The sequence below is a fragment of the Myotis myotis genome, unplaced genomic scaffold (assembly GCF_014108235.1).
Source record: "Myotis myotis isolate mMyoMyo1 unplaced genomic scaffold, mMyoMyo1.p scaffold_m19_p_4, whole genome shotgun sequence".
Taxonomy (NCBI): domain Eukaryota; kingdom Metazoa; phylum Chordata; class Mammalia; order Chiroptera; family Vespertilionidae; genus Myotis; species Myotis myotis.
The window spans coordinates 125,818,912-125,963,090 of NW_023416346.1; the positions used below are offsets into that span (position 1 = coordinate 125,818,912).

General features: G+C 38.7%; 2 protein-coding genes across 4 annotated transcripts; one reads left to right on the forward strand and one right to left on the reverse strand.

The window, feature by feature from the left end:
* Positions 1 to 35,964: 35,964 nt before the first annotated feature.
* MOSPD2 (motile sperm domain containing 2) lies at positions 35,965 to 79,666 on the reverse strand. Of its 3 annotated transcripts, none has more exons than XM_036305265.1 (15): positions 79,551 to 79,666; positions 79,301 to 79,370; positions 63,593 to 63,748; positions 61,444 to 61,530; positions 59,654 to 59,808; positions 55,706 to 55,766; positions 54,240 to 54,278; positions 50,238 to 50,362; positions 47,096 to 47,272; positions 46,402 to 46,514; positions 43,791 to 43,887; positions 42,875 to 42,971; positions 42,432 to 42,561; positions 39,741 to 39,843; positions 35,965 to 36,909 (listed from the first exon to the last, which is right to left on the reverse strand). In XM_036305265.1, exons 1-15 carry the CDS (start codon positions 79,557 to 79,559, stop codon positions 36,868 to 36,870), a joined length of 1,461 nt encoding a protein of 486 aa, XP_036161158.1. In that variant the 5' UTR covers positions 79,560 to 79,666; the 3' UTR covers positions 35,965 to 36,867. The 3 variants fall into 3 exon arrangements, with proteins under 3 accessions (XP_036161158.1, XP_036161157.1, XP_036161160.1); XM_036305264.1 differs by having other exon boundaries at positions 35,965 to 38,932; XM_036305267.1 differs by lacking the exons at positions 35,965 to 36,909; positions 39,741 to 39,843 and adding an exon at positions 39,889 to 40,644.
* Positions 79,667 to 80,005: 339 nt separating this feature from the next.
* On the forward strand, positions 80,006 to 115,299 carry FANCB (FA complementation group B). The gene is made up of 11 exons (XM_036306037.1): positions 80,006 to 80,112; positions 81,650 to 81,809; positions 87,485 to 88,500; positions 95,631 to 95,783; positions 97,865 to 97,957; positions 104,737 to 104,865; positions 108,130 to 108,296; positions 109,262 to 109,695; positions 109,813 to 110,050; positions 110,817 to 111,135; positions 115,177 to 115,299. The coding sequence occupies exons 3-11, from the start codon at positions 87,574 to 87,576 to the stop codon at positions 115,195 to 115,197; spliced, it is 2,481 nt and encodes an 826-aa protein (XP_036161930.1). The 5' UTR covers positions 80,006 to 80,112; positions 81,650 to 81,809; positions 87,485 to 87,573; the 3' UTR covers positions 115,198 to 115,299.
* The last annotated feature ends 28,880 nt before the right edge of the window (positions 115,300 to 144,179 follow it).

Below are 144,179 nucleotides of genomic sequence, written 5' to 3' on the forward strand. Positions count from 1 at the left end.
CTGTAAATGGGGTGGGTTTATTTTTCTTAAATGAATTAAAAATCAAAAGTTCTGCCATGAAAAAATTTATTCAAGCTGTTGTATGGATCGGGTAGTTCACTTTCTTGCTGTATAGCATACAATAGTATAGACCTATCTCCATTTGTTTTTCAGTTCTTCTATTGAGTTGTTTCTGTTTGGAGCTTCTACTAATTATGCTATTGGAAACATTCTAAAGCAAGTTTTCTGGTGTAGGTAAGCATACATTTATGTAGGATTTAGACATCCAGAAATGGAATTGCTAGGTCATGGGCTGTATACATTTTCAGCATTATTGTTAGACGTTATTCAAAAGTGATTTTATAATGTATACTGCTATCAATGGTGCAAGAAAATTGTATTACTCCACATCCTCATTAATACACGGTTGGGCAAAAGCAGGTTTACAGTTGTTTGTATGGAATATAATCAAGAATAAACTCTGTGTTTCCTGTACTCACAACTGTAAACCTACTTTTGCCCCATTCTGTATTTGGCAGTGCCTTATAGTTCTAAAATTTTTGCCATTCTGGTACGTGTGTATTGTCAGATGTTTTATTGTTGTCACTCTGATGCATATGTGGTAGCATCTTGTTGTGATTTCAACTTCCATTTACCTAATAGCCAATGAGGTTGACCACTTTCCATATGATATTGACCATTTAAATTTCCTCTGTTGGGATATTGCCTGTGCAGGTGGTTTTCCTGTTCTCCCCTGTCATTGTCTGTCTAATTCTTATTCATTTGTAAAAGGTCTTTATATTTCAGTAGGAAAGTTGATGTTAATCATGTAATTTACCCTTGCCAGAAGCTGAAAGCATTAACATGTACATTTTACTCAGAGGTACTTTATGGTATCAATTTTCTTGGTGATTCACAGTGGCTACCTGTAAAATGGAAAAAGATTAGAATAATTAAGCTAAAATATATTTAATTTTTAACAGACCTGCTATTAGAATTTTATGTAATTCTATTGTCAATGTTTTCCTTCTGTTTTTCATTACTTATAATAATTTTACTTAGTGATGACTTTATCACTTGAAAATCTCTATCAATCCATCCATATTATCTTTCTCAAGTACAAGGAAAAATTAAAGCATATTTTTCAATGAAACAATGTTTAACAATATTTAACCCTTTGAGTGCCAACCAATATCTTAGGAACTATGCTAAAATTGCCAAGGCATTTTGAGTTAAGTTTTTAAATTTTTTTTCCCACATAAAGAGTGAACTACTAGCATCTAATAGTGACACTGCAGGAGGAGCACGATAGCGCTCCCAGCACTTTTGGCGAAAGACAGGAGGAGCGTGATCGTGCTCCCCGGCACTCTAGGGGTTAATATTAAGTTAAAAGAGATAGTATTCTAAAGTGTTTAGCACATAGCAAGAACTCAATAACACTAGTTAATAGACTCTATTTAAGACCAGCATTAATATTGCCTTTCTGTATCATTCCCTAAATGTAGATAATCTATATCTTTTGAAAGTTCTAGGAACCAGAACTTTGATTAACTAGAATGCTTTATTTAACCTAAAATATTGTATAACTATACACTCATTCAAAATCTAAAAGGGAAAAATCCAGTAAGGGGGGGCATGCAGGAGGCAGCCGATGGATGTCTCTCTCCCTCTCTCTTCCTCTCTCACTCTAGAATCAATAAAAGCATACTTTTTTAAAAAAAAAAAAAAAGACGAAGCATTTATCTGAGAAGAATACCAGTCCTCTGGAGGGCTTGGTTAAATATGGAACCCTTACTCCTGTGGTTATATAAAAAAATGTAAAAGGATATTCAGAAAAATGAAAACATAACTCAAATTTTAAGAAATTATATATTTCTGGTTATTTTGTAACTCATCAAGCTGAAAACTTGCAAGACTAAATGAAAAATTTTACTATTAGCTGTAGAAGGCAATTTCTGGCAACTATCCTTGAGAGTAAAAAATTCTACTAAAGATTATTTCTTCTCATTCTTTCTAAAGAACGTCTCTTTGCTTTACAACACACTTGGGATAGAAAGGCACCGAGAGCTCCTATTATTGATGTCTCCATGACATCATTTGAAACTGTGCTGGAGGAAACTTATGGACTCCAGAACCTCCTTCTTTAACAGTTATGCCCTAAGTTGCCCTCTTAGATATTTTACAAAATGTAAATGCTCGATGTTTTGATGGACACCATCAGTTTTAGAATAGTACAGAATCCTTTCATCATAAATGTTCTTTGAAAATCTAAGGTTCACCACCCTCTATGTGAAGACCCATAAGACTAACATCTGAAATGCTTTAGTAACTTTTTCTAACTTACTATTTTAGCTCTAGGGCACTAGAATTTTTATTTCTCTTTCTTTTCAGAGAACAGATTTGATAATAGATTTAAATATTATGCCCTCATACAAATTCAGCATGACAGAAAATGTATAGAGACTCTTTGAAAAGCTTAGAATTTGATGGGGTCCATTCATCAACCTTGTGGAACTGAGTGTAGGCAGCATACTCCATGTTTCCGCTTGGAGTTGGAGCACATATACTATGATTGTACTGGACCAAACTCTAAATGACTGAACTGTGAGAAAATATCCTTGCTGAATTTACATCACTATTCTAGATTAAGACATGATTAATTTTTTGTCGTGAAGAGAAATGTAATGACCCAAATTCTGCCAGTAATATGTATAAATTACCAAATGAACACGGAAATGGAATATTACAATTATTAATTAAGCAAAGGTGCTTTTTAAAAATAAAACAAAAATTAGATATTTCATGGTAAATTCAATCACATCACTGCCCACTAATGGCATGGTGTCTCAAGCTCTCATTTACTGAAGAGCCGAGAAAGGCTGCTTACAAAACCTACCTAGAAGAGTCCACATCTTAAAAAGGGGTGGGGTGGTAGAGAAACTTTCCATGAGATGTGAATACAAAAGTTAACAGTACAGGCTCTGAGTTGACTTGCTTGGTTAAAATCTCAGTTTCTCTGCTTGATAGGATGAATCCTCAGTATGGTCTTCTGTTATTCAAAACATTTTTGAAATATAGTGGAGATACATAAAATAATATTCAAGGCCATATACTTATTTATCAAAATAAACATATTAAAAATTTTTGCATTCTTTTTAAAATAAGACTGTGAAGACAAAAGTTGAAATCCCTTCTGTTCCCTTCCCCAGGCCATTCCTTTCCTTCCCTTGCCAGATATAATCATTGATATGATTTGGGTGTATATCCTGTTCATGAGTCTATAGTCTATAAATACGTGGGGTTTTTTTGAGGGTGCTATATTTAAAAAATTGGATGTGTAAGAATTTGAGTTTGGCACCAGCAGGCTTTTGAGCTAATGGGTCTCAGTTTGCTGTGAAGAAGTAAACAATATAGAGACCAATACACAGGGGCTATGCTTGGCTCATTTATGTAACAGTGAGTCAAAATAAAACTGTGCTTTTTTCCTTCTTTGTTCATAGCTCATATGTGTCCCCAAAGTGGTTATTTTCCACGTGAAAGCCTTTGATGGCTAAGAGCAGGGACTTTGGATTCAGTCAGCATGAGTCCAATTCTGGCAATGAGACCTTGGGCAAGGTCTGTAAACAGTTTACTTTTTAATTTCCTTCTTGGGAAAATGCAACTAATAATAATCCACTTACAGATTTGATGTAAAAATAAGTAAAAGAACGCATGTAAAATATTGGCCCAGTGCCAAGAGTGCAGTAAGCACTTAATAAAACCTCACCATTATTACTCTTGTTTCATATATATGTCAGTTTAATGATATGAAGCTACAGTTTTTGCTTGTCAATAATGGTCAAATATCACCACTTTCACATAGTGCAACATGACACACAACACAAAATCCCCTCTGATTTGGGGACTTGGTGGTTTACCCTCGAGGCTTTGAGTCAGTGAGCTGGAAGCCAGCACCTGCTTTCCTAACCCTTAGCTACATTTAGAATTCTGTGAGCCTAGAAGCATTTATCACATTGTACTATTTCTTCCATGATTGTGACCAAGGCTTTTCATGTCAATTCTCCCTGTGCTTGTGCTGTCCTCATCAAGGAGTGAGCAAAGTACAGCCATGGGCCAAATTGGCTGCCACCTGTTTTTGTAAATAAAGTTGTATTGGAACACAGCTATGCTCATTCATTCATGTATGTATTGTCTATGGTTGTTTTAACAGCAGAGTTGGGTAGTTGTAACAGACACTATATGGCTCACAAGGCAGAAAAATATTTACTCTCTGCCCCTTTACAGACAGGTTTGCCGATCCCTGGCCTAGAATGGAGATCTGTAAAATGGACTATACACCTCTCAGTGATGGACAAAATGTTCTATTTTAGTGCAGGGGAAATAATTAAGATTCTTATTTATGGTTATTTTTCTCTTAAAAATGAAAAACTTAGGTCTTCTATCTAGTAGATCACATATGGGCTCACACTGGTACCCTCATTCCTTCTATCTATCCTGTCCCTGAGACATCTGAAGAAAACGCTATACCCCTCAATGGGGAAGAGTGGACAGGGGTGCCTCTACCGTCATTTTCTTGTCCATGTATCATGAAACAATGAAATTTGCAAATGCCTATTCAATATATCTTACAGCTTGTATTATCCAGTGGTAACTAACGTGAACCTCCCAAATGGACAAGTGACTTTAAAAGAGCTAGTAAACGATAATATTAATAATGTAAGCACCAGGGGGGATGAGATCTGTATCAGTCGTGTTAGGAATGAAAACCATTAAATCCAATCTAATAAAAATCAGCTAAGAAAAATTATCAAAATGATCAAGATTACTTGAAATGAAGGTTCTCATGTAGTACAATTAAGAATAAAACTCATGTTAGGTATTAGTGTGTTTAAGATATTGCTAAATGAAAATATGAAGCTTCCTAATTAGCAAGACTTTTAAGATCTATTTTATTTAATCTGTATCATATTAAGTTTAAAGGTTTGCTTTCTTTTTTTAATCCTCACCTGAGAATATGTTTATTGACTTGAGAGAGAGAGAGAGAGAGAGAGAGAGAGAGAGAGAGAGAGAGAGATCGGTGTGAGAGAGAAACATCGATTGGTTGCTCCTGTACACGCCCTGACCGGGAATCCAACCCATACCCTTTTGGTGTATGTGACAACACTCCAACCAACTGAGCCATACCAGCCAGGGTGTTTTGCTTTCTTTTTAAATGTATATAGTGTTACCAGAACTGTAATAAATGCATATAATTTAAAAATAAATATATAACTTAAGCATATAATATAGATAGGTACTCAAATTTACCCCTTAGAGCAGTGTACAATAAGCTAGAATTGGGCACCATGAGTTCAGGCTTTTGCATGGTGTAACTTCTTTTTAATGCTTCTATTCACTGGCTTTTCTCTGGGTGCCTTTCTCTTTCCTTTTCATGGTTGGGCTTACTCCCACAATCTCCCTGTTCATCTCCTAAACTGGTGAAGTCTCCAAGGTCCTGCTGTATGATTATTGGTAACCTTTTTACTTAGAATGAACTTCTTCCAGACTGTGTATTAAATAACATGGGGGCCTGGGGACTGTAGCTCTTTGGGAAGCAAGGTGTTAGTGTAGAAAAAAATCATGCATGTCCTAGGTATATAATATTATAGTAAAACCAAGTTTCCCAGCTAGCCCAGTACCAATATATTTATATGCCAATAAACTTATGCCCCTCAAGGGTGAGGGGCAGAGTTTAGGACAGCCAGAGACCACAGGTTGGTGTCCTCTGGCCAAAAGTTGCCTCTTCTTCTGGTATCTCAGTTACTTTGATAAATATAATTTTTCTACTTGTGCCATGATGCATAAAAGGGTTGGGAAGCAATTAAAACCCATAGGCAAACTCCTGACCTCATAGAGTTTGTATCCTACTATGAAACCATACATAAAACAATAATTTGTATAGTTATAATTTATAATTGCTTCTTTACCTTTGTGATAAGTGCTAAGTACTAGATGCTAAGAAAGCATATTCTCGAGACCTATTGTATCTGGGAATCAGGAAAGGGGCATGTTGGTTGAAAATATACTTAAACTGAGAGCTACATAATGAGCAGAATGTTTTATGTGTTGGGAGTGGGGGATTGGAAGGAGAGTGAGAACATTAAATACCCTGGTAAGAATTTTGAATTTTATCTTACAAGCAATTGAAAGCCATTGAAATGTTTAAACGTGAGAAGATTTGGGTTTTAAAAGGGTATCTTTTGTGAATCAAATGAAAGGGACTGATTATTTTTAAGGAAGACTGGATTGTTGTAGAAACCCAGTACTATGGTGGGGCAATGCAGAGAACATGAAATACAGAATGTCAGATATAATTGTCTGGATTTGGAATATAGAGATGAAGAAGGAGGTATCAGGAGTGATTCCTGGGTCTCTGACTTTTCCAAACTGGGTGAGTGGGTGATGGTGCCATCTCCAGGGAGGAGAACCACTGGAATGGGAAAAAGAGCATGTGTCCAGTTTGCAAAATATTAAGATTGAAATGCTGCTTCTGCAACACATCTATAAAGATGTGGAGTTGAGAATTAGGCATACAGTTCTTTAACCCATGGTTGGGGAGAGGTACAATGGGTAAATCAAGCCAGAGAGTGAATGGCATGGGTGGAAAATAGAGAGGAAGAAAAGGGGGAGAAACAAAGGGGTGGGACTAGGTTCAAGGTCAAATAGAAGAGACAAGGGGATTTGGGTAGTAGTGTCCAGAGTCCTAGGAAGATGTAAGGAGTGTCATGCCAGCAACATGAAGAGGATGCTCATAGAAAGGAGCGGTTACCATGTTTAATGATATGACGAGTTCAAGAGGGATGGTAGCAGAAAATTTTCTGTGGCATCTAGTCATAATTACTCATAACATATCTAGGCATGGGAATCCTGATAACATGAGTGATAGCTGTTTTGGTGGAAGCTGTGTTAGGAAGTGAATAAATGCTGGAAGAAAATTCAGATACAAAGTTTAATGTAAGGGGAGAGGGAAAACAATTGTTTCTTGGGGTGGAATAGAAATGGACTCAAATGAGATTTTCTTTCTTTTTTCCAGATGACAGACATGTGATCATTATTAAAAGCAAATAGAAACGTCTTTTGCTCAAAAATCAGCTGTGTTCTAATGTTAACACCACGGTATTCACATGGGGAACACTAGCCCGCCTAAATGGCTAGATATTCCTGTGTATGAAGGCAGGAAATTGGTTTAAATACTTAAACAATAGCACATGCTTTCTAGTATATATACTTTTCTAATTTCAATTCTCTATTCATATCTTATGTCCATTCACTATTCAGCAAATATTTATTGAGCAAGTACTCTGTGTCAGTCTCTGAGAGAAGCTGGAGACACAGAGGTAGTAACCCTTAGCACACATTCTTGTGGGGAACAGACTGTAATCAGGTTAAAATAAATAATTTTTATATATTATATTTAAAATATATAATGATAATTTTAGAGTGATGTTATTACAAATAAGTAAATGTGATTTTACATAGGGTTAAGTGTTCTGAATACAATAAACAAGGTAAAGTGCAGAAAGAGACTGAGATTAACGGGTAGGAGAACTTGAAAAGGGGTAGTCTAGGAAGACCTTTCTGTGAATCAATGTTGGCCAGAGATCAGAATTATGAGAAGGAAGGAGCCAGCCATGGAAAGACCTAGGAGGAGAGCATTCTAGGGAGAAAGGCCATAACACAGAGATTTGAGAAAAGTGAAGAAAGGCAGCAGGATAAAATCGAGGTGGTAACCCAACCTGTGATGTACTATGTAAGGCATGATAAAGGCATTATACATGCTACTGGAAGTCACTGGAGGGTTGGTGGAAGGAAAATAACATAATTGTACCTGGACTTTGTTGTGAACTTTATTTGGCTTTTGCCAGTAATATCTTTCTATTCCAACTTTAATAGAGGATCAGCTTTATTCCAAGGGTACAGTCATCTGTCTTAACAGATTTTCCATGGGATTAGCCTTGCTTTGGTTGTTCTTAGTATGCAAACCAAGGTTATTCTTTTTTTTTTTTTTTTTGCTGTTCAAAATTTGTATTGGAATTTATCCTTCTGATTGATATATTTATATAAATCCAGACAATGGCATTCCAAGTATAAGCCAAGTAATATAGGAGGCATGGCCTTTATTGTAGAGCCTATATTCTGTTCTAGCCTCCAGAACAGTACAGTGGTCAGCAAACTGTGGCTCGCGAGCCACATGTGGCTCTCTTTGGCCTCTTGAGTGTGGCTCTTCCACAAAATACCGACTTCTGCGCATGGGCCACGAAGTTTCAATTGCACTATATGTGCTCACCCGCATGTGGTATTTTGTGGAAGAGCCACACTCAAGGGGCCAAAGAGCCGCATGTGGCTCGCGAGCCGCAGTTTGTCGACCACTGGTCTAGCAGAACTGAAAGGATGAAAATTGCAAAGGAAGGTTTTGAAGTATATGATGACAAATGTCCCTCTATAGCTGGGTGAGTTAAACCAAGGTTAATCTTGAGCGCAGCCTTGGAGACAGGAATTAGTATGTGTGGTTGTATTGTGATTTAGGCCCATTTCCTACTGAAAGCAGCCAGTTGAAGGGTGACAGGAGCCACATTTGGCAGTGTCCAGATATCCAGCACCTTAGATGTGTTGATTAACTAGATGGGGGGTCCTTTCACAATGTATATATCAAATCATCACAATGTACACTTCAAATATCTTATAATTTCATTTGTCAGTTATAACTCAATAAAACTGGGAGAAATATATCCATCATCTGCTTGCTTGCTGACGTGCAGGGAAGAAGAGAAGGGGACCTCCAGGACAGAAGTTAATCATGACGTTGAATTCAACTTGAGGTTGTATCTAGATACCCATGAGGTCCAATCAACTCTGAAAGAAATCTCTGAGAGTCCCAGGCCAAGTAGCAACTTCTCACAGAAAGACACACAAATCAGCAGAATAGAAATTAGTTTTGGGTTATTTTGGCATTTGGAATACGTCAGAACATTCACAGCCATCCCCCCTTCCCAACCTGGTTTTGTTTTACTCATTTTGCATAAAAGTTTGCCTCTCACTTTGTATTTAACTCTATTGATGGGAAAGGATGCCTCAGAGCTGGCTTCTGACATTCTCATACAGCTTTTCCAAAGCCAACCTCATTAGTAACAGTAGTAAAATTTCTACAGGAAAATTACTGGACCCAGAAATTATAGAACGGCCCTAGAAATCTCAACAGAATGCCAAGGGGGCATGTGATCTCACTAAGTTCAGCCTAAGCATGCAAATAAATGCTTCCAAGTTCAAGGTTTCTGATTCTCGACACAGAGAAAAGGGGTAATATTTGGAATAGGCTCAAGGACAGATTTGTGCTTAATAGTAGAATCACTCAGTTAAGTAACAAACATAGAGTGTGGTGATGCAGTGGGTGAGGCAAATGCTGGAGGGGCAACCTTCTATAGATGGTGCAGGATCTCTTTTCTGTGCTTTGTGAAAGATGCTGTTTTTCGAGATGTTTCATTGTGCAACTCCAGGACTTAAGGTTTATAAGACTGATCAGTTCATTTCCAAGAATTGTTTTTCTTCTTTCCTGGAAGAGAAAAAGCACATTTCATTTCTGATATTCCTGGGAAAATGAGCTTTACAAATGCACTGCTAGGCTGTCAAGCAAGAAAGGAATCTACAAAGGCCAGGGGGAAGGGAAATTGGGCATCCCAGGAACTGAGGAGGGCTCAATGTGGCTTTCACCATGAGAGTATCTGATGACCCCCTCAAGTTCTGTTTTAGGGGTTATATGGGGCCCAAAGGGCAGAAAATAAAACCTAGGAAATGCTAAGATGGAGCCCTTAACAGGAAAACCCTCTATTAAGCTAAGAACCTGAGAGGACCCAAATAAATAGAATCAGAAACAAAAGGGTGAAGTGAGAACTGACACCACAGAAGTACAAAGGATTGTAAGAAAATACTATGAGCAACTATATGCCAACAAGTTGGACAATGTGGACGAAATGGACAAATTCCTAGAAAAATACAATCTTCCAAAACTGAATCAGGAAGAATCAGAAAATGAGAATAGGCCAATAACAACTGATGAAATTGAAGCAATAGTAATAATTTTAAAAAACTCCCAGAAAACAAAAGCCCTAGTCCGGAGAGCTTCACAGGGGAGTTTTACCAAACATTCAAAGAACTAACATCTATCCTCCTCAAACTATTCCCAAAAATCCAAGAGGAAGAAACACTTCTAAGTTCTTTTTATGAGGCCAGCATTATCCTAATTTCAAAACCAGACAGATGATATAAAGAAGGAGAATTACAGGCTAATATCCCTGATGAACATAGATGCTAAAATCCTGAATAAAATATTAGCAAATTGGATCCAGCAATCTATTAAAAAGATCACACACCATCACCAAGTGGGATTTATTCCAGGGGTGCAAGGCTGGTACAATATTCACAAGTCAATAAACAGCCCCATCTCAATAGTCTAACAGCAGAAAGGCATAAAGAAAGTGATCGATGAAAAGGATGAAAATCCACCTGGCTCTCCAGGATGGGATGGAAGCCACACAGTGTGTCCTTAATGACTCATGGTTCTCTCCACATATCCAGAAGTTCTGCTTCTACATGGAGAGTGGAATTGTGCTATTGCAAGGTATATTCATTAAAATATGGCTAGCTACTGTAACAAATCACACAGTGTGGAGTGGTTCACATACAAAAGAAGTGCATGTACTTTATAGAGATAAAGTCAAAAAGAGGGGTTCCTAATTGGCAGGAAGCTTCCCTTCCGCCATGTGGCTCTGCCATCTGCAACAAATAGCCTCCAAATTGCTAAGCTCATTTGCATGAAGTTGGCAGAGAGGAAAGTGCTTGGAAGATCACATGGAGAGAGAGTTTCATGGGCCAGGTCTACATGTGACCCACATCATTTCTACTACATTCCATTGGCTAAAACCCAGTCCTATGGCCACACCTAACAGCAAAGGAGACTGGGATAGGTAGACTAGTTAGGCAGGAGATGACTGGATTTGGTGAACAGCTGTAGAATGGGAAGGAAGAGGAGGGATGTGCCCAATGCAAATCACATTTTGCAGAATTTCTGTGGTGTAGGGAGAGGGAAATGCCTGATTACTTGGAAAATCATTTGCAAGGTTTAGCCCAAGGCATGTCATATGGAAGAATATACTGCCCTCTGAAAACTGATTTCACTGAGCAATGCTGAACATAGGATTGCTGAGGGTTTGACAAACTCAACAGTCTATCCAGAGGGGCACAATATGCTGTTCTAGGAAATCCTGGAGCATTTCATGTAGTGAGGCTAGGCATGAGCTACTAGGATTGCAGCTGTTGCTGGAGCTTCCTTGATTCCTCACCAGAAACAGGATATTAACACTCAGGATGGGACTGAATAGCAGACAGTCTCCTGACATTATCTGCTGCTTCCTTAGACTCTGGGCAAGCAGATGGGGCTTAGCAATAGGAGATTTTTGCATTCATTGTAGCACAACTTTGCCAGTTATTTTAGCTGCTGTTCTTACAATTGAGATACATGGCAGCCTCAACACTATCTAGGAGCTTGTTAGAATTGCGGAATCTCAGGCTCCATCTCGACTTAGTGAATCACAATCTGCAGTTTAGCGTGATCCCCAGGGAAACTCTATGCAATTTAAAATGTCAGAAGTGCTGCTTTAGAGCACTGACTTAAAATTGGCTGCAGAATAGGATCACCCGGGAAGCTTCAGAAATGCTAATGATTGGGTCCACCTTCAGAGATTCTGTTCTAATTGGGTTGGTCTATGGCAGTGGTTCTCAACCTTGGCTGCCCATTAGAATCACCTGGGAATCTTTTTAAAATCCTGATTTCTGGGCCTCATCCTCCAGAAATTCTGTTTCTTTGTTACTAATGTTGTGGCCCCACCCCATAACAAAGAAACAGAATTTCCGGTGGATGAGGCCCAGAAATCAGGATTTTAAAAAGATTCCCAGGTGATTCTAATGTGCAGCCAAGGTTGAGAACCACTGGTTCTATGGCCTGAATATTGGGAGTCATAAAATCTCCCCAGGTGATGCCTTTTGTGGTTAAGTTTGAGAACTACCACTTTAAATGGCCACTCTTTCTCACCAAAGGTTCCTCCTTGGTCAGTATGGGAACTTGTTTAAAGAATTGTTCCAGATTGTGTTTGATGTTGAATCTGACAGTCTAGATCCGTTCACCTTAGACTGAAAAACACTAGGGGTATTGTGTGGACCTTGGTCAGCAGAGCAGCAGCTGACCATGACATCACAGCTGGGGGTGGGTTATGGTCTTGCAAAAGCCTTGGACTGGTAAACAATGACTGCAATTTTTCCCTTGAAGTCTACTACAGGTGCTCCCTGCCCCCACCACTTTCTTTCTGGTTGGCACAGTCTTGGATAGAAAAGAGGAATTTCAAATGAATTTTTTTCTATTCCCCTGTATCATTTTCTAAGAACACAAAATTGACATGATGCTCTGCTTTTGAGACAACCCCATATTTCAGTTTTGAAATCTGCACAGAAAGAACTTCACTGGCATTTTTTTTTTGTCTCATAAAAGATTCTAACAATGCTAGAGGACATCCCTTCGTTTAATTTCAAGCTCTGCCCCCATCCCATCATATGCTTAATAAACAATGAGACAGTAAACTTCAGTCACTCATGTATGTTTGGTAAAAATGGAGAACATGCCATAAGATTACCCTCAGTGTTTAAAACTTGGCCTATATTTGCTCTTATGTTGTGTTGTCCTGTGTCCATTTTATCCACTCTAAGCCAACAGAGCCTGGAGCAGTGGTCATCTGTGGACTCTGAGACAGCATCATCATTATCCCCTGTAAACTTATTAGAAGTGCAAATTCCATATCCCACCCCAGGTGTTTCAACAAGCTCTCCAGGTGATTCTACTGAACATTCAATTGAGAAATGCTGGCCTAGAGGTTAAAAGCTTAATTCAGGAAACAGACCAGTGTCTATCACCTTCTGTCCAGATAACTTTGGGTAAGTTTTTCAACCTCTGTGAGCCTCAGTTTTCTCATCTGTAAAGTAGTAATAATTATAATGGTACCTAATATGTGGAATTGCTGTGAATTCTACATGTGATAACACAAGAAGAGTAACTTGTGTTACAGCTAATGCCCTATGAGTTCTATTATTTATATGTATTTATGTGTTGTGTATTATTGTGTATTTGTAGACAGTTTTCTATTTAGCATATCCCACATGCCAATGCAGTTGCCTTGGGCAATGCCAATACAAAGTGGGACAAGGCCCTACACTCACCACCAAGGGCTTCTTGATCTAAACAGAGTCAAATAAGAAAAGCAGAGGGGAAAAACCAAGATGGCGGCATAGGTAAACACCTGAAATTGCTGCCTCGCACAACCATTTCAAAAATACCACTAAGAGACAAAACGGACAGCATCCAGAACCATAGGAAGGCTGGCTGAGTGGAAATTCTACAACTAGAAGGAAAGAGAAAAGCACACTGAGACTCAGAGGACGTGCAGAAGTAAAGTGCAGAGGTACGGAGGGCTGTGCACAGAAAGGGCTGGCAACTGAGGACGAGGTTGTCTTTTTCAATCGGGAGGGAGACACAAGCTCCCGACTGCTCTGAACTCCAGTTCTGGCCGAGTCTCTGGGGACCCAGACTCATACAGGGAGAAACTGGACTGTCTGGCATCGAGCAGAATTCGAGGGCGGCTTTCTCTCAGAGGTGCTTGCAGCGATTACCGCAGGACACTGAGACCCAGGGCCTCTTAGGGCAGTGCTGAGGATCAGCCATAGCTGTTTGCTGCGCCCTGTTGATTCCCTGAGACCCTGCCCCACCCAAGCTGTATGCAGAGGCTTTTGCATATGAATGGCCTGGCCCTTTGCAATCTAAAATTACCTAACAAACTGCAGCTGGGTCAGAGAGACCCAGAACATCCAAAAGAAGGCCCAAGGCCCCACAACAGCTTGCATTGCTTCAGAGCTGGGCCTCATCTGGGCACCTCCAAACACCAAACAAAAAAGAGGAATCTGTAGATCTCTCCGTACCTCCTGCTGGGTAGCCTCAGGCAGAGGCTAAATTAGCACCTCCTTAGAGATCCAAGAGCCAGTGTACCCAGTGATCAGAATGAGACCATCCAGATTACAACTCCTCAGATCCATAAGGGACACACTCAGGGGGCAGACTCAGTGAGCACCAAAGTTCCACTGAAGCAAGTCTTGCCCCATAAGGGTATCTCCAGCACAGAAGTTCTCCCACCATAGACACAGCTGATTCTCACAGCCAGTTGGCCTGGAGGTCCATTCCTCCCAGTGATACCAGCAACAATCAAGGCTTAATTACAACAAGACTGTGCAGACAGCCCACAAAGGGGTGCACCAAGAGTGTCCACCTCAAGTAATTAGGGAGGCTGAGCCACTGGGCCCTACAGGACACCTAGCACAGAAAACCACTCTATAAACACAGGGAAGCAGCCAAAATGTGGAGACAAAGAAACAGGTCACAAATGACAGAAATGGAGGAAAGCAAACTACTGGATATAGAGTTCAAAACCATACTTATAAGGTTTTTCAAAAATTTTCTAGAAACTGCCGATAAATTTAGTGAGACCCTCGATAAATCTAATGAGACCCTTGAGGATATGAAAAAGGACCGACTAGCAATTAAGCATACACTGACTGAAATAAAGAATATCATACAGAGATCCAACAGCAGACTAGAGGATTGCAAGAATCAAGTCAAAGATTTGAAATATGAAGAAGTAAAAAACACCCAACCAGAAAAGCAAAAAGAATAAAGAAGCCAAAAATATAAAGATAGTGTAAGGAGCCTCTGGGACAACTTCAAGGGTACCAACATCCGAATTATGGGGGTGCCAGAAGAAGAGAGAGAGCAAGATATTGAAAACCTATTTGAAGAAACAATGACAGAAAACTTCCCCTACCTGGTGAAAGAAATAGACTTACAAGTCCAGGAAGCACAGAGAACCCCAAACAAAAGGAATCCAAAGAGGACCACACCAAGACACATCATAATTAAAATGCCAAGAGCAAAAGACAAAGAGAGAATCTTAAAAGCAGCAAGAGAAAAACAGTAAGTTACCTACAAGGGAGTACTCATACGATTGTCAGCTGATTTCTCAACAGAAACTATGCAGGCCAGAAGGGAGTGGCAAGAAATATTCAAAGTGATGAATACCAAGAACCTACAACCAAGATTACTTTACCCAGCAAAGCTATCATTCAGAATTGAAGGTCAGATAAAGAGCTTCACAGATAAGAAAAAGCTAAAGGAGTTCATCACCACCAAACCAGTATTATATGAAATGCTGAAAGGTTTTCTTTAAGAAGAGGAAGAGAAAAACGTAAAGATAAAAATTATGAACAACAAATACATATCTGTCAACAAGTGAATGTAAAAATCAAGTGAGTAAAAAATCTGATAAACAGAATTAACTGATGAATATAATAGCATCAGAGGCATAGAAAGGGAGTGGACTGACAATTCTTGGGGGGAAAGGGGTATGGGGGGTGCAGGAAGAGACTGAACAAAAATCGTGCACCTATGGATGAGGACAGTGGGGGGGGCGGGTAAGGGTAGAGGGTGGAGTGGGAACCGGGTGGAGGGTAGCTATGGGGGGGGAAGAGGAACAACTATAATAATATGAACAATAAAGATTTAATAAATTAAAAGAAGGAAGAAAGAAAGAAAGAAAGAATGAATGAAAGAAAGAAAGAAAGAAAGAAAGAAAGAAAGAAAGAAAGAAAGAAGGAAGAAAGAGGAAGGAAGGAAGGAAGGAAGGAAGGAAGGAAGGAAGGAAGGAAGGAAGGAAGGAAGGAAGGAAGGAAAGAAAGAAGAAAGAAAGAAAGAAAGAAAGAAAGAAAGAAAGAAAGAAGAAAGAAAGAAAGAAAGAAAAGCAGAGAGCTCCTAACTGGTATAAATATAGGGTTGGATGGCTTTCTCTTTGAGGGACTAAACATGCACATGGGGAAAAGGGTCTGGTTTTGTGGTACACATAGTGGTGAAGAACATGAAGGAGAGCAGAATATGCCACCCCAAAATGTATCTCTTGGGCATATGGGTTATTGAGCTGATTATTTTTAAGGAACAGCAGACACAGGAGAATCTCTGAAAACAAAGTAGAAGTTGCCCTTTCATGAGCAAAATACACATTTGTGAGAGAAATCTCCATTTGTAAGGGTGCCTCTCTCGCTATAACCGAAAGAGGATGGTGACTATAAATTTCTAGAAACTCTTATCAATGGAGAAGCCAAGGACTGAAATCTGTATAATAATCTTACCCTTGTTTACTGTGCTTTTGCTGGTCACCTCCCATAACTGACCCCCTCCCCACCTCAAACACCTTTTATCTCTAGCTGGGAATGGTATTTAAGGTGCTCGCTTTGGCCATTTCAGAGAGTTACTTGGTTTTCTTGGGTCTCTCTCACGTGTACAGGAAGTTTACATGTTATTGAACTTCTGTTTGTTTTTATCCTGCTAATCTGTCTTTTATTAGAGGGGGTCTTATCAAAGAACCTAGGAATGTAGAGGGAAAAATTATTTTTCCTCTCCTACAAACATTACTTAAGAGTCTGAAAGCAGAAATTCCAATCCCAGGTCAGCCCCACCTGTGAGGCCCAAGAATACTTCACTTGTCACCTTTGGGCGTTGAGTTCTTAACTATGAAATAAGGGGTGGTCCAGTATAATTTCTGACAGTCCTCCTACTGCAGATACCAAAATTTTAAGCTTCAAAACAAAGTAACCCAGCAGATATTGTTACCAGTTAAAAGAACAATTCAAAAAAACCGAAACATTTACAGATCAAGAATATTAAAATGAATGTGCAAATGGGGACTGGCCTTTGTTCCAGGAGTTCTGGGGAGGAAACTTTGAGTGATAGAAATGTCTCTATTATTCAAGGTGGGCCCTTGTAAAGGAGATGACTCAGGATGGAGACGAATCATAGGATTAGACTAACCATATGATCCAAGAGTTGGAGCTCTGAGCCAGGTGATATAAGCCCAACCTCCAGGGGGTGAGGGGTACTGGATAATGAGTTCTATCACAATCAATCATGCTTCTGTAATGATACCTCAGTAAAAACTCTGGAGACCAGGCTCTGTTGAGCTTTCTGGTTGGGAAATACATATTTGTATTGAGAGGATGATGTGTCCTGATTCCACAGGGAGAGGGCTTGGTAGCTCTGCATTTGAGACCTTCCCAGGCCTCACCCTATGTGTCTCTTCATTTGACTAGCTCTCATCTGTATACTTTATAATAATACTATAATAATAAATATACAGGTTTTGAGTTCTGTAAGTCATTATAGTGAATTAGCAAACATAAAGGGGTAGTGGGAATCCCTGAATTTGTAGCCAGTTGGTCAGAAGTGCGGGAGGCTTAAGGACCACCAAACTTGCAGCTGACATCGGAAGTGAGGACAATATTGGGGACTGTGCCTTTAACCTACTGAGTCTCATTAATTATAGGTGGTTAACCTCAGAATGGTATTGCAGAATTTTAGAGACAAAACCCTTCCTCCAGTGAGGGAGGGAAGTTGAGGGGACTTTCAGAGGACAGAATTTGCATGTCCATAGACAATAGTTGTTTTGCTATCAGTTATCCACAGCTTACAGTTATAAAATAGCTTTCATAGACTCAAAATGAGCTTGTTTAGAGGTTCTAGCAGGGGAGTGCAGCTACTCGTATACCCTTGACCGAAGACCAGTCCTCTCCTTGGGGGGGAAGGTCGTCCTCTTCGACCAAGTGCGCAGCTTCGGGAGGGACACACATGGATCGGTGAGGGAGGAGGGGGACACCCGCCTAGCCAGCCAGATCAGCCGAATCAACCCTGGCGATCAATGGGGTGACAGATGTCGCAGCCCGATCGCCCTCACATCCTCAAAATGAGATGATGGGGAAAGGTGATCTATAGATAATGCATAGCTTCCCAATGAAGCACTAATTTTTATATATTTTCTTTACGTACAGAAGAAATGGAACTTAAGATGTCATTAAATCCAATCTCCGGCATCTAGGAGAGTCTGCCTAAAACCAGCTCAAGCTGAACAATAAACAGTGGTCAAGTCCCAAATTTAAATAATCAGAGAAGATTAACTCCACCTCCTTTGGCACCCAGTTAGGAAATTCTTTCAAATGTGTAACTCAGCACAACCCCGTGCGTCCTGTGAACATTAATAATCATGAAATTAATAAATAACCAAAACCCCTCTGTTCAGATCCTCAAGGCTGGTGTATCCTCCAAATAAAAGATGTGCATCTCATCCACAAATCAGCATTCCATCATCTTCCCAGTCTTTCCCTCTCCCCTCCCCGTACACACACTGCTCTCTGCATTGGGGCTTATTTCCCTTTATGCTCTCAACAGTTTATCCACATTATTTTTCTTGTTTTGCAGTCAGCTGCTGTTTTGTATGTGAAACCAGAAGTTCCTGTCATGCAAATCACATCATGGGCATCCAAAGTCAGCATCTTCCATGTGACTCTGAGTCCCATGCTAACTTGATCTACTGGGGATTCAAACATCTATAAAGAAAGAGGTACTTGGGTATAAGTCCTCAGAGTCATGTGTAAGTCATCCTTTAAGGTTTAAAAATAACCAGAGCAGTGGTTCTCAGAGCCTGGTCCCTGGCCTATCAGCATCTTCTGGCAACTTGTTAGAGGTACAAATTCTTAGGCACCACCCCAACCCAGACCTTCAGAATCAGGAATACTTGGGGTGGCCCTCCAGAGGATTGTGTTGCACACTGAAGTGTGAGAACCACTATATAGATTTTTAATTTTACTGGAATTTGAAACAGTCTGGCAAAACCATTGCCATAATGAAATGAAATAGTTTCTTGTCTCTGTTTCTGGTCATGACCTGGATACACAGCTTTACAGGCAGACTTGCCTGAGCTTTTAGGCTGAACCTAACAGAGTTGTTGTACTCCCAGGTTTAGTCATCTCTTTGCCCCAGGAAAGACTGCCCCTTGAGTAGGAAAAGACCCATATAGAACTAATGGGAAGTTTAGAAATATCATTTTCATTCTAACCTACATTTTTGTTGGCTCCACATCTCCATCTGCATGTGGAAAGAACTTCCAGTGGGCTCAGCTTGGCAAAACCACCACAGTGTCTCCTAGATGTTTTAAATGCTTGCTTCCAGATCACTGGACCCAATAAAATCTGGGGCAAAAAGCTCATCCCACCTACTTGCCTGACTTCAGCCATGGTTCAGAGGGCCCCTGTTATATACTGTTTCTTGCTATTAGCATCCTCCTCCCTTCATTGGTATGACTCATCTTCTGGCACTCAATCCTTTCAACAAGAGGATGGACTTTTAATCATAGTACAAAGCACATGATTCTCTCTTATGACATTTATTAAAACTTCTTTTCCAAATCTCCCTAAAGATTGCTGCCAGGGGTGGTGACTCCTCTCAGATGCTCATCTTGAAACTGAAAGTGCCCTCTAAAAGGGGGTGGAGAGGATATTTTTAACTTGGGGAAATGTCTTCCACTACTGTGGAATCTGGAAATAAATGCTATCTTCAAACCAAGGCTGTGTAATTAGGCACTTCTGATGAAAATGACAGTCCGCAGGTGGCATACCACTTTGGAGGTATGATCACAAAACCATCCCTCTCAGGAGATAAGGTAGAGGCCTTTAGTACTTAAATTAGTTTATCGTTAATTTGCCTTTGATTTTGGTGTAACATTTGCCCACTAGGAGGTAGAGAGTTGATGAGTTGAAAGTCACTGTTTTGCATAAGAGCTACTTTCGCTTCAGCAAATCTGTAGAACTGGCATGCCTATGAACTCTGCATAGTTCACACAGCAGACTCTGATATACTAGTACACCGTAGGGGTCTTAGTTGTGGGAGGGGACATTTGGATTTGGAATACTGGTGTTCCCAGTAACGATTCCTCTGCAAACATTTTCCCTCGCACTTGCAAACATTTCTTGGTACTGAGAGGGAGACATCCTTATAATCAGGGTGTAACTCTTACAAAAGAGTAACTTCTGTTTTCAGAGATTATCCTGTGTCTGCTGTTTCTCAAAATAAATGGCCCCAAATGATCTTTATGCCAAAGAGGCATATTTAGGGGTGCCATATTCTGCTCTCCTTCATTGTATATTAGAATCCTTTGGGGAGGTTCTAAGAAATCCTGATGCCCAGGCCATATTCCACACCAATGAAATAAGAATCTCTGGGAGCAGGATCCAGGTATCAATACCTTATAATCTCCCCAGGTGAGGCCAATGTGCAGACAAATTTGACAACTGGGGGGGGGGGGGAGAACACAGGAAGGCATCACATTTCACCCACATCCTCAATTTGTCCAAATCCTGTTCCTTCCAGTGAATAGAGATTGCAGCATCTCTGCCTACACATTATGCTGGAACATAAGACATCCTGAGAACAAGATGCATTATGCTATTTGGGGATTGAGTGTGAAGATAAGCCTCAATCAGAAATCCCAAAGTGAGCTGCTTCCCTACCTGCCTTCAGGCTCTGTTTTTATAAATTCCTACTAAGCTATACTCTTTATCTTGGAAGAATTGTTCTTAACCTTGGTTGCACATTAAAATCACTAGAGGAGATTTTAAACTCTCAGTGCCCAGGCTGCACTGCTGTCCATTTAAATCTGGAGAAGTGGGGAGTGGCGGGGAGGAGGTGGTCATTGTAGTATGTGTTTTTTTTAATTGAAATTTGTGTTGAGATCATTATAGATTAATGTGCAGTGGTTTTAATTTGCATTTCCCTAATGGCTAATGATGGTGAGAATATTTTCATGTGTTTGTTTGTCATCTATATATCCTCCTCAGTGAACTATCTGGTCATATATTTTGCCCATATTCTAATTAGATATTTATATTTTTACTATTGAGTTTGAGCATTCTCTAGCCTAGTTACTTTGTAACATGTAAGGTTTGCCAATATTTTCTGCCAGTCTGTGGTTTGTCTGATTCTCTTCACAAGGGCTTTCACAGAGCAAAAGCTTTTAATTTTCATGAATTTACCCATTTTCCCTTTTATGGATTGTGCTTTTGGTATAAAGTCTAAGAACCTGCTACCTAGCCCTAGATCTTGAAGATCTTCCCCTATGTTTTCTTCTAAAAGTTTATAGTTTCACATTTTATACTTTAAACTATGATTCATTTTTAGTTAATTTTTATACTGGATGTGGGATTTAGATCTAGGGGGTTTATTTTGTTTTGTTTCTGCCTATGGATGTCTAAGCATCAGTATTTTTTAACAGCTATCCAAGGTTATCTTAATATGCACTCAAGGTTGAGAACCAGTGGCCTGGTGATTGAAGGACACACCTGTTAGAAAGTGAATCCTAAGATCTTTTCATGAGCATCACAATAAGGTTAAAAAAGAATACATAAATGTGTGCTTTTAGCATAGCACTGTCCAATAGAAGTACATAATTTTAAATTTTCTAGTAACCCATTAAAATTAAAACTAGGTAAAATTAATTCTAATATATTTTATTTAGCCCCATATATCAACAAATTATTTCAACTTGTAATCAAAATACAAATAACTGAGACATTTCGCATTCTTTGTTCTGAAATAAGTCTTTGAACTACAGTGTGTATTTTACATTTATAGCACATCTTAATTGAACTCACCACACTCAAGTATTCAACAGCCATATGTGGTTATGGCTACCAAGTTGAAAAATACAGTTTTAAACCAAGACAGTCTTGTTCCCTACCCCCTGTTCTTTGCATGTTCACTGACTGAATATTAAATTTCTGCACCACTCTACCTGGCATAAATGTAAGACTACTCACTTCAAATAATAGAGGCTGTATTTAGAAAACCCGTTCCTGCTTACGGCAGGATGAAACAAATCTCTTCCAGACAAATGCAATCCTGGTGGAATATACTGTCATAAATATTTATGTTGGACTGACAGTGATGGGCCCACAGTCTTGGAGTCATGATGTCCTCCCCCAAGCTTTGATTCTTATCTTACTTTCCATCAACTAAAGTTATTAAATTCGCATGAGTTTTCACAGTGTTCTAAATTCATGCGGGCCTTGTTTATAGATGGAACTGTGCAGCAGTGAGGGTGGGACAAGGTAAATCTTACATGTCATCATTTACTGTCTAAGGAACAAAGAGCTGAGCAGGACTGATTTCCACTCTACAAATGAAAGGATGCCAGTTTAAATAAATGGACCCTTAGCCATATGACATGGACTAGAACAGAATTTCTCATGCTTAGCACAGTTGCCATTTGGGATTGGACCATTCTTTGTTGTGGAGGGTTGTCCTGTGCACTGTAGGAGGTTTAGCATCATCTCTGGTTTCTACTAGCCACACATTCTACAGTGTAACAACCCAAAATGTGTCCAGACATTTTCAGATGTCACCTAGAGGTCAACATTTCCAGAGATGAGAATCACTGAGCTAGAATAAATTAATTTCTGATTCGTGTATGCTTGTGTGTGTGAGGGGGGGGAGGGGGGTGTATTTTTGGCCTAATTTGAAATTTTACATGACTAACTGCATTTGAACTGTTGAAAGATAAACTGGGGCATAGTAATTTTTTATGAGCTTATTTGAGCAAAAATCAATTCAAATTGTGCAGTATCCAATCTAACAGATAGAAAGGGGCTCTAAGGAGCTGCACAAAATGAAAGACGTTCATAGGCAGAAGGGAGCAGGAACAAGAAAGTTGTTCTAGGCAAAAAAAGGAGGTTGGTTATTGCAAGGTCATTTTCCTCTAGGGGAGGGCAGGGGACTATCAGGCAGGTTATCTAACTAGTGCTGATCAAGTGATTCCTGATTGATTGGTTTGATTCTATTTTGGGGAGAGCTGAAACTAAGTTAAGTAGAGGTTTGGGGACATGGGGCTTAGAATAAGCTACTCCATTTTGGGCCTGTTGTCTTGCTTTTTTTTTTTAACACTTCATTTCAATATTATGGAATAGTTTACTCTCCAATTTGGAGGGAAATTATGTTTTTACAAGTGCCTGTGACAGTTTTTAATCAGTTAGAAAATGGCACCCTTAGTTTCAGATCATGGTACTATGGACTCCTTGAGACATAGAAGTAGGATACAGAAATTCTCCTCTAATCTTTGATATAAGATTTATCTTCAAAATAGACCTCTATTCTCTGCTTGATGAATTCCTACTCCCCCTGTAAGGCCAACTCAGATGCCTCCTCATTTGTGAAGTCTTTGCTAATTTCCGAAGAAAAATGATACCTTTGTCAGAGGTCTCCTTGCTTTTTGCTGAAGCTCCGCTAAAAGCATCTATTCATTATGACTGTCGTCCTCACACAGTGAGTGAACAAATGAATGATTACAAATGACATTACAGGTAGAAGCTGGAGGGTGAGGCACAGCCAACTCTTATTAAATCAAGAAGCTCATTTCATGTACATACAGACAACAAACAGACCAAAAGTAACTAGTAAATAGATAATGCTTTGAGCATGGCCAAGTAGCTTTCAAAAAATTTAAAAATTAATGAAAAGGATTGACAGCATCCATAAAGAGAATACAAAAGACCAGAGTAGTTATGAAATATGGTACTGCTCATAACCCTAAGTAAACTGGAATCAGTGTTGTAAATTCATCTGATCTCATAATCAGCAGCTTTCAAGATATATGAATTATTCACAGTAAATGTCATTTACAGTCAATAGTCTGAATTGCTCCGGCCAGTGTGGCTCAGTTGGTTAGGCATCATCCCCTGTACTGAAGGGCTGCCAGTTTGATTTCTATTTGGGGTACATGCCCAGATTGAGGGCTCTATCCCCAGTGTGTGTGGGGGGGTGGGGGATGGGAGCGGGGTGTGGTAGCCAATCAATGTGTTGTTCTCATATCCATGCTTCTCTCCCTTCCTCTCTCTATAAAAATCAATAAAAATATTTTAGAAAAAGAGTGTGAATTAAAGAGTTATTAGGTAGAAGCTGTTGATTTAGGTTTAGAGCAGTGGTTCTCAACCTTCCTAATGCCACGACCCTTTAATACAGTTCCTCATGTTGTGGTGACCCCCAATTTCATTTTACAAATTGAACATAATGAAAGCATAGTGATTAATCACAAAACAATATGTAATTATATATGTGTTTTCCGATGGTCTTAAGCGACCCCTGTGAAAGGGCCATTCGACCCCCCAAAGGGGTCGCGACCCACAGGTTGAGAACCGCTGGTTTAGAGACTTTGAGGCTATCTTGTGAGGAATTGAGTAGTAACTCTGACTTTTTGGTCTCATTCTGACCTGCCATTTTCATTTGTGGGGGTCTGCTAAGCTACAAATAGCAGATGACATGAAGAAGGGAAGAAACTTTAGATACCTTCACTTGAAGAAAAGGAATGAAACGTTGAGCGTGACAATCCCAATCATTGTTCAGCATTCCTCCCCTCTTCTTCCCAAAGGGGAGCCTAAGGTTTCCCATCTAAAGGGCTGACCAGCAAAGTTGTTTTAGATTATGTCATTTAATCAACCTTGAACTTCAGCTCCCACTCTCCTTGCCAAAGAGGAACAAATGGGCAGGTAGAGACAAAGGCCACAGCACAGATGTGTGACTGGCTCATGGGATGTTATCAGAGGCTCTCCAGGGAGAAAATGCACGGTTTTGAAGCTACTGGTTCCAGACCAACTTACAAATCACAGAGGGGTGAACATGGGGTGAGTGGAGGAGAATACGTGGGTGACCAACTTCTAGTATGGGGCAAATCTACAAATACCAACTGACCACTTACTCTGTGAGAGGCATGGTAGTGATACACTACAAGCCTGTGGGAGAAACAAGACTAAGTAAGATACAGTTCCTAAAGATACAGAACTTATTTATGTTAGTTTCCACGTGGCTCTTCTTATGACCAGCCTGATAGCACACAAACCATAGTCTTCTATTTCCTGCTCTACTTGCATTTGTTTATGTGACTCCCAACTTACAAGAGAGGAAGGATGGGAAAGATCACAGCTTCTGGACACAGCACACTTGGGTTTGGATCTTAGCCATGTTGCTCACTATTTTTATAACCTTGGCCAAGTCACGTCACCTCGATATGTCTCAGTTTCCTCATCTGTAAGGAGAGAACAATGATAGTACCTATTATGTAGGTTTGTCATAAAGATTAAATTATAATATATTTAAAGTGCTTAGAACAGTAACTGACATATACTGAGCACTCAAAAAGTACTCTTATTGTAACATACCAACCAGAACCTGTATAGCCAGTATTTTGTTAAATTAACACATTAGAAACAATCATCATTTTAAAAATAAAAATATTAGCAGGCCACAGCAGGAAAAGGAAGATTATTTTATATGTTGAAAATATGTTTTTATTGATTTCAGAGAGGAAGGGAGAGGGAGAAAGAAATAGAAACATCCGTGATGAGAGAGAATCATCAATTGGCTGCCTCCTGCACTGGGGATCGAGCCCACAACCCAGGCAAGTGCCCTGACTGAGATTAGAACCCTGACCTCCTGGTTCATAGGTAGATGATCGACCACTGAGGCACACTGGTGGGTGGAAGATTATTTTAAATAATGGCTTCAATAAAGATTGCAAAGACCTCATTTATAAGATGTTGAGGAAATATATTGGATTCAAGTTCATTGTTCACATGCAGATAGTAGCCTAGTTGCCACTGAGCATGTTTATCTGTAAGTAGCAATTGACCCTGCCAAAATGAAGAAATGGATTAGGTCATGGAATGAAAACTAATAGAAATGAAATGATTTCTAGTAGTAATGCAAATAAGCAACAACAATACATATATAATTTCCTATTTTTTCTTTTTTTAAAAATATATTTTTATTGATTTTTTTTTACAGAGAAGAAGGGAGAGGGATAGAGAGAAACATCGATGAGAGAGAAACATCGATTATCTGCCTCCTGCACACGCCCCACTGGGGATGTGCCCGTAACCAAGGTACATGCCCCTGACCGGAATCGAACCTGGGACCCCTGAGTCCGCAGGCCGAGGCTCTATCCACTGAGTCAAACCGGTCAGGGCATTCTTTAGCAAAATTTATTTGAGCTTGTTGTCATGTGTTTGAAATGTTATTTTCAAGAAGCTTGAACAGCAACTTCAAGTCCAACAAGAAAAGAGTTTTAATGTAGTCCTCTTCGAGATGGTTGCCAGAAAGGTCAGCAGAGAAGTTTCGTAATGTGAACATCTCAGCATTGCTTTCAAATTAGTGCTAGCACATGTTCTAAATATAAGAAACCAAAGACTTAGCTGTCAGAAAACTGATGATAGGGGAAAAGGGTCATGAGACCCTCTTGTAGCAAAATAATCATATCATGCTTCTCTTTTTGCTTTGCTATGCAGGAAACAAGGGTGTTAGGTGAAAGAGGGAAGAATCTTTGACCTGAGGAAGAAGAGCAAAATGTTATGAAATTGGTGTAAGCATGTGACTTTTCTGTTTGTGGTTCTGATGGGAAGAAGCAACTCATCAGCTGAAAAGAGAACAATGCAAAACAATTTGGTTCTAAAATGGCTTCAGAATATGAGTTTACATCCTTAGATCAGGATTTTGCAAACTCAGCACTATTGACATTTGGGGCTGGATGATTATTTGTTGTAGGGGCTGCCCTATGCACTATGGGATGTTGAACAGTATCCCTGGTGTCTCCTCACTAGATACCAATAGAACCTGCCCAGACTTTGCAATTTTGAGGATCAAAAATGTCACTAGACATTAACAATTGTCCCCTTGATAGAGGGGTAAAAATCACAGCCTATTGAAAACCACTAGATCAGCGGTTCTCAACCTGTGGGTCGCGACCCCTTTGGGGGTCGAATGACCCTTTCACAGGGGTCGCCTAAGACCATCGGAAAACACATATATAATTACATATTGTTTTTATGATTAATCGCTATGCTTTAATTATGTTCAATTTTTTTTTAGTATATATTTTATTGATTTTTTACAGAGAGGAAGGGAGAGGGATAGAGAGTTAGAAACATCAATGAGAGAGAAACATCGATCAGCTGCCTCCTGCACACTCCCCACTGGGGATGTGCCTGCAACCAAGGTACATGCCCTTGACTGGAATCAAACCTGGGACCCCTGAGTCTGCAGGCCGACACTCAATCCACTGAGCCAAACCAGTCAGGGCTAATTAGGTTCAATTTGTAACAATGAAATTGGGGGTCACCACAACATGAGGAACTGTATTAAAGGGTCTCTGCATTAGGAAGGTTGAGAACCACTGCACTAGATGGTGTGACCCAGAACAGAAGAGTTAGAGCAGTGCTTCTCAAAATATCTATAGTGAAATACAATTCTTTTTGTAAGATTCACATGAAATAAAATTATTCTGTAAAGTTGACAAAAAGTTTCTGAATGCTCACTCTCCATTTCTGTACTTATGTGGACCAGTAATGAACAGTAGACTGGCCTAGCCTTCAGTACCACTAATTTTGATGACATTAGAGTTAAAGAGAGAAAACAATGCATTCAATCAAGTAATACTTGCAGCATACACTATTCCCCCATTATCCTTGGGGGATATATTCCAGGAACCCCCAATGGATGCCTGAAACTGCAGATAATATGGAGGCCTATATATACTATTTTTGTCCTATACATACATACCTATGGTAAATTTCTAGACTAGGTACAGTAAGAGATTAACAATAACTAATAATAAAATAGAACAATTATAATAATATGCTATAATAAATGCTATGTGAATGAGGTCTCTCTCACACTCTCAAAATATCTTATCCTATCTAATAATAGACAAACATGGTAATTGACTGTACCTTCGCTATGCCTCCCATTGGCTAATCAGCACAATATGCAAATTAACCGCCAACAAAGATGGCAGCTAATTTGCATACTGCTGGCAGGGTGGGACAGTGTGAGCCACCAGCGCGAGCCACCATCCAGGCCCCCGTGTGCAACCCCAGAAGCTGCCTGCCTGCCGCCCGTGATCGGATCCGATCCCAGGCCGCAGACCGGCCCCAAAAGCCCCAGAAGCTGCCTGATATGGTAGTAACTCTATCAGTAAGCACTCTGAAAGTCAGTGGCATAAATGCACCAATTAAAAGACAGATTATGAGGGTGAATCAAAAACAAAACCCACTTTAAATATAAAGACACATATAGATTAAAAGTAAATGAATTAGCCCTGACTGGTTTGGCTCAGTGGATAGAGCGTCGGCCTGTGGACTGAAGGGTCCCAGGTTTGATTCCGGTCAGGGGCATATACCTTGGTTGCGGGCACATCCCCGGTGGGGAGTGTGCAGGAGGCAGCTGAATTGATGTTTCTCTCTCATCAATGTTTCTAACTCTTTGTCCCTCTCCCGTTCTCTCTGTAAAAATTTTTTAAAAACGTAAATGAATTAAGCTGCAGCCTGTTTTGCACAGTGGATAGAGCATTAGCCCGTGGACTGAAGGGTCCCAGGTTCGATTCCAGTCAAGGGCATGTACCTCAGTTGCTGGCTTGATCCCCAGTCCCTATCAGAGCATGTGCAGGAGGCAACCAATCAATGTGTCTCTCCCTTTCCCTTCACTCTCTCTAAAATTCAATGGAAAAATATCCTTGGGTGAAGATTAACAAAAACAAAGTAAATGGATTAAGTAACATTAAAGAGATTATAATAAAAATATATTCCAAATTTTGTTGTTTGTATAATGGTTATGTTTAAATTATTAACACCTAAGAAATTGGGTGAAGGGTACATATAATATGCTGTAGTATTTTATAGTTTTTTTTTAAATGTATGAGATTATTTCAAATTAAAATATTAAAAAATTAAAAGTTAATAAAATATTAATTGAAATGTGTCTGCATTACATGAAAAATCTCCTAGTTGCTTCTAACATAATTTATTAAATTGTGCTAAAATTTACAAGGGTTCAATTAAAAAATATCTTAATTCTAAATGATATAATAGAACATATATAATAGTGCAGTTATAAGCACTTATCTGAAAATAAAAATTTAAAGAAGTGAATTTAAAGAAGGGATTAGCCAAAGAAAATATATGCACAACCCATGGACACAGACAACAGTATGGTGATGGCCAGAGAGAAGTGGGGGGCAAGAGCTGGGTAGAGGGGGCAAAAGGGGGGAAATAGGGACATCCTATATAATAATAATAAAAGGCTAATCTGCACATTGACTGAACAGCAGAATGACCGGTTGCTATGATGCGCACTGGCCACCAGGGGGCAGATGCTCAATGCAGAAGCTGCCCCCTGGTGGTCAGTGCACTTCCGTATGGGAAGTGCCACTCAGCCAGAACCTGGCTCATGGCTGGCCAATGCAGTGGTGGTGGCAGAAGCCTCTCCCACCTCCGTGGCAGCACTAAGAATGTCCAACTAACGGTTTAGACCTGATCCTTTGGGGGCCTAAGCCTTTAGTCAGACATCCCCCGAGGGCTCCCTGGTGCCAGAAGGATGTCTGACTGCAAGCTTAGGCCTGATCCCCTGGGGAGTGGGCCTAAGTCGACAGGTGGACATCCCCTAAGGGGTCCTGGACTGCAAATAGGCGCAGGCCGGGCTGAGGGCCCCCCCCCCCAGTGCACAAATTTTTGTGCACCGGGCCTCTAGTTGTACTATACTTACCCTCCTTCTTATGATTACATGAGATGATAAAATGCCTATGAGATGAAGTGAGGTGAATGGCATAGGCATTGTGACATAGTGTTAGGGCACTATTGACCTGATTATATGTCAGGAGAGGATCATCTGGTTTGAGTGGTCCTGGGTCATCAAGGCATGATGATGTTGATGGTTGGATGTCAAGAGCAGACAATGTTGATGTTTGGGGGAAATTTCATATTTTTGGACCATAGTCAACAAGTAACTAAAGATGTGGATGGAAAGTAAACTCACAGCTAATGGGGGACTACTGTACTAAGAAATTATTAAGTTTTTTTTTTTGTTCAAATTTTTGTCACCTTTAAATTACATGATTTAGGTCAACTTTAGTAGTTTTATTGGTCACTTTTACTGAATTGTTAAAAGGAATAGATGCCTTTGGAAAAGCATAATCATTTATAGCTATTATGTATGGCAAAGCTGGCTGTGAAGACTCCAGCTGAGATAAAATGTTTGACTTTTAGATAGTACATCATTTCTCTGATTCATTTATTTATTCGTTAATTCAACATGTATTTGTTCAACAACCCATACAGTATCAGGCATTGGGCTGGGCCCTGGGGATCCAAAGATGAGTAAGGGAGAAATTTCACCTATGAGGGAGGATAGTGGCATCCAGACACCTTCCTGGAGAAAGTGATACCGAGCAGAACCCAAGGCATAATAACAATCCATTGGGTGAAGGAAAGGAGCAGAGAGTGTGTTTCTGGCAGAGGGTACTGCCTAGGAGACAGTCAGCAGTTATTCCTGACCCTTCCAGGGAACTGTAAGTAAAACATGGCTGGAATTGAGAATTGAAGAGGCAAAGATGATGCTGTAGAAATACTGACGGGGTCAAATTATGAAGCCCTTGTCAGTGAACAGTAACACTAGCATCACCTGGGAGATTTTTGTAAATACAGACTCCCAGGCTGTACCCCAGATCATTGATGAGGCAGTGGAATATTCTAGGATGGGTTGGAAACTACAAACTATAAGCTAAATCTGACCTACCACTTGTTTTTAGAAATAAAGTTTTATTGCAACATAGGGCACACACTTAGATATTGTCTATGGCTGTGTAGAGGAGGAAAAATCATTTTTCTTCTACCTTTCTAGGTTCTTGGCTGATATCCCTCCTGTACTCAGGAAAACTGAGTAACTCTCTGAAATGGAAATACCATCCCCAGCTAAAGACAAAAGAAGTTTTTTGGGATGGCTGGCAGTTGTGGGACATGACCAGGAAAAGAAGAATACAAAGGTAAGGTTGCTATGCAGATTTAAATTGATGCCTTCTCCACTGATACGAGTTCCTTCCTGGTACAGAGAGGGAGACACAAATGGAGATTTCCCTTAGAAATGTATATGTTCATTACAAATGGGGAACTTCCACTCTGTTTTCCTGTGTCTGCTGTTTCTCAGTAATAATCAGCTCAAATGTCTTCTCCACAACAACTACAACAAAAAAAAAATGTTAATGTGTCATATCGTGGATGTGTTAACTAACCTCATTGTAATAACAATTTCATAATATATATGTGTGCCAAGTCATCACATTGTATACCTTAAACTTACACAATGTTATCTGTTAATTATATCTCAACCTGGGAAAATTAGAATGTATTTCTATTAGGTGTATTAAATGCATTTTTAAAAAATATTTTTATTTCAGAGAGGAAAGGAGGGAGAGAGAGAGAGATAGAAACAGCAATGAGAGAGAATCATTGACCGGCTGCCTCCTGCATGCCCCCGACTGGGGATCGAACCCGCAACCCACGCATGTGCCCTTGACCAGAATCGAACCCGGGAACCTTCAGTCCACAGGCCAACACTCTATTCACTGAGCCAAACCGGCTAGGGCTTAAATGCATTTTTGAATTAAGATATTTTCAATTTACGATTGGTTCATTGGGACATAATACCATTGTAAGTAGAGGAGCATCTGCCCTCTGGCATGAAGTGAAGTTCTCAGCAGAATTTCTGCCTTTAGAGAAATATCAAGATGGAAAATAAGACTCAAAAAGGAAATGCCATTAACACACAGAGAGACAGGGTGAGATGAAACAATTATATGTAGTTATATCCAAGTCTGTCAATACTTTAAAAATGCCATTAACTTTATACATACTTCTTGCAATCAAGTCCCCTAAGTTAGGATACTCATACTGCCCTTGAGGTCTGCTTGGATTTGCCCTTTGTGAAAAAAAGCCAACAAAGATGGGTGTGCTTCCTGGAGGTGGTAACTGCTAGTGGGCCAGGAGATCAGGCTCAAAGCTGTGTGTGGGTTGGCTGAAACCCTGCAGAGCATAGCAATAAGGCTGGCTCCCACAGTGAGCTTTCATCGTAGTGAATTGCAAAAGTGTTTCACATATTTAACAGATCCACAGAAAGATAACAGAAAAACATTGCTCCAAATAGGGATGAGAAGGAAGGGGGAGTCAGACATATGCAATCTGGTCATGATTAAAATATAAACTAGCTGTAGGGGGTAAAATATGACATGGAAATGCAAATCCACAGGAAGTACACATAAATACGTTTTCTTTATTCATTCATCCATTGGTGGACACTTAGGTTGTTTCCATATCTTGGCTAGAGTAAATTATGCTGTAATGAGCAGGGGGGTGCGTATACCTATTTCAGTTAGTTGTTTTCATTTTCTTCAGGTAAATACCGAGAAGTGGAATTGCTGGATCATATGGTAGTTCTATTTTTAACTTTTTTGAGGAGCCTCCATACTGTTTGCCATAGTGGCTGCACTAGTCTGTATCCCCATCAACAGTGCACAAAGGTTCCCTTTTATCCACATCCCTGACAACACTTGTTGTCTCTTGTCTTTTTGATAATAACATTGTAACAGGTGTAAGGTGATGTCTCATTGTGACTTAGACTTGCATTTCCCTAATGATTAGTGATATTGAGTATCTTTACATGTACCTGTTGGTCACTTGTATAGAAAATTGTCTATTCAGATCCTTTTCCCTTCTTAAAATTGTTTTGTCATTGTTTTTTGTTATTTACTTGTATGAGTTCTTCATGTATCTCGGATACTGGCACCTTATCAGATATGATTTGCAAGTATTTACTCTCATTCAATAGGTTTCCTTTTCATTTTATTGATGGTTTGCTGTGCAGAAGATTTTTAGTTTGACATAGTCTCACTTGTTTCTTTCTACTTTTGTTGCCTTTATTTTTGAAATCTAATAAAAATAATCATTGCCAAGACAGATATCAGGCTTATCTCCTTTGTTTTCTTGTAGGAGTTTTATGTTTTCAGGTCTTAAATTTCAATCAATCAATTTTGAGTTAGTTTTTGTGTGTGGTATGAGGCAGTGGTCTAGTTTCATTCTTTTGCATGTGGCTGTACAGTTTTCCTAACACCATTTATTGAAGAGACTGTTCTTTCTCCATTGTATATTCTTGTTTCTTTTGTTGTAAATTAATTGATGATATATGCATGGGTTTATTTCTAGGTTCTTTATTTTGTTCCATTGGTCTAATGTCTGTTTTTATGCCAGTAACATACTGTTTTGATTACTGTAGCTTTGTAATATAGTTTAAAATCAGGGTGCATAATGCCATCAGCTTTGTTCTTTCTCAAGTTTGCTTTGGCGAATCAGGATCTTTTGTAGTTCCATACAAATTTAAATTTTTTTTTCTATTTCTGTGAAAAACTGCCATTGGAAATTTGAAAGGAATTGCATTGAATCTATAGATTGTTTTGGATAGTATGGACATTTAAACAATATTAATTCTTCCAAGCAAGGAGCAGAATCTCTATTTATTTGTGTCTTCTTCAGTTTCTTTCATTAATGTAATAATTTTCGGTGTACAGGTCTTTCACCTCCTTAAATTTATTCCTAAGTATTTTATTCTTTTTGATGCAATGATAAATGGGATTTTCTTAATTTATTTTTCTGATAGCTAATTATTACTGTATAAAAACAAAATATTACATATTGATTTTGTATCTTGCAACTTTACTGAATTCATTGATTAGATATAATAGTTCTTTGGAAGACTATATGGTTTCTCTATCTAATACCGTGTTATCTGCAAATTGTGAATTTTATTTCTTCTTTTACAATTTGGATGCCTTTTGTTTTTATTTCTTGCCTAATTTATCTGGCTAGGACTTCCAATACAATGTGGAATAAAAGTGGTGAGAGTGGGAGGAGAGGGAACTTTTCTGAGCAAATGTTGATCTGAGAGCCAGGGTGAAGAGGTAAAGGTGGGTGGTTGAGTTGGAGAATTCCAGGCAGAGACATAACCAGACCATAAAGAGGGAGAAAGGGTTAGTGAGGCAGGAAAGGATGGGAAGGGCCAGATCATTCCAGGAATTTGTAGGCCCAGTTAGGAAATTTAATCATGGGCTAAGATCCATGGAAGCCACTTCAGGGCTTTAATCTGGGGAGTGACATGAGATGATGTGCAATTTCAATGGGTCCCGAATATCCTTGAATGCAATATGGAGATAGGACTGCAGAGTCTAAGGCAGCTGTGGGCAAACTACGGCCTGCAGGCCGGATCCGGCCCGTTTGAAATGAATAAAACTATTGAAAAAAAAGACCGTACCCTTTTATGTAATGATGTTTACTTTGAATTTATATTAGTTCACACAAACACTCCATCCATGCTTTTGTTCTGGCCCTCCGGGCCAGTTTAAGAACCCATTGTGGCCCTTCAGTCAAAAAGTTTGCCCACCCCTGGTCTAAGGGCAAGTCCAGACACTTCCTGTGATTGTTGCAGAAGTCCAGGTGGGAGACACTGTAGATTAAAGAAGTGGAGGGGGGGGGGGGCTGACAGAGGAGAAGGAGAGAAGTAGAGGGGAGGGGTCCTGTGGGATCAAGGATAAAGGTCAGGTTTGTAGCTGGTATAAATGGATGGGGGTGGTGCCATCCATTGAGATGGGGTCTGGAAGACTAGGTTCAGGGGAAGATCATGAGTGGCTTTTGATATTTTGTGATGAATACCTGAAAACGCCGAGTTGATGGTAGATATATATGTCTAGACTTAGAACAGATGTCTTGTTAGATTATCCAAGGGTTAATGGCTTACTGATGCTAAGTGTAGCCCTGGGTGTGGAGGAGATCCCAGTTCTAACTTCAACATCTTAAAGACTTGGTGGAGGATGATGAGCCAGTAAAGGACACTAAGGAGTGTTGATGGGAGAAGAAAAACAGGAGTTCATCTTCTCAGAAACCTAGTGGTTGGTAGCCGAATGCTGCTGTAAGAGCTCACTTCAAATTCAGGCTGAAGTATGTCCATTGATAAATGACAAGGAGGCAATTGCTGGACTTTAGCAAGTACTGTTTTGTCAGAGTGATGGAAATAGACATTAGAATGGAAGAAAAAACAGGGCGTGAGATAGAAGTGGAGATATGGTGAGGAAGGAGCCTTCCTAAAGAGGTTTGTCTAAGGTGAAGACCAGATTTCAGTTCTGATTTTGGCCCTATGTGAGCAACCTCACTAACTGTAACTCTCAATCTTAGAACATTACATCCCCCCAAAGACAAATCAAATTCTTTATCTGTTGTCAACATTAAAGTCTGAACTCACTAAGCTATGGGTTACTATATCCGTCTCTATCGGCCTTTGGGGTCCCATGTTGTTCTGCATCAGGATACTTTGAGTTGCTGGTGAAAATTTGAGCGAGAAAGAGCTGAAGATTGTTGTAAAGTACCCGGGTATTCCTAGCGGGAGCTCTCCCCACAGGAGCTCTTCTGTTTCCTAGAAATCATGTCCTTTAGGAAAGGAGACCATGCCCACCACAGTAGGTGTGGCACTTCTTGTTAGGTTACCCTTTTCTTTGTAAATCAATTTTTATTTTCTCCGATGGGTTTGTATTTCTACCTCTTTTTCTGTTTAGAAGATAGACCTGTCTTATTCATTTTACTTCAATGGAGCAGTAGCTGCCACCGGGAGGTTGTATTTTCTAGTGGCAAGGGGATCATACCAACCCTCAACCATGCCCATATCTATGCCCATTGCACCAGGACCTCCTCACAAGGACTGCCTTCCATGTATGTGCTCAACAGTCAGACAGGAAGGTATGCGGGTGGAGATAGGGATAGCGGGGGGGGGGAGGAATGGAGTAGCTCTGCTGATAGGTCTCACCATGGAGCCCCCCTGTGTGACAGTGATTCCAATGCTAAGTCTGAGGAAAAGAGAGCTCCGGTGACGAGAAGCCAGACCCTGACACGGGGCCAGGAAAAGGAACACAGTAAGGACAGGTCACCTGATAAAACACGTGCATCTTTGGAAGTTTGCAGGGATGTCCTTATAAAAATGCAAAACAAGTGCAAAAGAAATTAATGTGACCTTTAAAAGATCAGAGTGAGCATGAACATTGGTTTTAAGATGCTTTATCAATTAGAGACCAGAGATTTTTTTTCCTGATGATATTTATTTCATAAATGTAGTTATTTTTCTAAAACATATTAAAATAGAAAACATGTTCTTTGATCAATTCATACAAAGAAAATACCAATATAGTAATAAAATACTGAAAATATATGAAAAGCACCAGAACATTAGAGAAATTACACTGGCAACAATTCTAGGAATATATTTTTTTGCAATTGTACAATAAAGTGCTATTAAATCCAGTCAAAATTAGTGGCAATATATAAAAAGGTATGCTATCATTATGAAATTTGAGGCTAGGTTTACCAGCAATTGCATTTTTAGGCAACTTGCAGATCAAACTAATGATATCTCAATGTTTTCATGCAAAAATCTATTCATTTCCATCAAGTGAAAACAATCTAAATCTACACATATGTTGGTTCTTGGTAATTTGGTCATGAAAAAGTAATGACATGATTCAAAATAAAATAATTATAGAGTACCAAAAATAATCATACAAATGTGATTAAATAAAATCAAGACAGAATAAAATCATATGTAAAAACAGTGATTAATCTAAAAAAAAACAGTGATTAATCAAGACAAGTACACAAGTTTAATGCCTTTGATTTTATGGTAACTTTTCAGTAATATTGCTAGTCACATTTAACAGACACACAAATGTTAATAAGATATGTTATTAAATTCAACTGACCAGACATTAAGGAAGAACATTTTAGTGAATCAATGGAATTTTTATATGAAAAATTAAAGGAAGACTGTTAAGATAGTATATTTCCAATTTGGACTAATTATTTCCTCGTTTATTTGCTGAGGAACAAAAAGCATACATTTTGGTATTTGATTATATTAAAGCCAGAAATCTAACATATAAGAGAAAACCGCTGTGCACAAACACAGGGGGATACTATGGATAGTACTTAGGGTGGACTGCAGTCACTTTCACGTCTGGAGTTGGCAAACTGAAACAGAAAAACCCAAATTAAGACAGAGTATCAGACCAGTGTCCTTTTAAGGACTCTAGTATATGGCTCTTCATAACTCAGTCTTGGAATCATCAACTTCTCCAGATGAAAACTATCAACACTACACCTCAGAATAAAAAAAATCTCCAAACATGACTCAATGAAGACTCACAATTTATTTTACAGGCAGGCTATTTTTTTCTTTCATATAAAGTAGATTTACACGTGAACCAACATGGACTGAAACTGGTGATATTAATGAGGACAAACTAATTTAATAGCAAGGTGCTTTTTTTTAGGAATTTAAGAACTGCCTGGGTATTACTGGGACAAGGCAGAGAATCAGGCAAGTAACTTAGCCCTGGTCTGAAGGTTTTACAGCTCATCACGAGTTGTTTTATACTTGTAAAGTGAAGAGCTGACACTTGAGTTTTGCTTTTTTTTTTCATGCTTAGAGATACTCCAGTCTTTTGTCAAGTTCCCTTTTTATGGCTGACTTGAACAAGGAACTGAAATGTAAACGAATTCTATTGCTATTTATCTCAAAAACTAACTCTGCAAAAGATTTTATCTAACTCTTTTAAGGAAAGAGGGTGAAGACGGCGCAATAGATGACCAGGATTTTATAACAAATAAAGCAAAGGGGTGAGGGTACAGCCATAGTGAGCAACATGAAAATGGCATAAAAAAGACTGGAAAGTGGAACTGAAGAGATTTTCCCTCTGGACATCACCAACAGAATTAAAAAAAAATCCAACTGAACTTAGTTTTTGAAATTCTATCTAAAGGAGAGTGTTCAGAAAAAAATCCCAGCCCTGGCCTGTGTGGCTCAATTGGTTGGGCATCGTCCCATGCACCAAGAGATTGTTAGTTCGATTCTTGGTCATGGCACATGCCTGGGTTGTGGGCTCCTTCCCCAGAAGGAGGCAGCCAATTGATGTTTGTCTCTCACATCGATGTTTTCTCTCTACCTCTCCCTTCCTCTCTCTCTAAAATTGGTAAAAACATGTTTAAGAAAAAGTCTGGCCTTAGCCGGTTTGGCTCGGTAGATAAGAGCATCAGCCTGCGGACTGAAGAGTCCCGGGTTCGATTCTGGTTAAGGGCACATGCGCGGGTTGCGGGCTCAATCCCCAGTGCAGGGGCATGCAGGAGGCAGCTGATCAATGATTCTCTTCATTGATGTTTCTATCTCTCTCACCTTCTGCCTCCCTCTCTGAAATCATTAAAAATATATATTTTTTAAAAAGAAAAGAAAAAAGTCTGAGACTAATAAAATGCAGGCTGTTAAGGAAGACAGAAAAGAAAGGCAAAAGGTGGCTTGGCATTAAGTAGTTTTACATTCCAAAAGAATATTGACTAACATCTTCAGAAGTAACTCTCAAAATTACAAAGTCATGATTAAAGAAATTACTCTGTATGTTTTGTTTCAATATACATGTTCTATATATACAGTATAGAAAAGCTAATAAGTTGGCTCAGCTATAATAATCATGTCATAAAAAAATCAGATTTCATTCTTTTGGCCGCAACAAAGCATGTTATAATTTTCAGTTCTGCTAACATATACGTAAGATAAAACTTAAGCTTTAAAAGTATTAAAATCAAAAGAAAAAAATAAGTTATATCTAAACTATTAATTTACACAACAAATATGCTTTTACCTATTATACTAACCAGCTATACTCTCATCAATTTCTTAAGTGTTTCTTTATTCTAACAGTTTGTTTTCAAGATGTGTATCTGTTCCCCTTTAAGTGTTGCACATTTTCTTTTAGGAAGCACAGATGTGTGACACTGTTAGTAGCATGGTGGAGAAGTTCTGGGTTTTACTTTTTCCAACTAATGGATGAAACAGTCATGTTTCCTACCAAGCATCACTTCTTTGGCTGTACAACAAATAGAAGAAAGAGATGACAAAAGCAAGCAAGAGCACTGTTAAGGAAAGCAGCAGCTGCTGGAACCAGATACAACGCTGAACTTGGTCTTCAAGCTTTCTATTGCTTTCTAGTAAACGATTGAGCTAAACAGGGAAAAAAGGATGAAAGATTTGTATTAATAAAACTGTACATTAATCACGTGAATGACAAACAGGAATATTAGAAACCCATACATTTACAGGATGGGTCCATTTATTCTGAAAGGCTGGTAGCTGGAAATGCAATGAGGAATTAGATTCATTTGGTGAACAGATGTGCATTGGCTTACTCTTGTGTTGAAAAGGTCTAATTTCTAGTTGAGAAAGGAGAAAAGTAATCACTCCCTGGAAGTAGCAGAAGCAGCTACTCAGAAAGAGTATTCCATCCTCTTTTTTTAAATTTACCAGTAATGCACTGCATGGTATCTCTTCTGTGAGACAGAATTCTTTGATTATATCCCAAAGCACCATGCACTTTGCGATATGGTTCCTAGTTCAAATTAAAACGGCCAGAACTTTGCCCTGGCTTGTATGGCTCAATTGGCTGGATGTCATCCCATGCACTAATGGGTTGCTGCTTAGCTTCCTGGTCAGGGCACATGCCCGGGTTGCGGGCTTGATCTCTCTTGCAGGAGGTAGCCGATTGATGTTTCTCTCATCAATGTTTCTCTCTTTCCCTCTCTAAAAATCAATAAAAAATCTTTGAAAAAAAATGGCCAGAGCTTTAAAAGTTAGTAGATTTCCAAAAGTCACTCGCAGCTTACCATTTGTGATTTGGTTTCCCTTTACAAAGAAGAGAGCATTTCTGTTGTGTCTATGCCAAAGGTTTTCCTTATGTCAGTGGGAAAAAATGAATTTCTAATGTTAATTAGCATTAACAACATTGTTTTAGTTAGGAAGAATGAGCACTTACTTGTAGACACATATCTTCACTGGCTTTATCTGACATGTTAAAAGCACCGTCTTTTAATGTAAGACTGGTTGGTTTACTGCTCTCAACAATATGGCATCTTAACCTATGAAAATCCAAAGGAAACATAACTTCTCAAAATTAATTTTTAAAAATAAAAGTAAAATATAAAAATTTTAAAAACCCACAGAAGTATATGTAACACAGGTAAAAATACTCATTCCTCTACCCTGATTTACCTAAGGTAGCAGTGTATTTATCTTTGAAGGGGACATAATTTGTCACAAATATTATCTTGATCTCATTAAAAAAAAATACAAAAAAACAGCAGACACCGGAAAAGCTCTGAAAACAAAGAAGTTACCCCTTTGTAAGAAAGAGTTACATTTACAAGGGAATCTCCATTTGTAAGGGTGCCTCCCTCTCTGTACCAGGAAGAAGACTAAATCTGTAAACTTTTATCAATGGAGAAGGCATTGACCTAAATCTACATAACAGTCTTATCCTTGTTTCTTGTGCTTTTCCTCATAACCTCCCATAGCTGGATCCTTTAACCAACATCATCTTAACTGTAGATGGTATTTAAGGTGGTGGCCTGGGCCATTTGGGGGGCGTTTTATTGTTTTCTGGATCCCTCCTATGCACACAGGAGGATCTATAATAAAAGTATAATATGCTAATTAGACCAGAGGTCCTTCTGGAGGACCTTCCGGATGAAGCCACATTGGCAGGGGCCCGAGGCAGAGTGGGCAGATGCCATGGTGGTGGTGGTGGTGGGGGGGGCGCGCGAGCCCCTTGCATGGATTTCCTGCATCAGGCCTCTAGTTTACATATATTAAACTTCTGTTTGTTTTTCTCCTGTTGTCTGTCTTCCGTTGTGGGGGTGGGGGTGGTCTCAGCCAAGAACCTAGAAAGGTAAAGCAAAATTATTTTTCTTTTTCCTACAGTATGGTGACCTACTATGGGACCTGCTGAGACACCATACTCATTTGGGAGCCTGCAGGTTGGATCCTGGAAACTGGCAGAAGCTGGCAAAGGGTAAGAATTCTTTAAAAAGTCAGCTCTCCTGGATCTCACTCTAGCACCAGACTGAGAAGGGAAAGCCCTTGTCCCCTCCTTTCCAAATTTAGGTTAGAAAGAGAAATATTTGTGTGAATTAGTTCCTTTGGTATTGGTATAGTGGTTTTGGTAGAGAGTTTTGTTGCATACTCTTATTTTCTTTTTTGTTGTTGTTAATCCTCTCTGAATATGTTTTTTTTCCATTGCTTTTCAGAGTGAGTGGAGGGAGGGAGGGAGGGAGGGAGAGAGAGAGAGAGAGAGAGATCCATTGGTTGCCTCCCACACGCACCCCAACTGGGGGTGGGGAGCGAACTCACAACCCAGGTGCCCTTGACCAGGAATTGAACCCTTGACCCTTTGGTGCATGGGCCCATACTCTAACCACTGACCCACACTGGCCAGAGCAGTACTCTTGTTTTCTATTGATCCTTCTCCCTCCCAGAGACAGTCATTGTTTTCTTTTGTGTCATTTGTCATAAGGAGAAGAACCATGTGCCCAATGAAGTTTTCCTTTTGTCTTGTTCTATGTCTTGAGAGTTTGGCTTTGTGACCAATTAAGGATATTCTCTCTGGAGAGATGTATGCATCTGGTGACCAGCTGAATAGGCTTGGGGATCAGAGACACAAAGTGACAAGCGGCATTCTCTTTGTCCGACTGTGCCAGCTCCCATGGGGGTTTATCATAAGGGGCCCTGGTCTATAAGGGACATTTGTTGTCTCAACCTTCATTGTCTCATAAGTGCTAGAAAAGTCCCGTTCCAGTAGCACCTGCCTGGTGTCAGAGATTAGTGAGTCTGTGATTGGAGGCATCTCACATTTCTTGTGGGAAACCAGAAACGTGCTTGCACTATACTATTTTACTGCCTGAGACAATGAAGATTTTTGCTTTCTTAATATAGCTAACTCTGCAAGTGAACTTTTTGAACTTGTGAGGACTGCATTTTTTGAACCCTCTTTTGGGATACCTCTTGCATCCATGGTTAAACCATAAAAAGACTTATATTAATCTCATGCACCATTGAGATTAATATAAGATCCTACTGATCAGTGGCCAGGTGATAGATCCTATGAAATGTAAAACCATCCATGTTTGAAAAAAATTTTAGACCACTCTCATCCTAAACAATTTTCTTATTGGTATCTATGGAAAGACCAAATTGAAAGGGCAGGAAATAGTATGGCAAAGTCCCTAGCCTTAGGGACTTTCTTATCAAGATGAAATGATAAGGCTCTCTTTCCCTCTACTTTCAGAAGATATCTATCAAATTTAGAGAAGAGTTAAAAAAGATCAGTGGCCATTCAGTCCCTAATCACAGGGACCTTGACTAACTGCTAAATCACACTCTTCCCACCCATGATTATACTGCAGTTATCAGACAATATCTGTGTGTTGACACATCCACATTCTTGTGACTGGCCGGAAAACTAGTGTCTGTCTGCTATGAGCAACCATCTTGAGAAACTCCGGGTCTCATTCACCTGGGCCCCCCCAACAGCCTCACAGAACTCAGGGCCCACACTAGATGCCTCAATGTCTGCCAAGCACTAGAAGGCATGCCTGCCTAGCCCACGTAGGCACATGTCTTTTTCTGATCTTTCCCACCACATTTGAATGCCTGTGAGTAAAAAGCATACCTGTGCTCCATCACTTTGTTCCTGGGAACTTCTTTCCAAAACTGAGCCAGTTCTGCTGGGCCTGTGCCAGATGTCTGTTCCATTTCTGCAGCCATTATCAGAAACCGGTCTTGGGCAGAGACTGCAAAGCCTGTGTTCAAAAGGGCAAAATATTTGAACAGGAATCTTTACCAAAGTTTAGGTGTGTGGCTTAAGGTGTTATTCTAGAAAAAAGTAAGGAAAATAGGGATATGGAACTACCGTAAAAAAGGGAAAAAGTTCTAAAAATGAGTTCGTTTTTGAAATTCATTTCAACTGATATCAGCTGAAACAATTTTACTCATTAAAAAACAAGTGAAAATTATTTAACGCTGGGAAGGACTTGGAAGACCCATTTGCCCATTTCATTTTACATGTGGGAAAACAGGTGCCTACAGTGCAATGGCTATCATATGACAACTTACCCCCGTGTGGAGACACAACTATATCAATTGTTGCTCCAGGGTCACAGCTGCTGTTACTAGGCTTGACTCTGTATTTTTCGGGAGCAGTTGTTCTCACCTGTTTATAAATACAGTTGTCACATAATAACCTCTATGCTTTTTGGGGAAATGGCTTAAAAGGGACTTTTAACAAAATTAGCAGTTAATCAATAACCAAAACTTACGAAATAAGCTTTGATGATTATGCATAAAATATATCTTTGCTCACCATTAGGAAAAAAGCATCTCAAGCTATTTTAGCCTTCCTCTTAAATAAAGTAATTACTCTATCTGTTAAATATTTATCATGTGCTATTCACCTGAATTAACACAAATTCAAAAACCTGAATCCACATGTTACAATAGTGTTCAAAAATTAAAAAAAAACAACAGCTGATAATCAAAGGACATCCAGACATCCTAATGGTTAAATTTAAATTAAATAGAGGACTTAAGGAAGTAATACCTACAATATGGGATGTGGTGAACTCAGTCTTGTGACACTAAATGCTCAATATCAGATTAGTATCCGGTATAAACTAATATTCCTGCATATACTATACTAGGGAGAAAATGCACATTTGATTTTATAATTTTAAGAACTATTATTAAGAACTATTTATATAATGAAGAGTGATTTCCTTGGGGTTTTTTATTTACAACAAATGTTAAACCCTGGAATTGATTTGGGCATTAGCGTATTATTGTAAATAAAAGATTGAAATACAGATCCCAGGAAAAATTTTAGATAAGCTAAGGCAGTATCACATACCTAAAAAGATCATAAATACAACCATTGTGTAAGTTCAAAATTACAAATCTTTCTATTAATATTGTCTAAAATCACTTTCCATGTCAAATTTTCACACATACTTTATCCTATATTTCAGAAATTTACCTTAAATGCCACTATGTTTTTAGTTACATTTGTCAACACTATTAAAGTTTTCTTCTCTCCAGATTCTGTACTTCCAAAATACAGTTCTTCCGCTGGGCTAAGTAATGACAAAAACATAAGACATCCATATTACTCAAAATAAATGACAATCTAATCTAACTTGAAGAAAAAAATGTGGTTAATATTTTATGCTCATTTGCATAAATAAGTTTTATCAAAAAAGACAAGATTACAAAATGACCTAATATATTTTGTATTTTAATCTTATTAATCAAATGCCTGCTATTTAAAAATTCCTATGGTTTCCCCAAGATCAAAAGCAAAATAGGAAAAAAAAAAGGCAAAATAGGAAGAAACACAGAATTAGATTCTGAATTAGTCCTGTAATCAGCTCCAACTTAAGGTACACTTACTTGAACTCTTTGGAAGGTTACAGACAATAATCAAAGCAATGACGGAATTGCTGCTTCAGCTTCATCTAATTACAACAGATTAGAGTGGAGCATATTTTTATATACCAACAGAGAAGAGCATAACTTCAAAAGAAAGATCATTAGAGATGTATTCAAGTAACAGAATAATTTCTTACTAATAAAGGCCTTTTCTGTGTAATAGGGAAGAAGAAAAATAAACACAAATAAAATCTAGGGTGAGAAGTGCAGGAAGAACTTGTCAAACAGTAAAGTCAGAGAACTTCAAAATACAAATTTTACTGTTCTTGGCTACTGTAATGCCCGTGACCTAAAATGAAAACACAAACACTTCAGCAAACTTGTCCAAACTGGGTCAGGTGCCTCCAAACAATGGGAAGGACAGTATTTTTGTTTTTGTTTTAGATAAAAATGTGAATTCTTCAGATAGCTCTTGACGTAGAGCTGCACCTTTAAATAGATTCATGTTATGACAGGAATGTCTTCACATCAGAGATGTTTATTCATTTAGAGAACATACATTTTTTAAAAATTTTTTTAATTGATTTTTTACAGAGAAGGGAGAGGGATAGAGAGTTAGAAACATTGATGAGAGAGAAACATCGATCAGCTGCATCCTGCACACCCCATACCGGGGATGTGCCCACAACCAAAGTACATGCCCTTGGCCGGAATCGAACCTGGGACCCTTCAGTCAGCAGGCCGATGCTCTATCCACTGAGCCAAACCGGTTGAGGCGAGAACATACATTTTTAAGGAAGTGCTCTCCCAGTAGGGCTTTGCCCAGATTTGGATAAGACGGTAAATGATCAGGGCTGTTGGTTTCCTTTTCGGACTCAAACTGAAGTATGCCACAGAAAAGACAGAAGGTTTTGGATCTCAGAACTGCTCTCAAAAACCAGCACAGAAATTGTGAGAAGCTCTAGGGAGGCAGACATAGGCTGGGTCCTTGGGTGTATGTGGAAGCCCTGTGACTTTCCTGGGACAGAGGCAGGTAATGGCAGAGACCCAAGTCCCACTTAGGCTTTCTCCCTAATGAGCTCTTCCGGCCATACCATCTATAATAATAAAAGCATAATATGCTAATTAGACCGGACAGCCAAACGACCTTCCGGATGAAGCCAGGGCTGTGAGGGCCGAGGCAGCCCCCACAACTGTGAGGGCTGAGGCAAGCCGCCATGGCTATCAGGGCCAAGCCCCTTGCACAAATTTTGTGCATCGGGCCTCTAGTGATATTTATAAGCCTTGATATTACAAATATAAATGTAAATATTTATAACCTATGGTTTTGACAGGCCTCTAGTGAACAAAAATGGAGTAACTTCCAAACCAGTAGAGGGAGAAATGGGAAACAAACTTCAAAGAGGTAAAATGGCAAAGAAAAAACATGGCAAACTGAACATTCACGTGTGTTTCTGTTTCTCTCACATACATACAGACATGACAAATCCAAATATAATAGTAATCATAATACGTGTAAACAAACTAATCTTGTCAGTTTGAGAATCTCAGATTCAATTTTTTAAAACTTTGGCGGCATTGTTCATAACAGACATAACTAAAACGATTACATTGAAAGGTTTCAAGTAAAGGCATAGAAAATAATATATTAGGTCATCACTAAAGAAAGATGGTATGGCAACATTAATATAAGGCTAAATAGATTTACCAACCAAGAAGCATCATTAGAGAGAAAGAGGTCTTTGCATAAAGATAAAGAAACAATCCTGAATCTTTTGAATTGCACAACCTAGAAACAAGAGATGGGCTGAATTTAGCTTTAATAAAACTATTTTTCTGGTTCAGCTTTAGCTTTTGGAAGGTCAAATGGATAAACACCTACATTTCAATGTTGTTTCTGGAATCTTTGAACTTGTGCAAAGTCTAACAGTATCAGTACAATGAGAAAAATACATGTCATTCAGATTTACTGTTAATATATGAATATGCACTCTTATTACCTGATAAGATATGAGGGCCTTTTAAACACACTGAATGGAACATAACAAAAAGGTAGCTAAAACTATCCATTATGTCTGGAAACCAAGGTCTTCAGATAACCCTTAATTTTGTATTTCGCCAGTTTCAAAAACAGTATAGAAGTTTTCTTACTTTGCAGTTCCCTGAAGATCATCAAAATATGTTATGAGAGCATAGCTAATAAAATCTTCCATTATTACCTGATGTGTAATAAGGGCCCTTTAAATACACTCAATGGTTTTTTGAAAGCTTTAGTCTTGGAATCAACTTTTTCATTTTCTTCTGCTTTGGAAGTAGATTCAGTTAGGTTAATCTAAAGATTAAAAAAATATGAAGAAAAGATCAAGAAATTTAGTTTCATACTTGACGGTTGGGCAGGTCAATAGGTCAAAAAGTAAACATTATATTGATTCAATGCAAATTATAATCCTTAATGTAGCTTTATACCCAAATTATATAATTAATATATATTAATGTTACATTAACATACAATTGAGTGCCTACTATAAATGTGATTATAGAAAATATAACATGGTCCCTCCCTTAAGAGTCTTTGGATTTGTTTTAAATTATAATGTATTTATCAAGCCCTTGATTATAAGATGACAAGTAAGTGCTTTCTAAAATATGAAACAAAAAGAGGAAGTAGATCAAGAAGGTAAAGTTTTAATTTTATTTCAGATAAATAAAAATATTTTAGATAACACCGTCAAGTGCATTTTGCCAATTTTTATACAAAAGTATGGAATCACCCCATCCCATCCTTCTTTCTTTGTACATACAAAGATGCAGAAGGACAGAAAGTTGTGACTTATCCAAAATCACATAGCAAGCTATTAGAATTGGGGCTAGGCCACAGCTTTTGACTTAATTTCATCTTATTATTAAAATTACCTTTTTCAGAAGAGCTGTTTGTTCTTCACCAAAAATTGTTTCCAAGATGTCTTTGCCATCACTTTCTGTATCTTCCTTACTCGAAGCTTCATCCTCACTGGCAATAGGCCCATTTTCGCACAATGGTGTCTGGAAGTCATCATCTACTAGTGGTGGATAGCTATACTTGAAAGGATCCTAGAAGAAAAGAATTTTGGATCAGCTTGCTAAAGGATGGGTAGAAAAAGAATTCTCTTAGTAAAGGTGAAATCCATTCATTTGGCCAAGGAAATAGACTGAATCAGACAGTGAAATTTAAAACAAACCAGAAAAGGAAAAAATAATCAGTGGTGTGAGACAATTGGCCAGCCATCTGTAAAACAAGCAAACGGGATCTTTAGCTCACACTTTATACCAAAAAGAATTTCAGATGGATGAAAGATTAAGTGTGTCTGCAAGTCTGTGTGTGTATTTATTTTTTAAAACCATATAAGCTCCAGAGCAACACACAAGAGGATAAAAAAAAAAAAAACTAAGCAGGAATAGCCTTTCTAAGCATAGCACAAAAAATCAGAAGGCATGCAAATATTGATAAAAATTGAGCACACTAAAATAAAACTTTTTAAAAAGGGCCACAAACTGGGGAAAATGTACATCACACATAGAATCAAAAAACAGCTTTTATTAATATATACAAGTAAACAAGGAAAGACTAACCCAAGAGAACAAGGAATAATGGAATAATACAGTTCACAGAAAAATAATGAAGGCTGCCTTTTAAGTCATTAAAACATGCTCAGCATCACTGACAATAAAAGAAATGCAAATTAAAACTATAATGAAATATTTTTCACCCAAAACTGGCAAAAACAATATATGTGGTATTGTCAGAAATGTGGTTCAAATGTTCTCACACATTATTGGTAAATGACCACAATCTCTTCAGAGGAAATTGGCAACAGCTATAAAAATTAAACACTAAATATACCCATTGACCTAATGTTATTTCCTGGAGTTTATCTTCTATATATACTGCCGCACCTGCTCATGAAAAATTATTTACAAGGATAGTCACTGCAGCACTATTAGTAATGGCAAAAGATTAGAAAATAAGTAATGTACCTTCAAAAGAGAACTGATTAAATATGTTATATCCACACAATGGAATGTCCTGCAATGGTCAATGAGTCAGGTAGACCTCTATGAATCAATATGGTATAACCTAAAAATAAATGATGTAAAAAACTCCACAACAGCCCTAGCTTCTTTGGCTCAGTGGATGGAGCATCGGCCTGCGGACTGAAAGGTCCCAGGTTCGATTCTGGTCAAGGGCACATGCCCAGGTTGTGGGCTCAATCCCCAGTGGGGAGCATGCAGGAGGCAGCCAATCAATGACTCTCTCATCATTGATATTTCTATCTCTTTCTCCTTCTCCCTTTCTCTCTGAAATAAATAAAAATATTAAAAAAACCCCACAACAGAATACATATAACATGTGACCATTATGTAAAATAGTATAATGGACACAATATCTCCAGAAGGAGAGAAACTTGGAGGAAGACATACTTTTCACTGTACTGTTACAGTTTTCAGTCTTTGGTATTCTTTTCTGTTAAAAAATGTGTTACTTTTTGAAGCCAAAAAAATGTAAAAATATTAGTAGTCCTAACTACAATTTTGACTACAACTTGAAGAAATGTACCACTAACATCAGAGAATGGGAAATAAAATAACCTTTTATACCTCTATAAAGAAAAATAAATTTTACTAAATGCTATTAATTTTAAGATACAATTCTATGGGCAAATGTTAAAAAATGTCAAATCAATAAAATCACCATTTTAACTAAGGGTTGTACTTGAAATGAACCATAGTCTGGTTTTTCTAGGTTAAAATATGAAATATGAAGTCCCAGAATAGGAAAGCATCAAACTTCAAATTAAAAATATTAGTTCAAGTTTTTTTAATCAAAGAAAACAAACACGGACATACCAAAACTTTTCATCTTGCTATCCCCTTGGTTCTGGTTGAATACAATTTTGCCAGGAAGGCAGTATACAAAGAAGATTATAAAAATCAAATAGAAATATTGTCAAACAAGTTAATCCAAGGCATACCATTTCTATAGGCTTTACAGTTTATAAATAAAATCATTATCACAATATGTTTCATTATTATGTGGTATTAAGAATTTAACACATACCTAATTACTCCTGATCTCTTATTTGTAAATAGTAAAATCATTTGCAAATATCTTGATAGTATACATTATCTTTTATTTATTTTTTAATATTTTTTTTATTGATTTCTGAGAGGAAGGGAAAGGGAGAGATAGACAGAAACATCAATGATGAGAGAGAATCATTGTTGGCTGCCTCCTGCACGCACCCCCACTGGGGACCAAGCCTGCAACCCAGGCATATGTCCTGACTGGGAATCAAACTATTGACCTCCTAGTTCATAGGTCGATGCTCAACCACTGAGCTATGCTGGCTGGGCTACATTATCTTTTAAACAAAAAAGATTGTTCAATAGTAAACAAATGGAAACAAACTAAAGACACATCAAAAAGAAACTAATACCTAATGGTTATTAATTAAATAATTTATGGTTCATCTCTAGACACTGGAATATTTTGCAGTCAGGAATTAGAGTAAGACAGCTTGTCACATATTGATTTGAAATGATCTCTGAGACATGTAAAGAAAAAAGCAGGATGCACAGTAGTGTATAAATATACTACTTTTGTTTAAAAGAGAGGGGAAGAAGGAAAAATTACATATGTACTATATTTGCTTATACATATATTCTACAGTTGCTTATATAGGCAATACAGATCCCTGAAAATAAATATAAGAAATAATGGAACTGGGGAGGGGCACGGGGTGATTGAGATAGCAGTAGAAAGACTTTTACTGAATACTTGTTTCTAAATACTGAATACATTTTTACTGAATACTTTTCAGTTCAGACCCATTCAAAAATAGCAATCTAACAACTTGAAAACTTAAAAAAATGTAACACTGCTTATTATTTTGGTGAATCTATGATCTTCCTTTGGATATTATGACACTGCTTTTCCTTTTTCCTTGAGGAAAGAATACAGGCTAATGTGCCATGACCCAGTCTTATTTTAGGAACAAGTTTCAAGTACTATACTTACAGTTCCACCCATGTGGGAAGGCAGGTATTCTACACTGACATAGTCTTGGACTTCATGTTTATTTGTAAACTTCAACAAACTCACTGCTTCTGGACCGAGCCAGGATTTCACAATTTTGAAAGCAGCTGAAGAAAAAAACAGTTACTTAATTAAATTCTTTTCATTCTCTATCTCAATTAATTTTACTGTAGATGCTAACTCAGGTCTTCTGAAAATAGGTTAGGCTAAAATTTGTTAATATGTATATTTCCATGGCATGATACTTAACATTGTCTAATTCCTATAGGCATTTACACTGTGACTATCCCTTACAGATTTCAATGGTCCATAAAGATTCAAAATTCAATTACTCTAATGTTCTCAAATACACTCATCAGAGTTTTGGCCTATGCACAAATCCATCAATAATCCCAACTACTAAGATTTCCAGACACTAAATCAAACAGCACTGATTCAGGGAATAACTGCACAATATTATGGGAAGAGTCATTTGCCTTACGTTCCTGATAAAACTCCCAGTCTGAAAAACTTTCTGAAATGGGAAGTCAGGAAGAGAAGTAGGCCACCTCATAATGAGCTGGACCCAGATTTCCATTCTAACCCTAACCTTCTCTGCCTTTCTCTCAAGCCCTCCAATCTATGTAATTGTGAGGAATTGACAGAATCTGCAAGAATAAACTGTTATCAAACCCAGCTGTTTAATAATTATAATCTGTTCTGTCATGCCATTCTGTAAATACTTAATTTTTTAAAGCTTCTTTCCATTGTGACATTCCAGACACATTTTAAAGAAATTAAAAGAGGAATCCTGCATTAAATTTGCAAAAGCATCAATTTAAATCAAGAAATAAAACAGTATAATAATGGAAGGAGCCTTGACTTGGGGTGGTGAATACATAATACAATGTATAGATGATGTTACAAAATCGTACACCTGAAACCTATATAATTTTATTAACTAATGTCAAGCCAATAAATTCAATAAAAAAGAGAAAATAAGAAAAAGAAATAAAACAGCATAACAAATGCTGTATATAGTAGTTCAGAAAATTCTATTTTTACTTTGGCTAATTGTGCTTAAAATATTTTATATAACATTTACATTTTCATTTCTATCTAAAAAGTTTGAGTTGACATATTTAAAGTTATACTGCTTGAATTATCTAAAATACTATATCTGTTAGTTTAGAACAGTTATTGAGATATAATTTACATACCATAAAATTTATCCTTTTAAAGTATACACATCAATGGTTTTTAGTATATTCACAGAGTTGCACAACCATCACCACTCTCTAATTTTAGCACATTTTCATCACACCAAAAAGAAACCCTCACTTATCAATCTCTCCTTGTCTTGTCTTCTCCCATTCCATGGTAAACACTAATCTACTTTCTGTCTATATGGATTTGCCTATTTCGGACATTTCATACAAATAGAATCATACAATGGTATTTTTTCTACTGGTTTTGTTCACTTACTTAGCATACTGTTAAGGTTCATCCATGACATAGCATTTAAAAGGTATTTGATTCCTTTTTATGACTGAATAATTGTCCATTTTATGGGTCTATAACACTTGTTTATCCTTTCATCAGTTATGAATATTTGGGCTGTTTCCACTTTTCACTATTATGAGTAAAGCTGCTATGAACATTTGTGTACAAGTCTGTGTGTGAGCACATGGTTTCACTTCTCTTGAAGATATATAGCTAGGAGTGAAATTGCTGGGCCATATGGTAATTTTATGTTTAACTTCTTTGAGGAACGGCCATTTTCATTCTCACCAGAAATGTATGAGGGTTCCAATTTTTCCACATCCCTGTCAACACTTGCTACTGTCTGTCTCTTTGATTATAGTCATCCTAGTGGGTATGAAGTACTATCTTATTTGATTTTGACTTGAATTTTTTTTATTGAAATTGAGCATCTTGTCATGTATTGGACTAATATTGAGCATCTTGTCATGTATTCATTGCCATTTACCTATCTTCTTACAAGCTTGTCAATTACTTTTCAAAAAAGGCATCTGGGATTTTGACAGGGGCTGCATTAAATTTGTGGATCAATTCAGGAAGTATCGTCATCTTAACAATATTAGGTCTTCCAATCCTTAAATAAGAGATGTTTGCCTAGGTCTTTAATATCTTTCAGTGGTGTTATGTAGTTTTCAGTGTACAAGTATTAAATTTCTCTTATTAATTTTACTTTTAAGTATTTTATTCTTTGTGATGCTATTATCAATGAAATTTTCTTAATTTCATTTTTGGATAATTCATTGCGAGTATATAGAAATACAATTGAGTTTGTGTATTAAGTTTGCATCCTGCCACCCTGCTGAACTCATTTATTAGCTCTAATAAGTTTTTGTGTGTTTGTATTCCTTACAATTTTGCATATAGAAAATTATGTCACCTGCAAATATTGTTAGTATTACTCCATGTTAGCTGTGGGTTTTCACAGATGCAGGTTTTACATAGATGCCCTTGATCAGGCTCTGGATGTTCTCTTCTGTGTAGTGAGGACTTAACCTTACTCAAAGAAAGGTCTGGCCTTTGCCTTTAGCTGCTGGGAGATAATCTTCATGCTTGACAGGACTGCCTTTGTTTGTCTGGGGGCCTTGGGTCACACAGGAACAATATGACTTAGAGTGGGGGCTTTGCATCACATAGTTATCAGTAAGCCTCCGGGGAGACTGGGGTAAACATTGTGGTAAGTCAGTCTGGCCTAGGTAATGAAACCCCAATAAAAACTGTGAGCACTGAAATTTGGGTAATATTTTCTGAGTGGCATTACTCCATGGGTACTGCCCCATATTGATGCTGGAAAACTGACTTGCTCCACATTTGGTATTTCCCTGGATTCGACTCTGTTTTTCTTCCCTTTGCTAATTTTAATCTGAATCTTTTCCCTGTAATAAACTGTAGCTGCGAGTATACCTGCTTTCAGTGAGTTCTGTAAGTCATTCTAGTAAACCTGAGTGAGACTGGTTTGGGGAACCCCTTGACCTTACAGTTTGTGTCAGAAGTGAGGGTGTAGTCGGTGTGGACTACTGTGGTCCCCCTAACTTCACAGTTGCTTCAACGATTTGTGCCTTCTATTCCTAGTTTCTTGAGTGTGTTTATCATGAGACTACTGAATGTTTTGAAATGCTTTTCCTTTGTCTATTGAGAGGATCATATGTGTTTTTTTCTTTTAGCCTATTAATAAGTTGGATAACACGGTTGATTTTCTTATGTTGAACTCATTTTGCATTCCTGAGATAAATCCCACTTGGTCATGGTGTATAATCCTTTTTATAGGTTGCTAGGTTCAGTTTGTTAGTACTTTATTGAGGACTGGTCCATCTATATTCATTCATATGAGATATTGGTCTAGTTTTCCTGTGATGTTTGTGATTAGGGATATATACTTGCTCATAAAATGAATTCAGAATTGTTCCCTCTTCTATTTTTTTGTAAGAGTTTACCAAGGATTGGTGTTGCTTCTTTATGTTTGGTAGAATTTACCAGTGAAGCCATTTGGACCTGGGCTTTTCTTTGTGAGAAGTTTTTTGATAACTAATGTTTTCCAATAATTTAAAATATATATATATATTATGACTGTCCTAAGGGGTATGTGACTACAGAGATTTGGAGTAAATTTCAGATTCATCCCACCTTCCTCCTCAACACCTGAAGCCCATGAGAAAACCTAGCTAAGGCCTGTGTTTCATTAAATACCCCACCTGTGGGAGAAAAACAGGCTTCGGACTATAGTTTTACCTCAGGTTGACTATCCTGAGGCTGGTTTTAGAGAGACTAGTGGGTGACCCTATGGGGTAGAAAATTAGACTTGTTTAATTTGGAAAGCCTTTGAATGGTTTAGATCTAGCCTCTTAAGAGTATATACACCAAGCACAATATAAACATTTTTTGAACAACCATAGCAATGTGGCTAAGTTGGCAAAGAAAAAAGGAAATCAGACATTCTGTTTTAGAAAGTATAGGTAATATACTCACCGTTCATTATCCAAGGCATATCGAAGATCACTATTTTTGCTGAAAGATGAAAAAAAAATTCATTGAATGTGACTTAGTACCACTATAGTAATATGACATATATGACCTAGAAAAAATGATATGAATGTAACAAAAAACGGAGCTGGCTGACTCATTTCTAAGTCAGTGAAGGGTGAGTGGTGCTAGAACTAAACTAACTTCTCAAAATGGTGAAGAGCCCAGCCAGGAGAATAGCTTGTAGGAAATAAACATTGCATTATCACTGTCCTTTGGCAAGTAGCTTGGCTTTTGTTTATTGTTTTTGTTGTTTGCATAAAGGTACAAAAGAAAATTGTTAAGTGGGTAAATGGAGTCTGGATGTGGCATGTCATATTACTGTTGAAATCCATTGAATTTTAAAACAGTTTCAACATAAGATTCAAATGCAATACACTATAGTTGTTTTCTCAGTGACAATTTGTAAATAGCAATTAGTAACACAATGTACTTTATCTATGAATATTGCTATGACAGAGTCCACTTTATCAATATTATTTATCTGTTTCTTGTATGTAGGACATTCCATATAATAAATGTTTTCTTGTATTTGAAATTGATTTTTAGAGAGGAGTGGAGGGAGAGGGAGGGAGGGAGGGAGGGAGGGAGGGAGGGAGAGAGAGAGAGAGAGAGAGAGAGAAATATCAATTTGTTGTTCCACTTATGCATTCATTGCTTGATTCTTATATGTGCCCTGACTGAATCAACAACCTTGGCATATTGGGATGATGCTCTAATCAACTGAGCTACCCAGCCACGGTCAATATAATAAATATTTTAAAGGATTTCTGAATTGAAAGATTAGTAAAAATGGGTTAATCTTTGAAATAAGTGTATGTTTTTATGTACCTGTGTGTGTGTATGTATGTTATAGAATGCCATATGTACAGTTTAGAGCTTAAACTCTTAAAACTAACTCTAAAGGACATGATTATTTATGAAAATTTCCCCCTGTGCCTATTACAATATGTGCTTAAACTTCTATGAACACATTTAAGCTCTTCATCAGAAAACAGTGTTCAGCTATTAAAGTCTATAATATAAAGCTCTACAATTTTCAGACATTGTTTACAGTTTCTACATTTCATCCCATATAATAAAAGCCTAATATGCTAAGTATCTGACCGTTCGACCAGTCGCTATAATGTCCACTGACCACCAGGGGGAAGATGCTCCGATTGGTAGGTTAGCTTGCTGCTGGGGTCCAGCAATAGGGACTGGGCAAGATGGGCCAGACATGCCCTGCAGCCCTCCCGTAGTCCAGATTGGGCACCGGTGGGGTCCCTTAGCCTGGCCTGTGCCCTCTCGCAATCCTGGACCCCTCGGGGGATGTCAGAGAGTCGGTTTCGGCCCGATCCCTGCAGGCCAGGCCGAGGAACCCCACCAGTGCACGGGGCTCTAGTATGTTTATAAAGGAGTAAGTTACTTACAGAGGTATTTAGGGTAATAAACCTTAAAGCAGTTGATGATAAAGCGCACAAAATCCATGTCCTAAAAAAAGATTATACATTTAAATCTTTAAGACTATCCACATTAGAGAATTTTAAACTGCATATTTCTAAAAGTGATAAATTATTAAATACAAATGAGACAATTATTAAATTCTTTAAAAATAAGCTCATGTATAAATATATAGATTCCCAAGGATAAGGGTCTTAAGTCATTAAGCTAATTATAATAATCAGTCCTAAAACTAAGTTAAAGAAATCAGAAGCTTAAACATCATTCATGTTACCTCAAACTAATTAGATATCTCAGGCTGCTAAGATAGCATGGAATTATAAAATGGAGCTAAAAGCAATCCCCATAGAGAAACTCTAAAAAATCTGCTGAATAATTAAAGAATTAATGAAACATGTATAAAATTTATAACCTGACCATTTGGGATAATAAAACATATGTATATAAATTCTGCAATATTTGATTTTAAAGCTAATTTCTATACTTCATAATAGCTTGAATAAAACATTTTATTAATCTTTTATTCCACAATTAATCTTATCATATTGGCCTGCTGTATCTATTTTACTTCTAGCTTCTTTCCTCTTATTTAGAGATCTAGAATGAGAATTAGAATTTCTCAGTTTATATTCAAGTATTGTTCTTTAACTTCCATTTCTGCAAGCCTTTATAAGCATAGTTATCTGGTTGGCTCCACTGCATTGAACACAGTAACATGAAATTTGGTTATTAGGATTACTATTCATATGGATCATTTCATTACATGTTATTCCATGGCCAAACACTGACTTACTAATCCTGACCAGCCTTCTTATAAGGACTACAGGATGAAAGCTACATATAATCAGGCAAACTTAAAGCCATCAATTCTAAAAGGTGAGTTGTCCTAGAAATGAGAGTCTATTAAGTCGTCCCTAGAAGGTGAGTTGCAGCATCTTTAACTCCAATAAACTGTAAAGTAAGCATCCTTACCTATCTTAAGCATTTATTATGGGATAAATCCTACTAGGTAGTAACACCTTTATAACTAATCATTATACCCACTGTGCAGAGAGCTTAATAATTTGTAGTCAAGGGTTAAAGAAAGATCTCAATAACTCCTTATATATAAATTTGGATACCTAGTATATGATCTGTGCCCCTCAGAGACTTTGCCTAAAAACTCTTTATCCAATATTCTTGTTTTATTTTTTCTGTAATTGAATGGCCTTGCTTATAAAATCCCAAGTTACTGTTAATTCATGTGGATTTGATAGGATGCCACTGGTGTACATATATTAGTGGGTACTACATAAAAAGACCAAAATGATTGGTCTATATTCTGGGAGAATGTTTTCAAGGACGTTATTCATTATCTTGTAAAATGCCCTCCCTTTGAGGACTCATGAAAGACTTTTCTCTCTACTTTAAGTATCAGGAATGCATATACTTTTCCTAAGACACTGGTTTTAAAGTATAATCTCTGAATTTAAATGATTCCATTTCTTTCAGGTAGGCAGCTGAAAGCTTAGAGCCAAATTACTGGCCCAACTCTAACAAATAATTATTTAAATTTCTTGCCTTGTAATTCTATATACATCTTTATAAACCAACTTAAATCCTTCATGAGTTATTAGGGTCATATATAAAAATAATTTACTACGATTCAAGTATTTTAAATCAATAATCATTTAAGTATTTAGTAATGCAAATAAACCTTATTTATAAATTAAAGATAATGAGATAGCATATCTTTTGTAGCTTGGAAAAAAATCAGACAGTTCAATTCTTTGCCCCTATATTTGGCAATAAAAAATATTAACATTTATTTTTCATTATTCTGGGTTAATACTTAGAAAATTATTGCACATAAAAGATAACAGAATCATGATTTATTTTTATGAAATATTATTTACCTAGGCATTTTGATTTAGATTTTGGGCATAAAACAATTTACTCTGTAATCTAAAACTCACTGACACAAAACTACACTGAAAAAAATCCAGGACAATGAACTCTTTAAATATAAAGCAAGATGGGGAAAAAAAAGTCTGTAGTTCCACCACCCATCTCTACTCACCTCTACTTCTCTCTAGTGGTTCTCTCTAGTATGTATTTTGTTTATATGTTGTTGTTTTCTTTTTAAATGTCTAAGGTTTACTTTTTGAGGGCTAGGTTTCACTGTGATATAATCCTGTTTTCATTTTCATTTAAAAAAGGTATTTTCCAATATTACTGCAAATTATTTATAAATACCATTATACATACTCCATAAATGAGTAAGCCACAATTTACCATTTCACCGTGTTGATATATACATTTTTCTAATTTTTCATTATTATTATTATTTTTTAAAATATATTTTATTGCTTTTTTTACAGAGAGGAAGGGAGAGGGATAGAGAGTTAGAAACATCGATGAGAGAGAAACACTGATCAGCCGTCTCCTGCACACCCCCTACTGGGGATGTGCCTGCAACCAGGGTACATGCCCTTGACCAGAATCGAACCTGGGACCCTTCAGTCTGCAGGCCGATGCTCTATCCATTTAGCCAAACCGGCTAGGGCTAAGTTTTCATTATTTAAATGACACTCTGAAAAAAACATTTTGATGCATAATACTTTTTCTGTACTCAGGATTCTTTCTTTAGAATAGATTTCCAGAAGTTAGTCACCAGGCAAAGAATATGAATGTGAACACTTTAAGATTCTTAACATACTTTGTCAAGTGGATTTTCAAAAAGGTTTTAACACTGCCCTAGGCAGGTGTGCAAATGACACTTCACTGCTACCAGAATTAGCCATGGTGTGAATTTAAGAGACATCTATTGTAATAAATTTGCTAATGGATCACCATCCCTGCTGAAGGGTTTGTAGTTACCACTAAGGCAGCTGTGGGCAAACCGGATCGGCCCGTTTGAAATGAATAAAACTATTGAAAAAAAAAAAAAAGACCGTACCCTTTTATGTAATGATGTTTACTTTGTATTTATATTAGTTCACACAAACACTCCATCCATGCTTTTGTTCCGGCCCTCCGGTCCAGTTTAAGAACCCATTGTGGCCCTCGAGTCAAAAAGTTTGCCCACCCCTGCACTAAGGTCACAAAGGCCCAAAATAAGGACTGGTAGCTTCTACTTATTTTTTAAGCTTGGGAAAATCACCTGGAGAAAACTGTTTTCCAAAGCTAAGCAAACCAAACAAACAAAAAATCCAAACAAGCAAACAAAGGACCCCAACCAAAATCACAAAAGTGCTGTATGTGCAAAACTCAGGTGTGAATCTAATGGTACAACAGAGCAGACATTACTGGTCCAACTCTAACAAATAATTCTTTAAATTTCTTGCCTTGTAATTCTGTATACATCTTTATAAACCAACTTAAATCCTTCATGAGTTATTAGGGTCATACATAAAAATAATTTACTACGATTCAAGTATTTTAAAACAATAATCATTTAAATATTTAGTCATGCAAATAAACCTTATTTATAAATTAACGTTAAAACACGGTATGAATCTAATGGTACAACAGAGCAGACGTCACTTTCCTCAGTGTTTACTGAGTGCATTATGCGGTGCCAGGCACAGGGTTAGGTGCTATAGGATAAGAGCTTTGATAGAAAAGTTCACTGTTACCACATCTACTCATTACCCTGCCAGCCACCACATCCTACATTTATATCCTGTGTATCAGACAAGGAACATTTCTGGGAAATCTACAGTTTCAATGCCAAACACTGAAGCAAATTTATTTCTTGCAAATTGTATTCTATATTTGACTTCACTCACAATTCAGGGGAAAAAATAAATCCCCAACATAACCTGGTTAGCTCAATTTTATAGCAATATTTTGTTGGGGGGGGGGATGGCAGAGAGGTTAGGAGAGAGAGAGTACACCATGATGAACAATCACTTAGAATTTTAAAAAGTGCTTACTATGCTATTAATTCCAGTTTCTGACAGGTCAAACATCACTGTGATAGGTTTTCCATTTTCTCTTTTAGCGTAACGTTCCAACCAGAATGCAATAAGCTTCTTTTTGTCCAATATGGTTTTATGGTCTTTTACATGATACTTCACCCTGATCCACACTTTGAGGAGAACATTAGATAAAAAATAAGAAAATTGTTTATGGCTTTATAATATTATTTTATACATATATCATTCTATCCCTTTTCATTTTCCACTTATAATTCATTTTATTTCTCAGATTAAAAATATCTCTTCCTTTTTTAAAATGAGAACTAATGCGCACTTGGGAACCTTAAAGAAGAGTAGCAGGAAGGAAACTATTTTTCCCATCCCCTTAAAAAGTAAGTAAACTTCACTAGTAAGTGAGGGGGAGAGAAAATACAGGTGAACAAACAATATTTGGTAATAACCTAAGAGTACTCTTCACCATGCTTAACCAAAAAAAGCCATTGGCTCTATCAAGCACTAGAGAAAATGTTCTTCCAGAGGAAAAAAGCCCTACAGAGGCACTATGCAAGTGTGAGCCTGTGTTCTGCATGTGGGCGGAGTGTGGCAAAGAATCCAGAGTGGTGGCAGCTGAGAAAACAAGTGATGAGTGGTGAGAGAAGCTAAATAGACAGAGTGGGTGTGAAGGACCCTGAATGAAATGCTAAGGCATTTTTGATTTTCCTATTGACAACATCTCTCAGGCAGCAGCACAGAGGGGAGAAAGGAAGAGGCAGAGAAGGAAACCCAACAGGTGATGCCCTGGGAAGGGATTAGGGAGAAGGGGGCAGTGAGGGACTAAACTGAGAAGTACTGGTGAAATGGAGAGGGGTTCCCTGAAGCTCTGGAGTATGTTTGTTAGCCTGAGCTGGGCCGTACAGAGACAGAGCAGGGGGTGGGACACAGATGTTCAGCTGTGTGTTGTGTTGAGGGCAGCAGGCCGGCAATCAATCTGGTGGCACCGGTCAGTGAGGTATGTGCACGTGGCCTGGGATGCTGTGGGCTTGCCGCTGTTTGGGGAGGGGAAGGAAGCTGAGGCTGTCACGGTACTTGAGATCACCCGCAGAGACGGTGTCAGCTGGAAAGTAAAAAAGGTCAAGGAAGGAATGAAGCCAGGGAAGCAAATTTAAGGGAGGGTGGAAAGGGAGAAATGAGAAAGACCAAGAAGGAGGAGCCAGTGATAGGAGGAAAATGCAAAGAGAGTACTGAACTGTTCCAACAAGAACAGACCGCACACCACAGAGGGCGAGCAAATTACAGACTCTGCTTGGGATGGGGTTCTGACACTCCTGCCTAGGCTTAGCCTTGGTACTAAACCAAGCTGGATTTTGGGCTAGGGGGAGGGAAGAGAGTCCTTGGGACAGCAGGGATGAGTGCCACTGTTCTTCCTGTGGTAGCTAGAGGGGCAGATTGGGAAACTTGAAAAAAGTCCATTTATTAACCATTAGGGACCATCCAAGAAGTTTTCCTGTAAAAATACTAGGTTGAATTTTACTATCACAGTCAAATTACAAAGAAGATAATGACTCTGAATTACATAATTCTGGCTGTGGTAGAGGATGTAGCATTTGCCTTTGCTGTCCGTTTTATTATAATGCAAACAGCAGTATAACTACTAAGTATCTGATGCTCAGTCAAAAAGGCCCTAACAATCCCCAGTTACAGGAAACTTACAAATAGAGAAAGTGCTGCCTCTTACTAATTCTGTTGGGAGAGATACGTACATCTCAAAGTCTTGAAAAACCAGTACATAAGTTAAATATACGCACACAACTTGTTGCCTTCTTTGTCATAGCCATGGAGATAAATACCACCAATTTCCAGTAACCATTTGGGAATAGAGGCTTCAGTCAGATCTAAAAAGTGATAAACTTTGATGAGTAATTGTAACTTAGGCACCTTTTAAAAAAGAAAACTCACAATGTAAAGGTTAAAGTTCTATAGTAGTTCTCATAGAAAAAAAAAAGATAAAGCTTATTCAAACATCTGGATAGAATGGCAATAAAAATGGTGTTTCTTACTAAGTAAACAAACTACATAAAAACATAGATGAGAGAAATGAAAACCATCCATCGCCCTTTGACATCAGTCATTATTTATGTAGATACATTTCCATGTTCTGTGTTCCACATAAAGACTTGCAAATGAAAGGGCGAGGACTACGCCCTCCATCTTACTCTGGGTCCTCCATTTTTGGGCAGAGCCATGTGCTCGGCAAGGCTTCTTCCCGAAGAAGCCCAAGCCTCTGTTGGCCACACCCAGGATTTCTCTGGACTAACCAATGATAATCAAGGGAAGTGCACACCATGGAGATGACCACATCCTGTGTAACGAGACACCGACTTGCGCCTGGCCAATCGGCGGGGCCCACAGTCGCCTCTCCTGCCCTTACTCCACCCCCCTGTAAAACTCCTCGTCCCATCAGGCTTCGCTCTCTCTGCCACTTGGCTTGCCGTTGTGTTGGTGAGTGTGGTGGACAGGGAGCTTGAGCTAGCTTGAAATAAAGGACTCTTTGCTTTTGCATCGGACTTGCTGGCTCCCTGGTGGGCTCCTGGGAATCTTGAAATCTGGGCATAACAGCAAACAAATAGTATCACTACTGGCCAATCTCAAGAGAACATGTCAGCACATATCCACATGATAGCTTCAGAATTAATGAAAAAAATCACTGTGGTTTCTTTCGTAAAATACAATTTTTCTACAGAGTTTGATATCCAGCAGAGTTTAATACATTTTATAATCTTGGGGCAATTGAAAAATACTTCAAAAAAATGCTAGCTCCTTTAGCAGGAGGAACAAAAGGGGCCTGTTTAGTCTCTAGTGAGGCTGATAACCAATGGAGCAAGGTGGCAAGTGCCAAGGCTTTTGTTACATTCACTGCTAGTTCACCTAGAACTTTCTATATCCTCCCCCACTCCCTATTATCATCTATCTGCTGTTTGTAACTAGAAACAAGCAATTCTATGTAAGAAAAACTGCTAAGTTTAAAAGTTTATTCTGTACTTCAGTGATTTAGAAAGATCAGATTTATATTTATAAATGTTTCACTGTTTGTTGTTGAAATTACCTACAGTTTTGACATTTCCAAGCAAATTATTATTTTTAAAATATTTCCCTTCTGAAGGATTCCTTCTATACGAGTGAAGAGTGGGGAGAGGGTCTGCTCTGGATTTATTTGTTGGTTATTTTGTATAAGTCTTCAGACGCAGTCACTGCAGAGTTTATAATCCTCAAGGTCAGAAAATCCTTCTTTATACCCCATCAAAACCAACAGTTATGCCAGTTTCTTGGTAAATTTTTAAAGGAGAGATAATGGGTAACCTTGCCTGAGAAGAGTCCTTTTATACTTGAAGGCTATTATAACCCCTCCCCCCCCTCTAATTTTTAAAACTCTTGTTTGTGGAGAAAATTTTAATCTTGAAGTGAGCCTTCAAATGAAGCAGTTAAAAGAAGGCTGCCAAAGGTATCCTTGAGGATAAGCATGCTTGTTGGGGACCCCCATTCATTAATTCTATATAGAACCCCTATTAGCACAAGGAACTCTGGGGATAAAGACGTACGCCAACAACAGAGAGAAACAGGCAAATAGTATCCCCGTATGTCCGGGCCTGAGAGTGAAGATGCTGTCTTGCTATTGTTTAATGGTACTGAACTAAACAAGCACAGATTATGAGACTGCTGTGAGTGAAGAATCAGTGTAATTCTGCTCCTTGGTGACCTGATTGCCTTTCGAATGATCCACCCTACACTTAAGTCTTATGACACTCCTTTCAAAGTGTTAGTGGGACTGTGTAATACATTGTAACCTGATGTTGATGATGATTGCCAAGGATATTTGCAAATATACTGATACATAAAAGTAAACCAGTAACATTTGTACAGGGGACAGTACTGCCAAGGTTAAATTGAACAGCTTACCGTTGACAGCCATTTCTTTCCTCCACTGAAAACTCTCATCAATCATCTTCAATGTTTCATCTACAACATCATGTCTCCAACATAAGTAACTTTCAACCCAGTTATCATCTTGTTGTAGCCTTTCAACATCACGTGGATCATATTTATCTGGCTTATCTAGGGGACAAACAGAAATAAACATCCAAGTCAGATAGATTCTGCAATGAATAATAACAAACACTAATGCCAAAGGAATAGAAAGAGCCGGAAGAGAAAGCTAATCTATTTGAAGATAGAACAGGGATGTAGTTCAGATGAAAATGCTACTTAAAGGATTAATGAATTTCTAAGTGTGAAGAGAATAAAGTTATCTAAAGACTACAAGTTTACTTTAAACAAACCACCAAAGATTTAAAAAACAAGACCATAGTACAATATTTTGCACAACACTCTCTAAAACTATAAACCAGATATCTGGGAAGATCAATTATGTTACCTGAACTTGAAATCCTTACCCTAGTCAATGAAAAAGTGTTATATGTAAAGAACTAAGTTGTACTTAAGACATGTTTGGCTAGTGTCTTTTAAAATAAATTAACTAAATACAAAATAGAGCCCTGACCGGTTTGGCTCAGTGGATAGAGCGTCAGCCTGCGGACTAAAGGGTCCCGGGTTTGATTCTGGTCAAGGGCATGTACCTTGGTTGCGGGCACATCCCCAGTAGGGGGTGTGCAAGAGGCAGCTGATTGATGTTTCTCTCTCATCGATGTTTCTAACTCTCTATCCCTCTCCCTTCCTCTCTGTAAAAAAATCAATAAAATATATTTTTAAAAAATAGAAAACTGACCATTAGGCAGCAGTTAACATTTCCTGGGAATAATTGTTTTCAATAATTTCTCATTATCTGTTTACACACATGTGATGGTCCTACCAACCTGTATATCTGATATTCCTCCTTCCATATCCTTTTATTTTTCTGTACCTGAAGTTTCCTGGTCTCCACACAACCATCTATGAACAAATTCTACCATTCTTCAAGCCTCCTTTCAAATGCTTCCTCTTCCATAAAATTTTCCCAGAGCCCAGAAGTCATTCCTGGCCACCTGTGAACAGCTACAGAACTTGAACTAAGGCTTTAAGGCACTTACCACTTTTCCCCTTGAGTCAGTTACTGGCATGCATGCCCTAACTTTTCATATAGAGACCGTAACAGCACTGTCTATTGATTCTAAAAACCCCCCAAAGCAGATTATAGTAGTGCTGATGAAAAGGCCTTCAGGAAACATTTGTTTGACTGAATCTATTCCTTCTCTATTTTTATTTTCTCGGTTAATGGTACCCTCCCAGGACCCCAAACAAGAAGTTTCAGAAAAATTCTCTGGCTCCTTCATCTCCATTTTATTTTTGCATCTATTAGTTGCCAGGTTTCATAGATTCTATATCCTCCATTTTCTGGGACTTATTTCAGACCCCACAGAGATAATAGCTAAAAGGGCAGGAAAATACAAAGTGCATTCAGAGAATTATCTTCTTTGAGACTCAATTTTCTTATCTTCAAGCTTTATGTACTCACAGGGTTGCTTGAGGATCAGATGAAAATGTATATATGAAAGTACTTGGAAGTTTAAAGCACTATAAAATATAAGATTCAGCCATAAATCATGCATTTTTAGAATGTCACCTTGGAAATGGCTTTCAGTATCTAGGCTCTATTTTTCTGATTGATCTACACAATGAATGGCTCTTCAGTAGGTAAACCTTAGAAAATATTTTTAGCTCTGTTATTTGAAAACCTATCACTATTCAAAACAAAACTTTTATTGAATTATAATTTATAAACATGAGTTGGATATAAAACACTTTATGCTGTTTAGTATCAAGAGAGCCCTAGGAGTACCTGACCCCTGAAGAAGCACCATCCAGTTTGGTTTCTGAACAGCTCTCTGCACTGGACCAAGGAAGTGTTTTCCTTGAAATTACAGGCTGATTTCATTCATTTTTCAAGAAAATTTCTGCCCAATACCCAAGTCAGAATAACCAATTTACTTGCCAGTTGTTCTTTCAAATAAAAGTGGTGGTTTATAAAAACGTGACTAATTTAGCTGCCAACTCAAGCATGTAGAAGTGTTTGATGCATACTTCCTGATTTTATCACAGAGAACATTAGAAAACACATACTCAAGGGTCAAGTATTAATAAATTTACTGCTTCATTAGGGGGTTTCTAAAATAAAATTGACTTAAAAAGAATGAAAATGCTGATAATGAAGACTACAATGACCACTATCTTTGATTCAGGCTGAGGAGCCAGATTCATATGTGGATATGTAAGAGATATAATATCTTAGATGACACATCTGTCTGCTGATCTGGTACGGGTCTTTCAATGTTCTTTAATAACATTTTACAATTTTTTCCTTAAAAGAAAATGTCATACATTTCTTCCGTTAGATTATTACACAGTTTAGAGATTTTTGTGTTGCTATCATGAGACAATAATGATAGATTGACACACCTCACATCTATTTTTCTTGCCATATTGATAACTAGGTCATTTTATACACTGTGGAATTATAAAATAATAGTGGAGATCATGTCTTTTCCCTGACTTTATGGGAGTTATGTTGAAGTTTCACAATTAAACATGACATTTACTGTAGGCTTTTAGAAGATACACTTAAAGTTTTCCATGTTTGCTAAAAGTTTTGTTTGTTTGCTTTTCATAAAGTTGAATTAAATCCAGTTTGGTTTCTCTGTATTGAAATAAACATTTTCCTCATTAATTTTGTTAATGAATATACTATGTTTGTATTGGCTTAAACAAATATAGAAAAATGAAAAAGATACAAATATGGTTATCTAAAGAGGGGAGAGAAGGGAGTGAAGAGGCACAAGAGATGAAAGACACTTCAATGTTGATCTTCTTTGATTGCTGAACTGTATCTATTCAAACATTTCATTGAGAAGCATGATGTTAATGTGATAAAATTCCTCTGCTGCATTTTCTGACTATGAGTCATCTCTGCATTCCTGGGACTAATAAAACTGCCTGCACCTTATGTGTATGTGGGATGACTTCATGGTGGCAGGCAGTGAGAATCATAGAGATCTATGACTACAAACTGAATTTCTTTAATAGTCACTGATCTATTTATGTTTTTGACTTCTCAGAGACAATTTTGGTAGTCTTTCTTTCTCCAGAAAGTTTTACATCTAATCTAAGTTTATTAACTTAATGTGATAAAGCTGGGCATTGTATTATTCTCTTATGATTTTAAAAATCTGTTATATACTAGAGGCCTGGTGCATGAATTTGTGCAGCAGTGGGATCCCTCAGCCTGGCCTGCAGGATCAGGCCGAAACGGGCTCTCCAATATCCCCTGAGGAGTCCTGGATTGTGAGGGGGCTTAGGCCTGGCCAAGGGACCCCACTGGTGCACGATTGGGGCTGGGGTGGGACGCAGGAAGTTGGTCCGCCGGGGAGGAACCGTGGGAAGTTTCCAGGGTGTTTCCAGCCCATCTCAGTCCAGATCGGCAGGACCCCAGTAGCAAGCTAATCTACCGGTTGGAGCGTCTGCTCCCTGGTGGTCAGTGCACGTCATAGCGACTGATCGACCAGTCAACTGCTTGCCCCTGGTGGTCAATGCACATCATAGCAAGCAGTTGAGAGGACTTAGCATATCATTAGCATATTACACTTTGATTGAACTGATGACCAGACACTTAGCATATTAGGCTTTCATCATATATACCTCATATATAGCTATCTGTACACACACACACACACACACACACACACACACACGCACACACACACACACACACTCTAGAGGCCCAGCGCACGAAATCCATGCATGGGTAGGGTTCCTAGGCCTGGCCTGCGATCAGGGCAGATCTTCCCCGGCTGCCAGCAGCTGGCCTTGGCCCCCGCCACCAATGTCTTCCACCACTCACCCCCAGTTCCCCGTCCCCATTGGGCAATCAGAGCCTGACGGCCGGGGGTGGGGGGCAGTGGGGGAGAAACAAAGAGGTTGGCTATTCCTGCCTGCTTGCTGGCCCCGCCCCCCCCCCCCCCCCCCCGCTGGTTGCCCTGTGTGTGGAGCGACCGGCGGGGCGATATGGGCACCGCTTGCTTGCACTGCCTTGGCTTGGCATTGCCCGCATCTGCTGCCATGCACCCCCGGGTTCCATTCCCCATCAGGTGATCGGAGCCTGCCAGCTGGGGGGAGAGACCGAGAGGTTGGACGGCAAGCCCCATTGGGTGATCGGGGACTGCAGGCTGGGAGCAGCTCTTGCATTGAGCATCTGCGCCCTGGTGGTCAGTGCGTGTCATAGCGACAGGTCGTTCTGCCGTCCGGTTGATTTGCATATATATGTTTATTTATACCTGCCTTTGTTCCTAGTGTATTCTTTGCCTTCTCCCTTTCTTTGTGATCAGTCATTTTATTGTACTAGTCCTTTAAAAAATCAGTTTATTATATCTATTATTCTTTTTCTCTATACCATGAATATCTATACTTATTTCCTTCCTTCTACTTTCTCTGTGTTACCTTGTGGTCACTTTATAGCTCTTTGAATCGAATCTTTAGCTGATTTTTATTTGGGCCTTGTTTTTTAATGAACGCACATACTATAAGTTGTGGTTGCTCAACTTTAAGTATTTTGCAATTTCCATTGTGATATCCTCATTAGCCCACAGGGTATTTAGCAGAAGAATTGCAAACTTTGTTAGGAAGATGTTAACCTATGGGTTATTCAGAGGTGTGTTATTTCAGTATCCTAGCATTTGATTTGTTTTTAAGTACCTATTTATTGTGACTTCTAACGGTTTCTTTTTTTTTTTAAATTAAATCTTTATTGTTAAGGTTATTACATTTGTTCCTCTTTTTCCCCCGCCATAACTCCCCTCCTCCCAGTTCCCACCCCACCCTCCGTCCTCACTCCCCACCCACTGTCCTCATCCATAGGTGATTTTTGTCCAGTCTCTTCCCGCATCTCCCACATCCCTTTCCCCCCCAAGAATAGTCAGTCCATTCCCTTTCTATGTCCCTGATTCTATTATAATCACCAGTTCATTCTGTTCATCAGATGATTTAGTCACTTGATTCTTAGATTCACTTGTTGATAGATGCGTATTTGTTGTTCATAATTTGTATCTTTACCTTTTTCTTCTTCTTCCTCTTCTTAAAGGATACCTTTCAGCATTTCATATAATACTGGTTTGGTGGTGATGAACTCCTTTAGCTTTTCCTTATCTGTGAAGCTCTTTATCTGGCCTTCACTTCTGAATGATAGCTTTGCTGGATAAAGTAGTCTTGGTTGTAGGTTCTTGGTATTCATCACTTTGAATATTTCTTGCCACTCCCTTCTGGCCTGCAAAGTTTCTGTTGAGAAATCAGCTGACAGTCGTATGGGTACTCCCTTGTAGGTAATTGAGTTTCTTTCTCTTGCTGCTTTTAGGATTCTCTCTTTGTCTTTTGCTCTTGGCATTTTAATTATGATGTGTCTTGGTGTGGTCCTCTTTGGATTCCTTTTGTTTGGGGTTCTCTGCGCTTCCTGGACTTGGAAGTCTATTTCTTTCACCAGGTAGGGGAACTTTTCTGTCATTATTTCTTCAAATAGGTTTTCAATATCTTGCTCTCTCTCATCTTCTGGCACCCCTATAACTCTGATGTTGGTACGCTTGAAGCTGTCCCAGAGGCTCCTTACACTATCTTCGTATTTTCAGATTCTTTTTTCATTTTGCTTTTCTGGTTGGGTGTTTTTTGCTTCTTTGCATATCAAATCTTTGACTTGATTCTTGCGCTCCTCTGGTCTGCTGTTGGGAATCTGTATAATATTCTTTATTTCAGTCAGTGTATGCTTAATTTCTAGTTGGTCCTTTATCACAACCTCGAGGGTCTCTTTAGATTTCTTGTACATCTCATTAAGTTTATCGGCAGTCTCTAGAAGACTCTTGAAAGACCTCAAAAGTGTGGTTTTGAATTCTATATCCAGCAGCCTCCTTTCTTCCAGTTCTGTCATTTGTGTCCTGTTTCTTTGTCTCGGCATTTTTTATGCTTCGCTGTGTCGACAGAGTGGCTTTCTGTGCTAAGTGTCCCAATTACCTGAGGTAGACACTCTTGGTGCACCCCCTTGTGGTCTTTGTGTGCAGTCTTGTTGTAGCTAAGTCTTGATTGTTGTAGGTATCACTGGGAGGGATTTGACCTCCAGGCCAACTGGCTGTGAGAATTAGCTGTGTCTGCAGTGGGAGAACTTCTGTCCTCTAGGGAGGTGCTAATCTAGCCTTTGCCTGAGGCTATCCAGCAAATGCCTCTGTGCAGGGCTTGGGCGGGGCGGGTCCCAGGGGATCAACAGGGCGGGCAGGGGGAGCGAGCAGTTAGGGCTGCTCTCAATCCCGTCCCCAGAGGCTCTGCCTCTCAGAGTCCCAGCAACTACTGCAAACCTCGGAGAGAAAGCTGCCCTCGAGTTCCGACCGATGCCAGACAGTCCCGCTTCTCCCGTTTGAGTCTGGGTCCCTAGAGACTTGCCCGGAACTGGAGCTCAGAGCCTGAGACTCCCTCCCGATTGAAACAGACAACCACGCCCTCAGCCGCCAGCCCGCTCTGCAGGCACCTCCGCACCTTAGTATTTCACTTCAGCACTGTGCCTCCTCTGAGTCTCGGTATGCTTTTCTCTTTCCTTTAGTTGTGGAATTTCCACTCAGCCAGCCTTCCTGTGGTTCTGGGTGATGTCCGTTCCGAGTTTTAGTTGTATTTTTGAAGTGGTTGTGCGAGGCAGCAATCTCCGGTGTTTACCTATGCTGCCATCTTGGTTTCTCCCTCTAATGGTGGTTTCTTAACGGTGTGCGAACATGGTCTGTACGATCAAGCTCCTCTGGAATTTCTGAGACTTCCTTTATGACTTAGTATGTCGTGAGTGTTTGAAAGCTCCAAATCAAAAATATATATTCAAAAGAATATATTCTCTATTTGCTGGATAGGAGAGTCTGTACACTCATACATACATACATACATACATACTTATCATCAACTTTGTTCTGGGGTGTTAACATCTAAAATCTTAGGGATTTCTTGCTTGCTTGTTCTGAGTATTTCTCAAAGAGGTTTGTTAAAATCATTCAATATTTTTGTGGATTTCTTGAGTTTCCCTTATAATTCCGGGATCTTTTGCTTTATGTATTTTAAGGCTGTATCATGTACTTTGTATGTTGTTCCTAATTGTTATATCTTTTTTGGTTCCTTTTATCTCTAGTAGTACCTCTTTTTATATGTATTTTCACCCTAAATAATATTTTGTCTAATGAAAGTACAGATTACATAGGATTACTCTGGTTAATATTTGTTTTATATATACATATATATTTTCCATCTCTTTACTTCAACTTTTCTACATTAATTTCTTTTAAAGTAGTCTATTATAGGCAGCATGTAATTAAGATTTTAAAAATCTGCACTGATAACAAGTATATATTTGTTCATATTTGTGGTAACTATCAATAAAAGTAGGATTATTTCTGCTTTTTCACTGTATTTTCTAGTTACTAGGTGGGTTGTTTCCCCCTTTCTTGCTTCCTGCTGGAAAGAGAATGTTTTCCCCACGCCCCTTTTCATGCCTCTACTGCATAATTTGATGTCAAAAATGCACAAAAAAGTACAAGAAAGGAAAATTACAGGCCAATTAGTGAAAACAGATTCAACACTCCTAAATAAAATATTAGTTAACTGAATCTACCAATATGTTTTAAAAATCTGACTAATATAATCTACCATACTATTAAAAGAAAAATACCAGATGCAATTAATGTGTTCAATAGATGAACAAAATGCATTTAGTAAAATTCAACCATCAGTTATGATGGTAACAAAACAAAACAACAAATAAAAACCCAAACTAGCAAACCAGGTGTTGGGAGCCATTAGAGATACTGGCTTAGACAAAGCCATCTTAAGAATTATAAGTTTCTGGTTCCTCCAGAAACTCCTAATTACCAGAAACTAAGTATGTCCTGCGATTCGGCCAGCAGCTAAAGATAACCATCCTATTCCCTGAAGCAACTACCGCCACATCGGAGCCTGCTACAACCCTGCTGATAAGCTAATAGGCTTCTCCACCCACCCCCGGTCCCTAAAACAGTATATATCCTGCCGTGGTAAGAATAAAATTTGAGGCTTGATCAGAACTTGTCTTGCCTCCATTCTTTCATGTCCCTTGTTTGTTTCATTCTCCTAGGGTGTCTCTTGGTTCCCCCGTTGTTGTCCCGTGGGTCGGGACACCAGGAATAGAAGGAAATGTCTTTATTTTGATAAGGGATCTCTACAGAGACTGCTTCATGGTGACATGTTTGGAGCTATCTTTCTAAGATCAGGAATAAGACAATGTGGAGGAAAAGGGGCCACATGCTGACCTGACAAGCTCAGGAGAGGCCTGCATGGCAGTTTTGCAGACTTGGAGACCTAAAGTAACCACAAAGGATGGTCTGAAATTAAACCTTAACTAAAAGCAGTTATGGTGGGCAGTTATGTCCTAAGCCGATATCTTCACTGATAAGGTCCACCTTTACCGTAACTGAGCCTATCTGTCTTTTTGCATCTATGATAACATGTCCTTGGGATGTCTGGGTAACTTGTGACTTCCCTTTTTGTGGAGTCCCTGGGGCACAGCCAGGTGTGCTGGGCCCAGGACAGATACCACCGATTCCTTGTTAATTGTTCCTGCACCCACCTAAGTATGTGTCCATCATTTTACTTTTTATCCTATCACAGAGGTTTGTTTCCCTGCTTCGCTTAATCCCACCTCCTTAAATCTGTCACCAATGAATTTCATGTATAAATATGGATGTAACCCTGCCATTCTCGGGAGCACTATCTCAATTCCTTGAGGTTCTGCTTCCCAGAATATGTCGACAGTTTGGCTCAAATAAACTCACAAAAATTCTTTACAGGTTTCAATGGTTTTTTTACGTTAACAACAGGTAGGCTTTTATCATTGCTTTTACTCAATACTAAAGGCTCCGTCCAGTGTAAAGTAACCGCATTTGAAGCATTAGAAAGTTAGGAAGGAAACTGTCATTATTTCAAGATGATATTATTGTATATGCATAAATCCCAAACTAATCTAGAGATAAACTATCAAGATTAAGATGAGTTAATAAGGTTTCTGAGTTCAATATTAACGTAAAAAAGCCAAATGCACTTTCTACAAACCAGCAACAATCATTTAGAAAATAAATTCTTAGAGGACACCATTTAAACAACAGTAATAAAAATATTTTCAAAAAATTAAAATTTAAAAAATCACAAAAACATGTAAACTACCTGGGAATAAATTTAACAAAATGGGTTCACCTTTATGGAGAAAATTATAAATCTTTCAACAAGAAAGACTTTAGCAGAAAGGAAGATATACCAGGTTCTTGGACTGGATGATTGAGCCATGATAATGTCAAGTCTCCCACAAATGATCTGATTTAACACAATTCCACTCAAAACCCCAACAGAAGTATTTTACCTGGAAACATGATAAGCTAACTGTAATTTAGATGGAGGAACAAAGTACCAAGAGCAAGAAGTGACTTTTACAGAAGTGGAAACCAAATGGCCCATAGAGATTTGAAGAAATGCTCAATCTGATTAGTACTCAAAGAAATGCAAATTAAAACCAAAATCACATATCCCAACATCCCCATCAGATGGGGAAAAAATAACAATGGCAAATTTTAGGGTATGGAAAAACAAGGACACTCAAATACTGCTGATTAAAATAAAACTGGTACAATCACTTTGGGGAATAGTTTGGCATAACCTAGTAAAGTTGAACATGTGCCTATTCTATGACCCACCCATTTCATTGTTGGGTACAAATTCTAGAGCAGCAGTTCTCAAGCGTTTTGGTCTCAGGCTCCCTTTTACACTCTTAAAAATAACTAAGGACCCCAAAGAGCCTTTTTGCTTATACGGGTTATATTTATTGGTAGTTACTATATTAGATATTAAAGTTGAGAAAAATTTTACACATGAGAACACACAAGCAGTCATTCTATTGAGGAGGAAACTGGTCTTGCAAGGCATGTCAGGCCATAAAAACTGTGAACAATGCATTGCCCTGGGGGCAGGGGGGGTAGGTCCTTATGGCTGGCTCCAGGACAGATAATCTACACCAGAGGGCCTTCCTGTAAGCCCATGAAAGGGGGCGGAACCATATCTGCAAGACAATGACCCCAGAAGGTTATAAAAAGCGAAGCCTCTGAGTGTTACTTCACTCTGATTTGGAAATTATTCCGGATTCCACTGGTGTAATTAAAATAGTGTCCCTCCACTTCTTTAAAAGGGTCACTTGGTTTTTCTTGAGTCTTCTGCAACACTATCAGGTGTCAAGAGAAATGACATCATCATGTGCCCTATAACCTCTACAAAACACCACTGTCTGCTTGTGAGAGAATGACAATGAAAAAGGAAAATGATGTTTAAGTGTTATGAAAATAGTATTGCCCTCTCAAACACCTTAAAATGGTCTCAGGGAACTACAATTGCTGGACCAACTTTCAGAACTACTACCTTAGAGAAAGTCTAAGCACCACATAAGCGTGAGAATGTTTGCAGCAGCATTGTACATAATAGCAAAACCTAGAAATAACCCCAAATCCATCAACTGGTATATTCATTACATGAACTACTACACAGCTATAAAAAGGAATAAATGACAGTATGGCTCTATTAGCCAAGATGAATGACTCTTGAGCAACAGAAGCAAGCCATGGAAAAATATATTCAGCTTTTATTTAAAGTTCAAAAAGAGGTAAACTTAATAAAGTACTGGTGAAGAATACATTATAGGTGGTAAAGCTAATGAAAAGCAAGAGAATGAGTAAGACCAAATGCAGGACAAACAGTTGCCGGGAGGGTGCACAGGAAGGGGTAAAGGACAAATGCAGGATGATCAGGGATGGGATACATAGGAAGTTTTATTTCTTTGGCTGAGTGGTGAGTACATGGGTGTTTATTTTATTTATGCTTTATACATTTTGCTTATATGAGACATTTCAAAATTTAAAAAAATAATAAACCAAGACAAAACAAAAATTGAGACTAGAAAAATTTATTGGATGAGAGAAAATTATTTAACTTAACAACAATGGAAGAAACCACAAAGGAATGGGTAATTTTGAATACATTGAAAAAAAGAAAAAAGTAAAATTGACATAAACAAGAAAATTCCAAACCAATTATAAGGCCACTGTAATAAAAATTATAAATGGATGTAGACATATGAAAAGAAGTTTAATCTCACTAGTAATCAAATGCAAACTAAAACAGAACCATAAGTTAAGAAATGATGACACTAAATATGGGTAAGACTATGGTGAAACCAACTTTTTTACGGGCTGTTGGAAATGAATCTTGGTGCAACTTACAATGAATAAAGTTTAGCACACATAAAATGAAGTATCTTAAAAATACACTATTATAATCAGAATTCTACTTTTAGACAAGAGTTTTAAGGAAATAATCTGAACTACTGCACACAAAAATTGTATTAAGAAGAAATGTCCAAAAAGGGAGTATTAAGTTAAAGAATAAGACTATTATCTTTAATTTATAGAACTGAATATTGATAGTAATATAAAATGTTGCTAACTTTATATATCTGGGGAAAGAAAATCATGTCAGTAAGAAATGCAACACAAAATTACACACAGAACGGGTTTTTAGCTATTTTTTTCTATGTATAGAAAAACAGACAGGAAAGAATGCATCTACCCTTAGAGCTATCTCTGTATGATGAGCTTATGGGGGATTCCTCAGTTGTTTGGGGTATCAAAATTCGTTTTAATGAATTCTTATACTTGTAAAGTCAGAAAACAAACCTAAAATAACAAAGCTCACAAAACAGTCAATAGCTCTCCAAACTCACCAAGCACAAAGGCATCACTTAGGTGCCCAAGGCTCTCTACACTATTGTTCTTAGCTTACCCTCCCTAGGCTCCTCAAAATGGATTCCCTCTGGCTTCCTGACCATGCCCTCATACCTTCTCACTTCAGCAACTTAGCCCACACTATCTGCCTGGATCGCATTCTCCACCTGGTCAAGTGCCACCATCTTCCAAAGTCCATGAGAAACACTTTTTTCTGTGAAATTTTTCCTAATTTTGCTAGCTTAGCCACCCCAACCAGATGCGATTTTCCTTGTTTGACTTCTACAGAAATGACTATAGCACTCTTCCTACAAGTTGTCTTAACTTTAACAGTTCTGTTTTAATGCTCCTACTAGATTCTAGGAGTTCCAGAAGGGGCTCTATCCTTCTTCTGCTCTTTCTCTAATACTGATACACTGTTTCGCAGCATTAAACACATATTGAGTATTTGAGGAACTGAATAAATTATTGTCACAATGGATTAGTCTTTTGTTTTGGCCACAAGAAGAAGGAAGAGAGAACAGGAAATGTTACTCATTTGAAACTCAGCATGGAATTTCTCCCAGAAACAATGAGAAAAAATGGGTTATTAATGAATAAAAAATAATGGACTTCTATTTCATTCTTTTGTCAGCTACAAATCTATCCATAATTGGTAACTTTATTTCTATGGAAACAAACATGCAATTTGAGATCCCAAAAATCTACCTCCAAAGAGTTTCTGGAGTACAGCCATTGCTTAAAATGATATACTTGCAGATAATATTTTCCTTTAGAAAAAACATGGTGTTGCTTAAATCTGCCTTAAGCCTCTCATGAAATGACAATAGGAAGGGTGAAATAAAACAGAAAAAAGTGGATGTTCTGCCGAAACCGGTTTGGCTCAGTGGATAGAGCATCGGCCTGCGGACTGAAAGGTCCCAGGTTCGATTCCGGTCAAGGCATGTACCTTGGTTGCGGGCACATCCCCAGTGGGGAATGTGCAGGAGGCAGCTGGTCGATGTTTCTCTCTCATCGATGTTTCTAACTCTCTATCTCTCTCCTTTCCTCTCTGTAAAAACTCAATAAAATATATTTAAAAAAAAAAAAAGTGGATGTTCTAAACTCCTGAAACTTTAAGGGGAGAAAGTCTTCAAAGGTTATTTTCTTTTCCATGAAAATCTTTAAATTAATTAAATTAATATTTACAAAGTCTGTGCAGATAACCCACCCATGAGTTCACACATACCTAAGTGTGTATATTTAAGGACAAACCCTCCCTATATTTAATAGCACACAGGGCTTTACTTAGAAATAACACTGTCTTCATCAGACATATTGTGAGGGCTGCTCTTTGCCAGATTTTGGTGGGGGAGGGAAGCCGGTTAGGACAGCTCTTAACACTGACTTGGGCTATCTATGTATATATTTAAGTATTGCTCTATATGCATTCATTCAATATGTATTGAGAACTGTGCTAGGTATACAAAGGTTAGTATGACCTTGCCCTCAATGCCAACAGGTTGCCCCAGACCTATATACATTCTACAGGAGGGACTGCACAATAAGCAAGTAAACAAATGAATGAGATAATTACAGGTTATGGTAAGACCTGCAAAGGACACAAAATAAACAAGACAGGGAGGCTATTTAATAATTACCACAGGCCTCTCAGATACATATAAACCAAGATGGAAAGGAAAAAAAAAAGACCTAGCCATGCACACTACCTGGGCAAGAGCCTTCCAGGCATAGAGAAGTGGAAAGGTTTCCAGATAGAAACAGACTCAGTTTGTTTGAAGAACATAAAAGAGGCAGTGTGGCTGGTCATGTTGTTCAAACTGTGGGGTATGTTTGTAAGTTGTGATAACAATTTTGTGGGTCGCTGCCTCAAGGGAGTTATAGGTTTTCAGAATAAGTATTCTTGAACAAAGTTTTGCTTCAGTTTTGTGTGTGCACATGTACTGGATTGCAATATATAATACATTTCCTACTGTGGGCCTTGAAGAAAGCAAGGAGAGTAGGAACAGAAGATGATGAAGGGGTGGGTAAGAACTAGGGCATGCCTGGCCTTGCACTGAGGCCACCATTAAGAATTGGAATTTTTTGCCGAAACCGGTTTGGCTCAGTGGATAGAGCGTCGGCCTGCGGACTGAAGGGTCCCGGGTTCGATTCCGGTCAGGGGCATGTACCTGGGTTGCGGGCACATCCCCAGTGGGGGATGTGCAGGAGGCAGCTGATCGATGTTTCTCTCTCATCGATGTTTCTAACTCTCTATCTCTCTCCCTTCCTCTCTGTAAAAAATCAATAAAAAAAAAAAGAATTGGAATTTTTATTCTAAACAAAGTAGGAAGGTACTGAAGGGTTTCAAGCTGGGGAGTGACATGAATAATTCGACAGGATGGTGTTACCAAAAGATTACTATAGTGAAATTCAAAGATCTGAGCACCTGCCCTGGCCTAGCCACTAACACTAGAGATTTTGAGCAAATCACATAATCTCTCTAACTTTACTTTCTTCATTTTACAAATAAGAAGGTTGGAGCAAGATGACCTTTGAGATCTTATCTATTGCTACATTCCTATGAGTACATCGGGGGCAAATAAACGACTACTGGTAGACACTAGGTCAGGTTTTAAGTTATTTCTTAAAATATTATAAATCACGTAGCCATAAAAGTCTCATTTCTATAGAAAGAAATTTTAGAATTATTTCTTTACTGGAACCAGCTATGTGATTGGAAATGAGATCTCTGGACTCAAGGTGAATCAGGTGCTTTTGCAACTCTCTGGTGCAAAGTTTAGGATGGGAAGGGATTAAAATATTTACTGACCAGGTTTTTTTTTGGAACAGATTTCCTTTTTCGTTCTAGATTATCAACTGAGATAATATAGTGCAGTCTAAAGTTGCAGGGAACATCTTTTAGCACTAAAGTCAAGATGTGGAAGCTTAGCTCCTTTCACAGTAACCAAAATGAATATAGAGGCAAAATATTCATTGACAGACTACTATGTGCTAACCCCACGCTAGACAGTTTGATATATGTTTTTTACTCAATACTCCTAACGCAATTATTTCCATTTTACCGCAACGGAAACAGAAAAGACAATTAGCTATTCAGTGTGCTCATAAAAGACAAGTAAACTATCAAGTGGCAGGATTAGAGTTAGAATATTTATATCATGTTTATAACAAATTATCCTGCATGCTTTTAAAATTACAAGGATTAAATCATCGGTTTTAACTGGACAACTCAAGTATCTGTGACATATGGGCACAGAAAGTTTAAGCAATAAATCAATTCTGGACTCTCGGGTACTTTGCTAGGTACAGTGTGAGATAAAAAGATGAGAACTTGTTCTAGCACTGGAGAGCCTACGCAGTTGGTAGCATGCTGGGTTAGTTGTATGACGTGGAATTAAGCAAAATATCCAAGGAATCTGGATCCCCACTTAAGTACACGTGAATAGGATTATGGCAGTTTCCAGGTTCATTTTCGCGATTGCTGCTGGTGAAATGTCAGCAGAGGAACCAGGGACTGGGCAGTGCCGTGAACGTGGAAAGTGTCCTGCAAGTTCCATAAACTTGTGATGCTGGATACACTGATTTCCAACTTGCATTAACCCTTTAGCAAGCAATGGACGCATCAGCTGCCCAATTGGAGCAGTGTGCATGCCATGTTACGGAGAGGAAAACCTTGGAAACTTGCAGGGCACCGTCCCCGTGAGGGTCGAAATGGTCCCTAACACTTCCCACTGGGACACCCGCAAACACACCAGCCGCAAAGCTGGGGATGCTCACTGCACACCTGCCTCGACACCGAGAACGCGGTACCCACCTGTCACATACTCGGCTTCGAACCTTCGTCGGGTCTCAGAGATGAGCTTGGCTTTATTCTGGGCGTGACACTGGAAGGGAGACAAGAGCAAGAGACGCTTAGCAAGCACACCAGCCTGCTTCCCCTGGGCTCAGCCCATCTGCACCTGGGAGCGTCCCCCCCCAACCCCCCGCCTTCACCCCGAGCTCAGAGGAGGATTCCGGGTCCCAGGAGGGGGCAGGCAGCGCTGCGGTTGCGCTCGGCTTCTCACCTCGGCCATGGTCGCGGGCGTAGACGTGATGGCAGTCACCGTCCTCACTTCCACCGCGGCCGTCCCAATAGCTCCTCACCCGCGGGCCGTCCTGGAGGTAGAGAGGGAAGGGCGGGAGGTGGGGGCGGTCGCGTGACACCGGAAGGCGGGCGGAGGTGTAGCTGCGCTGCCCAATCCCATACGGCCGCCCGAGTCTGGAGGCGGGACCTTGCCCGAAACCTGGCCTCTCATTCGCTTCTTGGTCGCGCCCCGCCCCCTGTGTCCCTGCACTGCGGACCCACCCCCGCCAGCCTCGGACAGAAGGCGCTCCTCCCACCCCTCCCTCCCCACGAACTCCGCCCGAGCAAGCTCCGCCTGCTATTCGCTTTCCCCCATGTTCCCGGGAGGCCCCGCCTCCTCCGCCCCCCTCGGCTCGGCTGGCTCCACCCCCTCAGAGCCGCCTCCAGTGCAGCCCTCCCAAGATGCCGCGCGCCGGCGGGAGGTTTGGAGCCTCCGGAACTGTGTGCGCGGCTGGAACTTCAGGAACCCGGGGGCTGTAGGATGCAGGGTCCCGGGCGCGGAGGTAGGGCCAGCGAGTGTTTCCTTACCCGACCTTCCTGGAGGGGGCGGCGGGGCTGGGGGTGCTTCCTTGTCATCGTTGCGGGAGAGCAGGGAGAAAGCGGGCATCCCTGGGCCTGTGTCCATCATCCCTTGGATGGACATCATCCTATGGAATGATAACGAGCTTTTAAGTGCTGGTTATATTTGGGGATATTTCACTTGGAAGTTTCTCCACCTCTGTAACAACTTTCTGACTTGGCACTTAACGAATGTATCATTGAAATCTTTGAAACACAGTTGCATAAAGTTAAGAGATGTAAATTATATACTTTATTGAGATGATTGTTCTCAAAGCAAGGGGGGCAATTGGAAATGTCTGGAGGCGTTGCTTTTTAAGAATATTTTTATTGATTTCAGAGAGGAAGGGAGAGGGAGAGAGAAAATCACTGATCAGCTGCCTTCTGCACACCCCACACTGGGGATCGAGCCTGCAACCCAGGCATGTGCCCTGACAGAATGGAACCCTGACCTCCTGCTTCCTAGGTGGATGCTCAACCACCCCTGCCTGACTGGAGGCATTTTTTGTTGTCACAACTGGGAGAGGACCTGCTACTGGCATCTGGTGGGTGGAAGCCAAGGGTACTGTTAAATCTGCAATGCACAGGACAAGCCCCACAAGTTATCCAGTGCAAATTATCAGTAAGTGCCAAAGTTGAGAAAGATTGACTCATAAGTTACTGGGACAGATTTTATGGCTGTTGGTTAAAAAATTGAAAGGAAAATTTCGCATTCAATGATATTGCCTTTTTAAAAAAAATTTAAAGGTGCTGAAAACTGCCAGCCTTGTAAGAAGAACAGTCCCCGTGTTTCCACCATCCATCGTCAAACGTGATTGACACTTTAGCATCTTTCACCCAGACTTTTTTGTTTACATGTTTTAGAGAAAAAATGAATAAATTGCTTAAAGATTATTTGGGTATTTCTTAATAATATTTTAGATACAAGCACACCTTGTGTTTGTTTTTTTAAAATACATTTTTATTGATTTCAGAGAGGAAGAGAGAGAGGTAGAAACATCAATGAGAGAATCGTTGATGGGCTGCTTCCTGCACACCTCCTACTGGGGATCAAGCCCACAACCTGGGCATGTGCCATTGACCAGACTCAACCCAGGGCCCTTCAGTCCCCAGGCCAATGCTCCATCCACTGAGCCAAACCAGCTAGGGCAGGCACACCTCGTTTTATTGCACTTTGCTGTGTTGTGCTTTACGGGTGTTTTTACAAATTGAAAGCAAGACCCTCCACCAGCAAAAAGATTATGACTTGCTTTATTGCGATACTGGCTTTATTACCATGACCTGGAACTGAACCCACAGTATCTCTGACGTATGTCTGTGTAGCTAAGGTCTTCCTCTGGCTCCATTCCCCCCTGAAATCTATCCCTTTCTCTAGAATAAAGTCATTCAGAATGTGGTATGAATCTGTACAACTTTTTAAAAATTTTTTTTGTGCCAGGCTGCCTGGATTTGAATCCTGACTCTTGCACTTCCTTTTTGTAGACCTTGAAGAAGATCCTGAAACTTCCTGCCTCAGTTTCCCCATCTGTAGAATGAAATAATAGTGCCTGTGGCATAAGGATGTTGTGAGGAATAAATGATTGACTCCAAAGTCCAACAGTACCTGGTACAGAAAAAGCATTCAGAATATAGGCATTGTAAGGTAAACAGAAAATATATAATGCTGTTTTGTGTTTTGATTTAGATAAATAATGTACTGCCATATACATTCTTTTGCAATGTATTTTTTTCTCATTTTATTTTTGAAATCTAGCCATGGTGATACACGTAAATCTAACTTATTTCTTTTAACTATGTTGTGATATTCCATCTGTATTTATACATTTCATTATCGGTGGTCATTGAAGGTTTTACTACTTTTTATGTTACACATAACAACACAGTGAACATTCTAGAGTAATATCTTTGTGAATTATGTAGGATTACTTCTCTTGGGTCACATTTAGAAATGAAATTACTGGATATACCAGTATGCATTTCCATTTATTGCCATATTGCCTTCCAAAGTCGCCTTTCCCTTTAATTAAGTACTCATCATTATTTCCTAATTAATGGCTCTGCCTTTAGTCTGACCTCACCCGTCTTCAACACTGTCACCCAAATCTTTATAATTCAGAAATATAATACTGGGATTTCTATTTTTTAAATTTCTTGGTGGTTTATCATTGCATAGAGAAAGTTAGAAGTCCTTAGTATGACATAGAAAACCTCTTTAACTTAATCTTTCCTAACTCTGTTATTGGATCACCATTTCCCATATTCACCTGTATTTAAGATCAACTAAATATTGTTGAGAAAGGGAAAAGGGAGATTAATTCTGGGGAGGCCTCAACAAATGACTTCTAGTCATATAGGTAGAAAAAATTTTTAACACTAGTTCTGTAGCCAAGTTAATTTACTTAGGTAATAATGTCTATATGTTGAAAAAATGACATCTATCAGTATTATGCTCATAAGATTATGTTTAATATGATTAGTTTAAAATTTTACTTAGCACTTAGCTTTCTTAATGCTACCTTTTTCCCCCCCCCAAAGATACTTTATATTGGTGGAAATTGGTGTGGCTTCTTAGAGACATTTTAAAATTTCATCTACAGATCATACTACCAGACTGGTAGTAACTAAAAGAGTTCTGAAATACAAAGTGTCCAAATGAATTTAGTAGCTTTTAAAGGCAACATTGTGTATTTGTTTGGGAGACTGGTGGGAAAAAAAATGGATGAGGATAATTTATTGCCAACCTATTATATTTCTGCTGTTATGTATTGTTTTTCTAGTATACTCACACATTTTATGTATAAAACTAGAGGCTAGTGCATGGATTTGTGCACTGGTGGGGTCCCTCTGCCTGGCCTGTGGGGATAGGGCTGAAACTGACTCTCTGACATCCCCTGAGGGGTCCCGGATTGTGAGAGGGCGGTTCTTGGGTTATGTACTCTGGAATCAGGCTCCCTCCTCTCTGGTTCCAGGTGTATCACCGGAGAACCCGCCCCAGTGACCACAGCTCGGCAGCTCCTGCGTTGAGCGTCTGCCCCCTGGTGGTCAGTGCGCGTCATGCTACTGGCTGGTCAGTTGGTCAGCTGGTTGCTTAGGCTTTTATTTATTTTTTATTTTTTAAAAATATATTTTATTGATATTTTACAGAGAGGAAGGGAGAGGGACAGAGAGTTAGAAACATCAATGAGAGAGAAACATTGATCAGCTGCCTCCTGCACACCCCCTACTGGGGATGTGCCCACAACCAAGGTACATGCCCTTGTCTGGAATCGAACCTGGGACCCTTCAGTCCACAGGCTGACGCTCTATCCACTGAGCCAAACCGGTCAGGGCAAGGCTTTTATATATATATATAGATAGATAGATAGATAGATAGATAGATACAGTAAAACCTCAATATAAGGGACTAATTCAGAATATCAGCCAGCATGTATTTAAACTGCTCCAGAAAGTCACGCCATGTGACAACAGAAACAGTTACCACTCTAAATGCAGTGTGATCACGTGCTAATCATTCCCCAAACATTGTTTACCAGGGGTGACTCTTGGATTTAAATATGTAGACTATAGTTGTAGATAGGTAATATTTACTTATGTCTGTGAAATTACTAGTGTTTTTTTCAACATACGGTTTATTTGCTAAAATTTGTTAAAAATAAGTGAATTAACCAGAAAAAAATAACCTGTTAATTTAATTATAAGCAAATCTTGGTGAAAAGCATTTTAAGCCCTGGCTGGTATAGCTCATTTGGTTGAAGCAACATCCCATACACAAAGGTTGTGGGTTAATTCTTGGTCAGGAAACATACGTAGGCAACCCAATCTATGTATCTCTCTCACATCTATGTTTCTCTTTCTTCTTCTCTCTCTCTCCCCCTTTCTTCCTCTTTAAAGAAATTTTAAAAAGAACAAAAAGGATTTTAAAATTAACAGGGTGTTAATTTTCACATATGACATACAGACCAGAAATTTTGTCTGTTAAATCTGAAGTCCATTCAGTTGACAATTTGCTGTACGGTCAACTTTGGTGTAAAGTAATATGGGACAGGAAAAGCTCATACTAATTGCATACTATCCTATATAATAAAACCCTAATATGCAAATCGACCGAACAGTGGAATGACTGGTCGCTATGATGCACACTGAACACCAGGGGACAGATGCTTAATGCAGGAGCTGCCCCCTGGTGGTCAGTGCGCTCCCATAGAGGGAGCACCGCTCAGCCAGAAGCTGGTGAGCGCAGCGGTGGTGGCGGGAGCCTCTCCCATCTCCGCAGCAGCACTAAGGAGCAGTGAACTAAGTGGTAAGGAGCAGCAAGCAGGCGGGCGGTAAGCAGCGAGAGGTCCCAGACTGCGAGAGGACGCAGGCCGGACTGAGGAACTCCCCACTCCCAGTGCACAAATTGCACTGGGCCTCTAGTTTTGTAAATAATTTGTTTCCAAATCTCCTGCCCCCCATAGTTGGAGTAGGAGGTAAAATTTAATTGGTTTGAGTTACCTGTTTTTTTCTGTAGCCATTGTTTTAAGGGTATAAATGATGAATAGGCTGAAATATGATAATCACGGTTTGATTATTCAGGGCTTGTTTATATTGGTTTAGGAACCTCCAAATTGAACCTGAGTTTCACCTGTTTCCAGATTATTTCTATCTAAAAAAATAAAAATAAAATTGCCATTTACTCCATAGATTTAAAGGTTTATTTTATGAACATATGCTAAGAACTTTTACTCTTAAAAAATATTGCATTAGTATAAAATTAAAGATATACACATTTATGTGCATTTACCAGGCCTTGAGATTACAGAACGTTTGAGGAAAAATTTGTCTTAAAAAATTCATGACATATTAGTAGCTTCTAATTTTTAACTCTAAGGTGGCCCATTTAAATAACATTGAAAATATGCATGTTTTTGCAATAGTATTTAAAAATAAAAAATAATGACCTTTTATATAATAGTCATTTGTGTTTTTAAATCTGTTTGAGACTAAGCCCATGAGAGTAAATTTGCTTTTGCTTAGAGCTCATGCTGAAAAAATGTTGAGTTAGGATTATAGCAAGGCTTTTTGAATATCATGCTGAATTTTATAACAGTGGTTTGTAACATTTTATCTCTATGTCATTCATATATTCAATATGTTAACATCTATCTTTCCAGGTAGTAATTCAAGGATCATGAATCTATTGAAAAGGGCTGGGGTGTGCATACAAGGTTTTTAAATTAGGAGGCAGTTATCAGATAAAGTTTATGTTTCAGAACAATAATTGAGATAGCATAAATAAATTGATCTATTGGAGGGGGAGAGAGTAGACTAAGGAAGACCAATTAGGAGCTTTAACCACAGCCTAAGTAAGAAGATGAAACCCTGAACTCTCCTAATGGCATTTGGAACAGGTAGTTTGAAGATGGATGTTTCTAAGTTAAAGAACATGGTGATATATTGCATTAAAAGAATATATACTAATAAAAATGTAATATGCAAATTAAGTGTCACTCCACAACAAAGATGGCGGTGCCCATAGCCACAAAGATGGCGGCGCTGGCCGGAGCCATGGAGCCGGCCGGAGTGGGCAGGATGCTTGGCTTCCTTCATCGCCCCAGCGACAAAGGAAGCCAAGCCTCCTGCAAGCCCCAGCCAGCTGCCAAGGGCTGGCCTCTGGGCAGCAGCCATGGAGCCAGCCGGGGCAGGTGGAAGGCTTCTCCAGCCCAGAGTGAAGGCTGAAGGTGGCGGCCAGAGTGAAGGCCCAGATCCCTGGTGCTGGAGGGAAGCCAGTGCCGGCAGCCAGGGGAAGGAAGGCTTCCTATTCTTGCACGAATCTTCGTGCATTGGGCCTCTAGTAGACTATAAGGGGCCTGATTTTCCTAAGTCATAACTTTGTCAGGGCGTGATAATACATACTCTAAAGTTCAGTAAAGGGTGAGAGTCTACTACTGACCTTTTAACTGTCAGATTCTCCTTACTATCACACTTGGATATTAGTGAGTCAGAGCACTGTGTTGGTTGAATATTACTTGTGGCATTTAATATTAAAATAAAATATTTTTCTATACAGAAGTTACTTTTGGTTATTTTAGCTACTAATATTAATGTATTTATGAATATTAATTTTTTGCTCAATCTTTTGGTAATTTCAAGGCTTATTAAATTCACATACATGTTTGTATTTTTTATGTTTTTGCTAATTCAACATTTGTTTTAAGAGTAAAAACTCTTAGCACATGTTCATAAAATAAACCTTTAAACCTGTGGAATAAATGGTAATTTTATTTTTAAAAAACTTTTCTAGTAGGTAGTAAAAGACAATGTGCTCTTAGATCTTTATCTTTGAATATCTCATCTTATACTTTTCCCTTTTTGGCTATCTTCTAAGAGTCCTGACATGTCTGGAAAATTTGAAATACAGGAATTACTCTTCATACATTTTGGTGGAATGTAACTAACATGTTTATTTCCTTTAAAGTAAAAGGTAGTTTCATATCTAAAAGCCACACCTTTTGATTTACCTACCTATCTTTACTACGGAAGCTGAAACTACTTTGTTTGCCCTATATCAGCAGTTCTCAACCTGTGGGTCGCGACCCCTTTGGGGGTCAAATGACCCTTTCACAGAGGTCGCCTAAATACATCCTGCATATCAGATATTTACATTACGATTCATAACAGTAGCAACATTACAGTTATGAAGTAGCAACGGAAATAATTTTATGATTGGGGGTCACTACAACATGAGGAACTGTATTAAAGGGTCGAGGCATTAGGAAGGTTGAGAACCACTGCATATCTTTGACAATAATTGCCTAACAACACACCAATAAGCCATTGACATCTGCTAGTTTGTATTATGATACATTATCTCCAGTTACTTCACGTCACAGATTTCATGAAGTTCTGACAAATAGTATCAATTTAATTTTTTAAAAAAAGCCATAGTGGAATGTATTTGTGTGTTGCTGCAACAGACAGATTTAGCAGCTTAAAGCCACAGACATTTATGATCTCAAAATTTCCTGAGCCAGAAAGAATGTCTGCAGTCACTTCAATAGAGCCCTACAGCTTTTAATAGTTGCTGTTAACACATCCCATTATTGTTTGTGATGCGGTTGCTTGCATTCTTTGCAAACTGTGTTTTTTAAGGGCTCTACAGAAATAATACTTAGGATATGTTTTTTGATGTGTGACATTAAGATAGCATAAAATGCTTAAAAATGTTGACTTAATAAAATTTATAATAGTCTAACAAAGGTAATAGTTCCCGAACAAAAATGTGTATTCTCTTCAACTCTGCCTACTTGATGGCAGTTTTTCTCATTTCATTTTTAGGTTAAAAAGCATTGAATGGAATCAATTTGTATTCCAAAACTGGAAACAACACAAAGACTTGATGTTGTGGAATCAGGAGCAAACAAGCAATGTCATCTAATGAACAAGAAAGAGTCTTGTGTTATAATGGTGAAGTCCTTGTTTTTCAATTGTCTAAAGGAAATTTTGCAGATAAAGGGCCTGCAGAAATACCCATATTACATGTCAGAAGAATGGTATTTGACAGAGAAACAAGTGCATTTGTTCAGAAGTCCACTGGATCCTTTAGCATAAAGGAAGAAGACTCTGATTTAAAAATCTTGTGTTGCAACTGTGTGTCAGATTTCAGAACTGGAATGAACCTCCCTTATATTATGATACAATGCAATGAAAAGAATAATGTTTTCAAATATGTTCTACTATTTCTTCACAGTACCAATAAATTTGAAAAATGTTTGAGTTTTAAACTAGCCCATGAGTTGAAGGATGGCCTAGGGGTCTTTAACGGGCCGTTAATTATATGGAAACATGTTAAAACATTCTTCTATCTCTCTCCCCAGACTAGCGAAATTATTACTGTGTCCATTAACTTTTCCTCTATTGAGTGGGCAGGAGAGATTGAAAATCTAGGTATGGTTTTATTAGGACAAAAGAAATATTATTTATCTGAGGAGGAAAGCACCTCAGAGCCTTCAAAATCAGATTATGCAGTTTGGAACACCAGATTTTGTGTATGCTTTCTTGAAAGTGAAGAAGTAATAAGTGATACATATATTATCCCTCCTGCTTATAGCAGTGTGATAACTTGTGTGCATGTCTGTGCAACTGAGTTTGTCAACAACAAGCTAAGAATGTCTTTGATTGCCCTTACTCGGAGGAATCAGCTGATTTCATTCCAGAATGGGACTCCTAAAAGTGTGTGCCAGCTTCCATTTGAAGATCCTTGTGCAATACAACTTATGGATTCAGGCGAAGACCGTCTTCTCGTTGTGTCCTTTAGGTCCAGTGCTTGTGGTGTTTGGGAAAAGAACTTTCAGGTACAGTACTTATTCTCATAATTATTCACTCGGTGTAGTCTTAGATCTAGTAGCATTCCTACACTTCATAGAGTTCATCCTGGAGTCTTATTATCCAAACCAATTTTCAGTGCTGCAATTAAAAGAAGATCATATATGATGTTTTTTCTTAGAATTATCAGAATACTACCTGATAAAGGTTTTGCTTTGCCATTTTGAGTCATAAAACCTTTGAGTTATTTGGAAATATATAAATATATAACTATAATTTTTACTATTTATTTGTCTTTTAAAGTGACGATTGCTAATTTTTATAATGTGATAATTGGATATGTATTTTTACTTAGAATCTATAATAACAAAAGTGTAATATGCTAATTAGACCAGATGTCCTTCCGGACAAAGCCAGGGCTGTGAGGGCCAAGGTGGCTGCCGCAGCGGTGGTGGCAGCAGCCTAGGCAGAGGCGGCCACCATGGCGGCGGGGTCAGAGCCCCTTGCACGAATTTCGTGCATTGGGCCTTTAGTAAAATTATAAGTGATTTGACTTCATAAGCTTTCTTGGAAAACTCAAATAAGTTTAACTTTTTAGAAGCTGGTGATTATCTATTTAAACTTAAAATCTAAAGGAATTTCTTTAAATGTGTCATTGTCCCTTAAGAAACAAATAATTGTTCTCCAGAGATGGAAGTGGTAAGTGTTATTTTTTCTAAAAACTTGCTTAGACAATTTTATGATGTTATATTTTGAAACTCAGAGTTATTCTTAGCAAGCATTGACATTTTATCCACATTTACGTTAGTTGTATCTTTTAATGTAAGGTTAGGAAATTCCCTTAAAATATTCTCTGGTATTGAGTGTTCAATAACAGGTAAAAAGATGCAAAAATGAATAGGAATTTGGAGGTTTGTAGCAGGGTATCTGCACCAATAATATTTCTCTGACACTGATTTTTGGTAACACTGAATCCTGCTGGCTTTAGATATATATCAGCTCATTCAGGTATGTGATGTGAGGTTTACAATTCAAGATAAGTACTCATTACTTGTCAGAAATGTCTTTTTCAAAAGTGATTTTTTTAGTACATTATATATACAACTTTTTAAGTTGGAGATAGTGCCTTTCTTTGTGTGCCCTAGCCATTTAATTAGAAGCTCAATTATAATTTCTATCACTCCATTATCACCTTGACATGGAATATTGATAAATATTTTAGAAAGTTTGAGAAGCATTTTTTATGTGAATTGTTACTTTCTGTATGTGCAAATGTCAGGTTGAAATTGTGTTTTATCAGACTTTGCCTTGTAAATTACCTTTATGGTAATAGGGATTATATAACTATATTCATTCTCAGTTACACATACAGGACTTACATCCTCAAAAGGAAAATAATTTGAAAGCTATCCTGTTTGTTTTTTTTTTAATTTTGTTTTATTGCTTAAAGTATTACAAAGAGTATTACATATGTCTCCTTTTTTTCCCCCCTTGACATTCCCCCGACCTCCCCTACCCCCCAGTGTCTTGTGACCATTGGTTATTCTTATATGCATGCATACAAGTCCTTCGGTTGATCCCTTACCCCCCCCCCAACCTTTCCCCGCCTTCCCGCTGTAGTTTGACAGTCTGTTCGATGCTGCTCCGCCTCTATATCTATTTTTGTTCATAAGTTTATAATGGTCTTTATTATCCATAAATGAGTGAGCTCATGTGGTATTTTTCCTTCAGTGACTGGCTTATTTCACTTAGCATAATGCTCTCCAGTTCCATCCATGCTGTTGCAAATGGTAAGAATTCCTTCTTTTTTACAGCAGCATAGTATTCCGTTGTGTAGATGTACCACAGTTTTCTAATCCATTCATCTGCTGATGGGCATTTAGGCTGTTTCCAAATCTTAGCTATGGTGAATTGTGTTGCTATGAACATAGGGGTGCATATATCCTTTCTGATTGGTGTTTCTGGTTTCTTGGGATATATTCCTAGAAGTGGGATCACTGGGTCAAATGGGAGTTCCATTTTTAACGTTTTGAGGAAACACCATACTGTCTTCCATAGTGTCTGCACCAGTCTGCATTCCCACCAGCAGTGCACGAGTGTTCCCTTTATCCGCGTCCTCTCCAGCACTTGTCGTTTGTTGATTTGTTGATGATAGCCATTCTGACAGGTGTGAGATGATACCTCATTGTTGTTTTGATTTGCATCTCTCGGATGATTAGTGACTTTGAGCATGTTTTCATATGTCTCTTGGCTTTCTGAATGTCCTCTTTTGAAAAGTGTCTATTTAGGTCCTTTGCCCATTTTTTGATTGGATTGTTTATCTTCCTTTTGTTAAGTTGTATGAGTTCCCTATAAATGTTGGATATTAAACCCTTATCGGTGATAACATTGGCAAATATGTTCTCCTACGCAGTGGGCTTTCTTGTTGTTTTGTTGATGGTTTCTTTTGCTGTACAGAAGCTTTTTATTTTGATGTAGTCCCATTTGTTTATTTTCTCTTTAGCTTCCAATGCCCTAGGAGCTGTATCGGTGAGGAAATTGCTTCGGCATATGTCTGAGATTTTGTCGCCTTTGGATTCCTCTAGTATTTTTATAGTTTCCCATCTTACATTTAAGTCCTTTATCCATTTTGAGTTTATTTTTGTGTATGGTGTAAGTTGGTGGTCTAGTTTCATTTTTCTGCATGTATCTGTCCAATTTTCCCAACACCATTTATTGAAGAGACTGTCTTGACTCCATTGTATGTTCTTACCTCCTTTGTCAAATATTAATTGAGCGTATTGGTTCGGGTCGATTTCTGGGCTCTCTATTCTATTCCATTGATCTATATGTCTGTTCTTGTGCCAGTACCAGGCAGTTTTGAGAACAGTGGCTTTGTAATACAACTTGATATCTGGAATTGAGATCCCACCTACTTTGTTCTTCTTTCTCAGGATTGCTGCAGCTATTTGGGGTCTTTTTTTATTCCAGATGAATTTTTGGAGAGTTCCTTCTTTGTCTGTGAAATATGCTGTTGGTATTTTAATGGGAAGTGCGTTGAATTTATAGATTGCTTTGGGTAGTATGGACATTTTAATGATGTTGATTCTACCAATCCATGAACATGGTATGTTCTTCCATCTGTTTATGTCTTCCTCTATCTCTTTTTTCAATGTTCTGTTGTTTTCTGAGTAGAGGTCTTTTACCTCTTTAGTTAAGTTTATTCCTAGGTAGCTTAATTTTTTTGGTGCGATGGTAAATGGGATTGCTTTTTTAGTCTCTCTTTCTGCAAGTTCACTATTGGTGTATAGAAATGCCATAGATTTCTTGGCATTAATTTTGTGTCCTGCTACATTGCCGAATGCATTTATTAAGTCTAATAGTTTTTGATGGAGTCTTTAGGGTTTTTTATGTACAATATCATGTCATCTGCAAATAAGGACAGTTTTACTTCTTCTTTTCCAATTTGGATGCCTTTTATTTCTTCTTCTTGTCTAATCGCAATGGCTATTACTTCCAGTACTATGTCGAATAGGAGTGGTGAGAGTGGGCATCCCTGTCTTGTTCCTGTTCTTAAGGGAAATGGTTTTAGTTTTTGCCCATTGAGTATGATGTTGGCTGTGGGTTTGTCATATATGGCTTTTATTATGTTGAGGTATGATCCTTCTATTCCCGCCTTGCTGAGTGTTTTTATCAAAAATGGGTGTTGGATTTTGTCAAATGCTTTTTCTGCATCAATTGATATGACTATGTGGTTTTTTTCTCTCAATTTGTTTATGTGATGTATCACGTTTATTGATTTGCAGATATTGTACCATCCTTGCATCCCTGGGATAAATCCTACTTGGTCATGGTGTATGATCTTTCTGATGTACTGCTGAATCTGATTTGCTAGGATTTTGTTGAGGATTTTGGCATCTAAGTTCATGAGGGATATTGTCCTGTAATTCTCTTTCATTGTGTTGTCTTTACCTGGTTTTGGTATTAGGGTGATGCTGGCTTCATATAATGAGCTTGGAAGTAAAGCTATCCTGTTTTAATTTGAAAGCAGTCTTTTAAAAGCACATTGTACTATTACTTGAAGTTTATTTGGAAGGTAGCATTTTCTATCTTTTTATACTTCTTTTCCTTCCAAGAAATGGTTGGGGGGGAAATCATCTGGTAAAGCCCATAATCCTTATTGGGGTCAGGGTCATGGAAAGAACACACTTAACCTAGGTTTGAATCCCAACTGAGCCATTTACTAGTCTTACCTTAAGGAAAGTATTTCATTTTTGTGAATCCGTTTTCTGACTTTATGAAATTGACATCATCCTGTCTCTTGAGAGGGGAGCATTAAATTAAATGACATTGTTAAGTGTCTAGCACAGTGCTTGGTACCTAGGAGAAGCTCAGTAAATTGTGTTCTAGGGTTCTTTCTCTACAATGGATCACCATCCTTTCCACAAGTTACCGGAGGCCCTATCCTTTATACTACCTCTGCAGGGAGTCTGTACTTCTAAACTATTTGCAAATGCCCTCATATCTGCCAAATTAAGTGTTTCTAAATTGCCTTTGTAACCTTGGAGTTTTGGATATAGCTTAGGGTAAAATATTTGATTACTTTAAAAGTGGGAATAAGTGCTAAGAATCTACAAATAAAGGGGGAAATAGTTGAGGGAAGTAATTGCATGTGAACAATTACACTTAATTTAGCAGTTAAGACAAAAAACGTAAATATAGCAGGTTTTACAATTGAAGGGAACATACACTGTTAAGGGAAAAATACTTTCTAACATTGAGTTCTGAGAGGAATTTACTGATTGTAGTAGTCTAAGAGGTTTTGAATAATAAAACAAATACATTATTGAAAAATAAAATCGTGTCTGTGATAGCAGTTTTTTTTCCTCAAATGGGAGAAAACAACAGAATGGTCTTCCTTTAGGTTGGCTAGGGACTATCCATCCATCCTTTTGGTACCTCATGCCATAAAGGACTTAAAGCAGTTTAAAAAGATAGGTTAACTACAAACATGCATAAATTAGAATAACTAATGAAAGTCAAGTTTAGTGTGTTCTCATATCAGTCCTCCCAGGTACAATGTTGTATCCAGTGACAGGACTTGAAACATAGAGCTGATTCTAGAGAAATACAAGTAGCTTTTCTCTTCTTAGGCTCCCTCTCTTGAATTGAAATTACCTCTGCAAGTTTTGGCAAGAATTTGCAACAGACTTTTCAAAATTGAGATCATTGTGAAGTATATCTGGTTCTAGAAGTGTTCTGTAGCAGAAGTGTTCTGATGTAGCCACTAGCCACATGTGGTTATTCAGCATTTCAAATGTGGCTAGTCTGAATTAGAATATGCTAGAAATGTCAAATATACACCAGATGTCAGAGACGTAGTAAAAAAATGAAAGTCAAATATCTAAATTTTTATTGATTATATTGAATTGAAATTACAGTATTTTGGATATATTAGATTAAATACAATATAATAAAGTTACTTTTACCTTTTTCTTTTCACTGCTACTAGAGACTTTTATTGGGTCTTGGGATATTTAAAATTATATATGTGCCCAGCATTTGTGGCTTGCCTATATTTATTTTGGATGACTATTCTAGACTTCTGGCTTACAGATATGTGCATGCATGTATGAGTGCACAGCTTTATGGTGTTTGCATAATAAGCACATTTTTATCACTAATGTATAGTTATGATATATAATATAATATTTTATATAGTTATTGTACTCCATGATACTCATGGGGAGGAGGGAGAAAGAGGGCATGGGTTTGCAAATAAGCTCCTTCCCCACATAGGAAAAAATCACTGCGTTAGCAATTAGCCTTATAGAGCAGTGGTTCTCAACCTTCCTAATGCCGCGACCCTTTAATACAGTTCCTCATGTTGTGGTGACCCCCAAGTTCATTGTTACAAATTGAACATAATTAAAGCATAGTGATTAATCACAAAAACAATATGTAATTATATATGTGTTTTCCGATGGTCTTAGGTGACCCCTGTGAAAGGGTCGTTCGACCCCCAAAGGGGTCGCGACCCACAGGTTGAAAACCGCTGTTATAGAGGCAAGGTTGATATTTGGTTATATAGATGGAAGAGTCTTATTTATATTCTTGCTCTAATGCAAGCTGCCCTCCTGTATCATAGATGATGTGTCTGTGCTTCTGGGATTCTCAGTGGGAGTTTTAGTTTTCTGCCTGAGGGAAAAGGGTATCTGATCCCCATGGTGTTAGTTTTCCAGGGGACTAATCTGGAGGCTTTCAACTTTATGGATCTTTAAGAAGTTGTCCTCTAGTTTAAACTTGGAATCTCATGGTCTAGTATAAACTGGTCAAATCAATCCACTAGGCTAGGATGGTTCTAAGTGCCCCACTATTAGAATCCCTCCCCTTTTGTGGCTCTGATAATAACTATGTTCTCCCCAACCAGAGTTTAGAGTATTAAGTTCATCTTGACTCTTTTCTTAAAATGTTTAGATTAAATTTATTGGATGACACTGGTTAATAAAATTATATAGGTTTCAAGCATACAATTCTATAATGCATCATCTGTATGTTGCATTGTATTTACCACAAATTTCCTTTTGTCATCTTGACTCTTAAAGTTTATTCTGCTTTGAGAGAGCTCTTATTGTGTCTAGTGGTACTTTCTAGTTACCTACTATAACTACATTCTTTGATCATAAATATAGGATAGGGCAAAAGTAGGTTTTCAGTTGTGAGTACTGAAACACAGAGTTTATTCTGTAAACCTACTTTCCCCCTATGCTGTAGATATCGGCTTATGGTTGTGAGGGCCATCCTTAAATTAAACATGTTAGAGAAAGAAACCGCTAGAGTTATTCACGAGAAACGTTAGAATTTCCAAAATAGTCTTGAGAAGTATGAGAATTTATAAATTATAATAAAACTTTAATATAGAAATCAGCAGTGTTATAGTCCCTGGAGAAATGTTGATAAAATATTGAATTTAAGTATCTTGATATTTATAAAGGTACAACTCCTTATGTTTCCTGATCTCTCAATATATTTATTTTAGTTTTTACTGTTTATACTAGTACCATTTTCATTACTTGTTTATGAGATTGAAGATACCAAATTACAACAACATGCAACAAAAGGATTTAGTTAATGTCACATCTGATTTTTTTTCCTTCTCTATTCTTTATCACTCTTTCAGGTTGCTGCTAAGTGGGAACAAATTAGCTCAGTACTCATAGATGACTTTATTGGAACTGGAACAGAACAAGTACTGCTACTTTTAAAGGACTCCTTAAATTCAGATTGCTTGAGTTCATTTAAAATAACAGATCTTGACAACATAAACTATTCAGTAAGTCCTGTTTACTTTTTTTGCATTACTTTAAGTACCATTTTAGAAAATCTGAGTGCTTTAAAGCTTTTGACCCACTATTTAAGTATTTGTGATTTCATACTTTAAGTAAACTTTTTGAACTTTAAAAATATATGGATTGAATCTTTTAGAAATACAGTCATATGCCACTTAACAATAGGGATATGTTCTGAGAAATGTGTCCTTAGGCAATTTGTCGTTGTGCAAACATCATAGAGTGCAGTACACAAATATAGGTGGTATAGCCTACTACATACCTAGGCTATGTGATATAGCCTATTGCTCCTAGGTTAGAAATCAATACGCATGTTACTATATGAATACTGTAAGCAATTGTAACACAATGGTATTTGTGTATCTAAACATATCGAAACATAGAAAAGGCATAGTAAAAATCCTATATAATAAAAGGCTAATATGCAAATCGACCAAATGTCAGAACAACTGGTCACTATGACACCCACTGACCACTAGGGGGCACACACTCAATGCAGGAGCTGCCCCCTGGTGTTCAGTGCGCTCCCATTGCAGGAGCGCCGCTCAGCCAGAAGCTGGGCTCACAGTGAGTGCAGCGGCGGTGGCGGGTGGTAAGGAGTGAGGGTTCCCGGATTGCGAGAGCCCTGGACTGTGAGAGGGATGTCTGACTGACTGCCGGCTTAGGCCCAATCCCAGGGATCGGGCGTAAGCTGACAGGCCGACATCCCCCGAGGGGTCCCGGACTGTGAGAGGGCACAGGCTGGGCTAAGGGGACGCACCCCCCCCTCAGTGCACGAATCTCATGCACCAGGCCTCTAGTATGGTATAAAAGATAAGAAATGATACACCTCTGTAGGGCACTTACCATGAATGAAGCTTGCAGGACTGGAAGTTGCTCTGGGTGGGGCAGTGAGTGAGTGCTGAGTAAATGTGAAGGCCTAGGACACTACTGTAGACTTTAGAAACACTGTATACTTAGGCTATACTAAGTTTATAAAACAACATGATATTAAGTCAAGCATAATGATGCAATCAAGAGATGTGGTAAACATGAGATATATGAGGCTGCTGCTGGTGTAATAAGGCATACTATTTTACAACACACGTTTGTATAAGTAGAAAGAGTACAATAAAAATTCTAATATAGTAAATCTATAAACTAGTGACAGTTTATTATCATTATCAAGTGTTATGTACTAGATGTAATTGTATGTACTATACATGTACATGTGCCTATATGTTTATATGACTGGTATATAAACATTTATTTACACTGTATCACCAAAAATATGTGAGTAATGTGTTGTCCTACAATGTTATGATGGGTCCAGTGTCACTAGGTGATAGAAAACTTTCATGTTCATTTTATAATCTTATGGGACCATAGTTGTATATGTGGTCCGTTGTTGACCAAAATGTTACATGATAAATGATTGTATGCATTGACTGTCCTTTCAACAGATTCCTAGGTATGTAGTAGGCTATACCACTTACATTTGTGTAACTGCACTCTATGATGTTTGCACAATACAGATTTACTGTGCTTTTGACTATAGTATATCTGGTGGTCAGTCAAATGATAAAAATACTGTAAATTAACTTATTATTGCTTCTGAAAATCCTTTTATATCAATAACATGATAATATTGGATTAATTAAAGGATAAAATGAAGTGAAAGAGCTTTATTAAAAGAAGCAACAGTTCATAATATCTTAAGATTTGAGGCATAAGGGAAATGATATACCTGAAGTTTCAGATCTATATAAAATGCCTCTGAGCCTCAGTTTTTTTCATTAGTAAAATGAGGGTAATTCTTATTTTCTCTAGTTGTGGGATTTTATAAAAACCTAGTAAGCTAATACTTTTTGAAGCAGTATACAACTGTTACATGGGTGGTAATAGTAATCATTATAATTTTTTTCTGGTTACAAAAAGATGGGGAAAATATATATTTTGTCTTTTATATAATAGTGTCTAACATAGAAAATTGTCCTCTCATTGGATAAACTTTAATTGCATGTTGTTAATATTATGAATTTTAAATTTCAAAATTTCAGTTTCAGTATATTTATTTATTTATTAGAGTCAAACATTGGATTGCAATAAAGATGACGTATTTGAAGACAAAGAAGATAATCGTTATTTGGTGATTCCAGCTCTGGAAAGAAGAGTGAAAGTTAGTGTCTATGTTTGCTTTGTGCTTTTCTTTTTTGGATCAATGCTATTTTAAATGAAAAAGAATAAAGAAAGAAAGTTCTTTAAAATATAAGCAACTCAGTGATTGGGAAACACAGTATTTAAAGGATCTTTACCTTTTCTGTACCTCTGTAAGAGCTATTACATTATTTATAAATGTAGCATCTAAAAATCATACCTTTTTGTAGTAAGATTGTGTATATTTAATAAACTCCATAAGATAAAATATAAGAAACTCACTTTTTTTGGCTTTTTGAAATTCTTTATAGTTGAGATATTACAGATGTTCCTCTTTTCCCCCCCATTGCCCTCCTCTACCCGGTTCCTGCCCTGCCCAAGGACTTTGCCACCCTATTGTCTGTGTCCATAGGTAATGCATATATGCACGTAAGATCTTTGTTTAATCTTTGCCCGCCCTCCACCCCTCCATTTCCATGCCTCTGATTCTATTTTATTCACCAGTTTAATCTGTTCATTAGATTTCTTATTCGTTTGATTTTTAGATTCAGTTGTTGATAGGTATATATTTGTTGCCATTTTGTTGTTCATATTTTTTTTATCTTTTTCTTCTTCCTCTTATTAAAGAATACCCTTCAGCTTTTCATATAATGCTGGTTTGGTGGTGATGAACTCCTTTAGCTTGTTCTTGTCTGTGAAGCTCTTTATCTGACCTTTAATTTTAAATGATAGCCTTGCTGGGTAGAGTAATCTTGGTTGTAGGTCCTTGCTATTTATCACTGAATATTTCTTACCACTCCCTTCTGGCATGCATAGTTTCTGTTGAGAAATCAGCTGACAGTCCTATGGGCATTCCCTGTAGGTAACTTAACTGTTTTTCTCTTGCTACTTGTAAGATTCTCCCTTTGTCTTTTGCCCTTGGCATTTTAATTATGATGTGTCTTGGTGTGGGCCTCGTTGGGTTTCTCTTGTTTGGGACTCTCTGTACTTCCTGGACTTGTAAGTCTATTTCTTTCACCAGGTAGGGAAAGTTTTCTGTCATTATTTCTTCAAATAGGTTTTCAATATCTTGCTCTCTCTTTTTCTGGCACCCCTATAATGCGAATGTTGGTACGCTTGAAGTTGTCCCAGAGACTCCTTACACTGTCTGCATATTTTTGGATTCTTTTTTCTTTTTGCTCTTCTGGTTGGGTGTTTTTTGCTTCCTCATATTTCATATCATTGATTTGATTCTTAGAACCCTCTACTCTATCATTGAATCCCTGTATATTATTCTTTATTTCAATTGGTGTATGCTTAATCTGCAACTGGTCCTTCTCTTTCTTTTTGAGGTTTCTAGAAGATTCTTGAGTAACCTTATAACCATGGTTTTGAACTCTATATCCAGTGGTTTGCTTTCTTCCGTTTCTTTCATTTGTGACATGTTTCTTTGTCTCTGCATTTTGGCTGCTTCCCTGTGTTTATTTCTATGTATTGGGTAGAGCTGCTATGTCTCCTTGAGTTGGTAGAGTGGTCTTGTGAGGTAGGTGTTCTATAGGGCCCAGTGGCTCAGCCTCCCCATTCCCCTGAGCTGGATGCTCTAGGTGCACCACTCTGTGGGCTGTGATCACAGTCTTGTTGTAGTTGAGACTTGATTGCTGTTGGTGGCACTGGGAGGAATTGACCTCCAGGCCAATTGGCTGTGGGGACCAGCTGCGACTACAGTGGGAGAGCTGCTGTGCAGGAGACACCCCTGTGGAGCAGGACTTGCTTCAGTGGGGTTTTGGTGCTCACTGAGTCTGCCCCTTGAGTGTGTCGCTTATGGATGTGTATAGAGTTGTAATCTGGTATGGTCTCACACTGACCACTGGGTACACTGCCTCTTGGGTCTCCAGGGAGTGGCAAAGTCAGCCACTGCCTAAGGCAGCCATGGGCAAACTACGGCCCGCGGGCCGGATCCGGCTCGTTTGAAATGAATAAAACTAAAAAAAAAAAAAGACCGTACCCTTTTATGTAATGATGTTTACTTTGAATTTATATTAGTTCACACAAACACTCCATCCATGCTTTTGTTCCAGCCCTCCGGTCCAGTTTAAGAACCCATTGTGGCCCTTGAGTCAAAAAGTTTGCCCACCCCTGGCCTAGGGCCACGCAGCAGGAACTATAGCGAGAGCTGCAGATTCCTCCTCTTTGTATCGGGTTTGGAAGTGCCCAGATGAGACCCAGCCACAAAGCAAGGCAGGGTGGTGCTGGTGCCGGGTCTTGGCCCTCTATTGAAAGGTTTGGGGCTCCCTGACCCAGCAGCAGCTTACTTGAGAGACCCTAGCCCGGAGGGAACAAAAGCATGGATGGTGTGTTTGTGTGAACTAATACATGTTAACACTGCTGCTGGTGAAGGAGCAGAGGGGAGAGCAAGAGAACCCTCCGCTCTTTCGGCTCCATGGGCCGGATAGAACAGCCGAATGGGCTGGATCTGGCCCGCGGGCCGTAGTTTGCCCACGGCTGCCCTAGCCTGAGCAAGGACAGGCCATTCATATGCAAAAGCCACTGCACACAGCTTGGGTGGGGTTGTGAATTGGATGAGGTGGGGTCTTAGGGACTCACCAGGGCAGAGCAAACAGAAATGGCTGCCAGTCTCCTGCGACTGACTGGGGAGGTCCCAGCATAGGAACAGTGATCCCTGTGAGCACCTTCATCTGGGAGAAATCCGCCCTCGAGTTCCTGCCCTGATGCCAGTCAGTCCAGTTCCTCCTTGCATGTGTCTGTGGTCCCCCAAAGCCTCGCCCTGGTGCTGGAGCTCAGAGGAAGCAGGACCTCGTAAGTTCAGTTCATGGTGCCAGCTTTTATGAGAAACAGCTGGGTCTCCAGCAGCCTCTGTGTCACTGAACCCCAATCTGCACTGGTTTTTATAGCCCGTAGGGACTTCTTTTCCCAGCACTGGGAGCCTGGGCTGGGGGCCTGGTGTGGAGCTGGGACCCCTTGCTCCTCTGGGCGGCCTCCACAGAGACACTCTCCCTCCTGATTAAAAAAGTGGAACACATGGGTGCCAGACCAGCCAATTCCCTGCCTCCGCACCTCCTACCATTCTCAGTGTGCTTTCTTCTTTACTTCTCTAATTGTAGGACTTCTATTCAGCCAGCTTTCTAGCAGCTCTGGATGATGGTTGTTCTGATTTTAGTTGTAATTTTGATGTGGTGGTGGGAGGCTGTGAGTACAGGTGTTTACCTACGCCGCCATCTTCTCTGTTCCCACCAAGAAACTCACTTTTAAAGATACATTCTTTCTGGTCTGTAGGATCAGTGTACTACATTATCTCTTTTTAAGGAGCAACAAATATGATAAATCATAACATGTTCCAAACATGGACAGTTCACCCTCAAGTTTTCCATACAGAGCTCTCTAAAAAAAGAGTTGTTCCTATTGTCTGAAAGTAATTCATGCTCCCTGTAAAATACTTAGACTGTGCAAACAAATGTTATAAAGAAACTAACAATTACCTTTGATTCTATTACTGAGATATAATCAATTTTAACACTTTGGTATGGATATTCTTGCAGGTTTTTAAAATGAATATATGCAAATGTATATGGAAATGTGATTATAAGATGTTCCTTTGTAACTTGCCCTTTTCCATTTGTAAAAATTTTCAAATAGACAAACATGTTCAAAGAATAGTATAGTGATTATCTCTGTAGTTCCCGCATTGGTTCAACTATTGTTTCATGTTGAAAAAGTCATATTTGCCTCATCTATTTGCGATTGTGTACCTTTATGTGTACATTTTTGCAGAATCATTTGAAAGTTGCAAATATTATACTACTTCACGCTTACATATTTTAGCAAGAATCTCCTAAAATTAAGGACATTCTCTTAGGTAACCAAAATACCATTATTGCACTTAGAAAATCAATACAAATCCCTTAATCATATTCACTGTTCAGTCCATATTCAGATGTCTTTAACTGCCACAAAAATGTTGTTTTTAAATCCTCACATGAGGATATGCTTATTCATTTTAGAGAGAGGGGAAAGAGAGAGAGAGAGAGAGAGAGAGAGAGAGAGAGAGAGAGAGAGAGAGAGAAGCATCTATTGGTTGCCTTCCATAGGTGCCCTCACCAGGAGTTGAACTCTAAACCTAGGTATGTAACCTGATAGGGAATTGAACCTGGAAACTTTCAGTATATGGGGTGATGCTCCAACCAACTGAGCCACACCGGCCAGAAAAAAAATGTTTTTTATAGTTATTCTTTTCAGGATTCAATCAAAGTTTACACTTCCATTTGATTATTGTGACTCTCATTGATCTTTTTATTTAGAATAATGCCTCCTCCCTTATTTTTAAAATAATACCAATGAGCAGGCCAGGTGAGGTGCTCCTCCTTTTGGATTTGTCTATTTCCTTATGATATTGTTTAACATTTTCCTCTATCCCTGGCAAACTTTTCTGTAAAAGGCTAGATAGTAAATATTTATACATTGCAGGCCATTTTAAAATTATTTGGAACTACTTTAATTATTAAAGTGAATTCAGCAACTGCTTACTGAACACGTGCTAGATATGAATGTGAACAATAGATAAATAAAATATCATAGTGGACATAGAGCCATAAAGGAAAAGATTGATTACATTTAAAACTTTTGTACTCAGAACAAAGTAAAATAAATAAAAAGACATATTATGTGTTAAGAAACTATAACATAGAACAGAGGATTAATTTTCTTAATATAAATATTTATTCTGAGGAGAACCAAGATGGCAGTGTAAATGCCAATACTCACCGCCTCCCACAATCACATCAATTTAAAATTACAACTAAAATACAAATAAGAACTGCCTGAAAGCTGGCTGAATGGAAGTCCTACAACTAGAGAAGTAAAGAAGAAAGCACATTGATACTAGTAGGGGAGGCAGAGGTGTGGAAGGGAATTGGGGAGAGCAGGACCTTGGAGAAACTTGTGCACATATATAGGAATGTTCACAGCAACATTGTAATACACCACGTCTGGACATAACCCAGATGTCCATCAGCAGCAGACTAGAGAAGTAAGCTAGTGTAGTCATATGATGGCATATTATAGAGCAATGAAAGACATGAACCAAAGCTACTAGTGACAAATGGATGACATTTAAACCTAATACATACAGAATGATTCCACTTATAAAAAGTTCAGAAGTAAAGGGTCAGGGTAATGCTGCCTCCAGTGGAGAAATAGAGGGCCCATGGACAGCTGGAGCGCTACGTTTTGACTTGGATGTTGTTACATGGGTGTTAACTTCATTAGTCTGTAAACTGTTCTTTGTGTGTATTATGTACTCTTCTGCATGCATGAGAGAGATCGGAGTAAAAAGAACAAAAAAACAAGGTTCGCTATCATGCAGTGTAGTATGCGCCTATATATGGTTTTGTTTGCGGGGAGGAGAAGGAAAGCATTCCTTAACATATGCTACATGGAAAAATTCTGGAAAGGTAACCACTCTGTTGGCTGCACAAATGGAATTAAGGGTGTATGAAGGGAAGATGAGATGTACTTTTATGTTATTTAAATTTCTTACCACTTGCTTATTTTCAATAGTTTTATAACAAAACTTCATAATAAAATATTTGAGTAGTCTAGCGATTTACCATTTAGTCCTGAAGCAGAGGGCATGTTGAGGGGAGTAGGGAAGAGAGAACAGGATCGTTTCTGAGAGGGCCCTTATTTTCAGCCTGACCACATATTCCTCTCTTCATTTCCTCCCTCTTCAGCAGTCTCAGATTTGCTCCACCTCTGATGGGCACCCCTTTCTTCCCGTAAATTACAAATTGCTCAGCAAATGAGTGATGGAGTGTGAATGATATGGAGCCCACAGAATTAGGTCAGCAGATGAAGTTTTTAAAATATTAGCTAGATACTTTACATACTTTGCATAGTGAGGTAAAATATGACTCAATCTTCATTCTCCAACTGCTATTCATTGATACAAAGAAAGAATGTACCTGCCTTAAGATGAAATTTAAAAGAAAGGAATTATAAAACAGGATGAATTGTGTGTTTTCAATCTAGAAAAACATTTATATTAAAAACTGGATTAATACTTAAACAGCCTCAGATATCAATCTGAAATGAAACAGTTTCTATCAGTTCAATGACATGACTCTTTAAATTTTCAGTAACAAAATGTGTTTCATGAATGTTTCATATTTTATGCTGAAATCTATTTATCTGGTACAATAAAAGGAATGGATTGTTCTATGCCTAATTCAGAGCCAGTTTTCCCCCCAGTAGTTAAGAGCCAATCCTAGTACTGAGTTTATTAGCACAAAAATAAACATGTGACAATTTGGAGGCTGTTAATGTGTTATCTTTAATTTTTTAAATAAAGGTTATATGAATAGAGGATTTCAAATACTATCAAATTAAAAGTGACTATTTCTGTTTATAATTATGTCTTTTGGTTTCTGAAACAGCAATTATTTCAACAAGAAAAACAATTTCCTTGTGGGGGTAGGAGTGTTGATAGGCTTTGTTTTTTATTCATATTTATCGGACTTACTCATAGTCATATTGATTACTAAGCTCAGTAGTGAAACTAGTGCTAATACATTGGCATTCTCTCAATTTGATATGTACAATTTATTGCAGTTACTTGCTGTGTTTTCTTTTGTCATTAGAGACTTAAAATTTACAAGTAAAATAATTTTGCTCTGAGAAGTATTTTCTGCTTTCTATAGAAAAATAAATTAATATGCAGATTTGGAGAGAGCACTTCCTGAATTAATGGTATGTCAGTTTTCATATGAAACTATGTCTCTGGCAATGATTTTTCTTTCTACTTTACAGGTTGGCTTGGCTTCTATTCAGGAAGTTCAGAAGCATCTTTTGCTTAAGGAAAAAGTTATCTTAAAATCTTACAAAGCTTTAATGAACTTGCTTCAAGGAAAAGAATGTAGTACATCATTTGCAGAGAAGGTAAAATTAATCATGTGACCATTTTATCATATTATTAATTAAAACCTATTGAAGAGTTATTTATTTAACTTTATTTTTATTTTTGACACTATTACAGAAGAATTATTTGAAATGGAAATTAGAATATAATAGAAATATGCAATGGATCAAGAAGCAAAGTGGCAGGGATTATTAATGGTAGGCTTTTATGTCATTGAAAAATATGTGATTAAGAAGCCAATATTTTACCAATTTGCAAGTTATTTTTTCTTATTCAGTAGGATATCAAAATCTCAGTTACCAGGAACCTTGGGGGAATAAGTCCTTTTGTTTAAAAAATATTTAACAAAACTCTTTTATTTGTATAGTTTGAATAGAAATTACTCCTAATTGAATTATATATTTTCTGACTTCTTAAGCAAAATTACTGAACATTATTTAAGCTTGTATTAATGACACAATTTTATCATTAGTATAATTGTTGTTCTTTTAGTCTCTTCCATGGTTCATTTTTAAGGGTATTTATTTCTCTAGTTAATGTCCCTAAATTGCTCTGATTTTTAGCCCCTATGTCTGCTTTTTATCATTTTACTGTCATTTTCTTTGGGGTTGACCATCATCTGAATCTCTTTAGTACCTTATAATTATTTATGCATGTACAGTAATGTAGAAAGTTAGCAAAAACTGCTTAGACTTCATAAAAATAGTATTTATGCACATTAGTTCCCCCAGAGGAAAATATAACAAAGTTACAAATAAATCAAGAAAATCTGGGCAGTGCTTTGCTCTGACACTCTTCAAGGTTGACCATTCTTGTAATGGTCTGTATTTCAGTCCTAGAAATATGAGGATTTGGGTCCAAAATATGATTCTGTGAGTATAAGACACATAACAAAGACCCATCATGTTACATTTCTGTAATACTCTTCTAGTTTTCTGAGAAACCTCCTGAAAGCCATTGTTAAAAGTCTCCCCCTTTCCCTTCCTTACCCCACCCCAACAAGTTTGCCAGTATTAGAAAAGGGGAAGAAATTAGTGCATTGAAACCATTGTGTGTGAGATACCGTTTGGCCCTTTACATGGTTAATTTGAACAGTAGTCCTGGCAGATAGTAAACATTTCTGCAGGTTTGGGATGAATAGTCTGCCTCACATCTCACCGCTACTGACAAAGTGTCAGACTCCTAGGAACATGTGTAGTCCACTCTAGTGGAAGTGCCCTTATCGTTTTTTCAGTAATTGGCACAGAGAGGGGTAATATAGATTAATGGTTAAGGTAGAGCATGGGCTCTGGAACCACTCTGCTTTGGTTCAAATCCCAGCTGTGCCCCTTGCTAGCTGTGTGATCTAGGACACTGATGGCGAACCTATGACACGTGTGTCAGAGGTGACATGCGAACTCATTTTTTTTGGTTTTCCTTGTTAAATGGCATTTAAATATATAAAATAAATATCAAAAATATAAGTCTTTGTTTTACTATGGTTGCAGATATTTAAAAATTTCTATATGTGACACGGCACCAGAGTTAAGTTAGGGTTTTTCAAAATACTGACACGCTGAGCTCAAAAGGTTCGCCATCATTGATCTAGGCTAGGACAAGGTACTTAACCTCCCTGAACCTCATTTTTTTAAAATCTGGAAAATTTAGATAATAATACTGTGGACCTAGGGCAGTGGTCGGCAAACTCATTAGTCAACAGAGCCAAATATCAACAGTACAACGATTGAAATTTCTTTTGAGAGCCAATTTTTTTAAACTTAAACTATATAGGTAGGTACATTGTTATTAACTTAATTAGGTACTCCTAAGCTGGCCTTTGCTAAAAACGTCCTCAATCTGATTGAGGTATGTTCACTGAGGTCGACCCCTTCCAACTCTCCCATCCACACTCGTCTTGTGTACTTGTTTCATCCGTCTCCTTTCGTTCATCCTCTCTCTATGTCCAAACCATCTCCACATACCTTTCTCCGTCTGCAACACTACATCTTCTTTCACTCCACAACATTCCCTAAAATTAACTTAATAAACTTTCCTTAAAGTTTTAAGTCTTAGTTAAACTATAGGTATGTTGAATAAGACTTGATATCATACTTAATAACGATATTATTTATTGATAAAATTAAATTCCTTACAATTTACCTTACAATAGCCATAAAATTAAATCATGACAATGACTGACAAACACTAATGTGAACACCTAAAAAAATGTTTCATTTTATAATAATAAAGCCACCAACACAAAATAATTACAATTCTTAGATTGATGACAAAAATACCTGTAAGATTTGCAGCTGGTTGGAAAAATATACGTAACTTTATGCTTCGAGTAGGTACTTTTGTCACCCGCGCGTGATTTGCGGACGTGACTGGCACTAACCACTGCACAATGAGACTGCTGACTGACTGGCTCACTCAACTCCTGCATATCCCGCTGCCCACCTGTGCCTTGTCTCTGGTCGCCCGACCTACCGACACCCCCCACTTCTTCTAACGCCACTTCTTCAAAATAGACTCCCCCAGGCCGAAAACCCACTTCTGCGCATGGGCCACAAAGTTTCATCGCACTGTATGTGCGCGCCCGCACGTGGTATTTTGTGGAAGAGCCACACTCAAGGGGCCAAAGAGCCACATGTGGCTCGCAAGCCACGGTTTGCCGACCACTGACCTAGGGCATTAGGGTTATTGTGAAGGTTAAACAAATACAGAAATGGCATTAGAACAGTACCTAACCTATAGTAAGCATTCAGTAAGTGTTGTTGTTTATTATTATTATTATTATTATTATTATTACTACTACTCCTATTCTTCCTCCTCCTCCTACTGTTACTATTGTTATTAAAGTCCATATGTGTGGAAATGAGTATGGCTTGGACTTTAAGAATAAAATTTTAGCAATAACCGATCAGCAATCCAAAGATACAGTAGTTTAATCAGTTTTATTCATACAAAAGTTAACATTCATAGGTTTAATATAAGTCACTGGTAAGATAAAGATTGGATTGTTTTCAGCATGCCTGGGGTACATATTGTTTGATTATTTTCAAGATGGACTCCAGGTTTATATCCCTTCTGTGTTGGATACCCTGTCTTTTTTCTAATCAGGCCATGCTTCTTAATCTGAGTAAATAGCTAATTATATATATATATGTTTTATTTCAGTGAATTAGGTATAATCTATAAATATACATAATTTATTTTAAAATAATTTACACTTTTTTTAGTTTGGGTACATTTGGTAGGGTTTTTTTTTTGCAATTAGTTACTTAAACATGCTTTTCTATAAGGAATGTCTTGTTACTCTTTGTGGCGAAGAAGAAAATCCTGTTCATACTTATGATAAGAACTTATCAGGCAATACTCAAGATTCAAAACAGCTAGTAGAGAAGACATGGTATCGTGTAATAGATGATAGTTTGGTTGTTGGAGTGAAAACCACATCTTCTTTGAAGCTGTAAGTAAATTCTAACATGATACTGTTATCTTTTTAAAAAATTTCTTTATTGATTAAGTTATTACATATGTGTCCTTATCCCTACATTACCCCTCCATCCCCCCACTCATGCCTGATACTGTTATCTTAATGTTCTAGAGCAGCACTGTCCAACAGAAATAATGCAAGCCACAAATGTAATTTTCAATGTTCTAGTAGCCATATTAAAAAATGTAAATAGAAACAGGTGAAATTAATTTTAATAATAGTATACCCCAAAATTATCATTGCTGAGGGATACATAATGTTCTATATATATTTATTTATGTTTTATATGTTTTTATGGATTTTTACAGAGAGGAAGGGAGTGGGATAGACAGATAGAAATATCAGTGAGAGAGGAACATCATCAATTGGCTCCTTCCTGATTGAGCCGGCAACCCAGGCATGTGCCCTTGATCGGGAATTGAACCAGCGACCTTTTTGTTCCTGGGTGGACACTCAACCACTGACCCACACCAGCCAGGCAACAATATTCTGTATTTAAAAGCAGATTTTATTTAAGTAATTTAGAGGAGTATAAAATGCAGTTTTTACTTTAGAAGTATTTGCATTCTAAATTATTGCCAAAATAAAGTTTTTTTTAAAAAAAAAAATAGTATTTTTTTCTTGTTTAAAGGAAAGTGTGGAGTGGGAGGCTTACCAGGCATTAATTTTACCATTTTTTTCTATTAAAAAGTTACTTTCCTAAAGTCCAGCATATTTACAATGTTTTTGCTTTCTTATTTTAAGAGAGGTGTTAATTATACGATTTTTAAAAATGTATTTGGCTTTTACACCTAATTTTCTGATACATTTTACATTTAAAATTAAGTTTCCTAGGAAAGGAGAGAATAAAATGTGTTGTTGTTTGTATGACATTTAATCATCTATTTAATTTTAAAGAATGAACTTTTAGACTAATCTAACCTCTGGATGTTTTACAGGCCTCTGAACCAGGTGACTTTATCGTTGGTAATGGATGAACCCCATAGCTCCAGCTTTCAGCTTATTAAGTGTCAAAATAGGGTGATCAAGTTGAGTAGGGACTCTTTTTCAGCACCCTGCTCAGTGCCATATGAAAAAGGACCAGAGGCAAAAAGAATCAAATTGGCTGTTGATATTGAGGAAGAGGATGAAGAGAGCTTTGTTTGTGGACAATCATCTGAGAAAGAGTGTGTTCAGATAGTTACTGCCGTAACATCTCTTTCGCCACTTTTAGCACTCAGTCAGGTATTTTGCATTGTGCTGCTGCAGATTAGGGAGAGAGAAAATGATAACTCTTCTGAACATCATTTTTTTCCATGTGGCAGACTTTTTTTAAGTCTAGAAGATTTTTCAAGTGGGAAATACCTAGTGACCTTTCCAAAGAAACCTATAGGTAATCTTTGTTGATACTTTTTAATCATATACCAAATTGAATCAGAAAATTTTAAGAACTCTTATTTATTCGATAATAGAATTTAATGAAAAAGCTTGTGACGTGTTTTTCTTGTAGAACAAATGGAAGATCTCTTTGCACTTCTTGCAACATTGCAAAAAACTTGCTTCCAAATTACATCAGCCAGATATGCCCTGACTTCAATGAAGACATGGCTCCTGGAACACATGAAATGTGAAGTAATCAAAAAATTTCCAGAAATTTGCTTTTGTAAAGGGTCAGAAAATTTGTATGGGACACTCTTCCACTGGCAACAAAGGACACCATTTGAAGGGATTTTAATAATCTATTCCAGGTAATGCACATCAAATTGGAATTGGTCCACCAAACTTAGTATGTGATGAATGTGTGGTCCAACAGGAATCCCCATGGTATAATTCTGTGCCATTGTGGGACATGTCTGGGTCATTGCCTGGTTTGGCATGAATGGGCTGGTGGCCTCATATAAAAACTATAGCTGTTTTAATTTTGTTTGTTTTTGCCTTTTTTATTTTTGGTTGAATTGGGCCTAATAATTATTTTAAGAGTTTTCCTTTACCTCTCCCCCTCATTAACATTTTTTAAAAAATATATATTTTATTGACTTTTTACAGAGAGGAAGGGAGAAGGATAGAGAGTCAGAAACATCGATGAGAGAGAAACATCGATCAGCTGCCTCCTGCACACCCCACACTGGGGACGTGCCCACAACCAAGGTACATGACCTTGACCAGAATCGAACCTGGGACCCCTGAGTATGCAGGCCGACGCTCCATCCACCGAGCCAAACCGGTCAGGGCCTCATTGACATTTAAAAAAATATATAATATTGATCTTACTACTCAGAGAAAAAATTAATTAGGAAGCAACCTCATGAGTATTAAATGACTTGGTGTAGGATATGTATTTTATATTGCTACTGTCTGAATTCTATCAATGATCACATGCATGCATTATTGGTCCTATTCATTGCTAGAATATTTATACATGAATATTAATTGATTACTATAATATGTTGTACACAGCTGCTTTGTATTGTCTGAGTTTTGTAATATTGTGTGTTGTTTTTTTTTTATTTCCAGGAATCAATCAGTTTTGTTTCAGTGCCTTCGTAATCTCACCAGAGTTCTCCCTATAAACTGTTTCTTGAAAAATCTAAAATCAGGGAGTGAGGATTTCCTAAGTGATCATTTGGCATTAACTTTGGAGAAGGAATTGGCTATCCTTGGTTCTCTTTCTTCTGCCTTAGTTAAGGTTGAAAACAACTTGGTGCAGAGCTGTGAAGCAAGCAAAGAAAATAGTAGTGGTGTTTTGACTGTTTTATCAGACAGCAAAGAAACCATCCAGCCCTACAGAGGAGAACTTCAGAGAGAAAAGCAAACGTTGGGGATGGACCTAAAAGTGAGTGGTGCCCTTTATAGAGAACTAACTTTGCAATTAGCTGAGGTTCAGCTGAAATCAGACCTTACTGCACAAAAATTGAGTGGTCAGTAATTATAATCTCAATTTGATTATATTTTAAAATATTTTCCCTGCCAGAATAGTTTGATTTCACTTGGTTTTATTTCACATTACATGCCTCCTTTGTAAAAATTAAAAGCGAGGCTTTTTGTAGAATCATGTTTTGATGATGCACAAAATATCAAGCCTTAGGGCAGCACTTCTTGAACTGGGGCCATTTTGCCTCGCTCCAACCTTCTTCCCCTTTCCTCACCTTCCCTGCCCAGGAGCATTTAGCTTGTTTGGAGACTACTTTTTTTTTAAATGTCAAAAGGAGTGGACAGTGGGGAGACTGATGCAGGGGTGCTATTCATATCTGGTAGGTAGGAGCCAGGGATGCTGCTAAATATCCTAGTGTGCACAGATGAACTCCCCTAGAAAGAATGATTCTTGCCCGGCTGGTGTGGTTCAGTGATTGAGCGTCGACCTATGAACCAGGAGGTCGGGGTTCGATTCCTGATCAGGGCACATGCCCAGATTGTGGGCTTGATCCCCACTGTGGGGCAGGCAGGAGGCAGCCAATCCATGATTCTCTTTCATCATTGATGTTTCTATCTCTCGCTCCCTCTCCCTTCCTCTCTGAAATCAGTAAAAATATATTTTAAAAAAAAGAATTATCCATCCTGTAATTCAGAGGTTGAGAAATCCTGCCTTAGAGTTACCACTTGAGAGAAGGCAGAAGTGCTTTAACAGTATTTTGCTCTAAATCTTTTTTAAAAACTTAAATAGTTCTTTTATTGTATTCTGCTTAATAAAATCTAGCTTATATGAATTAACTTCAAACAGTCAGAGTTGTCAGGATTCACAAGTTGTGTAAAGACCAAACTCTTATGGGAATTTAAATGGTGGACTGTCTGGGTGAGATCATTAAAATGAAAATGTTTGGACCCTTGTTCATTTAAATTTTCTTAGAAAGTTTCTCTAAATTGTTTAAGTTTATAAGTATGAAAATTTTAGGCCATTTTTCTAAAAAGCATCTCTCTTTCAAAAGGTTAAGTACAGGCCACTGTTTTATTTTTTTTTAATTAAAAATGCCTTTAAGCCATGTGAAATTCTAACTCTGAGAAAAACTAAAATATAATACTCTAACTAAAATAATTTAAAGAATATGGTGTTTCTCACGGACTGAAAAATTTAAAAATAATTGAAAATTCACTTCAGTTAGGAAGTGATTTTTAAGGGATTCAGTGAGACATTTCAAAGGGATAAAAATTCAACTTATTCCTTTTTTAAAAAAATGAATTCTGGAGTAATAAGAGAATGTCAGGAGAGGAAAAAAAGGGCTCAAAAGGATATGGGCCAAAAGGAATGTTTCTGATCCTTTTTCACTCTAAAATCCTTAAGTGAGATGGAGGAAATAAAGATGATTATGGAAAGTGGCAATTCGTGCTTGCAGCTATGAAGTGCTAATTCTCCCCATGCCTTCAAAATGCTTGTACCTAATGATCTGATGATGCAAATGGGTTTTAGAAAATGTAGGTTATTTTCTTGTCTCAGCCTTTGTGATTGTCCGTATAATGTGCTCTTTTTTTTTTAATTAATTCATTGCAAATTGAGACAGCTCTCTTTCAATGGAAAATATTTCAGACTTTCTGGAAGTGGAAATGAAATAATTTCAGGATTAATTGTGGAAATATGGGAGCAGTATGTGTCAGTAGATATATTAAAACTGTCCATGGCATGTTCTGAAAGAACAACCAAGTATAAAATATAGGAACTAGATTAGAAGATGGAAGCTATCAGAAAACTAAGTACAATTTAATTGCCATAGTTTACTGGTAGGAAACTTAAAAGTAGCATTTGCTTATATTTTCTTTATAAAAGCAACCTAATGTTACGGGTATTAATGAAGATATACCAAATAACCTCCTTACTAGTGAGTTTGCTACTTCAGTATATATCTTTACTTACTACAAACTAGAAAGTTTGAGGAAATGATGACGCCGTTCTCTCATGACTCAGTTGTCTGCCTCTGTAAGCATGTTCCTCTGACCGCTGCCCTCATCATGAATGGGAAGTTCCCCTCAAAAACACAGTCCTCCCAAATCCACACTGCTGAAGTGAAAACCAGTTTTGCTTTGGAACAGAGTATTCCACAGTTTTCAAGCACAAAACTTTCTGTTGGCCTCCTGATCCTTTAACAAAGGAATGTGTGCAAGCCAACATTATTCAGTTTAGTGACCAGTTGGAGGAAGGAAAAAGAAATGCAACATTTATTGACTGCCAACTATGTGTAAAACAGTAAGCTTGAAACATACACACACACATACATGTTCATGTTCATATCCATACATGTATATGGGTTAATTCTTCACAGTAACCCATTAAAAGTAATTATTAGTATTGTCCCCAGTATGAAAAGGAATGTTAAACCAAATTAAGCGGGTGCATGCAAGCAACTTGAACCTGTGTCCTTGTTAGAAATTTTTCAAAATCAGCATACCCTTTAAGAATTCTAGTAATGTACAGGCCCTGATTGAGTAGCTCAGTTGGTTAGAGCTCTGTCCCAATAGGCCAGGGTTGCAGGTTCAATCCTGGTTGCGGCACATGCAAGAATCAACCAATGAATGCATCAGTAAGTGGAACAATAAATCAATGTTTCTCTTCTCTCTTCCCTCCCTTCCCCCATCCCTTCCCCACCCTCTAAAAATCACTAAAAGTAATTTTTAAGAATCATAATACTATACAAGTGAATATTGTTTTGATAAAGCTTTGTTTTCCTTCTTCCATTCTTCCTTTTGTTGTCGTTGTTTGCCTAAAAGTTGGGCAGTATCAGATATTGAGAGATATCCTTTTTTCTTCCTTGTACTTAAACTTGTAAAAACAGCCGTTTCCATTCTCATGGCATGCGTGAAAGCTCTTTCTTGGATAACCCCATCTAGAGGACTTTAGGCTTTTATTGCTAAAGACAGTATGGTGCAATGGAAAGAATGCTGATCCATAAACAGTGTACTGAGTTGAATCCTTCGTCAGTTTGTTCTTTTTTCTCTTTGAGAGTTTCCTTGATCTGTTACTTGAATTGCTTACTCCCTTAACCAAAAGCCCTATCCTATTGTGTCGAGTATCTTCACAGTACTAATTGTCTGGCCACCTTCTAGGAGCTTATTTCAATAATCGTGTTGGTTTTTATTCAGTAGGGTAGCAGGCACTATTCAGATAGTGAGTGTTTATAAGGGCCAGAAAATCAGACACCTTCTGTGCTGCACTGTTCAGATTTGTCCTGTGTTATAGTTGTGAGGAGCTACACTGGACAAAGTACCTGTGTGCATAACTGTAGGTCAACATAACTGTGCTGAGTCCAGCTAGGAAATTTCTTTAGCATCATTAACTTCATCTTTAATTATCCATTTCACGGCAGCAGTCACTTACCCCAAAAGTATAAATAGTGTTACTGGCCAGTAAAGCATACCATTAGCAATCAAGCAAAGCATTTAGCACTAGATACCCTGTCAGTGCGGAGTGGGAGAGAAGTGTGATGCGTTCCATTGATGGCCTGTTGCACATCATTTTCTTCCTTTTCTTGTACCAGAAACTCTCATTTTGTTAAAGAAACTTCCTTTCCCATAGTTCATGTGATTGAGGGAGTGCACTCTATTCCCAGTTCCAGAAGCTAGTCCTGACTCATCTAAGCTAGTTGGTGCAAGACATTTCCCTAAACTGGTTTGGATGGGCGAAAGACTTTAATTGGACCTAATTGGTCTGAGGGGAAGGACTGGGTTCTTTGGTTAGGAAGAGGTTCTCTTCCTGTCCCATCTAGAAGTAGGTGACCCTAATTTAAAAAGTTGAGAGTTACCTTATAACCACAGGAAATTAGGCTTTCGAATGAATCTGATGTTATTGACTGCATAATTGTTTTATCATGCTGCTGATCAAACCTAAATCTTACCCTTTCCTAGGACTTCCTATTACTTCAAGAAAAAGTAATTTGTAACAGAAATCAAGGTTTCTATTACTTGCAGGTAAAATAATATCTCACTGCTAGAAATGGGAAAAAGAATGCCAGAGAATGAAGCTGACTGTTGGACATGTGGAGTCCCCGGATGGGAATAGTTTAGTACAGGGGCAGGTTGCTTGTACCAGCTAAAAGAAGAGTAAGGCTCAGTCGCTATGGCTCAGTGGTGAGTGTTGACCTATCAACCAGGAAATCATGATTCAATCAATTCCTGGTCAGGGCACATGCCCTGGTTGCAGGCTCGATCCCCGGTGGGGGATGTGCAGGAGGCAGCCAATCAATGATTCTCTCTCATCATTTATGTTTCTGTCTCTCCCTCTCCCTTTCTGAAATCAATAAAAATATGTTTTAAAAAAAGAAGAGAGGGAAAGAGCCACCCACTCTGCCCCCACGTGCCCCTTTCATTGGCTCGCTAGGCTTCTTTTATTGTTTTTTTTTTAGTTTACCACTCAAATTATTTCACATCTCATAGTATTTTATATATAAGATCAACTTTTTTTAAAGTCTTTTAAATATTTTCTCTATCTCTTAGCTTCCCTCTGGTATTATACCAGGCTACTTATTCAATTAAGACTTCCTCATTGGGTTAGAGATATATTTCAGATTATTTAACCTATTTCTCCATATTTCCTGTGTCAGAATATAAAATTATGAATGTCAGTACCATATCTTTTATGTTTCTTAGATATGAGAAGAATTCAAACTTGCAATTCTCTTCTGACAACTGTTCTCATATCCTCAGTTATATCCTGTCCAGTAGGAAGAGAAATCTTTATCAATTTTGATTCTTCTAGGAGTCTTTGTGCTAGGAAAATCTGATTTGATATTATGGGACTGTTTTGGAAATAGAATAGTATTCCTATATCAAAAGAGATGCACCGTGTTATTAATTCAGTGCTTGTAGCATTTTCAAAGCTAACAAATATAGGTTAGAACAGGAGTAGTTGCCTTTTACTATATACTAAGGTAGCAAAAGATAACCTTTTCTAACTTCATTCTAAGCTCATTAAAAACAAACAAACAAGGTTATGGGCATTTTTAGTGTAGTTTTTGTAAGCCTGAGGAGATAGTTTAAGGTTTAGAATGAGTAATTTGGGTATGTCAAACGTGATACTAAAATCCTTTTAAAAGTTATCCACGCAGGAAATGAATATGCTCTAACATTTGAAAGATTCCGGTAAATGTAAAAACTTTGGGAGTGGGGATGAGGGGGGAAGCACCTGAAGGGAACCAGGACCAAATGTGCTCTTGATAGTTTGCAAAATCTTCAGAGAAAGTGAACATGCTGTACATGTGTTGGGCCCAAGAAGGAGGTGGGGCTTGGTTTGCAGACTGGTCTGGTGTTTTCTGAAGCCAGTGCCAATGGAAGGGGAAAGAATTAGCCTGGAAGTATAAATAGTAGGAAAAATAATTATTCACAAAATTTGTGGAAAAAGTTGAAGAAAACTATAGCCTACACTTGCATACCAGTTTTGTTTTGTAATGTGGCATGCTGAGAAATAGCAATAGCTCATATTTATTGATAATTGTGTACCAGACATTGATTTAAATACTTAGCCCATCTGACCCTTAAAACTGTATAAAACTGTGCTTTCCAGGACAGTAACCACTAGCCACTGACTATTTAAACTTATATTTAAGTTAATTAAAATTAACTTAATCATTTTCTTAGTTACACTAGCCACATTTCAAATACTCAATAACCACATGTGGGTAGTGGCTACCATTTGGACAGTACAGAATAGAACAATTCCATAGTCACAGAAAGTTCTATTAGACTAGAGGCCTAGTGCATGAAATTTGTGCATGGGTAGGACCCTAGGCCTGGCCGGCGATCAGGACCAATCTGTGGGTCGATCAGCAGGGCATTTGGGGGGGGGCACTGGCACCTGCCTTGGCCAGCCTGGCACCATCTGCTCACCAGTCCCGCCCCCCACTGCTGCCACCAGTCACCTCCCTCTGTGGGGCTACCAGCAGGGCGATGGGGGGGGGGGGCGGCATCTGCCTTGGCTGGCCTGGAGCCCATGGGCTGGGGCAGCTCCTGTGTTGAGCGTCTGCCCCCTGGTGGTTAGTGCACATCATAGTGAGCAGTTGAGCGGCCTTAGCATATCATTAGCATGTTATGCTTTGATTCGTTCAACGAACGACTGGACACTTAGCATATTAGACTTATTATATAGGATAATGCTGCTATAAGATGTGTACTGTTAACAATCTCCTGTTTGTAAAGCAAGAAACAGACCCACACAGGTTAAATAACATACCCAAGGTCACATAACTAGTTAGGAGCAAAATCAGGATTCAGGTCCAGTGTAGCTCCAGACCTTTTGCTCTTTCACCACTATGCTATTCGGCTTATAAAGTCAGTGTGTAATAAAACAGTGTATGTCTCTGACTCTTATATTAACAAAATGCATTTATTGCAAAAAAAATTGTGGGCCATGCTATATTAAATCCTATAATGAGCAAGTTCTTAGAGTTGATTGATGGCCTCAGCTGAATTTTATCTCTTGACTACTTCCCTCCAACTATATCTAAATGCCCGAGTCTCTTCCTTATTTCCTCTCTAGATCAGTGGTTCTCAACCTTGGCTGCACATTAGAATCACCTGGGAATCTTTTTAAAATCCTGATTTCTGGGCCTCGTCCTCCAGAAAGTCTGTTTCTTTGTTATGGGGTAGGGCCACAACATTAGTAACAAAGAAACAGAATTTCTTTGTTATGGGGTAGGGCCACAACATTAGTAACAAAGAAACAGATTTCCAAAATCGATATTTCATTATTGTGCCCAGGCATATAACATGTGCTAGAGATATAGAGATACATATGACTCTTCTTGGCTTAATGGGAGAGACAGTGGCACAGTGGATTAAGTGGTAAAATATAATGGCATTTTGCCTGATGATTCAGGGATCATTTGCCAGACCTATGCTGGCCCAGGGATTAGTGTATACACAAAGAAAGAAGTTCAAACCAGAACACTTGGGACAGTAAAAAGGGGTCTAAAATATTTAAATCATGTGATTTCTGAAATATTTATTGATTGAAAATTTTATTATATTGGTGAACCCATAAAATAATTATATTTAAAAACCTGGAAAACAAAATTTGTTTTAAAATTAAAACAACATATTCATGTACATTAAAGCAAATTATTTCTTCAAATTGATTGTCTGAATTATTTTGCCTGTTTTATTGTGGTAAATACATAACATTGAATTTATCATATTATTTTAAAGTGTACAGTTCAGTAGTGTTAAGTATATTTACATGGTTGTGCAATAGATCTCTAGAACTTTCTCATCTTGCAAAACTGAAATTCTATACCCATTATACATTAATTTTCACTTCACTTCCTTCCAGACCTTGTTCCACCCTAATAATTCTCAGCCATGGTTGTACCTAAGAATCACCTGAAGACTTCTTAAGGAGATTTGCTGATCCTAATCCTTACCCCAAAGATTCTGATATAATTGATCTAGGTTCTGCCTTTGGCCTTTGCATCGGTTTGAAAGGTTCCCTGGCGGTAATTCTGATGTACCGCCAGGCTTGAGACCCACCTCATTACAACAAGCACCAAATCAGCTTGACTATTTGAGGGGCCATAACTTAACAAATTTATTTTTGTCAGTGGCCTCTTTCTCTTCATATTGTAATATGCCATGGTTCTCAAGGTTTTTTTTTTAAAAAATATATTTTATTGATTTTTTACAGAGAGGAAGGGAGAGGGATAGAGAGTTAGAAACATCCATGAGAGAGAAACATCGATCAGCTGCCTCCTGCACACCCCCAACTGGGGATGTGCCCGCAACCAAGGTACATGCCCTTGACTGGAATCGAACCTGGGACCCTTCAGTCCGCAGGCCGACACTCTATCCACTGAGCCAAACCAGTTAGGGCTCAAGTTTTAATGTACATACAAATCATCTGCGGTTCTTGTTCAACTCTCTATTCTGATTCAGCAGGTCTAGGGTGGGGCCTGAGACTATGTCTAACAAGTTCACAGGTGAATACCCTATGTTGATTGGCTTAGGTCTGGGTTATGAGAGGGAGACTTTTTATCATTTACTGTTTACCGCTCCTTAAATGTGTTTTACCTAAGCATTTGTTATGGTGTGGATTGTGTCCCCCCAAAAGATATGTTCAAGTCCTAACCCCATACCTCAAAATGTGACTTTGGAAATACAGTCATTTAAGATGTGATTAGTTAACTTGAGATGAGGTCATACTGTAGAGGTATGGGCCCCTAATCCAATATGACTAGTGTCCTTATAAGAAGATGTGAAGACAGAGACAAGGAGAATATAATATGATACTGAAGGCAGAGATTGGAGTTACGTAGCTGCAAGCCAAGGAATGCCAGAGATTGCTAGCAAACCACCAGAAGCTAGGAAGAGGCAAGAAGGGATTCCCCTACAGATTTCAGAGAGAGCATGGTCCTGCCTACATCTTGATTTCAGATTTCAAACTCCAGAACTGTGAAACAATACATTTCTATTGTTTTAAGCCACACAATTTGTGGTATTTTTGTTTCAACAGCCCTAGGGAATGACTATAACAGTTATCCATGACATTAATTTTAAAAATTAAAAAAATCAAGGGTATTTTGTAGGAAAGAAGATAGGTCATTTTAAGGCAGTGAAAAAATAAAACAGTGTAATGTTTACTTAGGACTATAAATCAGGTGATTGTTAATATCTACACTAATAAAAAGAGTATGCAAATTAACCCAACAAAGATGGCCGTTAAATTTGCATACTGCAGGTGGGGCAGGACAGCGCAATCTGCCGCCATCTGGGCCTCCTGTGTGTGATCCGGGGCAGCGGGGCGGGGCAGTGTGATCGGCCGCCCGCCCCGCTGCCGGATCCCGGCCTGCTGTGTGAGACCCAGGGAGCGGGCCTAAGCCAGCAGGTGGTTATCTCCCGAGGGGTCCCAGACTGTGAGAGGGCACAGGTCGGACTGAGGGACACCCTCCAACCCCACCCCTGCCAGTGCACAAATTTGTGCACTGGGCCTCTAGTTAAAGTATAAAATCCTATTAATCTGTCCTCCTAAATATCTTTCAAGTTATCAAGCTTTCTTCCATTTTTCATGGCTACCTCCCTATTCCATGCTACCATTATTTCTTACATGGACTAATTCAGCAGCTTCCTAACTTGTCTCCATATTTTTCACTCTTGCTTTCTTCCAGACCTGTTTTCTAAACTTCAGCTACAGTTGGCAAAGCTCAAATCTGATCTACTGAAAAGGCATTCATCATCATTTCATTGTCTCTGTGTTCATTCAGTGGCTTCCCATGACTTTAGAATAAAAGTCAACATCCATATGTGGTATGTAAGGTATGCTGTCATCTAGGCTACTCTTGAGCCTAGCTAGGATATTACTTCTGTCCCTATTGGGCACTACTAACTAACATTCCATCAGTTCTTCAAGCACAGCATGTTGCTTTCCTACCTCAAACTCTGCACATGCTTTTTCCATTACCCAAGCTGCTCTCTCTCCAATCCTACTCTCTTCATCTAGTTTCATGCCCATGTATCCTTTAAATCTCAGGAGTTAATTCACTTCCTCATGGACCTCTGACCTTCCAAGACCAGGTCAAGTCCCCCTCCTCCCCAATATACACTTTTGTAGTATTCCATACTTCTTTCCAGTGACTATAATTAGAATTTAATAGCTAACTAATTGTAGGCAGGAACTGTAGTAAACTATGATTTGAAATCAGGGCTGTTGACTTCAAAATGGAAAACTCTTAACTTCCTTATGGGTAGGGCCCATCATCTGTCTTGATTACCTTTGTATACCATATAGCATGGTATTTTGCATATAATTGCTGCTTAAATAATAGTGTAATTTTTGAAAAAGAAAACACTAATGAATGAAATGTAGATTTAAGAAATTAAATAGCTAATCTTGGTATGTATGTGGGAGGGGGCAGAATTTCCATATTAAGAACGTTGTACTTAATTCTTCTATCGCTAATTCCCAGACTTTTATCATGTGGGTAGTAGTAATTGTAAAAATCAGGGAGGCAAGAACAGAACAGAGAATCTAGAAATAGACCCAAGCCATTAAGCTCAATTAATATTTGACAAAGGAGGAAAGAGCATACAATGGAGTCAAGACAGTCTCTTCAATAAATGGTGTTGGGAAAATTGGACAGGTACATGCAAAAAAAAAAAAAATAAGCAAGACCACCAATTTACACCATACAAAAGAATAAACTCAAAATGTATAAAAATCTTAAATGTAAGTTGTGAAACCATAAAAATCCTAGAAGAAAACATAAACAGCAAAATTTCAGACTTCTCGTGTAGCAGAATTTTCACTACTACATCTGTCAGTGGTTGGCAAACTCATTAGTCAACAGAGCCAAATATCAACAGTACAATGATTGAAATTTCTTTTGAGAGCCAAATTTTTTAAACTTAAACTATATAGGTAGGTACATTGTTATTAACTTAATTAGGGTACTCATAAGGCTTAGGAAGAGCCACACTCAAGGGGCTAAAGAGCCGCATACGTACAGTGCGATTGAAACTTTGTGGCCCATGCCATGGGGCCAAAGAGCCGCATGTGGCTCGCGAGCTGCGGTTTGCTGACCACTGTCCTAGGGCAAGAGAAACAAAGGAAAAAATAAACAAATGGACTACATCAAAATAAAAAGCTGCACAGCAAAGGAAACTATTAACAAAATGAAAAGGGAGCCCAATGTATGGGAGAACATATTTGCCCATGATACATCTGCTAGGGGTTAATTTCCAAAATATATTTTTAAAAAAATACAACTAAACAAAAGGGAGATAAAAAAAAATCCAATTAAAAAATGGGCAAAGGACCTAAATAGACACTTCTCCAAAGAGGACAGATGATAAAGATATATATGAAAAAAAGTTCATCATTAATCATCAGAGAGATGCAAATTAAAACAAGGTATCACCTCACATCTGCCAGAATGACTACCATCAATAAATCAACAAACAACAAGTGCTGGCAAGGATGTGGAGAAAAAGGAACCCTAGTATGGTGCTGGTGGGAATGCAGACTGGTGCAGCCACTGTGGAGAACAGTATGGAGTTTCCTCAAAAAATTAAAAATGGAACTTCCATTTGACCCAGTGATCCAACTTATAGGAATATATTCTAAGAATCCTGAAACATCATTCAGAAAGAACATATGCATCCTGTGTTCATAACAGTGCAATTTACAATAGCTAAGATCTGGAAACAGCCCAAGTGCCCATCAGTAGATGAGTGGATAAAAGTTGTGGTACATTTACACCATGGAATACTATGCCGCACTAAAAAAGAAGTATCTTTCCCTTTGAGACAGCATGAAGGGACCTGGAGAGTATTATGCTAAGTGAAATAAGCCAGTTAGATAAAGACAAGTATCACATTTTCTCACACATATGTGGAAAATAATGAACAAAATAAACTGATGAACAAAACAGATCTAGAGACATAGAAGCATGGAACAGACTGTTGAATCTCAGAGAAAAGGTGGGGGTGAGTGGGTGGGTGGGAAGAAATTAACCAAAGAACCTGTATGCATATATGCATAACCCATAGATACACTTCCTAGCGTGGTGATGGCCTGGGGCAGGTCGTGGGTGCTGGCTAGAAGGGGTCAATGGGGATAAAAGGGGACATGTGTGTAATACTTTCAACAAAAAAGACTTTTTTAAAAAAAGATGTGGTACATTTACACCATGGATTACTATGCAGCTATAAAGAGAAGGATCTCTTACCCTTAAGACAGCATGAAGGGACTTTGAGATTATTATGCTACGAGAAATAAGCCAGTCAGAGAAAGACAACTATTACATGATCTCAGTTATATGTAGAATCTAATAAAGTAAACTAACGAACTAAATAGATCCAGAAAAATGGAAGCACGGAATAGACTGACCAATTTCAGAAGGAAGTGGGGAGAGGAGGTGGGAAGAGATTAACCAGAGAATTTATATGCATACTAGAGGCCCAGTGCACCAGTGGGGTCCCTTGGAGGTGGTGGTGGGGGAATCGGGCCAAAACCGGCAGTCCAACATCGCCCGAGGGATGGGGGATGTGTTAACTTGGATGGGGAAGGCTTTATCTATTTCACAAAATCCAGAAGCAGTAAAATGCAGTCACATTAAAAAAAAAAAAGTTATAATGTCTTCATTAAAAAAACAAAATGGTGCAGAGCCAGCATGGCTCAGTGGGAGCATAGACCTATGTACCAGGAGGTCACAGTTGGATTCACGGTCAAGGGCACATGCCTGGGTTGTGGGCTCAATCCCTGTTAGGGGGTATGCAGAAGATAGTCAATCAGTGATTCTCATCATTGACATTTCTCTTTCCCTCTCCCTTCTTCTCTGAAATCAATAAAATATTTTTTTAATGGCATAAATCAAAAGACAAGATAATACTGGAAAAACAATATCTGTGACATATCTCAAAATAAGGAGTGTCCACAATACACAGAAAAATGTCTAGAAAATGATTAAGAGAAAGAATCTAAAGAAAAGGGGGGGCAAAAACTTTAAAATTTAGTGAAAAAGAATGCAAATAAACATTCAGAAATATAGGCAACTTCACACAAATATGCAAAATGAAATTAAATTGCATTGAAAAAATGGTACTTTCATGTAACAGTAAAATGAAGCAGGTTGCCACTGACCCATTCTCCCACTAGACAAAACGAGATACATTACAGAAATCACCTTTTATTTTTTACTTTTTTAATTTAGTGGTAAGGATTTTAATTTGTCTTGTTTTAATTTTTTAATTTTTCAGAAATCACCTTTTAAAGGATTTGGAGAGCTGTAGAAACAAGGAGTAGACGGCTTAAAATTACAAAAAAAGGAAAAATTGACTTGATAATAGCCAACCCTTTGTTTATCAGAGGGCAGGTTGTGGATCAGGCTTGGTTCAGGCAGAGGGCTTCTGCTTGGAGACGGAAGTCAGCAACCTTTTAGCAGATGTATAGTGCTATAGTGACAAATCGAAACATTCAAGGGTCTTAAATGTGTACAGTTTTCACCTTGGGCTATTTTCATGGTTCTGTGGCTGCACAAGTGGGGAGCTAGCACAAAAACTTCTAAAAGGCATACTGAAATCTCTTTCAGTTGCACAGTGCTGCCAGGGAGGAGCTCTGCTTCAAACATGGCTGGTTTTCCCTTCAAGATATCTGCAAAGTTTTGAAGCTGAATGAAGTAGGAGGCTAAAGGGATAAGATGAAAACTTCTGAGGGTCAGAACAGTCTTTTGTTAGCTTCGAGGGCCAAAGAGATCTGTGCTTCTGGAATCTAGGAATAGGAACATACCAGAGTAGATTGAGTCTTACTAACCTTGCAATAATAGGTCTCCGATCAAGCTCAATTTCTGATTGGATTGAGTTAATCAGCTAGTCATTCTAATTGACTAATGAAATAAAGATACTCTCTTTGCCATGGAACCTCTATGGTTTTTCTGTACACATTGTCTGGCACAATAAAATAATTTCTAGATAGCCCTGGCTGGTTTAGCTCCGTGGATAGAGCATCAGCCTGTGGATTGAAGGGACCAGGGTTTGATTCCGGACAGGGCACATGCCCAGGTTGCAGGCTTGATCCCCAGTAGGGGACCTGTAGGAGGCAGTCAATTGATGATTCTCATCATTGATGTTTCCATCTTCCTCTCTCTTCCTCTCTGAAACCAATTAAAATATATTTAAAAATAAAATAATTTCTAGATACGCAAAGAGACAAGGCTATATGACTGGTAATTAAGAGGAAAAATACACAGATGTTGCTGATATTGAAGTTAGCAGATACGAATTCTAAAATATGTTCTATAATATATTCAAAATAGAGGAAAAGGACAAAACAGATGAAAAGATAGAAAAATTGAAAACAATTGGAATCTAAATAATCATATAGGAATATTAGAACTGAAAAGTAATATCTGAAGTTAAAAACTCAGTGTATGAGTTTAGCAGCAGAGGGACATAACAGAATATATGATTAGTGAATCGGGATATGGGTCAATTAAAAATATTCAAACTGAAGCAGAGAGAGAAAAGATAGAAAAAAGATTTGAGTAAAAGAGACATGTAAGACATACTCCATTGGTTTAACATTTATGTAATTGAAATCCTGGAAGAAAATAAGGAGCATGAGGCAAAAGCAATATTTGAAGAGGTAATAGTTGAGAATGTATCAAAAATGGTGAAAGATATCAACTCAGAAGTTCAAGAAACTCAGAAAACTCTAAAAAAATAGGAAATCATACTTATGCACATCATGGAAAAACAGCTGATAAAGCCAAAGCCAATTAGAAAAGCTTAAACGTGGTTAGAAAACAAAGATACATTACCTTCAACAGAACAACAGTGTGTAACTGATGGCTAATTCTTAGCAGAAATAATTGAAACCAGAAAGCAATGAAATTCCATCTTTGAACTGCTTCATTGTCGCAAAACTCCAAGGTTGCAGGATTGATCGCTGGTCAAAGCACATACAAGAATCAACCGATGAATGCATAAATAAGTGGAACAACAAATCAATTCCTCTTTCTCAAATTAGTAAATAAAAAAATAAAGGTGATGACATTTTCAGACAAAGATTAAGGAAATTCATTGCCCGCAGGCCTACTCTGAAAGAAATATAGGAATTTCTTCAGGCAGGAACAAAATGATACTTTATGGAAACATGAAAATGCAGGAGGGAATGAAGAACAAGAAAAGATATAGTTAGTAAATATGCAGAAATAAGTATTTCTCAAAACAATAATTGTCATGTCTTAAGTTTAAATTTTTTGTAGAATTTAATGCATGAAAATGGGGATTGACATAACTAAGATGGTGGAGCAGGAGACCCAAGCCTCTGTCCCCCCACAAACGAAAACAGCTCTGGGAGAGCTCAGGAGTCCATGTAAGGAGCTGCAGCAACAGAGTGGACCAAAAAACTTGAGAATATCTGCACAAAAAAGGGAAAGAAGACAGCCAGGGCTATCTGCTAACTTTAATTTTGCCTGCATCCTCCCAGTGCCTCGTCAGCACTGCTCGTAGCTCCCTGACCCAAGATCACCTTGCTGGGGAAAGGAAAACAGGGTGAGCAACGAGCTTCCCTAGCCTTTCAGAACACTGCACAAAAGACCCACTTTGGTTTCACCCCACCCAGAAAGTGGCATCGCTGAGACATCTAGAGATGGCTAGGGATAAGGAAAAAGGCCAGGGACTACCAGTGTTAGCCATGCGGTGGGAGTGAATATTGTTTCCAGGTTCTGGTCTGCAGAGGACACCAGCAGCCTTTGTCACTGAGGACCCCAATAGGCCTTGTAGTAAATGCTGTGGACCCCTGCAGTTTTCATCACTGAGTACCTTATCACTGACCCAAGCAGACTTCTCTACAGAAGATCTAAGCAGCTTTTGCCACTGAGGAAACCAACTACCAGCACAGCCACTGCAGATCCTTTCCAGCACTTACCACTGAGGACCCCACAGGTTTTGCATTTGTAGACACAAACTGCCTAATTCCCTCCCCATACCCCTTTTCCTCTCCTTGGCCATCATGCTGCAGAACCCCAGGATTTGCACTGGCAACGAGACATGGCCTCAGTGGCTGTGTGGACGCATAATGCCAGCTTAGGTTTATGTGGCCAACCTGCCACTACCATGCACATAACTGCAGTTACCCCTGAGTTCAGGCCTAGCACCTGCTTGTATGCCTGGATACAGCCCAACTCCTGTTACATGACTCCACTGCCATGCACATTTCCACAGTAACCACTACAGCCATGTATCTACATGGCCCTGGCACCTATATCTAGTGCTCACAACTGAGCATGTGCACACCGCCAGGCACCGTTAAGGACCCTAACATCCATTGCAGGCACCACAGACACCCTGAAGCTCTCACCACAAAGGGTCATTCAGTCAATGTGGAAAACAGCTTCCTGAGCCAATGAGACACCATGCCCCCACCCTCCAGACCTGATGCCCCTACTACACTGGGCACCCTACACCACTAGACCAAGGGCCACAGCATGCTCCAGCATACCATGATGCACAAGTGAAGGTTTTTTCATACTAAACTTTGTCCATAAATCTGGAAGAGGTAACTGCTTGAAATGTGCAGACCCATAAACTAGGCTACACAGATCATGATGAGTCAGGGAGACATGACACCGCTAAAGGAACACAATAAACTTCGAGTAACTGACCCCAAAGAAATGAAGATCCTTAATTGCCTGACAAAGAATTCAAAATAATTGTTCTGAAGAAACACAAACAGCTACAAGAGAACACACAGATGAACATTTTAACAAAATCTGGAATACAGTACAAAAAATGAGAAGTTCAACAAAGAGAGAAAACACTCAAAAGAATAATCACATTTTTGAGCTGAGAAATACAAAAGCTTAAATATGAAATGTAACAGAGAGCCTCAACAGCAAACTCCATTGAGCAGAATAAATATTCAGTGAACTAGAAGACAGGTGATTTGAAATTATGCAGTCAGAGGAGAAAAAAGGAAAAAAGAATGAAAAGGAATGAACAAAGCCTGGGGAAAGATATGGACATTCAGGTACATGAAGCTCAAAGGTTCCCAATAAGGTTCAACCCAATGAAGACTTCACTGTGACGCATTATAATAAAACTCACATATTAAAGACAAAGATAACATCTTCAATGCATTAAGGGAAAAGAGGCCCATCACATACAATGGAACACCCTCTCCCCCTATAAAGCTGATGGAGTTCATCCCTACTAGACCTACAGTATAAGAAATGCCAAAGGGAATTCTTTAAGTAAAAAAAACATATATAAAGAAATTATTAACAGTTCTAAAGGGAGAAATAGATGGTAATAAAGTAATAGTATAGAACTTTAATATCTCACTTTCAACAATAAATACATCATTCAGACGAAAATCAGTAAGAGCTTTGAGCCTGCCCTAGCTGATTTGGCTCAGCGGATAGAGCTTTGGCCTGTGGACCAAAGGGTCCTGGTTTGATGCCAGTCAAGGTACTTTGGTTGCACGCTCCTCCCTGGTCAGGGCTAGTGCAGGAGGCAACCAATTAATATGTTTCTCTCTGTCTTTCCCTCTCTCCCACTCTCTCTAAAATATAAATGAAAAAAATATCCGTGGGTGAGGATTAACCAAAAAAAAAAAAAGAGCTTAGAGCCTGAACTATATTTCAAATGGACCTAACAGTTTTATATATAACAGGAGCAGAGTAAACATTCTCAAGGGCTCATGAAACATTCTCCATATGTTAGGCTGAAAAACAAGTCCTAACAAATTTAAGAAGACTGAATAATATCAAGTATTTTTTACAATTACAATGGTATAAGAAATCAATAACAGGAGGAAATCCTGAAAATTCACAAATATGTGGAGTTTAACATACTCCTGAACAACCAATGGATCAAAGAAGAAATCAAAAGGGCAATCAGAAAATAAAGAGACAAATGAAAATGGAAACACAATATACAAAAATTTATGGGATGTAGTAAAAGTAGTGCTAAGAGGGTAGTTTATAGCAATAAATACCTACATTAAGAAAAAATAAAGAGCCTGGCTGGCATGGCCTACCAATCAGGAGGTCATGGTTCGATTCCCGGTCAGGGCCTATGCCCTGGTTGCGGGCTCAATTTCCAGTGTGGGGCATACAGGAGGAAGCCAATAAACATTTCTCTCTCATCATTGATATTTCTCTCCTTCCCCATTTCTCTCTGAAATCAATCTATCCTATATAATAAAAGCTAATATGCAAATCGACTGAACTGCAGAATGACTGGTTGCTATGACGTGTACTGACCACCAGGGGGGCAGATGCTTAACGCAGGAGCTGCCCCATGGGGGTCAGTGTGCTCCCACAGGGGGAGCGCTGCTCATCCAGAAGCCGGGCTCACGGCTGGCGAGCAAGGTGGCAGTGGTGGGATGTCCCCTGAGGGCTCCCCGACTGTGAGAGGGCACAGGCTGGGCTGAGGGACCCTCCCCCCAAATGCACAAATTTTCGTGCACTGGGTCTTTAGTATGTATATAAATTGGATGCAAGTATGTAGTTGGGTGATATTCTTTTTGTGTATGTTTGTTTGTACTGGAAGTACTGCAATACCAGGTTGATGTGTGGAGTGGCTACTTGGGTGATATTCTTGAATGCAGCCAAAGAGTAAAATAAATAAATAAATAAATAATGGTTTCAAAACAAAGTTTTTAAAAAAGAAGAAAAAATAAAGATATCAAAAAACAATTTTATACCTTAAGGAACTAAAGACAGCATCAAAGGTCTGGCAGACAACTTTCAATAGGTCTGGTATGAATATCTTGGGAAAGCTTTCTCATCAGATGTCCTCAGTTTCAAATAAATATATACTTTCAGGTCAACAGATGACATGTAAGTTCTGTCAGGGTTTGGTACTTTCTTCACAGTGTTACATGAATCCAAGAGTCTATTCCCTGAAGTTTGATGGCACAAAGATTGGTTAGTAGTCCCAAAGGTTGGATAGTAGTAAGTGATAGGAAACTTTCTAGCAAAGTCGAAGAGAGTCTTTTTGGAAGTGTCTTTTCCAATAAGTGAAATCTCCAGGTTGCAAACTTGTCTCACTGGAACATACTGTGAAAAGATTGCTCTACCAGACCTTGGTTAATTTTGATAGAAGCAATTTAACCTTTACAATAATGAAATATATCTCCTTTTTCAGCTGTGGATCTGTGGATCAAATGAGGCAGGAGTTCGCTAGGAGGACAATGGAAAACATTTAGCTTGTTTTACACAAGGAGATGGAATGATCTGATTTGTGTTTGGGAAGAGTTACTCTGGCTACCATTTGGAGAGTGGGTTAGAAGGAGCAATACAAAGCAGGCAGAGTTAGGATGTTGCCACAATAATCCAGGTGAAAGATGTGGCCAGGACAAGGTAGTGGCAAAGCCACTGAATGGAAGTGAGAAATATTTTAGCACTCAAAATGACAGAACTCTGTGATGGGATTGCCTGTCAAGGCAGATATTGAATGGAGTGCCTGTGGTAGGTGGTGTCCTTGAAACTGGTAATCATTGTCCTATAAAATCTATTGCACTCCTTTAGTTATGTAAATACAAGTGGAGACTGCACCCATTATCCAGTATGGGAAAAGATACTGAAAGTTCATACCTGCTTCCCAAGATTCAAAGTTAGGGAGACCTGTAAACACAGGCTAGAAAGACATCTTCTGAAAACTAGTGGTGTAGATGGGCAATTAGAACTGGTAAATACAATGACTGAAAAAAAGGGGACTGCTGAACAGGGACCAAGACAAGGGTGTTGGAATTTATGGAGGAGAGTTCTCCTTATGGAGCAGGGTTTGGGCAAAGTCTGTGGCTGGTGCTGGAGGCTTCTCCAGGTTATTGTATTATATGATGTTGCAGCCTGAGATGGGTTCTTAACTAGGCTTTCCAGATCATTCAACTGTACAGGACTTGTTGACAACCGGAGAATTGTGTGAGAATTCTGTCAGCTGTTCCCTAGTTGATTCTCTACTTGGTGGTTGTATGAAGAATGAAGACCATCCTTCCCATCTCAATGCCAACCTTTGGATTGGGTAGTGCCTGGAAGTCATGGTAAATTATGGGGAGATGTGAGATAGAGGCATGCCATGGACATGCTGCTACCAGAAGGGGTAGAGCATTGAATACATATAATTGTTCATGTTTGTAGTGTCCTTGTGATGGGGAAACAGGTGATACTGGTTCTTATTGGGTGTTAGGAGTGAAAGAGAAGGATAAGTCAAGGTTGTTTTTTAGGATTTTGTTTTGGGATCTGAGTCAACAATGACACTATTCTCAGAATTGTGGAATTAGTTTCCTGTCCCTGTCTTACACTTGGCTAGGCTTTTATGTCTCTATCCAGACACAACACAATAACTAGCATTTGCATAGTACTTTACCATTTATCAGGATCTTTCACATATATTATATATGATGCTTTCCAAAGCCATGAGAATTCCACTAGGCAGTCCACTATTTCTCTTTTTTATGATAAGATTGAAGCTCAGAGGTGAAGTGAGTTGCTCAAGGTAGTACAGCTAATAAGAATTCCAGTTCTAAATCCAGTTCTTATAATTCAGTCATTTGCTTATTCATTTATATATCCATTCTTTATTTCTTACACAAATATTTATTGTTTACTTCCTAGATCAGATTTCTCCAAGTGTGTAGAGGTATTGTAAGGGCACAGAGAACTCTATATGAACCAGCTCCATTTTCCTACAGGTGGGGTTTCAACTGGCACATGGATGATGTGTAGGAGACATCAGGTATAAGGGAAAGAAAGACACTCAAGGAAACTCCTTTTTCTTTTTCTTTTCTTTTTTTAAAAATAGTGTGAGTCTTTTTCTTTTTAAAAAATATATTTTTATGATTTCAGAGAGAAAGGGAGGGGGAGAGATAGAAACACCAATGATAAAAGAGAATCATTGATTGGCTGCCTCCTGCACGTCCCACACTGGGGATTGAGCCTACAACCCTGGCATGTGCCCTTGACTGGAATGAATCCGGGACCCTTCAGTCCTCAGGCCAATGCTCTAACCATTGAGAAAAAGCTGGCTAGGACAGAAAATGCTTTTTCTTATTGCATGTTCCATGGTTTTCTGATTTCAGAATCTTGAGTGTTACTAAGAGAAGTGTAAAGTTAATGAGATTGAGTTCTACCTTTTATTAAAAAACTAGAGGCCTGGTGCATGAAATTCGTGCACAGGGGGTGGTGTCCCCTCAGCCCAGCCTGCACCCTCTCTGATCTGGGATCCCTCAGGGGTGCCCGACATCCCTCTCACAATCTGGGACCGCAGTGCTGATTCCTAACTGTTCACCTGCCTGCATTCCTGATTGCCCCTAACTGCCTCCCCCTGCTGTCCTGGTCAACCCCAACTGCCCCCCCTGCCAGCCTGGCCGCCCCTCATTGTCCCCCCCTGCCAGCCTGGTCACCCCCAACTGCCCCTCCTGCCAGCCTGGTCACCCCCAACTCCCCCCCTGCTGGCCTGGTTGCCCCACGCAGACTTCTGTTCAGTCGTGTGGTCGTCCCTCACTAACCACCCTGTCAGCCTGGTCTCCCCACACAGCCTGCTATTCAGTCATTACTGTTACTGTGATGGCGTCCTGGGCAATTTGCATATTCCTCTATTATTAGTATAGATAGGGAAGAATAAAATACGGACTAAATTGAGGGAGCGCATTGTTTTATGCAAATGGTTATACTTCATGAATCAATTCTTCCTTTAAAGGTCTTTTTTATGTCAACTATTCACTAAAAGGAATTATGTTTCTAAGATGGGCAATATTCTCTCTTGTTTGAGCCCAGAATACTAAATATTCCTTGAAATTTGGGTAAATAGAAGTTTCATAACTAACAAATGTAAAATCATAATTGTTCACCAGGGTTGCATAAAAATCTATCATTAGATCAGGTGAAAATATGGTGGTCCTTTTGATCTTTAATGGAAAATTTTGTGACATTTCTATGGAAAGAGAAGTTATAAAGTTAGATCTTTCTATCCTAATTTAATGTGGGCACTGCTCCTTTTAAAAGTTACATGGTATAATATGTCATCCATTCATATTGAACTGAGTGTCCTCTGAATTTTCTTGCATCCTAATGTATATATTTATTTTATACCTCCACCCCTATTTCTTCACAGCAGCAGATGGAAGGCAGACCAACACCAACTTCCTGTCCCAAAGCCCTGCACTGCCTCCAGCACCATCACACTATAAATGGGAAGATTTCTCCATCATTCCAACTGTACCCAGCCCATCTTTCCTTTTCCTTTTAAGGTATGAATCTAGTTACCTTGCTGGTGTTAGTTAAATTAAGATCTTCCTTGAAGAACATATTTAGAAATGGCAAATGAAACTTCTAGGGAATATAATATAATTTTGACCAATCTATCTTGCTATAACCCTGCTCCTACTCCAGTCATGTTAAACTCATGGGCCATGGGCCACATGCAGTCCAGAACAAATATTTTTTGCAGCTCAGCCAATATACCGGTATGTAAGAAATGTTTTAATAAAAATTCCATAACTTATTTTTTACAATATCCTGTTATACATCATTATTAATAACGAACTACAACGTTCGCTAATGACTGATTACTATAATCGGCTTGCATTCATTTCCCTTACGCACAGGTGCCATTTTTCTCCACTAATACTAGCAGCGAATATTTTAGCAGCTGATTGCCACATCATTAGTCTTGGACTGACTTGTTTGGTGTGCGCAACAAGAAATATTTTGCTTTCGGAGAACAAGAAAAATAGGTTATTTGCATTACGCTTATGCATTTGTGCAGTTATTCAGTGTCTGGTAAGTTAATGTTCAAGAAAAAAATATTAATTTTTATTAAAATGTTCTATTATTTTATGTGAACGATTACTCGTGTATTTCAGCCCTTTGTATTCAGCATGTTTCTATAAAAATAAACCTACATTTCTATGAAAATTGAAGCTTTTGTTTTTTTGTGGTCCACAGGAACTTAAACCTTGTTTATTTGGCCTGTGTTAGCCTTTGAGTTTGACATGCTTGTCCTACTCTATTGTGGTTTAAGACAGAGACCTTGCTGCAGGCAGAAGTTTCTGAGGTTGTGACCCTAGCAGTGCACTCTTCCTGGATGGCCCATGTCCCTTGTATCTAGAATGTGAACACCTAGGTCTTTGTCTCAATAAATGTTAGTTGAGTGAATGAGGTCATAGAGTAAACACCTAACCTGTCTGGTTCAGTCTCTTTCCACCTTGGAGGCATTACTTGGAAGGCTTCTCTGTCTCTAGAAATATATTGTTATTGGGATGTCACTGTACATATCTTCCAGGGTGATCTCACTCATTGAAATGGCATGACCTATCATCTATTTATTGGTAAATCCTAAGTTTAAAATTTATAGCCTCTCTCTTCATTCTCCACCCCCTCCGTTCTTATCCACTTCTCTCTTCTATTCTTTTATGTCCTCCATAATAATAGACCCTTTACATTCCCAAGAAGAATTCAAGGGCTGCCTCAATAACCCTTGAACTCCCTGTTAAGTGCATGTAGAAGAGAGTATAGAGAGTAAAGAAATTAAAAATATAGACTTAAACAAAACACAAAACAAACAAACTAAAACCAGGTCTCTATGAGTTCTTTAGTGAGGGCCTCTTCTTTGGTGTCCTATCTAATCTTCAGTTTTGTAAGTTCTTCCATCCAACAAATAGCCTCTTGGATCATTGACTCCCCCTCATTTCTCCTTCCCTCCTCCAGTTTTAGTCCTTATTTTTTCACATTTTATTTACTACAATAAAACTGTTGGTCTCCCTGATTTTGTTTATTTGTTTTGTTTTCACTATTTTGTTGTACATTAGTCTTCTTAGAAATCTGTTCTTGTCTTGATATCTCATTCTTTCTTTTTTTTAATTTTCCTTTTTTCTTGGTGGATAGTATAGAGTGTCTCCACTTTGTGTATGAGCCCATATACAGTCTCCCTCCAGGCACTTGAGTCTGCCATACAAGGGCTTTATGTCACCTGAAAACCCTGCTTCCCATCTCTAAAACCCACCCCTAGACCTGTCAGACTAATGCATAGCCACTAGCCACATGTGTGATTAAACCCTTGAAATTTGTCCTGAAGGCCCGAGGACTTGAATTTTTCATTTATGTAATTTCAATTGATTGCATTTAAATTTAAAAACTGAAGGAATTTTGTCAATGGAAATATTAACAGAAAATGATTTAGGGCATTTGATTCGTTATTGTAAGACATTTAGGTTATGTTTGGATCAACTTGGGTATGTGAATTCATCCTTTCAGTTGTAAGTTTTACAAATCTAAATTCAGACCAAATATTTCTGATGAATTTAGCATCCACATTAAGATATGCTGTGTGAAATGCATGTTAGCTTTCATACTTAGTTTGAGTAAAGTAATGTAAAGTATCTCATTAATAATTATTGTGTATTGAGTACATATTTAATTAATAACATTTTGAATATACCGATTTACATAAAATGTATTTTAAAATGAATTTAATCTGTTGCTTCTGCTTTCTATTGGGGCTACTAGAAAATTTCAGATTACATATATGGCACATATTATATTTCTATGAGACTACTATTTTAGAATAATTGGACCATTTTCCTATTCTCTCCTTCCTTCAACTTAGATTTTTTTCAGGACAGGCTAATTTTTTAACATTTCCCATACCCCCCTCGTCTTCATAAATAACTCATACTTGTTAGATAACCTGTTAATAACAATGGCTTAGAAAATGTGATCCAAGCTTCACCCGACTCTAGTGTTTTCTAGTGTTGTTCTTAACATTTGGATCATCCTTGTTTTCTTTTCCAAAGAAAGTTCAGTCACTTGAATCAAGCATCATGCTTTCTCCCTCTTTTGACACATTTACCAGATCTAAACTACTATTTTTTGAGCAATACAAAGGCTCAGTAAGGATTAATAAAACTAGGGCTTTTGTTTCAATTCTGCCTCACTGGGCACCTGGCCTTGGATAAGTGCACTTCACCTTTCGGGGATTGACTTTCTGCATCTAGAAAACAGATTAGGTAATCTCTAAGGTATATTGCAAATCACATATTTTATAAGCCTGTGATAGAAATCTTTCTCAAATGCCTTACACACTACTCCAAATTTTTAAAAATAGAATATGTTGAATAGAAATTAGCATTTTAAAAATGTCAAAGTCATTATTAGGGATGTCAATTATTATACACTGACAGTGTAATGCAGCTAAGGGGTTATTGTGATGTGTGTGGCTGCTTAATTTTCAGATCATGTGGTTTTTATTTTTAATTAATGTCTGCCTTTTAATTTCCTCTTTTGATGTCAGACTGTCCCGGGTCAATTATTGCTGACGCTAGCCCTGCCTATATTAATAGCTTCTGTGTCTTCATCTCACCTAGTTTAGGACATCTAACCTAAGATGATGGGGAGAAGCCCAGTAATGTTAAGCTTGTTTGACTTATGTCTGAAATTGGTCATTTAGTCACTCAGCAGCCATTTATTGGGTGCTTGCACCTGTGTGCAAGGCACAAGATAGTGCAAGGGGTGAAGAAGAAATAATTTATAATCCATTCTAATAACCTTGAGAGACGTCACAATTTTAAAAGTATGTAAAGTTTAGTGCAGGGCTTCTGCAGGCCTTTTTCTTCACTTTTCAGTTTCTGGTCCCTTTACTGGTGGCTAAATTTCCCAGACAAATCATCTATAGATAATAGAGAGCTTAATAGTAATAATGGTTAACACAGTGAGGATTTCTCACAGGAATATTCAAAGCGATATGTAGAACAGAACAGAAAGTCTGGAAATAGACTCATATATATATAGGTCTTGGGCATATACAGAAGTAGTTTCTTAAAACAGAGAGAAAAGGATGGATTATTTAGTGTCTCATTTAATTCCTACAATAAGCTTGTGAGCCAGGTAACATTGTTCCCCTATTCTAGAGATAAGGTAAAAGGACAGTCAGAGATCTGCCCAAAGTACCAGAAGTAGAACTGGAGGGAGAAAATATATTTTATCATATTTGGTCTATTTCTACCAGTACTCAATTATTGGGTCATTTCATGTGTAAAAATGGCCTGAACCCTGCCTGGTGGTCAAAGGAAGCAAATAGAAAAGTGGTTCTTAAACAGGAGTAATTTTACCCCCCAGTATAAAATGTAGGGAGATGGTTTTGATTTTGACAACTGGAGTGGGAAGGCTGCTTTTGTCATCTAGTGGGTAGAGACCAGGGATATTGCTAAATAACCTGCAATACTGGACAGTGCCCCAAGAATGATCTTACAGTAAATGTCATTGGTGCCAAGATTGAGAAACCTTATCCTATCTAATAAAAGAGAAACATGGTAATTGGTGTACGACCACTACCCTTCCCATTGGCTAATCAGGGCGATATGCAAATTAACTGTCAGCCAAGATGGCGGCCGGCAGCTAGGCAGCTTGAAACTAACATGAGGCTTGCTTGCTTCAGTGACGGAGGACTCCAACGTTCCCCGCCTGCAGCTGCAGGCCTCTGAGCTGGCAGTTTGAAACATAGTTACAAAAATAGAAACTAAACAAAACCCCAGAAACCAGCTTTCAGCTAGCGGGGATCTCAGACCTGGAGTTGATACAGAGTTTCGATTGTAGAACCTAAACAAACCAGATACCTGCTTTCAGCAACAGAGGCCTCAGAGCTGGAGCCTCAGAGCTAAAGCTGGCCCAGAATAAAAAAAAAGAAAAGAAAAGAAAAAAAGGAGCAGTTGGGAGCTTCAGTCACCCCCAGCCTGAAAACAGCCCTCAGCCCCTCACCCAGACTGGCCAGGCACCCCAGTGGGGACCCCCACCCTGAAGGGTGTGTGACCAGCTGCAAACAGCCATCTTCCCCTCATCCAGGCTGGCCAGGCACCCCAGTGGGGACCCCCACCCTGATCCGGGACACCCTTCAGGGCAAACCAGCCAGCCCCCACCCATGCATCAGGCCTCTATTCTATATAGTAAAAGGGTAATATGCCTCCCAGCACCGGGATCAGCGGAGCCGCAAGGTCTCCCGGCACTGGGATCAGCATGACAGGGGGCAGCGCCCAAACCCCCTGATCGCCCTGTGGCTCTGTGTGTGACAGGGGGCGGGGCCACAACCTCCCTATCCACCCTGCTCTGTTCGTGACAGGGGAAGGCGCCCCAACCCCCTGATCTTCCCTGCTATGTGCCTGATAGGGGGGAGCTCCCCAACATCGTGATCGCCCTGCGGCTCTGTGTGTGACAGGGTGCGGCGCCCCAACCCCCCCACCCCACGGGCCCTGCTCTGTGTGTGACGGGGTAGAGCCATAACCTCCCCATCGGCCCTGCCCTGAGTGTGAGAGTGGCAGTGCCCCAACCCCCTGATCGGCCCTGCTCTGTGGGTGATAGAGGGCGGCGCCCCAACCCCCCCACCCCATGGGCCCTGCTCTTTGTGTGATGGGTTAGAGCCATAACCTCCCCATCGGCCCTGCCCTGAGTGTGACAGTGGCGGTGCCCCAACCCCCTGATCGGCTCTATTCTGTGAGTGACAGGGGGGGACCTCCTCAACCCCCTGATGGGCCCTGCTCTGTGAGTGACAGGGGGGAGCTCCCCAACCCCCTGATCGGCCCTGCTCTGTGCGTGACAGGGGGTGGCGCCGCAACCTCCCCATCGACCCTGCCTTGAGTGTGACAGGGGGCGGTGCCCCAACCCCCAAATCGGCCCTACCCTGAGCATGACTGAGGGTGGCATTGCAACCTCCCAATCCGCCCTGCTCTGTGCATGACAGTGGGCAGCATCCCAATTCCCCAATCGGCCCTGCTCTGAGCCCGACCAGGGGCTGCACCTAGGGATTAGGCCTGCCCTCTGCCACCCGGGAGCAGGCCTAAGCCAGCAGGTCATTATCTCCCGAGAGGTCCCAGACTGCAAGAGGGCACAGGCCAGGCTAAGGGACCCCCCCTTCCCCCTGCCAATTTTTGTGCACCGGGCCTCTAGTCCTATATAATAAAAGCCTAATATGCTAAGTGTCCCGTCATCCGGTTGGCCGTTCAACCAATCAAAACGTAATATGCTAATGATATGCTAAGGCCACTCAACCGCTTGCTGTGATGTGCACTGACCACCAGAAGGCAGAAAGTTAACTGGTCAACCAGTTGCTATGACATGCACTGACCACCAGGGGGCAGACATTCCTACCGGTAGGTTAGCTTGCTGCTGGGGTCCGGCCTAGTGCGACTGAGTGAGATGGACTGAACACTCTCTGGAGCCCTCCTGTGGCCCCTCCCTGGATGGCCAACCTCCCACGTCTCTCCTCGGCCCCAATTGTGCACAGGTGGGGTCCCTTGGCCTGGCCTGTGCCCTCTCGCAATCTGGGACCCCTCAGGGGATGTCAGAGAGCCAGTTTTGGCCTGATCCTGCATGTCAGGCCAAGGGACCCCACTGGTGCATGAATTCGTGCACCGGACCTCTAATAACAGATAAAAGAAAGCTCTTAATCCTTTACTAGTAATGTGGTTGGATTAAAATAAATAATTTATTTGAAGTCCAATTTTTTTTTCATCACACCATACTGAAGCAATAAACAAATGAGAGAAAGGTGGGAAAAAGCTACTGATGCTTGAACCCTCTTCATTTTATCTTTCTTATGGGGATACAGGGAAAAATCTAAAGATTTGCTACATATTTGTAGTAGACATAATTAATGTTTCCCATCAAGATTTCTGATCCTTTTTTGGGGGGACAGGGGCATATGCCCTCTTGAAGTTAAGGGCAGTCATGTGACTGAAATGTGAGTTATGCATGAAAGCCAGTTCCTGATTTTCCATGCTTTCCTCCTAGGCCACAGCAACTGTGGGAGTGTATGTTGGTATGGAGAAACCATCAAACCTAAACAATGTGGACACTGTGCCTATGCATGGAGATCAGCAATTCTGCCTAGTCTCCCAGATCTGCTAACGACATTGTATGAGTAAGAAATAATATTTTGTTATGCTACACCATTGAGAATTTTAGATTATTACTATAGTGCTCTCTAAATTATCCTGTCTAATACATCCAAGTTAATTAGCAAGGACCTTGGAATTCTTGAACACTCAAAATTTCTAGGGTGTTGCTTCTGCCTTGGGAATCAGGATATAGTAATATGTCATATACATATTCCTTTACACTGCTTTCTCAAATTCTGATTAGCACTGAGGTCCTAGAAAGATGTTCATCTCTATAAAACTCCAGTGCCCCTGCAGTAAGCACCAGATGTTCTCCCATATACTTGTTGGGACTGTGTGTGAAGGAATATGTTTTTTGGCTTTGGAAATATATTTTATGTCTGAAATGATTTCTGATGGCCTCAAAATATGTCCTGAATGGTGACATCCCAAGCTTGATGACTTTTACCTGCTTATTATATAAATTCTATTATGTAATATATGATATAAATTTTATTTAGTTTCCTGAATTTCTAAATTAGAAATTGTGAAAATTCTAGGACAGTGGTAAGCAACCTCTCCCTCTTCTCTTCCACACACTTTACTCTCTCCTTGTCTCTAATTTGAATCAATACCATGTCATTATTTCTGTGACCTGTTGGAAACAGTATACCTATTTTTTTGTAAGTTAAGGATCCAGAGACTAAAGACAGATCTTTTAAAGTTGTCATTAGTTAACTTGTAACATTACTTTACACCTGCAATCCAATGTGATTTTTACCAACCCCTTTCTGTAAGTGTATCCATTTTAACTAGCATATTTATTATTGCATTTATTTACTTACTCAAAAGTATTTATTTGCTTTATAGCAATCCTATAACTTCATTGAATGATTTCCAACTATAACCTAAGGGTCAGCTGCTTAGAAGTCCTTTGTACTTTCTGTCTTATGGGAGTTGTGTCTCCTTTCCCTCTGATGTCAATTAAACTGCCCTAAGACACAGTCCCTCAGGTAGTAGAAAATTTAAGTTGACAAAGGGACATATAAAAGCTATTAAAAAGTAAGGACTGGCCCTGACTGGTTTTACTCAGTGGGTAGAGCATCGGCCTGCAGACTAAAGGTTCGCAGGTTTGGTTCTGCCCAAGGGCACATACCTTGGTTTCAGGCTCAATACACAGCCCCTGTCAGGCACATGCGGGAGGCAACCAATCAATGTGTCTCTCACATTGATGTTTCTCTCTCACTCTCTCTCCTCCTCCTTTCCACTCTTTCTAAAAATAAAAGGAAAAATATACTTGAGTGAAGAGTATAAAAAAAATTTTTTTTAAAGTTCAGGATTAGACTTCAGGTGGAATCAGGACTGGAGCTATAAGTTAGGGAAATAGAAGTCTCATCCATTTTGCCAAACTGCAGCCTTTGATTTCTTAGCTCTGTTAAGTAGGGTGGAACTGAGAACTAGAATCTAGCATTTTAAACTTACTCTACTTCTACAAGGCATCCTGTCAAAATTTGCAGAGGCAGGTAACTCTTTTGCAATCTATAAAGCGATTGAGGTGAGTAATGAACTTGGGAAAAAGGATGAAATCTAATCCATATCAGCAGAATTATATCTTTATCTATGCATGCCATGGATGGAAAACAAGCATGATATTTGAAGCCAGAAATGTGCTAAATTTTCACTTCTGATGCTTTATTTTTTTCTTAATATAACTTTTCTGATGTCTATATGATGCTCCTCTTCCTCCCCAAAAAACTTGGCAGGAATTTCTTCTTTCTAACATTCCTCCACCTCCAACCTCTGTCTCCCCCCTCACCCCCCTCACACACTCAAAGCATTATTACCAAGTAATTTAACTCAGAAAGGCATTTCAAAATGTAATTTCTTTATTGGTAAAGAAACACATGTGATCAATATTTAAAAACACAAATGTATTTTTAAATATTGAGTGGTGAAGGGAATTCTTACAGTCTTTCAGACAATAGATTAAACTGGAGTCTTATTATGCAACTAGAGGCCCAGTGCATGAAACTCATGCACGGGTGGGGTCCGTGGTCCTGGCTGGTGATCAGGGCTGATCGGAGCCTTCTGGCTGCCAACCTGGGCCTTCCTCCTGGCTGCTGGCCAGGGCCTGCAGGACGGGGGGAGGGACCATGGGAGGTTGGCTGGCACAGGGAGGGACCAGAGGAGGTTGGCCGGCCATGGGAGGTTGGCTGTGGGAGCACACTGACCACCAGGGGGCAGCTCCTGCATTGAGCATCTGCCCCCTGGTGGTCAGTGTGCATCATAGCGACTGGTTGTTCCAGTCGTTCCAGTTGTTCCGGTTGTTCTGGTGTTCTGGTTGTTCTGACATTCCAGTCGCTTAGGCTTTTATATATATAGATAACATTTGCTGGCACCAAGTTTATTGCTGAAATCTAAGTAGCATCTCTGCTTTGCCCTGGCTGATCTGCACATCTTGTCTCTAAGAATAAAAGTCACTCCTTTAAGTGGAACACCAGCCTGAATCATTCATAACCAGATCCTCTTGGTGTATACAAATACAGGATGTCCAAAAAAAATGTATACACACTTTAACAGCTGGTAGCTCAATTTTGAAAATTAAATGTGTTTTAATAAACACTGTTTTATACTTATTCAAAGTGTCTGTATACATTTTTTTGGACACCCTATAGTAGGTTTTTTGGAGTCAGAGACAAATTCATGAGGTCAGCACCATGGAATGGCCAAACAGACTCTTTTCCACTAATGCAGACATCTTGGCTCTCAAAATGAAGGTTGGTTGTTGTATACTAAAATGAAGAAAATTTATTCAAGTCTCTGCAGTACCTAGACCAGAATATACTAGCATAGGTGCCCTAATTTTTAGAAATTCTTGTATTTAGTTTACACTGAATCTTTTCTCCTTCTGAAATACATTTCTAAGGACTATGGTAGGAACCACTGCCTGGTGACTTGAGAGGAAAGGATTGACTGACTGAAGGCCTGTCATTTCTTGGGTTGTTTGATTGCACTTCAGCTTAGAAAACAAAAGAAAAGAGACTACCGCCCTAGCGGGTTTGGCTCAGTGGATAGAGTGTTGGCCTGGGGACTGAAGGGTCCCGGGTTCTATTCCAGTCAAGGGCACAAGCCTGGGTTGTATGCTCGATCCTCAGTAGGGGGTATGCAGGAGGCAGCCAATCAATGATACTCTCTCATCATTGATGTTTCTATCTCTCTCTCCCTTTCCCTTCCTCTCTGAAATCAATAAAAATATATTTTTTTAAAAAAAGAAAAGAGACTGCCATATCCAGTTACCTGACATGGATAGGCTTTTGGAAACTGAAACTTTAAACAAAACCAATTTGTAGGTAGACAGGTTGATATCAACAAGAGTTAAGTTCCTACAGCATAGATCTTGTCACAAAAACATCACCAAACTTCTAAATAAAGAACCAAACACTCCTAATATGAAACATTGAAATAAATGTGAGATATACATATATTTAAGAAAGATAGATAAAAACAGGACAGAGAGTTCTTTTTCAACCAGCTTATTCCAGTTCAGTGCTGTGGTGGCCAGAGGTTCTTGAGACACTGCAGTTCACAAGGTGGGAACCCACCCTGGAAAGGACGCCTGTCCATCTCAGGGCCACTCATACCCACCCACATTCACTTAGACTGTGGCAGTGTAGACACAACAGTTTACCTCACAATCACATCTCTGGGGTGTGGGAGGAAACCAGTCTCCAGAAAAAAAAACCCAGGCAGACATGAGGACATGAGGAGAATGTGCAAACTCCACACACAGTGGCTCCTGTCTGGGATTGATATTTTTTTTTCTCATCAACATTACAACGAAATGATGTTGAATGAAAAAGATGTTATTTGAGGACCTGCTGTACATGCTTGCATGTAGACAAAGACTGACAATGCAGCTCAATTCTCACTCTTCCAAGAGCTAAATAAAACTGCCTAATTAACGGAGCACGAACTCAGACACTGGAACAACCTATGACAGTTTGGTCCTAGCAACTTTGGTCCTAGGGATTTGGAAGCCTGTTCTATGGCTCCACCATTTGAGACCATTTCCAGCAGTCTTGCTTGTGCTCTGGTAATTTCCACTGCTGTGGCTGCTTATTGCACATATCAAACTGACTGACAATTAGTGTCTGAGTGTGTAAACAAAACCCATGCAGAATTTAAATCCCTTACTAATGTGTGGTGATGTTTGTCAAGAAAATACTGTTGTTTCTACTCCATTAAATTCCACTTGCAAAAATGTTGTTTGGTATTTTTGCAGCCATGTGAGAGGGGAAAAGAGGAAATTAGAGATCAAGGCGGATGTAAACAGGCCAAAATATTAAGCACTATAACTGTCACATATGTCTTAAGCCAAGTTTAAGTGAAATTATTTGCTTGCATAGTTAATTGAATCTAATTGTTTATTAAATCAAAACATTTATATCTTGCTTCCCAAGCAGATACAGAATACAGTATATACAGTATAGGTTCAATGCAAGGGGAGATTTCAGCTAGTCAGTATCTATCTTTGATACTTCCTGTATTTGTTTCCTAGTGCTGTTGTAACAAAGTACCACAAACAGGGTGGCTTAAGCAGT

What these genes read in the sequence shown, in the direction of transcription:
- MOSPD2 (XM_036305264.1), bottom strand. An exon ending in CAAAGAAGGCAACAAGTTGT is followed by an intron (nt 59,809 to 61,443) that starts GTGCGTATATTT and finishes TTCTCCTCAAAG; the next exon opens with TGTGGATCAGGGTGAAGTAT. An exon ending in GTGAAGATATGTGTCTACAA is followed by an intron (nt 38,933 to 39,740) that starts GTAAGTGCTCAT and finishes TTCCCTGTTTAG; the next exon opens with CTCAATCGTTTACTAGAAAG.
- FANCB (XM_036306037.1), top strand. Translation starts at nt 87,574, where the DNA reads ATGTCATCTAATGAACAAGAAAGAGTCTTGTGTTATAATGGTGAAGTC. An exon ending in TTGACAACATAAACTATTCA is followed by an intron (nt 95,784 to 97,864) that starts GTAAGTCCTGTT and finishes TTTATTTATTAG; the next exon opens with AGTCAAACATTGGATTGCAA. An exon ending in CTCTGGAAAGAAGAGTGAAA is followed by an intron (nt 97,958 to 104,736) that starts GTTAGTGTCTAT and finishes TCTACTTTACAG; the next exon opens with GTTGGCTTGGCTTCTATTCA.